At 42.3% G+C, this 102,598-nt stretch overlaps 4 protein-coding genes across 5 annotated transcripts; 1 reads left to right on the top strand and 3 right to left on the bottom strand.

The window, feature by feature from the left end:
- Window positions 1-7,765: 7,765 nt before the first annotated feature.
- LOC138952156 (T-complex protein 1 subunit delta-like) lies at window positions 7,766-41,576 on the bottom strand. The gene is made up of 14 exons (XM_070323754.1): window positions 41,321-41,576; window positions 40,833-40,885; window positions 27,113-27,202; window positions 26,131-26,239; window positions 25,380-25,522; window positions 25,106-25,227; window positions 24,624-24,759; window positions 23,148-23,287; window positions 21,017-21,113; window positions 20,466-20,573; window positions 19,784-19,914; window positions 15,822-16,056; window positions 13,456-13,569; window positions 7,766-9,004 (listed from the first exon to the last, which is right to left on the bottom strand). Exons 1-14 carry the CDS (start codon window positions 41,424-41,426, stop codon window positions 8,984-8,986), a joined length of 1,605 nt encoding a protein of 534 aa, XP_070179855.1. The 5' UTR covers window positions 41,427-41,576; the 3' UTR covers window positions 7,766-8,983.
- Window positions 41,577-41,746: 170 nt separating this feature from the next.
- Window positions 41,747-61,635, top strand: LOC138951714 (denticleless protein homolog). Its single transcript, XM_070323277.1, has 15 exons — window positions 41,747-41,880; window positions 42,710-42,816; window positions 43,538-43,571; window positions 44,856-44,960; window positions 46,892-47,074; window positions 47,389-47,454; window positions 47,939-48,054; window positions 48,578-48,651; window positions 48,883-48,989; window positions 49,755-49,862; window positions 50,299-50,411; window positions 54,274-54,363; window positions 56,379-56,487; window positions 57,436-58,733; window positions 59,252-61,635. Exons 1-15 carry the CDS (start codon window positions 41,829-41,831, stop codon window positions 59,288-59,290), a joined length of 2,601 nt encoding a protein of 866 aa, XP_070179378.1. The 5' UTR covers window positions 41,747-41,828; the 3' UTR covers window positions 59,291-61,635.
- A 499-nt stretch (window positions 61,636-62,134) lies between these two features.
- LOC138952459 (arginase-1-like) lies at window positions 62,135-78,417 on the bottom strand. The gene is made up of 10 exons (XM_070324132.1): window positions 78,377-78,417; window positions 76,595-76,731; window positions 75,058-75,130; window positions 73,368-73,474; window positions 70,874-71,139; window positions 68,921-68,977; window positions 67,499-67,603; window positions 65,849-65,925; window positions 65,226-65,285; window positions 62,135-63,475 (listed from the first exon to the last, which is right to left on the bottom strand). Exons 2-10 carry the CDS (start codon window positions 76,715-76,717, stop codon window positions 63,309-63,311), a joined length of 1,035 nt encoding a protein of 344 aa, XP_070180233.1. The 5' UTR covers window positions 76,718-76,731; window positions 78,377-78,417; the 3' UTR covers window positions 62,135-63,308.
- Window positions 78,418-86,709: 8,292 nt separating this feature from the next.
- Window positions 86,710-96,861, bottom strand: LOC138952473 (prostaglandin reductase 2-like). Of its 2 annotated transcripts, XM_070324150.1 has the most exons (9): window positions 96,704-96,861; window positions 96,452-96,576; window positions 95,076-95,273; window positions 93,982-94,152; window positions 92,172-92,381; window positions 91,580-91,701; window positions 88,376-88,463; window positions 87,250-87,369; window positions 86,710-86,809 (listed from the first exon to the last, which is right to left on the bottom strand). In XM_070324150.1, exons 1-8 carry the CDS (start codon window positions 96,747-96,749, stop codon window positions 87,262-87,264), a joined length of 1,068 nt encoding a protein of 355 aa, XP_070180251.1. In that variant the 5' UTR covers window positions 96,750-96,861; the 3' UTR covers window positions 86,710-86,809; window positions 87,250-87,261. The 2 variants fall into 2 exon arrangements, with proteins under 2 accessions (XP_070180251.1, XP_070180249.1); XM_070324148.1 differs by lacking the exon at window positions 86,710-86,809 and having other exon boundaries at window positions 87,055-87,369.
- Window positions 96,862-102,598: the final 5,737 nt, after the last annotated feature.

Below are 102,598 nucleotides of genomic sequence, written 5' to 3'. Positions count from 1 at the left end.
GATTGATTGATTGATTGATTGATTGATTGAATCAGAAGATACCAGATGCATTTTAAATGTTCTAACATGTTTGTTTCGGAAAAAAGAACGCTGTTGGTTCACAACACTCATCGTCGAACGCTGAAGAAGAAGAAGAAGAAAGTTTACAACACTGACCGCCATCAGGCGGCTTGTCCACTTCCGGCCACGCCCCCCGAATGAGTGTTGGTCAGCAACCACTCATGTACACAGCAATGGTATGACAAGGGTAATACCTCGAATTCTGATCACAAGTCCATCATGTTTGCCACTGTAGACCGCTCTTCCCAACATTATCCAACACAGTGTTCTGTAGCAATGCCAATGGTTGAGAGGCACAAAGAAGTCGTCAGCATACAACTGTCACAACTCGGACCATGGCAGTTCCGTCTTTTGTAATTAACTCAGATGACAAACAGGACCCAGGGACCTGGCTTTCAAGAAGACTGCGACAGTCCCACCACGGTTAATCCATCGTAGTCAGTTGAGAAAGATTTGCTTCTCGGTAGCTAGCACTGGTCCAACCGATATATGATACGGTGCTTCTGCTGAAAACCAATTAGGAGTAATATCAACGCTCACACAAAGACCATTCATGTACTGAGTAGCTGTGAGTTGAGTCTCTGCACATTTAGGTGAAATGCATGAAATGTACTCACGAGTTCAACTGTGGCACAGTGTTGGTAAATGTAAAGACACCAACAACAATAAAAAAAATAATAAAAAACACTGACGGCAACAGTAAACATTTTGAGAACGTCTCAAAAGCCACCGTGCCTTGCGGCGAATAATGTTGAATAACCGGCAAAACAAAGCAACACAAAGCAAACAAAAAACGAAACAAAATGTCACGTTGAACATAGCCCCTGTTTCTGTTACAAAGGATACGAGGACAATAACAGCTTAAATGAATTTCTGTCACTGAAGATGACATACCAGTAAGCACACACACACACACACACACACACCGACACCGACACCGACACACACACACACACACACACCGAAACCGACACCGACACACACACATATATACTACACACACTTGCGCACAAACGTACGCACGCACACACGCAACACACATTCATGCATACCCAAATGTGTTGTATAGGGGTATTATAGGCGTGCGAATTATCGGCTTTTACCAATAGAGCTCACTAAACTCATCTACTCATCTCCTGATCTATTTACCTCTGTACAGGAGAGGAGATGGGTTACAACTGACCCCACCATGTCCACATAATCGATTTCCACACTGAGCAGTTGACTGACCGCGAGTGCCGACACTCATAGAGCTGGACGGGGACTGATTGTCTTGTCCACGAGGAACTAGCAAGTAGCATCAAGCGGCCCACACAAAGCGCTCAGCAAAGGATGCACTAAAACAAAACGAATGATCTTGCAGTAGTCATGTAATGAAGCCACTGAAGCCTCTGAGACTGCGGAACAGAGAAAGAGTATGCTATGACTTGATAACAAAATAACATGATTATGATGGAACAGGCTAAGAGAGAGAGAGGGAGAGAGAGAGAGAGAGAGAGAGAGAGAGAGAGAGAGAGAGAGAGAGAGAGAGAGAGAGAGAGAGAGAGAGAGAGAGAGAGAGAGAACAAAATCGCTCAGCTTGTACATGCATGCAAGTGCTATTTCAGAACTTGAAGACAACAAACTCAGTGAAACAATACGGTGTTTGGCACCATACAACAGATAATGGTTCTCAATGCTGGCTGAATCCATCCCAACACTGAGATCTGACCATACATGTCGCGGCACATGTAGCCATAGTTTAGCAAAGAAAAGGAAGAGTTTAACCTTTTAGGTGATTATTTTCTGTTAGTGTTGATTGAAACCCTGCAAAGCAGGACTTAGACTGAACCTGTTTCCTGCTTTTTATTTCTCTCCTATCATATCCATTTGCATTAGTCACTCATCATGTACCGCCGTGTCAGTTCCGTTGACGCCACAGAATATTCGTCTGCTCATTATAATGTGTTAGGTGACTGTTGTCTGAAAGCTGTTGTTGGTGCTTTACACGTCAGTTACTTTTACGGACAATGCACACATTCTGCCTCTTCACTGTCTTCACCGTTTATGGCGGCGCAGATCCAAGTCGAGTAGGTGTTGTTCATGCGTCTTATTGTTGCGCACCCTGAGCTGAGTAAGCTGGCCATTCCGGCGGACAGTCAGTTGTAGATGATCCTACCCGGCCTGCCGCACACGTTGTATGAGTTGGCGAGCTGTTTCAAAGGCTTCCTATCGCCTAATAATCAGGTTTTGTAGGCTGGTCAGTCTGTCTGTTCAAGAGAATCTCATCACTGAAGCCGGTTCAACTTGTGCTGACCTTATCACCGTGCTAACGGACGAACTCAGCGAACCGTCATTCTGTCGGTTCAAAAGCACCTTACCATTGCCGTTTGAGGTGAGCAGTAAGCCAGTGAGTTGGTCAGTTTGCAATTTCAGAAAGCATCGAACCCCCAGTTGCCGATTGAATGCGTTGGTGAGTGTGTGTCTGTTCAAGACGTGCAAGTCAACTAGAAGACTTGTCGCAGTTAATGCATTTAGTGATGAAAAGCATCAGTACAGGATGATAGGCTAACTAGACCATGTAGGCTAGACGGCGGTTGGGGTTGCTGGATGGACTGAGGCATTCGGGTAACCTGCAATGGCCCGGCTTCAATACAATCATGTAGTAGTCGCTTCTACGGGTTAACACCGCGGAGTCGTCTGCAGGCTCGCTTACCAAATCAGGTTAACGGGCTTTGAAGGGTATACGCTGAAAACCGGCCTCAACTGATTCAATAGGTGAAAAAATGCAGTGCGTTCTGTTTGACACGAACTGTGAGGTCCACAGATTGACTAAATGTATTAATTTCACCTCACGCGACTTATTTTCTCCAATGGTGTGGGGTGCCAAAGTTACCTCATTCACACTGGAAAGTTATGCGATATCACATAGGCCCCTATTACAGGCAAGATTGCAACTGTACTTAGTTGTTAAGTAACTTGAGACCCGTTTGTAATCACGTCAAGCATGATACAGCTTGAATCTTTTTACCGTGAAGATTCAAAGTCATACCCGCGGCTGTGAGTGACGCGGAAACAGCAAGTTTGACAATGATTTCATGGAAAAAGTCGTCCAACTTAGTCTGTACTTATTATAGTGATCATCGCACTTCACTTTTGAAACAGAACTGCTCTCTTATTTTAACATTAAGACATAATATGTAATTATGGATGTTCGAATTTCACTGGTTGGTCTCTCAGTGTCACCCCATGGTAGCAATGGCTGCGGCTCCCCGCTCTTTGACATTATCATCCTGGCATATTCTTACTGAGATCGACATAATATTCTAAAGCTACAATCTGGGTTAAATTATATTTGAATCCTTCTTTGTGGGAATTAGTCCGTATTTGCAATCCTGTCTTCGGAGGGAGACTTCTTTTGGCCGTGTTGTAGTGTATAGTGAAAATGTTTGATTTTTTTGGTTGCGCTACCATCAGCCGAATTCACTGAGCAAGTAGGCTATGCTCGGTTTGATACAGGACTTTGAACATCAAGCAACGGTGAAAGCTACAAATAACATAACCATGGTAATCATTGACGAACATCGCTGTCAAAATTGAGAGGCCCTTGTACGTTTATTTTATCAATTGGTGGTTTATTTGTCTATTGTGTGCAACGCACACTCGGGCAAAAATCCGAAGACAATGGTTTAAAAGACAATGGCACTAAGATAAGCAAATGTCGTGCAAAAATATAACTTAAATAACGCAGCGAGCAAATTGAAACATCTGACAAGTGTTGATGCTCATTTGGTGGGGTTACGGACATGATCCGAAGTCCCTGATAGCGGTTCATCCAAGCCGATATAGATAGTGAAAACGTTGACTGATGCTTCATCTCAGTTTCGTACTGAGTCTTGCAAAACACACACCCCGACACACACACACAAACATTCACACACACACACACACACACACACAAACACACACGGCACACTTCGGCCGCACACAGACACACACGCACAAACACACCATAAACGACACACACACACACACTGACATTTCGACCGCACACACACACACACGAACACACACGGCCGGCCCGCGCACACACACACGCACGCACTCACCAAAAACACACGTAGGCACACACCATAAACACACACATACACACACACACGACTCCGCATGCACGCGCGCACATCAGTAAAGAGTCTGAGACAGAGACAGAGACAGACAGATACAGACAGACAGAGACAGACAGGTACAGACAGACAGAGACAGAGAGAGGCAGACAGATACAGACAGACAGAGACAGAGACAGACAGATACAGACAGACAGAGACAGACAAATACAGACAGACAGAGACAGAGACAGACAAATACAGACAGACAGAGACAGAGACAGAGAGAGACAGACAGACTGATACAGACAGACAGAGACAGAGACAGACAGATACAGACAGACAGAGACAGAGAGATACAGACAGACAGAGACAGACAGATACAGACAGAGACAGAGACAGACAGAGACAGACAGATACAGAGACAGAGACAGACAGACAGACAGAGACAGAGACAGAGACAGACAAAGAGAGATCCTTTTTTCTGTATATCTAACACATTCACATCTTATCCCGCTTCCTTTTTTCTGTATATCTAACACATTCACATCTTATCCCGCTTTCTGTTGTCTGCTTTTCCTCACTCTTTTTGTTAAGACTTGAAGGACGATGTATCTTCATTTACTCCTCCGACCCTGACACGTTTTGTCTAGTGCAACTTGATCAACTCGAGGCTTCTCCTCCTTCGCACGCACACGCCCCTTCCCCCTCATCTTGAACACGCGGCCAGTACCGTGTAACTGGCCTTGAGACCGATCGATTCAAGGGGGGCAATCTCAGTCATCTGAAAGAGGGAAATCCAAACGCAATCCGCCTTGTTCGATTTTATGGGCTTGGACGATAGAGAAAAATAAGAAAAGCAAAAGCTGGAGTCCAGTCTGGACGAAACTGCTATCAAGAACGCAGAATTTATTTTTTCTGAGTTTTTTGGTTTTTTTTAGCCGTAAGCGCCATTTCTCATTTCGAATTTCTCATAACTGCTGGCGGCTGCAGTGAAACCAACAAAGGGGCCTCACTCTGGAAGAGTTTCCTGCTCCGATAAACATGGCGCTTACGGCTAAAAAAAAAACTCAGAAAAAATAAATTCTGCGTTCTTGATAGCAGTTTCGTCCAGACTGGACTCCAGCTTTTGCTTTTCTTATTTTTCTCTATCGTCCAAGCCCATAAAATCGAACAAGGCGGATTGCGTTTGGATTTCCCTTTTTCAGATGACTGAGATTGCCCCCCATGAATCGATCGGTCTCAAGGCCAGTTACACGGTACTGGCCGCGTGTTCAAGATGCTTCCCCCTCCCCTCCCCTCCCAACGCTGTTTGGCATTTCCGCAAAACATTTATTAGCATGATCATTGTATGCTTGATGCATGATGTTTTGCACTTGAACACATTCATCAATGGTGAGACGACTTAAAAGTAAAAGTGTAGGGATTAAATCTGAGAATTTTGAAGATCAGGAAAACAGGCTTGAAATATGTAAAATATATTCGACTTTCTCCATTATCTCTTGGCGTTGTGTGTTTTTAATTCAAGAAATCTGACGTGAACTTGAATTCCTGAGAGGGAGAGGGGGATCATTGCTACATGTTCACAGGCAGCTAGGCATATATATAGTGGTGCACGTGCGATCACACACGAACACAGACGGAGATTGTCTAATTACCTTTGCACTCTATATTCCACGCGTAGTCACGTTCCTTACACACTCCTCGTGAAATCAGTTTGGTTCACCGTCTCAAATCTAGCCAGGCTTTTGCATTGGACAAGACAATTCTTCCACGTGGTCACATACCAAAATTTAACAGCCTGGATACTGTTATCTGTGCACACTGGGACAGTTTTGATGAATTAATTTCGTAAAAGTCACCAGTGGAATGTTAAGAATTAATTTCGTAAAAGTCACCAGTGGAATGTTAAGAATTAATTTCGTAAAAGTCACCAGTGGAATGTTAAGAATTAATTTCGTAAAAGTCACCAGTGGAATGTTAAGAATTGATTTCGTAAAAGTCACCAGTGGAATGTTAAGAATTAATTTCGTAAAAGTCACCAGTGGAATGTTAAGAATTAATTTCGTAAAAGTCACCAGTGGAATGTTAAGAATTAATTTCGTAAAAGTCACCAGTGGAATGTTAAGAATTAATTTCGTAAAAGTCACCAGTGGAATGTTAAGAATTAATTCATAACAAATTCCAACTCACCACAGGGTGTGATTTGTGTGTATGTGACCAAGTGAGGTATGGTCTTATCCCGTTTAAAAGATTGGTCAGATCTGAGATGGAGTGTGCCAAGTTTGGCTTCAATAAACCGAAAGCAAGGGTATGAAGCTCCGAACAGTTATACAATATTTGATTTTTGTCAGAATTCTGGTTCATTCTTCGTTTGTTTAACATCGAAGATGTCATTGGCTCACGTAAGTGTAGCCTATGCGATCGTAACTTTGTCTGTCTGTGCGTGCGTGCTTATGTGCGTATGTGCGTGCGTGCGTGTGTATGTCTGTGGTAGAAACTCTAACATTTGAAGACGTCACATTACATTGACGTCACATTATGACGTAAGAGGGTTAGACGTCACGCGAAGGAAGTACTGAAAGTCTCGGTCATTATTATTTTGAGCGGGCCGAGACTAGTTGGCAGTCGTGTCCCTGTAAGTAGGCTACATGCAGACAGACAGATCTAGATCTAGTGTCTCGCTTTCTTGCACAGTTTCACCTATGCTCTTTCTGTGTGTGTGTGTGTGTGTGTGTGTTACTGTTTGTCGATTTCTTACGTGAGCCTTGATGGCTTCGCCTCTTGTTTTTGGTATGCGGTCATGTGGAGGGATGGTCTTATCCCATTTAAAAGCTTTGTCAGATCTGAGATGGTCAACCAAACTGTTTTCACAAGGAGTGTGCCTGTATGTTAGGCTTCAATAAACCGAAAGCAAAGGTAGGAAGCTCCATACAGTTTTATTTGATCTCTGCCAGACCTCTCCACGATTCTTTCTTCGTTTGACAGTTGAGTTTAACATCAGTCATTTAAAGATGTAATTTTGGGGACGTGACCTAGTGGTCCATAGTTAGATTTGATGTCTGCCAGAACTCTCTGTAGTCAATTCTTTCTCATTTAAAGATGTATTTTTTGGGATGTGACCTAGTGCTGGAGTGGTGGTCCAGTTATATTTGATGTCTGCCAGAACTCTCTGTAGTTCATTCTTTGTTGGACAGTTGTTTAACATCAAAGTCATTCAAAGATGTAATTTGAAATTAGTGGCTGTACTTTGCAGTTCAGACCAGTTTACAGATGACCTGATCTGGCATCACTAGCTGCTTTATTTGTCAGAGTATTTGTTATCTTGTATAGCATGTATGTTCCAAGGAGAGGTGTTGTCAGGGCCTGCATAATCCCACCATTTTCGCGACTGTTCTTTGTTGACGATGTAGTCTGCGCTTGACTCAGATTATATATATATATATATATGTGTGATAAGGTGTGTGTGTCCCCATCAGACCACACAACCAAGCAAACCATGAGTCTGTGGTCATCTAAGAAAATGAAGGACGGACAACAACAAAACAAGTATATAGGTGTGCGCAAGCACTTGCACATACGTGTACGTGACAGAGACAAAATAAAAACAACAAAATCCAAAATATCAGTAGAAAAAAATGGTTTTATTTAATAAAAAACATAATCCAAAACAATCACACATTGCGCAAAACCACAATTTTAAGTTGAAACAGCAAGCAAAATGAAATGTAATTCCTTAAATATAATTCCTATGCACATTCTTTGATGGAGAACATTTTGCACATGTACGTTTTGTTGGCAAAAACTTATTTTCATTCTCCACAAAGCCACAAGCCTCTTACTCATCATAAGCAACAGGAAGAAAAACCACTATCATAATTCATATCACTCAGAACTTGTTCAAAAATGCTCTGTCTTAGAATGGGACATTCAACCATGCATGCAAGTCAAAAACACTCTTTTCCTGCATAATCACACACACACACAATTCAAATACAGTTTCATACAAACCAGACCTCTAGCTGATTATGTTCATGACATGCCATGGCAATGTAAAGTATACATCTTCTTTGGAAAGAGTTAAGACAATACCTGAAGCACATCTCAAAGTGTCCCCCCCCACATCATTGACGCTCAAAGTACACTTATGAATTGACCATCCTAGAAAATGTTTGGATTGCAAAAAGCAATGGTACAAAGAAAAAAGTTTAAAGCTTCCCTTTATGTTGGGGGAAAACAGTTCATCTTACAGATGACAGATTAAATGGTAAAATTTAAATTAATCCAATATTTAAGTAATGCCACGTTGAACACCACCAGCCTGTTCAGAAAATATGTGATTAATTAATAATTGCAAACAATATTGCTTTGAGAGGAGTAATTGATGTAAAGTAACAGAGGAAGTCACCACATTTACAGATGGAAGCTGATTAACATTTCATGGAGAGAGAAAAAGTCACAAGGAATTCATTTTTCTTGTTCCCAGTTTTAATTTTGCATTAATATTGGACATCAGCTTACTGCACACACCATGATCCTAGTGAACACTGTTTCATGACACTCTGTCCAGTGGCAGGAGCGGGTAACATCACAGATGAAGGTAATGTCAGTAATTAAGAGTCACAGACAATGACGCTAATGAAATGCAGGTCACAGTGTTTTTGATGCAGGAGTAGATGATGGTTTGGCTGAAGCAGTGAAACAAAGTCTTGAAGTGGACAACACCAGCACAGCCTGAGACGTAGGAAGCCTGGTACCAGTGTAGCCCGTGACATGACTGGAGTGGCTGAATAGGACAGGTGGGGTGGTACATGCTTCCTTCATATGATGGGTGAGGCAGATCAACTTCTAACACAGTTCACCTGAAACAAAAACATTTGGAAAATGTAAAAACAGAATCCAGTTGAACAAAGATTCCCCTTGTGGGAAAACTGGATAGGCAGCAATTACATACCTGTCAAGTCTTACGTTTTTCGCGTAATTCTTACGGAATTTTGATGTTTTTCAAGTCTTACGGCGTATGCCGAAGATATTACGTTTTTTTACAAACAAGAAGAGCAAACGCTCGATCGAGTCACTTTCGCAGTTCTGAATATTATATGAGGCATCAGATGGACAGGAAGAAATTGCTATTCACAACACAATGAGTCACGTTCACATAAAATTTGAGCCCGGTCACTTTTATAGTTTCCGAGAAAAGCCCAACGTTAAGTTGTGTGTTGCCGAACAGAAAAGGCTAGTTATCTCCCTTGTTTTTCTGATAACGTTCGTAAAAGGCTACAGATGTAAATACTTTGATGTAAAGAATAATCCTACAAAGTTTCAATCACATCCGATGAACTTTGTCAAAGATATAAAATGTCTAATTTTTCCTTTGACGCTGACCTGTGACCTTGAAAAAGGTAAAAGGTCAACGAAACCATCGTTAAAGTGTAGAGGTCATTGGAGGTCACGACTAAACAAAATATGAGCCCGATCGCTTTGATAGTTTCCGAGAAAAGTCCAACGTTAAGGTGGTGTCTACGGATGGCCGTCCGGCCGGCCGGCCGGCCGGACAGACTAACACTGACCGATTACATAGAGTCACTTTTTCTCAAGTGACTCAAAAATCGCAAAGGTTCGTCCGAGAACAAAGTAACGGCGACAAAATCTCGCGGTAACTGATCCGGCGGAAGTACAAGGCAACGCGCATGTGCACACCGTCAGCGCGATCTGACCGAGTACTGTGCGACCACGCTTGACCACACGCGACCTCAAATTAAAGCAGTTACATACATGTACTATTGTTGTTCTTGGTATCTTCAAGGTATTTTCTCACGTGCGAAGTTTTAAGCCATAGAAATGAAACTTAGGGAGTTGTGATGCATTTTGGGAGAGCTCGCGATCGAAAGCGAAAGGAGCCGGATTTCTGTCACATCCAATCATGTCGGACTTGTTTATAGAAGACGCGCGACCTCAAACTTAAGCATTTACATGTCATATTTTTGTTGTTCTAGTATCTACACAGTATTTTCTCACGTTGTACCAACTGTGAAGCCTTATAAATAAAAATAAGGGCGTTGTGATGCATTTTCGAAGAGGTAGAGAGCGATGTTTGTCACAACCGATCATAATCATATAGCCTAAGGCTACGACTTGTTTTTAGAACATGCGCGACCTCAAACTAAAGCATTTACATGTCATATTTTTGTTGATCTGGTATTTGTCCTTGATTGTTGAGACACACACGAGTTTCTGGCTTGTAACTTGTGGGTTTTACATGTTCTGTTTGGCTAATATGTTCTCTTTTGCACATTGTGGTGGGGGTTTCCATTCATGATTGAATCACTGTGCTCAATGAATGCATGTTGTTAAAACACACTTGTCTTGTGCCTTTACTATCATGTGGTGTTTTTGTGCATTCGGGTAACATTTTTGTGAGGGGTGTAAATGTGTGCCTGGTTGGACGTGTGCCGTCTTTGTACAATTTAGGTGATTCTCGGTACAATTTACATTTAAACATGCTTTGCATTTCAAAATTACATAAAACAGTGCAGTTTAGTGTTGAGAAAAGTATTTTTTTTAATTATGTGTGAAATAAGGCTGATTTCTTGTTTTTGTGTGTGTATGTGTGCATGTATTTAGTTCTTGTGGTGATTAATCTAACAACTTCTGCAGTTTTGCACGTTGTCTTCTGCTTTTTGGTGCAAACTTATGGTTTTGTGAGCAAAATGTTATGGTGAGAGTCCACAAGAGCTTGACAGGTATGCAATTACAAACTACATATGAACACCGTTCCAGCTATTCTTTCTTTCACGCACTGTGAATCTACCAAAATGCCCAGGTACAGTCCAACTAAAAGTGCAACAAACTATCCAACTTTTTTTTTACCCCTGTCAAACCATTAGGAACAAAGTTACTCCCTTCATTTGCACATTAATCCTGCACACATCTTTCACCAAAAAGACACGCCTTCATAAGTGAAGCTCTTGTTAGTATTTTGACAGGTGACATCTACCTCCATCAGAGTTGGATTGCGACTCTCTCATACTGTATTCAGTACAGGTCTGTGGAATTTCATCATAAAGAGAGAGATGTCACACATCAAAGTAGTTGTAGCACACCCCTTGTGATCAATTTTCAGAACAACTCGCTATAACTAGAACTGCACATGGGGTAGAGTTGAAATTGACCAAATGTACGCCAAACCAGGGAGGACAAAATGTAGCATACCTCTTGTGATTAATTTTCAGGACAACTTTTTCTATCGTTCAATATGTGACGGCACATGCTTTGTATTTTTCTGTTTCTTTAACTCATCAAAATCTGACATGGATAACAGGATCTTTTCTGTGTGTACTTTGTATGGTGCTTGGTGTACACACAAAGGGGGATAAGGCACAAGTAGGTCTGCCCATAAGTTGACCTGGGAGATCAGAAAAAAATCTCCACCCTTATCCCACCAGGCACAGCCAGGATTTGAACACTGAAACTTCCGCATAGAAGGCAGGTGTCTTATCCACTTCACCATTGCGCCCATCTATATCAACATATGACAAGCCAGGTACAGCCCATCTATATCAACAAATGACAAGCCAGGTACAGTCCATCTATATGAACATATGACAAGCCAGGTACAGTCCATCTATATCAACATATGACAAGCCAGGTACAGCCCATCTATATCAACATATGACAAGCCAGGTACAGCCCATCTATATCAACATATGACAAGCCAGGTACAGCCCATCTATATCAACATATGACAAGCCAGGTACAGTCCATCTATATCAACATATGACAAGCCAGGTACAGTCCATCTATATCAACATATGACAAGCCAGGTACAGCCCATCTATATCAACATATGACAAGCCAGGTACAGCTCATCTATATCAACATATGACAAGCCAGGTACAGCGCATCTATATCAACATATGACAAGCCAGGTACAGCCCATCTATATCAACATATGACAAGCCAGGTACAGTCCATCTATATCAACATATGACAAGCCAGGTACAGTCCAACTAAAAGTGTCACCCTCACTGAACTATCCAGAATTTATACCCCTGTGGAACCAATCAGAACAAAGTTACTTCCCTGTATTTGCACGTTAATCCTGCACACATCTTTCACCAAAAAGACACGTCTTCATAAGTGAAGCTCTTGTTAGTATTTTGACAGGTGACATCTACCTCCATCAGAGTTGGATTGCGACTCTCTCATACTGTATTCAGTACAGGTCTGTGGAATTTCATCATAAAGAGAGATGTCACACATCAAAGTAGTTGTAGCATACCCCTTGTGCTCAATTTTCAGAACAACTCGCTATAACGTTCAACGTGTGACTGCACATGGGGTAGAGGTGAAAATGACCAAATGTACGCCAAACCAGGGAGGACAAAATGAAAATTCACACTCCAAGTATCAATTGACTTCTTAGTTCATGGACTGTTTTATGCACGAGTGTGTTTAAAAGTGTATGACCGTTTTTACCCCACAATCATATGCCGATTTGGGGGGATGAATTCTTGGTATTTTCCAGTTTTTATAACACACCAAAATATGACATGGATTACGCGATCTTTTCTGTGCGTAGGAGGATAAGGGACAAGCAGATTCACACAGAAGTTGACTTGGGAGATCAGAAAAATCTCAACCCTTATCTCCCCAGGGATTGAACACCCAACCTTCTGCATAGGAGGCAGGCTACTTATCCGCGAGGCCTCTATGCCCATCTATATCGATGTACAATAAACCAGGTACAGTCCAACTAAAAGAGGAATGAACTATCCACCATTTTTACACCTGTGGAACCACTCAGAACAAAGTTACTTCCCTTTATTTGCACATTGATCCTGCAAACATCTTTCACCATAAAGACAAGCTTTCATTAGTGAAGCTCTCGCTAGTATTTTGACAGATGACATCTATCTCCATCAGAGTTGGATTGTGACTCTCTCATACTGTATTCAGTACAGGTCTGTGGAATTTCATCATAAAGAGAGAGATGTCACACATCAAAGTAGTTGTAGCATACCCCTTGTGCTCAATTTTCAGAACTCGTTCTATCCTTCAACATGTGACTGAACATGTGGTAGAGATGAAAATGACCAAATGTATGCCAAAGCAGGGAGAACAAATTGAACATTAACACACTAAGTATATCAATGTACAACAAGTGTGGTATAGGACCCATCACACACTAAGTATATCAATGTACAACAAGTGTGGTATAGGACCCATCACACACTAAGTATATCAATGTACAACAAGTGTGGTATAGGACCCATGAAAGACACAGTGTGTTAGTGGCACTCCTGATACTCACAATATCATCAATCTTCAGGATGCAGCGCACGGTCTCTGAAGCCAGGGTGATGACACTGGTGGAGACGAGCAGTGGCTGCAACACATTCTCTTCCAGGATGTTGGTGATGGCACCCTGTCAAGAACAAGAAGGGCAAAGCCCATACGACTCACATGCTTACATAGCAATGACATCATACACTAAGAACTGCTTTACACATTTTTCCTACCAAAATACATGTGACCTTGACCCAAGGTCAAGGTCATCCAAGGTCATGCAACACAAAGCTGTTAATTCAAGACATAGGAAGTACAATGGTGCTTATTGGCTCTTTCTACCATGAGATATGGTCACTTTTAGTGGTTCACTACCTTATTTTGGTCACATTTCATAAGGGTCAAAGTGACCTTGACCTTGATCATATGTGACCAAATGTGTCTCATGATGAAAGCATAACATGTGCCCCACATAATTTTTAAGTTTGAAACAGTTATCTTCCATAGTTCAGGGTCAAGGTCACTTCAAAATATGTATACAATCCAACTTTGAAGAGCTCCTGTGACCTTGACCTTGAAGCAAGGTAAACCAAACTGGTATCAAAAGATGGGGCTTACTTTGCCCTATATATCATATATAGGTGAGGTATTGAATCTCAAAAACTTCAGAGAAAATGGGAAAAATGTGAAAAATAGCTGTTTTTTAGGCAACATTTATGGCCCCTGCGACCTTGACCTTGAAGCAAGGTCAAGATGCTATGTATGTTTTTGGGGGCCTTGTCATCATACACCATCTTGCCAAATTTGGTACTGATAGACTGAATAGCGTCCAAGAAATATCCAACGTTAAAGTTTTCCGGACGGACGTCCGGACGGACGGACGGACGGACGGACGGACGTCCGGATGGACGGACGGACGGACGACTCGGGTGAGTACATAGACTCACTTTTGCTTCGCATGTGAGTCAAAAAACAGTTTTAATACCACACATCCACATGTCAAACTGAGTGCTACACCTTTGGGATAATACCTGAGAATAATGGCCCTCGATCGCCTCAAAAGAACCACCATAAGATTCTGCGTTACAAATTATTGCTACAGTGCAGGACGACTGCCTTCACTTAACCCCTTCACTGCCCACCCCGTATGTAATACGTGGTCATTTTTGGTTTGTCATACGCCCATAACCGTATCTCATACGTGGGATTTGTGTCAACATTTCAGGACATTTCTGAAAACTAAATGGGAGGTAACCACTGTCCAAGTACTTGTAGGGGTTCTAAACACAGTTCTTTCCCATAGACCGTTCGGATAAGTTACTACCACGTGTTGAAAACTGTGTTACAAATGTAGAACCGACTATAGCATTCAGCCGCCATTCACAATGGCGGCCGAAAGTCGGACCTCAACTCGTAGACCTGTTTTCAAGCGATACAGTGTTCTGGAAGCTCTACAAGAAGTGATTTATGGATTACCACACAGAAGAATACTTTTATTGGCTGTAATGTGAGTACCTGATGTTTGACACCAGTTTTAGCAGTGTTTTGTGTGGTTTTACGTGCTGCAATGTGTGTGTGTGTGTGTAAGTCCGGAAACTGTAATTTTTGACAAAAATGGTCATTATATCAATTTTTACAATAACAATCACAAACAAAGTCCAATGATCATGTCATCCTATAATAGCCAAGGGTATAAGCAAAACACATGCCAAAGATCTAAGAGATATCTCAATAAATGATCGAGCAGTGAACAGATTAGTGAACCTACCGAAGAAAGCAAATTTTGCCCTGGCACACAGCAATACCAAAATGCTGTTATAATGTGGCAGTGACGAGGTTAAGGGTCTTAAAATCTTAAATGAAATGTCATAAAATAGTCAAAGGAAGAGCACTCTCCGAGGGTTGCGTTCTGATACTTCCACAGTTACTGCCCTTGTTTATGTACATGAAGCCGTTACTAGGTTACTACGTTATAGATGGTGGGCTGACTTGCCGCAATGCGATGGTTCTGGACTACTTTTTGTTTCCAACTACAGAAAGAAACACTGCCCTGAAGTGCATTCACTCACTTCGATTGCATTAATCACCATACTTCTGGTGCGTTTTCGAGTAAATCGTGACGTGTGCCTCTAGATTAAGGTACAGTGGATTCCCGGGACTTTTCAGATTCGCCAGAACCCCCCCCCCCAAACGGTCAGATCACTAGCATCCCTATAATTGTTTGTTCGAAAGCATTTTAAAACACGCACAGCATATTTCTCTTTGTTTCCCCCCACCCCCATAATTTGCAACAAAAACATAGGGATGAGATGCACGTAACCACTTGCACACATCACAGACTGAAGGGGGAAAAAGCACAGACAATGAGAAAAAGCAGCAGCCTCGACTCACCTTTCTGACGTTGATGCCAGCAGTCAGCTCCCCCTGAGCGTGCCTGGTGCGCAGGTCAGTGACGGTGGAGATGGGGTTGAGGCCGGCGTTCTCGGCTAGGGTGAAGGGGATGATCTCCAGGGCCTCGGCAAAGGCGCGGAAACAGTACTGCTCCATGCCCGACAGGGTGTTGGCGAATGCGGCCAGACGTATTGCCAACTCGATCTCTGGGGCACCTCCACCAGCAATCAACGCCCTGCAATGTCATTCAGACTGTTAGATCTTTGCAACGGGAACGCAGAAGAAAAAGATCTTTGCATAATCACGAGCTGATGGCAACATCACAGGGGTTTTCATAAGAGAAATGTGAATGTGTCAAATTTCTTCATTGGTGGACTGCAACTACCATGCACACTTGTGTGCATGAGTGAGTTTATACTTGAACCGTTCTGCACTAGCTGGTCTGCATGTGAGTTGACCTGGGAGAACGTGAACAAATCTCTTCTAACCCACCAGATGCAGCCGAAATTAAAACTCTGCACCTTTCACAACGAAGGCAGACTTCTAACCACTAGGTTAATGCGCCCGTCTAATGTGTAAACACATAAAGATGATGACGTATGAACATACTAGATGAATACCCGGCTTCGCCAGGTGGATCGCGAGACACACACACACACAGAAGCCGTATATCGTGAGACAGAGTATGCAGCGTGGCGGTGTGCCGGCTTAGAGCACGTGTTGAAAATTTTCATCGACCAGTTTGAATGACTCGCAAGAGAGTAAAATGCGGTGGTAGTTGGTAAGCCATGTTGTTGCTGAAAGAGAAAAGAGCACAGTGTTGAAAGTGATTTGATCTTTTTTAAGACAGACACAAAAACACCAACAAAGCTCTTGACTATTAATGTTGCAATGAATGTTTACGATGGGAGGGGTAGTATTAGTGGCAATATTTTGAAGATGGGAGGGATTTTGTACACGAATTGCAATACTTAGATGTACTACCTGTGCAGAAAAGCGCTGCTTAGATTAGGCCAACAAAAAAAATTTGTCTGTTTCTGGTAACATGGCTAAAAAAAATAGGGTCGGTAGGTCGGGATTTTTTTTTTTTTATTTTTTTTTTTTTTTTTAACCTTAAATGTAGACCAATAAAACTAACTTTAAAAATCGCGCAAAGAGACTGGATTCACTATACAGAGACAAGACACTCAACACATTTACAAATCGTCAGCGGACTTTCGTTTTCACACTTTTTTGTTGTTCATTTTCTCACCCTGTCCTTTACCACCAAAAAAAAAAAAAAAAAATTTGAGTTTGGAAAAAAAAAGTTTAGGGTCGGCGCCGAAATTTAGGGTCGGTCGGGTGACCAGAAACAGACAAATTTTTTTTTGTGGCCTTAGTGGCAATATTTTGAAGATGGGAGGGATTTTGTACACGAATTGCAATACTTAGATGTAATACCTGTGCAGAAAAGCACTGGTTAGATTCGTTTTCGAAGTAGAGCCAAAAACAAAAGTGTTTAGTTTCGTAATTCGTATCGCGAAACAGAGTATTCACCGCGGTTCACCGCGCCGAGCTTAGAGCTCGTGTTGAAAATTTTCATCGACCAGTGTATGCTAACGTAGATTCTATACCCTTTTGATTTTCAACTATCGGTAATAGGGATAATGAAGGATCTGAACCAACATTGAAAACTCGGCAGGTTTCAAGTAGAAGGGAAGCTACTGCTGCTTCAGCAATCTAACGTTGAATTGCGTAGATTGTTTCCCTTGGCACAGAAGCCGTATCCGCGGTTCACCGCGCTTAGAGCACGTGTTGAAAATTTTTCATCGACCAGTTTGTGTCCGGGGTCCAGCTGAATATGCCCACCAAATTTGAAGCAGATCCATCGAGAACTTTGGCCGTGCATCGCGAACACACACACACACACACACACAAGCCGTATATATATATATACTAGAATGAATACCCGCTTCGCCGGGTACCCGGCTTCGCCGGGAAGAAGTAGAGCCGAATACCCGGCTTCGCCAGGAAGAAGTAGAGGAATACCCGGCTTCGCCAGGATGAAAGCGTTGTGGACAGTGACCTTCTAAAAATAGAAACGGGAATATCCGGCTTCGCCGGGATGAAAGCGTTGTGGACAGTGACCTTCTAAAAATAGTAACGGGAATATGGATTGACGCCACACGAAGGAAGGGAGATAAACGCAAAACACTGGAGAAGATAAGGAAGAGTTACTGGGAATGGATCTGGGAAGATGAACAGAAAAACCAAAATCGGTTCAGCGCTGCGCGCTGAGAGCACGTGTTGAAAATTCTCATCGACCAGGTTGTGTCCGGGGTCTACCTGAATATGCCCACCAAATTTGAAGCAGATCCATCGAGAACTTTGGCCGTGCATCGCGAACACACACACACACAGACACAAGTCGTATATATATATAGATACAGTGGAGTCCAGCTATAACGAACCTGGGTAAAACGAAATCCCGCTTTTAACGAACTGCCATTGATTTCCCGGCAGACAGCCTTCTATTTCTTACTTGTTACTTTCAGGCTACAACGAACCTTTTGAACTCATTTGCATAACGAACCCCTCTTATAACAAACACGTTTTCATCCCCCCAGAGCAGTTTTGTCTCTAAAAGTCACAAGGCTACAACGAACGGTGCAAGGTCTCGGCCAACCAAGACTATGGCATACTCGTAGCAAAGCCGCGGAATGGTACCGTAAACCAAGAATAGTGATGTAATTACGTCACGGTCGAAAGTCTTTGACGTCAATGCCTCCCTGTAGTCTTTTTCTCTCGCGCGGTGTGTGTGTGTGTGTGTGTGTGTTCATTTTGTGCACATGTGTTAGTGTTACTGTTTGTGTGTTTGTGTGTGTGTGTGTGTGTGTGTTTGTGTTTGTGTGTGTGTGTGTGCGCGTGCATGAGTCTGTACTCGTGTGTGTGTGTGTGGTGTGTGTGTGTGTGTGTGTGTGTGTGTGTGTGTGTGTGTAAGAAAGAAAGAGAGAGAGAGGGAGGGAGAGAGAGAGAGTGTGTATGTGTGTGTGTGTGTGTTTGTGTTTGTGTGTGTGCGCGTGCATGAGTCTGTACTCGTGTGTGTGTGTGTGGTGTGTGTGTGTGTGTGTGTGTGTGTAAGAAAGAAAGAGAGAGAGAGGGAGGGAGAGAGAGAGAGTGTGTATGTGTGTGTGTGTGTGTGTGTGAATGTCTGAAGAGTACTCGGTCCAGCGCGAGCGTTTTTTTTATAGACACTGACCTTCTTCCCAGGGGTCAATGACCCAGTTTTAGCTATGAGGTGGTTCCCCTGTCATATGAGAGAGGAAACACTTCCTGCACAGGTGTCAGTGACAGTTTAATCTATGGGGCGGTCTCTTTGATGTCTCAGCTGAAACATGCATTATCACAAGTTGTTTGACTGGTACTCAGGCGGTCTCTTTGATTTTTTTCTATTTTGATACACTCCAGGAAAAAAAGTCCCGCCTTATGACCCGGAAAATACCGTACATGCTTTTACACGACTTTTTAAATTTTACTTCTAAAATTACAGTAAAGTGAACATTTGAACTATGCCTCTCTATGGATTATATTATGAAGCATGCAGAGATTGTACTCTCCAAGGAAAGATCGATGGGACGATCATTTGAAGGTGAGTGGGAAAACTTGTCTTGAGGCCATTTAGGGTTGAAAACTCTACAGCGAATTACTGATATAACGAACTAAAATGTATCTCCCTTGAGATTCGTTGTACCCGGACTCCACTGTAGATAGATAGAAGCCGCTGATTATGCTATCAGCTACCAAAGATCAAGAAAAGGACAAGCAAACTGAAGAGTGAGCTTTTGCACATGATGGGTAAAGTACAAAATAACAGGAGCCAAACAAGGCTTATGCTATACACGGCCTGAGGATAGCTCACAAAAAGTCAAGGAAAAGCAAAGAGCAGACGAAGAAAGAGAAAAATAAGTTCTTAAAATGCTCACCTCTTTTTGACCAGACATCTGATGACACAGAGCGCGTCGTGGATAGAGCGGTCGGCCTCCTCAAGCACCAGCTTGTTGGAGCCACGGATCAGCACCGTCACTGTCTGGCCAGGACACTGGATGCCTGTGCACTGTAACACACGGTGCCATCTCATTACAAACACACACAATGTCACAGCACATTAATCTAAGAAGCACTGGAAGCTACACAAGTAAACGAAGGTTAAGTCACAGTAGGTCCATGATGCATCCACAACATCATCAAGTCAAAGGATCAAACATCCCAAGACAGACATGAGACCAGCAAATGTTCCAAAAGTAGGAAAGTAAGCCGGGGTCCAGGGGCCGCATAGGCGGTTCAGGGGGGCTTTATAAAGGCCATTTTGGGGCCTCTCCTGATAGAAAAAAATTAGATCATGCCTTTTTAAAAGGCTATAAAAACCACAAGAATAATATGTTTTAGCATTTTAAACAAAAGTGTAATTTATAACAATCACACACACACAAAACTTAATTGAAAACTTTCAGAACCAACACGTTTTTTCCACCAAGTCCTTATTTCACCACGCAGTGGCCGTTGTCGCACCACGTGCACACGGCCTGACCGGGAATGGATATCTTGTCAGTGAACAGAAACAAGATAAAAGCAGAGCTGGTAGAAAGTGGACAAAGTCTCTCTAACCTTGATGACTTTGCTGGACCCAGTCTGGACCTCTTCAACCAGCTCAGCTGACCCGAGGTTCTCTGGCAGGAAGTGATCCACGCTGGCAATGGGCCGACAGCCCAACGTCTGCAAACAAAAGTCAAACATCAATTTGAGAACAGTCATGCATTGTTGTCAGGGGGGTGTTCACGATTATATTTTCTGTTTTTTATTTTCATTTCTTTATTATCCTGGCAAATTTGGGTCTCTTCCTCCCAGTGGAAAGCTAGCAGCAACAAGAATTGCGCTACCCACGTGTGTGAGTGTAATGTTTTCAGGCACCTGCACTTCTTGCGGAGTGACCAAGATCTTTTACGTGCAAGTCAAAGTCATGACACAGTGTGGGACATGAATACCGCCTCTGAGTGTGCACAAGTTGATCTGTGTCCGCCCTGGCCCGGATTCGAACCAGTGACCCGAGGACCCCAGATTCCATGTCAGATTTGGTCCTGTTTCTTCAATCATCGGTCCCGCACTTGCAGCTTAATTTGTAACAAGAGAAGGAAGAAATAGATGCATGGTCGACTCACCTTACAAACAAATTCCACATCTTCCCGTTCAACGTCTTTGACAACCAGGATTTTCATCTTGGCCAAGAAGTGCATGGCCAGGTCTGACACAGCGTCCCTGTACAGAAAGGGGAAAAAATCATAATTATGTCCGGTGTTCACCTCTAACTACATAAAGTTTGTCAAATTATCAAACCCGAACAGGTTTTATTTTCTGATAAACTCTGAACACGCAGACTTTCGCTGGGTTTTTCTTTCTACATTACATACTCAATGCGAAAATAAGTCGTCATTAATCGGCTTCTCTGCCTTATTCCCTGCATCATTTTTCAAACAGCATAACTCCACAAAGAACAAGACCCCACACAACTGCTACATACAACTATACCCTCTAAGTGCTATGTGTAATGCAGACCTGCCTACCCCTGAAATGTACCATGTGTAGTTTTGGGTGTGAAAATAAGGCAAATGTGTAGTTTGGCAGGTGAATGTGTAGTATTTCAATTTGATCAACCCAAACCGCAAAACAGAACAGTTACTTATACCGTACTAAAACAAACACCCAACACTCCAAACAAAACTATTACAATGTGAACAATACTCCTCATACAAATACAAACAAAGCCCCCACAAAAATACAAGCCAAGCATTAAGTTTATTTGTTAAGAAAAAAATTATTAACTAGTTTGGAACATTTGCATGGGTGAAACTGATCAGAATTAAAAATAAGGAAAATGAGGCCGGGGTCCAGGGGCCGCCACGCCCTGGTGGGGTGCAGGGGCAACGCCCTCTTAGGGGGCCCTGGGCCCGGAAGAAAACGAAAAATCAGGCTTTTTAAGGGTAAAAGTAGGCCTTTCCTGGTATCTCAAACACACAAATTTGCACAGTAAACAATGATAACAAATGCCAAGCTGTAGTCCGATAATTCGCGCGCTCAGGGAAACAAAGATTCAGCGATGTCCGGTCACTGTGTTAGAGAAAATACAGATCGGATCGCCGGCGAAAAAACAAAAAAACAAAAATTTTTTTTTTTTTTTTTACAGATTTTCAAAATAAGGAATTCTTTATTTGACCAATTTCATTTGGCGGATTTCCGCCCTAACGCGGAAAAGTTTCACCCATGCATTTGTTTAAAAAAAAGCTATGTTGAGGGGTATGCAGTTCATATACAGTGGGACCCCTTATTCAAGACCTGTGACAATCTGAGAACATCAAGTCACAAAAAGTAGGGACTGGGAGTATGTGTATCAACATGAAGGCAAATTTGCATATAAACAGAACAGGTTTGCGTCGGCAATAATAATAATATGGCAGGTCATTGCCTCTGGTCTGGTTACCGATCTCTCAAAAGTGAGCTTGTCTTGCTTGGTCTTCTTTCCCTGGCACGGGTTTCTTCACAAAACAGTCCAATTTTTCCTCTGCTTTGGTCGGGATTTCTCGAATTCCTCATGAGAAGTGCTTTTCTTGTGGCGGTTACACGGTCGTAAAGCTCACTGTGCTTCTCTGAAAAAGCCGTGTTGCACACAGTGCAGTGGGCAAAATGCTTCCCTTTTCTCCACGAAACTAGGCATGGATGCTCCTCATAGTACTTTGGCAGAAAAGCCTAGCTGGGAGTTTGACCAAGCTTCTTTTTTTTGCTCCGTGGCGGTTGATCGCCAAAGTCTTCTGAATCCGTGTTCGTCGCTGTAGCCATTTTTTTCCCTCCAGAAAGAATGAGCTACGAAGTGACCGCGTTCAGAAAAGTATGTGCTGAAACGCCCGCGATAGTTGTAATAACAGCAGCAAGACCAACTGACTACGCTACTCTCGCGGGCGCCGGGCATGTTTTGCACGCAGTACACAACCGGTTAGTACAAATTATGGATCGGAACTCGCCCGCGTTTTTGCGTATTCAAAATGTCAAAATGTGTAGTCGAAACGAAACGTTTGCGTAGTATAAGACAAGCATGCGTAGTTGCGTAGTTTGGGGACCAAAATCGTAGTTTACTACGCTCAATGTGTAGTGTAAACAGGTCTGTGTAATGCCTATGGAGTTGGCTTAGCATATCCAACTAACACAATAACTACCAGTAAGCTTACTGAACATTTTCATTCGATGACTAGATACTGTGAAAGGAACACGCATCAACTGAACCACAGCATGAACACTGACCTGAGGATGGATTTCTGGATGAGGAGGACATTGCATCCCGCTTTCTTGATCTTCTTGACTATGTCCAGGATGTAGTTACGCTCCTCTCGCAGCACGCGGTCCATCTGAGTGTAGTCCGACACGATCACCTGGTTCTCCATCTGATCACAACACAAATACATCGTCCATGAGGGGGTCTTTCTTTCTTTATTTGGTGTTTAACGTCGTTTTCAACCACGAAGGTTATATCGTGACGGGGAAAGGGGGAAGATGGGACCATGAGGGGGTCAAGCCTACAGGGTTGGTTGGTTATTATTGTTTATCGTTCTCTTCAGCATACAGGAAAAGGTGATACTTCAGCATCTGAGTGTAGTCCGACACGATCACCTGGTTCTCCATCTATTCACAACACAAATACATCGTCCATGATGGGGTTAAGCCCACAGGGTTGGTTGGTTACTATTGTTTATTGTCTCTTCAGCATTAGCCTACAGGAAAAGGTGTGATATTTCAGCATTGAATCAAGAAGCACTGTACATCTCCATCAGAGTTGGATTGCAAATCGTTCATACTGTATGTCAGTACAGGTCTGTGGTTACTCATCATCAAGAGACGTGCTTTATCATTATAACGCCTTTCATCAATCAATCAATCAATGAGTCTTATATCGCGCATATTCCGTGGGTACAGTTCTAGGCGCTCTGCAGTGATGCCGTGTGAGATGAAATTTTATACGGCCAGTAGATTGCAGCCATTTCGGCGCATATTTACCTTTCACGGCCTATTATTCCAAGTCACACGGGTATAGGTAGACAATTATTAACTGTGCCTAAGCAATTTTGCCAGGAAAGACCCTTTTGTCAATTGTGGGATCTTTAACGTGCACACCCAATGTAGTGTACACGGGGGGAGGTTCGGACACCGAAGAGAGTCTGCACACAAAGTTGACTCTGTGAAATAAATTTCCGCCGAACCTGGGATCGAACTCACGCTGACAGCGGCCAACTGAATACAAATCCAGCGCGCTACCAACTGAGCTATATCCCCGTCCATGTTCTTCCATAACTATTTTTCCAGACTGCAACAAGTCTGTGCGGTTCTTTCTCGAAACAGAGTACTCCCTAAAACAAGGTAAATCTGAGAAGATTTTACTACATGTGGATGATCTGCTATATTTACATGCGTTAGGAATAAAACTATGTTCTCATTAGTGCCTGGCTAAGTTCTAATTAGTGCTGTCACCAGGATCCATGTTATCTTCTGCACCCTGTTCATAGTTCTCCCCATTGCTCAGCATCTTAAACTACCTCCGTTTGTGATACATCTCACCCTACTCGGCAAGCCTGCTTCACAATACCTTGAAGATCGCACCATACAATCACAAATTTTAGTAATAAATTTTCATTTGATTAATATACTTACAGCGTTACCAGCACTGAACTAGGGTTAATTGCTATATGTGAGTTGGGGAAGATATGTAATTTAATGCAAACTTACGTCTGTTTTGGGGGGTGAAATGCAGAACTGGATGAAGCCGATCTTGGCCTTTTCCACCTTGGAGGGTCCTCCGGCCGTTCCTGCACGACTGGCAAACACCAGGCCGTCAATCAGCTCTGTGTCCTCTATCGTGCCACTGAAAATGAGACATCACACGTCAATTACACAGAACACAACCATGTATCTCGCACCAATGACTGTCCATGTCAAGGGAATTTGAACAGCCCTTGAATTACAATGCCCAAATGGATTCATATGTAAGGATTTTTACTCCGACGTAAAAAGAAGATAAAATTCTACTACAAAATTGCAACTCATCAGTTCTACGCACTGGGGTCACATTGGCACCATCTCCATCAGAGTAGGATATTCTCTTTCAAGCACAAATCAGTACAGGTCTGTGGAAATCATCATGTGGAGAAGGTCAATCAATTGCTAGAGGCAAACCCATTCACAAGAGCCCAGGCAATAGTTTCACTCACCCCAGTTTCTTGACAATCTTGATGTCGTTGAGGTCCACGTTAGTGGCAGTGGCAGGGTCAATGACCTTGAGAACAGCGTCCACAGCAATGGGGGCCAGCATGCTGGCGTACTGACACACCACCTGCACAACGCAACATTAACATCGTCTTACGTCTCAACAACAAATCTCAATATACATTCAAATTATAATGATCACACTGAAAATGTTTTTCGTGAAGACGCTAAAAACAAATTTCAAATAAAGATGGTTCCAATGTTGACAAGTGAAGTTACCTTTGAGTTGAGTGATGTTGAGGCACTCTTGAGCAGCGATTCTCTGTCTGATAGTTCCAGGGGTTTGACCATGCTATCCAGAAGCTCAACACACTTTACTGCAGCCTTTTGGAATGCTTCAGAAATGATGGTTGGATGAATGCCTGTCAACAAAATTAACCAATCACACATGTAAAAACAAATTCAACAGAATCTGTAAATAAAAAGATTTACAGAATCTGTAGTGTAAATAAACAGATTTTCTGAATTGTTGAAAGTACACGCAAAATACATGTAAAGACCATTTCAACACAAAAGACAGCTGGCAGCATCTCCATCAGACTAGTAGGATATTCTCTTTCAAGCACGATCAGTACAGGTCTGTGGAAATCATCATGTGGAGATGCTCAAACACACACCCAAGACAATCGTTCCACAAACAGCATTTCTCTTGCACAAAAAAAAAAAAAAAAAAAAAATTCACTCCACACTAAATGTGACCCTCCACCACGAAATGAGTCGCATGTCACCTCGCGCGGTTCTGCGCTAGACTTGATATAAGTCCGGAGAGTGTATGGTAACAGCGTGAGGGTCACCTTAGTCACAGGCTTATAACTAAAACAGTTTTTGCTCTTTTCTAAAACGGGTTTCACCACTGGATAGAGCATAAAAAAACTCTTTAGGAAAATGTAAAAATATGAAAATCATGCAAAGGTGACATGCGACTCATGCCGTGGTGGAGGGTCACAAATGACTAATGCGTGCGTCTTACCTTTGGACAGGAGCTTGGCACTGGCCTCCAAGAGACTGCCAGCCATCACCACCACAGACGTTGTCCCGTCACCTGCCTCAATGTCCTGGGCCTTGGAGAGCTCCACCAACTGTAACACATTGACTCAACCCCTGATTCACTGTTCAAATTTCACATGCGTGCATACAAAACATCGAATCCTTTTGGAATTAGGACTAGGAGAAAATGTTTGACACGTCTACCAGTCATATCATACATGTACCCTCACCTCCTGTACCATGTGAAAAGGCTGCAACAGTTGCAGGTTTGAACAATGTGACAATGGTTTATCAACAAGTCTTATCATCTTGATAGCAGTTAGATTGATGCTGTGGATTTTGATATTTGTGCAGCCTGCAAATTGCATTACAGTAAGTCACTGCACTATTTTTACACTTACAAAGTTACAGACACATAGCAGAGGTCTGTATGAGGTAATCTGCCTGGACAACTTGTAAGTTTACAGGCTACAGTAGTCTGGAGATCAACTTCATGACTGATTTTTCTTTATTTGGTGTTTGACGTCGTTTTCAACCACAAAGGTTATATCGCGACGGGGAAAGGGGGGGGGGGGGGGGGGGGGGGAGAAGGGATAGAGCCACTTGTTAATTGTATCTTGTTCACAAAAGCACTAATCAAAACATTGCTCCAGGGGCTTGCAACGTAGTACAATATATGACCTTACTGGGAGAATGCAAGTTTCCAGTACAAAGGACTTAACATTTCTTACATACTGCTTGACTAAAATCTTTACAAACATTGACTATATTCTATACAAGAAACACTTAACAAGGGTAAAAGAAGAAACAGAATCCGTTAGTCGCCTCTTACGACATGCTGGGGAGCATCGGGTAAATTCTTCCCCCTAACCCGTGGGGGGTTTCATGACTGATCGTTACTACATTGCTACACAGATGACCAGAATAGCAGAGGAAGAGAAGATGGTATCTTGTGGAAGACTCACCATTTTGGCAGCAGGATGAAGAACTTGCATTTGTTTGAGAATGGTTGCTCCATCATTGGTAATTGTCACATCTCCGTTTGCCGCTTGGATCTGCCAAAATTGAACAAATTAAAAATATGTGCAACAATGCTACTGTTAGGAGGGAGATCTAGAGAGAGATGAATTACTCTCAATTTACTGATTTGTTGATACGGTAATATTTATGTGATATACTTGACAATACAGTAGGTATTCCAAAGTGCTCTTCGCGGGTGGCGAAAAGTGACGCCGAGTGCGATTTTCCCTTGGTTTTTAACTTGTTCAAACTCGCCGGAATGAGGTGAACTGAATAAAAAGAATACACCAAGATGATAATGGATTCTTCATAGTCAGGCATGAAAACTGAAAAAAAAAAAAATACTGAAAATAAAATTCGAAGGCGCGTAGCGGCAAGTTTAGACTTCTAGGGGGGTCCGGGGGGGCATCCCCCCGGACATTTTTTCGTTCAAGGGTGCAATTTGGTGCAATCTGGGGCTATCTGAGCCTTAAAATTGGATTCAAACATGGCCCCAAAACTATTTTACTATAACAATGACTAGAAAAAAAAAAAAATAAATAAAAATAAAAACAAGAAGGGCAAAGCCCATACGACTCACATGCTTTACACATTTTTCCTACCAAAATACATGTGACCTTGACCCAAGGTCAAGGTCATCCAAGGTCATGCAACACAAAGCTGTTAATTCAAGACATAGGAAGTACAATGGTGCTTATTGGCTCTTTCTACCATGAGATATGGTCACTTTTAGTGGTTCACTACCTTATTTTGGTCACATTTCATAAGGGTCAAAGTGACCTTGACCTTGATCATATGTGACCAAATGTGTCTCATGATGAAAGCATAACATGTGCCCCACATAATTTTTAAGTTTGAAACAGTTATCTTCCATAGTTCAGGGTCAAGGTCACTTCAAAATATGTATACAATCCAACTTTGAAGAGCTCCTGTGACCTTGACCTTGAAGCAAGGTAAACCAAACTGGTATCAAAAGATGGGGCTTACTTTGCCCTATATATCATATATAGGTGAGGTATTCAATCTCAAAAACTTCAGAGAAAATGGGAAAAATGTGAAAAATAGCTGTTTTTTAGGCAACATTGATGGCCCCTGCGACCTTGACCTTGAAGCAAGGTCAAGATGCTATGTATGTTTTTTGGGGCCTTGTCATCATACACCATCTTGCCAAATTTGGTACTGATAGACTGAATAGTGTCCAAGAAATATCCAACGTTAAAGTTTTCCGGACGGACGGACGGACGTCCGGACGGACGGACGGACGGACGTCCGGACGGACGGACGACTCGGGTGAGTACATAGACTCACTTTTGCTTCGCATGTGAGTCAAAAAAGGAAAAATACTGAAAATAAAACAAAATACGGTTTATTTTTTTCAAAAATACGAAAAATACGGAGAATTTTCATGCCTGATAGTTACTTTAAAACAAAAATGTAATATTAGATTCAAAATATGCGTGTGAAAATGGTTGCTAAATTGTGATTTTCTGACGTCGGAACGAAGTTTTCGCTGTGTTGTTTTGACCCCAACCGGGAAAACTCCGGGAGATAAGCCATTAAAATTAGCAACAACCCGCTACTAAAGACATAAAGAGGAAAGATTAAGCTTTTCGATGATATCAATATTATTTTGATTGGCTTCCGTTTAACTTAGTGTACTATTTTCTAGTTTAAAACTTCGCTCAAAAATGTTGCCATCTCAGAACGAACAATATCCGGTTTTATGCATGCGAATGGCAAGGTCGGAGTTTGAACTTTCACCTGGTCTTATTTTCATTACTGATGCAACCAACGACTTGCTTCCGCGAGAACCGAAAACGAGGCAACCCGTTTTTCTCGTTGTCGAGTACGCCGTGTAATGGCGGCGTTCGACGCAGACCACAGGCGGAAGGTATTGCTCACTGGACCACTACTTTCATAGAAAGTAGTGGTCCAGTGAACGATACCTTCCGCCTGTGCGCAGACCAAGCGACGGCACGTCACAGTCGCGAAAGTTCGATTTTGCACCCAAACTTTCACGAACCTTTTGATCCAGATTGTCTAGAAGGTAAACATATAGCCTTACAATGTGTTCTCTTTTAATTCTTTAAAATATATTTGCTTATTTGAAAAAACACGGCGATTGAACGAACCGAGTTGATAGCAGACGAAGCACAGTGTTTGTGAAGGTGGGAGTAGTGAACTTCTCGGCACGCTGTATTTTTTCAGTGAGCAGAATAAAGCATGTGACTCAAGGAATAAAAAACGCTCGCGCTGGACCCGAGCACTCTTCAGACTGGCTCGCTCAATAAATATAAATGTTTGGAATGTCTGTGGTGTGAATGTTGGTTTCTGACCAGAAATGCAGATCTATCTCTGGCCGATTCATAGATTCAACCTACAAACTGCGACCTCATCTGTGATCAGATATGTTTCGACAAGCATTAAACGGATGAAATTAACCATGCAGTTTATTCTTCAGAAAAATGCAGCGATACGCACCCCCAAAAATGGGTTGGGTTCGGTGATTTGTATAAACGTCTTCCTCGCGATAGATCACTTATTATTTTGTCTTATGAAGCCGTCATCAACACGAACACAATGATTGCAGAAGCAAACTCTGTACCTACACGACCGAGACACAAGACTGATTATTTCACAGCTGCAATGAGAATAGAGAACAAAGACGTTTTGGGTAAGCTTACTCACGTCAGGTCTTCACTGACAAGCTAGGAACAGACGGAAAATTCCGAACAAAAGTAAATGACATCAAAGTCTCTTTCGCTTTGCGTGCAACTTTGTCATGACGTATTTTTGTGTGACGCGTTCGGCTGTTCTATCAGGTCAATGGCTGCGTGTTGCCCCGCCGGTGTGAACTCCTCCTATGGCCAAGTCGTTTTTGTGGTTTATTTCGCATTTAGGTCCCAGGTAACATTATGAAATTTTAATACGATCAATCGGACCTATTATCAAGTTAGTGTATCAACTTTTGAACGAACTGCGCCCAGTAGTTTCCCAGCAATAAGCTGTTAAGTGGAGACAGACAGACAGACACACAATTAAAGTCTGCTGAGCCCTAGTACTAGCGTACTCGGGGATAATGTCTTGAAACACAATTTAAGCAATCTGTTCCTTGATTTGAATCATTAACAAAGATAATAACTAGAAATCAGTCTTTTTCTAAGTTCACGTATGCTCGCTCGACAGTCGTATTCCGAGTGATCTCCCTTGTCACTTTGTTTACATTTTACGACGTGCAAGCTACCTCGCCTTTTCCACGTCAAATATATTCTGTGTTCTTTTCTAACTAATGTGTTCACATCTTGAAATGATAATCCTTAGTCATTACTACATAGTCATCATATTTAGGGGTCAGTAAACTGTACTAATGCCCTCCCACTTCTCCCTTCACAGATGATCGGTTCCAGAGGCTGAAGGATAAATTGTTGATGACTGGCAGAGGGCGAAGACCAAGTCTTCCTGACAAACTGGATGACAAGAGGTGTTCTAACAAGCTTTTACTTCAGCTCCGGAGACTGATGTTGCTGGGATCAAGGACATACAGTGAAGTAAGCATTCAATGGGGAAAATAAGATAAAGGGAAACAAATTAAAACAAAATATAGTCTTGACTGTGCTTTCACTGTTCAATACGCTTCTGTTGTCTTATTTTTTGTTTTTAATAAGTAATGCAACTAACTCTTTCTCTCTCTTTCTCAATGTTAATTTGTGTGTGTGTGTTTGTGAGTGTGTGATGAATTGTGTGTGCATGAATGTGTTCGATTGTGTATGTGTGAGCTAGTATACTATGCAGGTATGTGTGGCGTGGCGCGTATGTGTGTGTGAGTGGTGCAGCTTTTTTTGTCCCTTTGCATTGTATTGACATGTCATCAGTTTTAATTTATCATTATTTATTAGATATTCGTATAGGTATTGCAATACTGTACCTTTACATTTATAACTTTAATAACCGTTTTGTTGATTTTGGTGTAGGTTTACGATTGTCCTTTTTTTTTTTAAATGTTGTTTCCATCTTTTGTAGCATGGACAGATTGTAAGACTAGGCGGTGGTGTGAAATCTCCATCCTTGAGTATTAAAGTTTGTTCGTTCATTTCTTTCTCTCTGTCGTAAAAAAAAAGTAAGCAGTTTCTGTGTTTGCATTGTGCAGGTAACTGTTTGGTTCAGCCAGCTGTTTTCTGACTCGGCGTTTCCTGAAGAACCTGTGAAGGCACTCATCCAGACAGCGGCAAGATCATTCAGCAAAATTGCTGATTCTTCAGCTACAGCAGTGTTCTTGGAAGAGACATTTTCTGTGGACAGGATTAACCAAGAGCTCGAGGATATTGGCATTGACTCGAATGTGTTATTGCCAGTAGGTTAGTATAGCACGTGAAGTGGCCTTGATATAGGACTGCGTGCATATGAACTCTGGCTACGAAGCATGTAAAGAGTCACGTCATGAATTTTTGAAAAACATGTTGTCTATTCACATATGCACAGCTCTACACATTTTCAAGTGTTTTCCTTGAATTCAAGCCATAATATTTTGGCTTTTTCTTTATTCCCTCTCGTCAGTTTCTTCTATTTGTTACATTACTTTTAATTAATGCATCAACATTTTCCTTCATTTTTTCTGACAATGTTCTGGGACCCCCCAACTGTAATATATGTGAACATGGAACTGCCGGCGCTGGTCTCTTTTCTTTTTGAAGTTTTACAGAGATCTGTAACCTGAATGAGTGGTAGTAGTGTAACACAGTATAGAGCCAGCGTTGGTATGTTCCAGCCCAAGGCGGTTCAACTGTCTAATAGAAAATTATTTTTCCTTGCTGCTGATTTAGTTGTTCCGTTTTTTGTGTTGTTTGTTTGTGGATATAAATACTTAAAGTTGGCCTTATTCCTATATATGTGTGTATGAAATGTAAAAACGATTATTCTTCAAATATGCGAAGGTGTGGAGTATTGTTAAAAGAAGTGAATGCAGAGCTTAAAGTTCTTCACTATTTGTTATCATGTCCCCTGTTTAATGATGCAAGAACCGCAACAATCGGTACATTAGCTCCAGAATTTGTTAATATTGACACACTCCTGACAGGTGATTCAAACATTTCCATATTTGAAAATAGTGCTATTTTTGTTGTTGTCCAAAGCTATATTGAGAAATCAAACCGCTTTGGGACACCTTAGTTCGATGTTGTTTTGTTTTGTTGTTTTTTAAATATATTACTTGGGGCCCATCTACTTTTTGATATTTTGTTGTGTCTTTCGTTCTCGTTTTGTATTTGTTTTCGTTGTCGGTATTGACACAGATTGTGTTCGATAATTCAAACTAAGTTTTCCTTGTTGTTTTTCTCCTCTTTTTTTTCTTCTCTTTTTTCAAAAATGTGTCGCATTGATCATATTCCGCCATGAAATTTCAGGCATGTTTATGTGAGCACTTATCATAAGTTTTAAACTTGTTGTGCTCCTTCTTAACGATGTTGTTATATTATCATGTGTCTGTTTACGAATAAAAAATACTGTTTAAACAAAAGAATGTGTTTTCATGTGCTCTATTTTCAGGAACCTCTATTCAACTGATAAACCGGAGTGTGATTGCACTTGAACAATTTAGAAAGAGAGAACATCTGACAAATGATTTTCTTTTTGAATGGTTGAATGTGTTGGGGGAGGGGGTATTAAAATGTTCTGGTTCACAGATTGCAAAGTCTGTAGAAATGTGCATGATGCAGTACAAGACATTAAGCAAAAATAAGGCTAGGCGCCCTGAAGAACTGGAGAAGTTTTTGGCTCATGTATTTTGCATACAGTCAAACAGTTGCGAAGGAAGTCTTTCCCACAAGAATCTAGGCACGTCACAACAGGCTAAAGAACAAGCAGGAATACTTAGCAGTAGGGAAGAGAAGCAGCAGAGCAGTCTTCTAATAAGACCAATTCAGCATTCAGCTACTTCAACGGTTACACTGGAAGACCACAAAAGACTTCAAGAAAAGAAAGAACAGGCAGAAAAAAAGCTTGAACATCTGGAGTATGTTGTAGGCGGTGCAAATCGGACTATCACTTGGCAAACTAAAGACATTGCTGAATTGACCAAAGCTAAGGAAAGACTAGCATTGTCTCAAACAAAAGCGCATGCCAATAACCAAGAACTACAGCAAGAAAACAGACATGTTAAGGAAAATTTATCAGTAGTGAGAAACTCTAAAATTTACAGGAGAAATGCAAAGCTCAAAGTACAAGAACTAAACATTACAAAAGAAAAAGTGTTGTCACTGAAGGCACAAAAAGTTAATCTGCAAAAAAACTCTTCAAAATTGAGGCACAAAATCCAACTTTTACAGAGTCAACTAGCAGGCATGACTGACCTAGCTAATCAAGACATACCATGTCAAAAAGTCACAACAAGGCTACCAGAGCACAATCAGTTCACCAATGATGTTCGTAAAACCATGATTCAGCTACAAGGTGAAGCAAACGTTCCAGCGAGCAAGTGTAAGCAGGTGGTTAATATTGTTTCTTTTTGTTTCTTTATTTGGTGTTTAATGTCGTTTTCAACCACGAAGGTTATATCGCGACGGGGAAAGGGGGAAGATGGGATAGAGCCACTTGTCAATTGTTTCTTGTTCACAAAAGCACTAATAAAAAATTTGCTCCAGGGGCTTGCAACGTAGTACAATAAAATTATATTACCTTACTGGGAGAATGCAAGTTTCCAGTACAAAGGACTTAACATTTCTTACATACTGCTTGACTAAAATCTTTACAAAAATGGACTATATTCTATACAAGAAACACTTAAGGGTAAAAGGAGAAACAGAATCCGTTAGTCGCCTCTTACGACATATGCTGGGGAGCATCGGGTAAATTCTTCCCCCTAACCCGCGGGGGGTGGTTAATATCGTTGCCAAGAATATTTTTCATGAAACATGAGAAGAGGCTGATCTTCCTTGCATTCAGAGCATCATCAATATGGCTGATGAAGGGCATGTAATTTCAAAACTCCAGGCAGCTGAGGCAATTCTGAATGAAAAAGATAGCACCTTGCATACTGATGGCACCTCCAGAAATCATAACAAAATTGTTGGACAACAGCTAACATTACCCAGTGGAGTGACACTCAGCCTTGGATTTGTACCTGTTGACAGTGAAACTTCTCCTAATCTGTTGGATCTCACTTTGCACATGCTTCAAGAACTGAGCTGCATTTATTGTTGGCAACATGATGAGGAAGAAAAGGAAAAAATCTTCAAAGATATGCTGACAAGACTAAGTTCTGTTATGTCTGATATAGCTGCAGTCATGAAGAAATTCAATGAATTGCTGCTTGAATACAAGAGGAATCAACTGGGGCAAGAACATCCGGATCAAGAATCTTTGGATATACACTTCCTTTACTGCAAGGCACACTACCTTCTTGGCTTGAGCCGAGCTTGTGAGACAGCTTTTAAAGAAGTTGAACGTGATCTGTCAGCTGTTGGGCTTGGGCGGGATGGCCTTGCAAAGTTTAGCGGATTCAAATCAAGTGCTGAAAATGCATCGTCCCGACTCATTCGTCTCACCTGTGATGTACTTGGGCCTAGAGGCGATGGAAAAAAATGGCTGCAGGCTGGAATGGCAAGGTTTCTGTGATCTTGAAGGGAAGAAGTCAAAGATGACCAGTTACAGAGCCAATCGATTCAATTGTTATTTCGAAGGAGCAGCTGCGATTGTCCATCATAACAAGACATCATAAACTTCTTCAACAGAGGTGGAGTTTCACACTTGAACCTAAAACTGGAGAGTGTTGAAGCGGATCTCCATGACCAACGACTAGTTGCTCTTCTGGCTGCTCTTGGTGTTTTGTACTTCAGGGTGACTGGACCCTACTGGCAACTGCTCCCCAGCGACTTGCCTTACACAGAGTTCTACAAGTACGTCCAGAAGATGTATGATATGCATGCTTCACTCAGTGGGAGGCAAATGCTTCAGTCATGTTGGATGGCGATTTCGAAGGCATATTTGATGAGCATGAAATCAACAAGGATGTTTTTGACAGCGTTTTTGAAACAGCAAATGACATTTCTGTCAAAGACATGGTGATCACCAGCCTGCAAATCATGATGAAGCACATCAAGGTGGTTACGGAAAACCAGCTAGCAGATTTTCTCATCGGAGGAAAGTTTGGCAGTGACCTACCCGAGGCAATAACATCTGTCCTCAAACATTGTCCTTTGACAAACTTGCTTGGTGAGAATGCCTTTGGTGACCTTGATTTTGATCTGAGCAAACGGCGGCACTGTAGTCATCATCATCGGACAACCACACACATGTTGAAGAGAAACAGGACAAGCCAGCACATAGACGAACTCACTCCTGAAGAGTCAGCGAAAGTGATGAAGATGGCCAGGAAGAAGGCTAAGATACTTAGCAAGAAGCACCGGCAGCAAGAAAAATGTGTGCGCATCAAGATGCAGGAAAGGGTGCTTGAGAATCAGCGGCAGAAGAAGCTGAAAGCCTTGCGGACTGCTGAAGTGAAATTTTTTTTTATCTCAAACGTATTCAAAAATGGAGGGCCTTGCCTGACAGCGAGGGATGTGTCTCGACTGGTGAAACGCTGCAAGAACTGTTCACAAACTTTGCTTGCACTGAAAGCTGAAATAAGATATCAAAAAGTAGTACTTGGAGTGGGGAGTACCGGTAGAAAGGATGCCCTTATACAGAGCTTGAGTCAGCATCTGGGTGGTGTGGAATACAGAGAGGAAAGCGGATCTGATGGGCACTGTGTAGGAGCTGATGCTTACGATCAAGGACTCATGTCACGCAGAAAAAGACAAATGTCTAGCGAATCATCTGATTCATCAAGTTCTGATCTTGAGTCCCCAGATGAAACTGACCAAGAAAATGATACAGATGAGAGCTTTTCGTTTCAAAATCAGGGCCAATGGATATCTGTCTTAAATGATGATAGTTTGTATGTTGGTCAGGTGCTTGAAGTCGAAGACAAAGATCATGCAACCATCAAGTTCCTTGAATGAACAAAAGGAAGATGCGATTTTTTCCGTTGGCCTGCCTGTGAAGATATTGCAGAGGTTCAGTCGGAGTTTGTACAATATATTTAACTGGGATTTTGAGGTTAATGCTCACTTAAGCGATGGTCGTGTGTGGAGAGTGTTTCTTTATTTGGTGTTTAACGTCGTTTTCAACCACGAAGGTTATATCGCCACGGGGAAAGATGGGACAGAGCCACTTGTCAATTGTTTCTTGTTCACAAAAGCACTAATCAAATATTTGCTCCAGGGGCTCGCAACGTAGTACAATGTATTACCTTACTGGGAGAATGCAAGTTTCCAGTACAAAGGACTTAACATTTCTTACATACTCCTTGACTAAAATCTTTACGAAAATTGACTATATTCTATACAAGAAACACTTAACAAGGGTAAAAAGAGAAACAGAATCCGTTAGTCGCCTCTTACGACATGCTGGGGAGCATCGGGTAAATTCTTCCCTCTAACCCGCGGGGGGAGTGTGGAGAGTGCCAAAAATCAGAAAGCTTGAAAAAGCCTATGATAGAATCAAGGTTCAGAATAAGTAATTCATCGAGTTCAAGTAACCAAAGGGAAGTATAAGCGCTCTAAATGCATATGACATGTGTGATTTGTTTGTTTGTTTGTTTAACGCCCAGCCGACCACGAAGGGCCATATCAGGGCGGTGCTGCTTTGACATATAACGTGCGCCACACACAAGACAGAAGTCGCAGCACAGGCTTCATGTCTCACCCAGTCACATTATTCTGACACCGGACCAACCATTCCTAGCACTAACCCCATAATGCCAGACGCCAGGCGGAGCAGCCACAAGATTGCCAATTTTAAAGTCTTTGGTATGACCCGGCCGGGGTTCGAACCCACGACCTCCCGATCACGGGGCGGACGCCTTACCACTAGGCCAACCGTGCCGGTACATGTGTGATGGAGTAACCAGGAGTTATACGTAATCAATCTTCTGTCACCCAAGAGGCAAGCATTGAAATGAACAAGCCACTTTTATCCTCATATTTTGCTGTCTTCGACTTCAAGCACTTGAGCTACATACTTTTTGTTGTTGTAATTTCATACTTGTAGTTGTACTTATTTAGAGCCTTTTTGATAAAGGAACAAGTAGTCACATTACACAGGGTTATGGGATATCTGTCATGGTATAAGCTTCCTCCTTCTGGTTAGCGGATAGTTGAGTTTCCACACAGTGTACGTTCTGCATGTGGTTATGGTACAGTTGAAGTGCATGGTTACCAATGTGTTCTGTATAGACAGTTACGAATCAGTTACAGTTTTATAAGTTTAACATGTGTTAAGGATTTCGTTGGATTGAATTCAAAAATTCTTTCTTTCTTTATTTATTTGGTGTTTAACGTCGTTTTCAACCGTTCAAGGTTATATCGCGACTGGGAAAAGGGGGGGGGGGGGGGGGGGAGATGGGATAGAGCCACTTGTCAATTGTTTCTTGTTCACAAAAGCACTAATCAAAAATTTGCTCCAGGGGCTTGCAACGCAGTACAATATATTACCTTACTGGGAGAATGCAAGTTTCCAGTACAAAGGACTTAAGGCCAAAAAAAAAAAATTGTCTGTTTAGGGTAACATGACCAAAAAACGTAGGGTCGGTAGGTAGGTAAAGTTTTTTGTTTTTTTGTTTTTTGTGTGTAAATGCTATGTTGGCTGAACATTCACTTCTTATATTTGATGAATACATGTTTCAAAACTAACGTATAAATAAAACAGAGAGAAAGGGAGAGAAAGAAACGCCAAATGTCTCTTTTTAGCATTTTTACCTCTTTTTTTTTCTTTTTTTTTTTGAAATCAAAAAAAAGTTTTTGGGTCGGCGCCAAATCGATAGGGTCGGTCGGGTTACCCTAAACAGACAATTTTTTTTTTTTGGCCTAACATTTCTTACATACTGCTTGACTAAAATCTTTACAAACATTGACTATATTCTATTCAACTTACAAGAAACACTTAACAAGGGTAAAAGGAGTTTTTCCTCTTTTTTTTCTCACCCCCTCCCCCCCCCCCCCCCCCCCCCCCCCCCTTATGAGTGTGTATTACTTTTAGTCTGTATGCCTGTGCCCTCATCCAACCACTTCTCTCCCCTTTCATTCATTTCCGTTCCTAGAGTTCCTTCTCCTTTTTGCGTGTTTCCCCTCCATTTTCTTTCAAACCCTGTTCGTTCCGTGTTGCGTCTGCTTTTTGTTGTCTTTTGTGTTCTTTTCCTGATGAAGCTTCCAGAAGCGAAAATTCGTAATCGTCTGGTGTCGTCTTTGTATTGGTGAGTACAGTAATCCTTTGTTTTTTAACTTTGTTCATCTTACCACAGTCACTTCGTTGTTTAGATTTTGGTAAAAGGAGAAACAGAATCCGTTAGTCGCCTCTTACGACATGCTGGGGAGCATCGGGTAAATTCTTCCCCCTAACCCGCGGGGGGTTTCAAAACATTCACACTTTGGGAAAGAAGTAAAACGTGGACGCGGACATTCATTTTTGAATGTCGGTCCCAACAGCAGGTCATACCTCCAACAAATGTACGGACAGACCATCGTCAAATTTTCACCACAACAAAATCGATAACACTAACAGAGCAGTCCGGCTCTTGGTACAAAGATCACAGCCGCAATCGTGATGACAGCCACTGATAACTTAAGTGCATGTGTACTCATCAGGAGGGGGGGTTGTTTTGGTCAGGAGTGGAGTACATGCGAAGATGCCAACATGAAACTGCACTGTGCTCTTTATTCTTGTCTGTTGGACGTAATCAAAGGTCCTGAGCGAAAGAGAGTGAAAACCGGCCACAGTTCTCTGCATCGTGTGTCTGTGTGTAACCTCTTTCATTGACAAGATACTCTTGTTTCCCCTCAGCCTTGACCAGTGAATCCTTCAATTGTCTTGCTCTGTCAAAAGTTAGACACAGGCAACTGGTTTTGCTCTGAGTGAACAGTGTAGCTGGCCTCTCTGGCCACAGCCCCAAACAGTACATGGCTGGAGGGAGTGAGAGAGAGGGAGGGGGGGGGGGGGTAGCTGGCTAAACTCTGTGGGGTGTCTGGTGTCACTACATGTCAGCAGGAAGAGCATTGGGAGAAATAGAGGTGTACTCTTCCACACAATTTCCAAGCATCAGTTGTCATGAATTGGGGCAGGCATTAGTGAGGGAGAGTGGGAGATGTGTTATGTACAGTGTATTTCCCACTGAAGAGTGAAAAGTCACTGCCATGCCACATGATCGCATGCAGTCAATAAAGCCAGACAAGAAGAAAATAAATTACATGATTATGACATGCAGCTATTTATCTGCTGCTATTTATTCATAATGGTTTTCAAGCTTATTCTTGCAAAGCATCTGCACACGCTCCTCTGTGCTGTGTTTGTGTGGCTGCTTTTGTATGTCAGTGCATGGTGAGTGTGTTCATTGCCTTGAGGATTTATTTGATCTCTTCTTTTCAACACTTTTCATACAAATCATTTTTACAGAACGTTTAAAGAAGTATTAGGAGTTTGTTGTTATTGTTTAGTAGCCACAAGAAGTGATTAGCACACTCAATCCTGTTGTTTGTGTGTCTCTGTGTGAGTGTATGGGGGGGGGGGGGGGGGTGGTGTATGTACCGACAGTTTTGCTATGGCCCATGGCCCAAGGATGTCCGTTCATGAGAGGGACTGCTGTATTGTTGATAACATGTTCTGTTTGATTAAGGGTATTCAGCTGGTATTTCCTTGTTTTTCACTACCTATTTTATTCATGTTTTTATTACTTAGTCAGTGGAAGACTCTTTTGTAATGTATGTTTGATGGTGTATGCTTTTAATTAAGCGTTGTTGACTATGAATGTAGATGTAAATGCTTGTATAACTGTGTTTTAATTTTAAATGTGTCAAGCGCAAAGAGCATAATTGTAAAGTTATGATGTTGCGCTATATAAATGCTCATTTATTATTATTATTATTATTATTAAACAGGGTCAGCCGTGAATAGTTAGCCTTATTAAAAGACGGTTTGTGTGAATTTCCTGCTGTGCCGACTCCATCTACAAGTGACGAAACTTTACTGTCCGTGATTGTGGAGGTTTCAGCGGCGACACTGTCACTGGCTCTTTCATTTTCCAGAATGATGCGAGCGGTGTTTTCTCATGTTCTTGGCCCTAATGTAGCACACGATGCTGTTGAAACGTGTTCAGCTTTTGCTATTCTTTGACAGGGTTTATTTTGTTCCGGTTGCATAATTCAGTGCCGTGTGCTTCATCTCTAACCGAAAGCAAATTAAAGCAGACGCGAGGTTTGGTCAGTTGGAGTTGTCTCCCGTACTCCTAACTTTGGTGTGCTGTAGACGGGTGTACGCAAACGGCTCAAACCGAAAACAGTTAGGAAAACGCAAGATCTGCACTGCACAACTTCAGTGCACCTGTACGCGAGAGCGCTCAGTCGCTTTTTGAAAATTTCTATCATGAAAGGAAAATTATCAAATAACGCGCTGTCCAAAGGAATGTAGTTCTTATCACAATATCAGACAATCACCGCGCTCAGTTGAAAACGATAGGACATCTGACCGCCATGCGGCCATGTGAATCGGATATTTGGGCCTTTTAATCAGTCTATGTCCGACGCCTAACGACATCCCTGCAATTATGAACAGATAGCAACACAACTTGATTGGGTATCTCACCATTTTATCCATGCCCCTGGGGCCCAAGGAAGTTCTGATGGCTTCAGCAACGGCTGCACAAATAAAGGGCTTGCAGTTGACCATAGAAATTATTTTCAAAAATTCCCTCAATATCGACACATAACAAATAACATGTATCATAAGTGCTGAAGATTCTGAAATAGTTGACTTGAATCAATCAACCATGGGTCATGACCGTATGCATCCGGTGTGTGTGTGTGTGTGTGTGTGTGTGTGTGAGAGAGAGAGCGAGAGAGAGAGAGCGAGAGAGAGAGAGAGTAATACTAATATGCATGTAAAAACTCGTCCGGTACAGTCAAGTCGCCATTTGTTTACCATAGAAACCCATTACTTGAGTTTGTTTTGAGCGATCAAGAGGAATATGAGTTTCGGAACTACATCAGCAGACAAGGATCTTACTTTAACCTAATTTTTAAAAGGCAATTATATCAATTTCCCACAAAACCTTTATTTCAACTGCGACATACCTTTGGCAGCAGTGATGTTGCTGTAACGAATCTGGGTAGGCTTATCTTTGTCGTTATATTCCGACTTGCTCGGCCCTCCAGCCTTACGTACTGCTTGAACAGGCATATTGATGTTTTCTGTCGATGATCTTCGTAACAAAACGTTTTCCGGGAGTTCCACAGTCACGATGGTGACGGATTTTAGTCACACGCTGTCTGGAATCACATGCATCCGTAGCCGACGATTCTAGAACCTATAATGGCTGCCGTGAACTCTCACGTTGCTGAGATCGATGTAAATATCTAAAAATGCGTTTTAATGGTAACTTGTTGTTGAATACCTATTTGTATTAGTTTTACATGTTTTATACTAATAATGAAATAAAAATGTTTCATTAAAACAAAAGTGCATATTCGTGACGTCATAGAGCGGGGTTTGTGGTTTGCGGGAGAAGTAGCGTGGTCGGGCGCGCTTGTGTGATTTGGACCAGTCTCTGTGGACTGCTAAAGTTTCCTTTTTTCTGCAAAGATGTTCAACCAAATGTTCGATCGGCAGATTGGAGGATCTAACAAAGTACCAAGTGAGTAGATTGCAGTTAATGGAAGCGAAGAAGGTTTTACAACGTGGTCTCTGCCAGTACTGCCAACGTAACCTATCCAGAATCAGATCACAGGCGAAGGTGTCGTCCACTGGACTACTACTATCACAGAAAGACTACAAGGTACGTCACTGTGATAGTAGTAGTCCAGTGGACGACACCTTCGCCTGTGTCCAGATCCAGATCCAGAGTGAAAGAAGAATGCTGCAGAGAGGCAGACATTGTTTTGATAAGGATTGGACGGAGGGGTGTGTGGGGAGGGGGGATGTGCACTACTATTCATGGTTTTAAATAATTATTATCCTTAAGACTTTCTAAGGTTGTTGGTTTCATTGGAATCAAAATGTATACCTTACTTACCTTAATCAGCCTCACTTTTTAACTTAATTTGAGTTACTCAACTTTGGTTTTTGCAGAGATCTTCTTCAAATAGTGAGAAAATCCCTGTACAGGGCAACTATCCTCAATTTGGTTGGTGCGCCTAATTTCCCTAGAGTGAAAGATAAAGTGGATAGTGTACCCGGCTATGAAAATAAAAACAGGGGTGGGTTGGTAGGCAAGCTATTGCTTATCGCGATTTTGCCGTGGCGCCCAATTTCAGGCCCTGGGCTGAGGGGCTAGCCTACCACCCAGTGCTACCTAGTGCAGCAACTGGGGCCTGACAAAACAATACAAACAGGACAAACAATAAGGAGCAAGCGCGATAACTGATAAGGGCCTGCCTCTTTCAGTGTATTTTTCTGTTAGTCTGAACATTTGTTAAGTGACAGTTAGTATTTATACAGTGTATTATATCTTATTTCCCTTTCAGACAGAGTTCACAACTTCAGCTGGAAAAATCCCCAACCAACGCCTGATGTTTTCCTTGAGAGATTTGAAACTGCCAGCTTTGATCAGATCAGCCTAGCTAGGTTCACGGTACGTTTAGAAAATAGATCATTTTGACATTCTTAAAGAATAGTTTTGAGTGCATGTATCTTTTGCTGGCGTGTAGTTTGTGGATGTTCTGTTGTTGATTTACTTTGTATTGGTTGACAGTAGTCGGACCTGCTTTGGCAACCAACCACATGTCCATCCCAAATGTTTGCACTGCAGCAGTTTTGAATTTTGATTCATGTTTTCTTTTGTATATGAACTACCTGTGTAATGCATCTGCGAGCAGTCGATTTCAGTTCCAACCGACTTTCTCAGCCTTCCTAAAATGACCACCCAATGACCCAGCTTCATGATTTTGTTTAACGGTGTCTTCTTGCAGTTGTAGGTCTCTATAACTAAAACTAAAAGTATTCATTATGAAATGTCAAATACTAGCTGCAGACTGCTACATTTACTACTCATGCTAACTCAGTAACTGTGGCCAGTGACTTTTAGTTGTAGTTCTGACCGAAGCAAGGAGTGATGGTACTCACTCGGAAGCCACTTGCACCGTGTCCTTAAAACCAAGATCATTATAATGGGTAGGGGGGGGGGGGGAGGGGGGTCAGCCAGCAAAAGCAATTTTATTGAGGGACTTGATCTTGATTCTTATCCAGATTCCAATCTTGGTTGGTTTAGTAATGAACCTTGTTTTGTCTTGAGAGAGTAATGGACCTTGTTTGTTTCAGTTTAACACTGAACCTTGCCGTTTCTTTTGTTTCAGGATGGTCTACCCATAACATGCCAATTTGGCCGTGGTAAATTTTCTTCTGTTTTTCAAATTATATATAGTTAATTGTTGGTTATTAACTAGTCTGAATAAATATAGACAGTAGAGATACTCAAGTGATGCATAAACTGATAAAGAATGTTTTTGAAACAAAAATTAGTGTTTTGGTCTTTATCTCAGTTGAACTAAAAAGTTCGGGTATGTTGATGCAGAGTCTGAAATTTTTGCTTGTTACATTTCACTGTCTTAGTGTCTTAGTTTATTGTTTCTTTTTGTATTTTTTCAAGACACACAGTCACATGATGTAGTAGTTTACAACAAAGTATGGTGGAGGTTCTAATCATCAGGTTCTGTTTGCAAGGAGGAAATATTTTTGTTTTGTTTTTATTTTCAAGCAGCTTAACTCACAACGCATTTTTTGTATTAACTGCTTGCTTCCTGGGCCTGTATGCAAGAGTTGAGGTTAGACAAAGAGCGAGTTTTCGCGAGGAACAGGGTTGAGCTACGGTAGGGTCACTGCGCATGTCTGGTTTTTTTCTTCGCGGAAACGCTGTTGGGTTGTGTCCAGTCGCGTCCCTTGCAACAAGATGGCGACAAGCGCGTTACGGATTTACTGTTGTGGAGAGTTGATGGATGACGATGATGAACAAGCAGTACTGTTTTATTGTTGATGTGAATGTAATGCCAAAACATCGAACTATCGATTCGAACGTCAATGAAGAAGTGAGCGTGAAAATCGAGCGCAAAACAGCCGGGTAAAAGTTCAGGGCGCTAAAGTACATTTGAGCCGAAATCGCACCCAAACTCCTGTTGACCTCATTTCTTCCCAAAATAAACATCACTGCTAAAATAAAATGCATTAAAACCAAGACAGTATCCAACCCAGTATCCTTAATTTTTGAAAGGCTAAGTGATTTACAACAAATGTCTTCTCACAATCCGTAACTTTGTCAAAAAATATTTGCATAAGTTTCTCACCTCGCCTTGGCAGCCATCTTGGAACTGGAGAGACCCTACGCAGGAAGCAAGGTTGAAAGTTGGTTAACCGGTGACGTCACTCCAGTCGTACCGGACCGAGTTTTTGTGACCTCCGGTTCGACTCGAGTCACCTTAGTTGACGCTAAAACTCGCTCTTAGAGACATTAGTCCGGGATAAAGTGTACCAGACTAGTTTCTAAACTTGACTCCTGCATACCAGCCCTTCTCGGTGGGTAAATGTGTTCCCACGCATTGTAGATCCACAACTCCCTTCAGAAGATTCTGGCATTAAGGAGAGAATTAGAATACTAGTGTTGACCTTTTTCTGTTGCAGAAAGCAGCAGCAGTTACCTTTGTGCAGTAACAGACGAGGATGGTTTGGTTCAAATCTTTGATACCAGACCTGGTGTCATGGCGAGAGGTTTAGCTAGAGTCAAGGGTGAGTGTTGTTAGTTTCTGTCAAAAGCCAAAGTTAACTCATTCAACACGTCCACCCTATGACATGACTATACACTCAGAACGCCTGAGCCAAAGCATATAAATAGCCTGCTGACAACCAAAATTGGGACATTTTGAAAAAAATATTGTATTTTGAAAAAAATATTGTAAAAAAACTAGTACATGTGGAGATTTACTTTTTGCACACAATTAAAGAAAGATCTTTCATTGTTTCAGAAATGTACTTTGTATTTGTCAAAAGGCTTGTTGTGTTTGTGTGGTATGCTATTGAAAATGTCAATAAATAGCCTGCTGACAACCAAAATTGGAAAATTTTGAAAAAAATATTGTATTTTGAAAAAAATATTGTAAAAAAACTAGTACATGTGGAGACTTACTTTTTGCACACAATTAAAGAAAGATCTTTCATTGTTTCAGAAATGTACTTTGTATTTGTCAAAAGGCTTGTTGTGTTTGTGTGGTATGCTATTGAAAATGTCAACAATTTAAATAAAAAAAAGTCCAGAGGCACCACATAAATACTACAGACATGTTTGAAAATATGCACAAAATGTTGTTAGTGAATACTCAAAAAAGAATTTACTAACCTGAATGAGACAATGAGATGACTGGGTGATGACTATGATGAATATATCCATGTAGAAGAAAAGAAACACTTGCTGTCACAGTATTTACAGTGCCACACTTGGAAGCACAGCTCAACGCAAAACGCCACACCACATTCCAGGCACCAGAATCGAGTCCCATTGCGTTGGGTTTTATCCATAGAAGAAAATAAACACTTGCTGTCACAGTATTTACAGTTTTTGTATAAATGACTTGTTTAGAACTCAGTTTATGCACGGAGAACATCCTTCTTTGTGTGCCACACTTCGAAGCACAACTCAACACAAAGCGCCACAGCCATGTGGCCACAGCACATTCCCGGCACCAGAATCGCGTCCGTCCGCTTGCATTGGGTTTTGGCCAAAGTAGCATTGACACCTCGAGCTCTTGATTTGGCTAACTCATTCACCCTCATCACTCACTTATCCATCTATCACAACAACACTGTTTGATGCACACACTGCCTGCCTTCTGCACGCCGCTTCGCTTCGCAACAACACTGACAACTCGCGACATTTTGGAATCCTAAATATGAAACTAAGGCATGGGTTGGTGCCGTCAATGACCTGTAGTATCCAAACTAACCAATGAAATCAACTGTTCTGGGAGTTATTTGTCGCGTATGATAATGCAGCCGACCTCTGAACCTATCACGTGGGTTTTCGTATGGAAAATCCCCAGCGTGGTATTTTCCACTTCCAACGCTACTATTATGGCGGTGTGTGGCGAAGTGACTCACGCACCTTACGCACGGATTCTGGCGGCGTGCTGACAACGGCATGATCAGTCAACGCTTGTATTCTGGCGGCGTGTCGCGAAAAAGTTAACCATGGATTATGTCACATGTGTCCAGCAGGATCATAAAAGTTGCTGATAGCTGTGTAGCTTGCCAGGGCAGCTGGGTCCCTGACTGTAACCGTTCGCATTTTCTGTTAATCCTAATCATTATGGAAGGTCGTTATCATGTAAAAGACAGTGAATCACAAAGTCGACACTTCAATTTAGGCATGTTAGATTTGCAGATCTCCATTCCTTTCACAACTCTTAGTTCTCTGGTGGCAGTTCTACTGCAACTTTACTGTACTTTTGAGCGTGTTGTTCTTGAGATTTCTGTTGGGATACTGAAGAATCAGGTATAACATAATTAGGGAAGCTAATAATAGTAATACTACTGCCTTCCTGCAATGGTTGACTTTGAGCATTTATAATTTAAACAACTGCCATTCTTTTTTCAAGGTTGAAATTGACCGTTACTTTCCATGCCATGGGGCTAAATAGTAAATTGGTTACGCTCAATGTTTGCAGGCTGGCGAGCACACGATAATGCCGTGTTTGACTACCAGTGGATCAACGGAGATACTCAGTGTCTGACATCGTCCGGCGATCAGACCGTGGTCTTGTGGGACGTGGAAAAGGCAGCGAGGGTCACGACCTTCAGGGGACATGACTGCAGTGTGCGGTCTGTGGCCCCTTGCCCAGGCAGTCCTGGTATGTTTATTTAAATTTTTTCCTTAGTGTGTTTTCAGGACCTTTTCTTTTATGATGTCCATGTCATATGTGAACAAACAAATCCTGATCTTGAGCATGAACATGGTTCATGGAGATTTTCGTTCATTACTGAAGCGACCTCGCGTGGTATTTGTAGCATATATGACTCCTGGGTTTCATTTCTTCTTTTCATTTTATTTTGATTAAACCCGCTCCCATCAAATGAAATGGACATAATAAAAAACTGTTTTGTGCTGTGGTTACTCATCACACATGATTTCCGCAAACTGAAGTCTGCCTTGCTCTGTGTGCAGCCCAGTGTGCCTCTGGGGCCAGGGACGGCCACATCATGCTGTGGGATTGTCGCGTCAACAAGAAACGTATGTATGCTCTCTGTGGTTTGATGTGGGTGTCTAGCTTTGTGAAAAACACCTTTCTCCAGTCAACCACACCTCTCTTGTGTCAGTTGGCTAAATTGAAAAGTGACAGCAACAGATTGTAGGTTTTACTGCAGTTGTCTTTTGTGGTATTTATGGAACATGTGTCAAATGTTACCTAAATAGCATCAGAATATTATCAGGATTATGGCCACTACAACTGATAACAGTTGCTCCCCTAAGAATTTTAAAAGCTTCAAATGCTACATAGATGGTAAATGCTACATAGATGGTAAAATGAGAATTGCTACTGTTGTCTGGGAATGGTGGTGAGGTTGAACGCAGAACATGCCTAACGTGTGCAATTAAAACTGGTCATTTTTTCTTTAAAATGTAAACATGTTTTTGATCTGCTGGTGTTTGGTTTGTCTTGGAGTAGTGAAAATTCATAGAAATGCTAAGAGATCATCTGTCTATTTGTTTGCAGACGATGACTGCAACTGGCCAGAGAAGTCGATCAAATATGCTCACAGCCTGACCAGCCGAGCAGAAACCAGAAGACATCGCCGCAACACTCGGTCTGCTGGTCCCAAAGGAGTTATGGTAAAGGGGACTGATATGTAGTTGCACCCTGAATCATATCACTGATGGAATATTTACTGTAAATTAAATGCGGAGATTGACTTTGAATTTGCGATGTACCTGCAGTCTTAGGTATCTTTTTAACTTTTGGATGGTTTATTGTACTTGTGGCCATTGGCCCTTATAGAAACCAGGGTTGTGGGTGTGTGTGTTTTGGGAAGTAATGGGAACTTCACTCACACATTTACTCATCTAGTCTGAGGCATCCATAACACATGATGTTTTTTACAATTTTAAAGTATCTGTAAAACAATGTAGCTGCAGTCTGATGTATCTGTTCAGCTGTTGGTCAGATTTGTGTAGTGATTGTATCAGATGATTGGCAATTTGCATATTGCTGTATTTTTGTACTAACTAACCCAGTGTAGCAATGAAAACTTGCAATAAAAACTGGCGATATTCAAGTGGTAAATTAGAATAGAGGTGGATGGTTGATTAAACTAAATGTGAAGAAAAATGACAATTCAACATTTTGTATTTTCAGGACACACAGCAGAGTGTGACATGTGTTCTGTACCAGAGAGACAACCTGCTGATTTCTTCAGGTGCAAATGATGGGTACGTCTGCTTGGAGCTTGCATTTCACAATTCCAACATTCATAGATAACCATGTTTTTGTGTAATATTTTTACAAGCACAAAGTTTTCAGTTTAAATAAAATGCCCTCATACAAAATAAGTTTGTTGATATTTTTAGAATGTTCAGTATAATGCCCATTTTTATTGTGTTTTCAGCTGAATTGTTTTCTTGGTTTCTGTTATGTGTGAGTATGTGTGCCGTTGTTTTCAGGTGTGTAAAATTCTGGGACACTCGGAAGTGGTATTCAAATTCTATCAGCAGCCTGCCGATACCTGTACAGACATTCGAGTATCCCGGACAAACACAGCGGCTTAAAGGTATCATCAGTGTGAAGTATTTGTGGATGTTTAGTTGTCAGATTTCTTCATCTTTCAGCTTTTTTACACCAAGCTGAGGCTTCCGTAATTCCGTGCAAATACATGTATGCAGTTGTAGTTTACATGTTCTGTAGTTTTTAGGCCAAAAAAAAAAAGTCTGTTTACGGTATCCGGACCGACCCTATTTTTTCGCGACCCTAGACTTTTTTTTGGCATTTGGGGGGAGAAAAAAGTCTGGGTTTTTTGGCAAAATAACTTAAAAATATAGTTTTTTGGGGGAAAATGTTTAAAAAAAAATTCCTTAGCTACCGACCCTATTTTTTTGCCTATGTTACCGTAAACAGACTTTTTTTTTTTTTTTTTTTTTTTGCCTTAGTAGGTCCAGCAAGGTTCTTGTTTGTTGACAAAATAAGCAGCAATCGATTGCTTCATGTTTGGTTGTTTCGTTGCTTGAGTTGTAAAAGTAAGCAGTCCTTTTCACCGTTGGCATATGCTGTGTAATAGATTTATAGAATAAGGAAAGTAAGCTGCTTTCATAGCACTCTTAGATGATTCAGATTGTGATGGGGGAATGTTGAGCAGAAGTCTTCTCTTCCAGTTCCAGCCTTGCATTATGCGTAGCATTGCTTTACACTAGGGAGTAGTTACCCAAAGATTTCCAGTTCTTAAATTGGCTTCCATTTTGGGGTTCCAATGTAGACATTACAGACACTACGTAAGGCGAATACTAACGTGACGTGACAGTTGGTGGTGTGTTGACTAAAGGGATCGTGACGATGTGCATGGATCCGTGGAGGTCCCAGCTCTTCGTCAGCTACACCGACAACAGAGTCTACCGCTTTGACATCACCGGCCTGCCAAAGAAACCCGCAGGTCTGCCGTTTGTACCAATCTTTCCACTTTTTTTCTCTCGCTTGATTCTGCGAAACTTAGTTTTTGCCTTGTATAGTACTCCGAGTAAGGAACCAGACCTTTTTTCCCGTCTGGTCAATACAAACAAGTTAACAAACGGTTGGTCATTGTAGAAGACAACGAAAATCTGACTTGCTTTTGTTTTGAGGAATTGTAAACTTACACACAAGTTATTGATGTGAGGGTACCAAAAACTTGTGTTGACGGAGTATGATACAGCTAGATGAGCTTCAGGTTTAAATAAAGAACAAGTCTCGTGAAGCGATATAATAACATTTAGTCAATATGTAGTCAACACTTCAACGTTTACTGATTATTTGCAGAATATTGTGATTGTAATTTTGATATGTTATCAGTTAGATTCAAGCATATTTATCACGTTGTGTTTTTGCTTCAGAATATGTGTATGCTGGCCACCGAAACGACACATTTTACGTGAGGTGTGCTGTGAGTCCTGATGGCAACTATCTCCTCAGTGGGTCGGGCAAGAACACAGGTGTTATCTGGGAGGTAGGTCGAGCAAGAACACAGGTGTTATCTGGGAGGTAGGTCGGGCAAGAACACAGGTGTTATCTGGGAGGTAGGTACATTAATACTAATCAAAACGATTACCGTATTTTCGCGACTATAAGGCGCACCCCCTTCTTTTTAAAAAAAAAAATCCACAAAACATACATTAGCCGCTGTCACAACATAAGGTGCCGTATGAACGACGATGTTGCAGCGAAAAATCCAAAGACAAACAGAAAAAGCTAACGAAGTCTGACCGAATAGCGAAGGAAACCATCATCAGTCAAAACACAGAAAAATGCATCAAAGTACATGCAGTTACTTGGAAGCTTAGCTAGCTGGTGCAGTAATCATGATGGAGAATCATTCAGTCTGAGTCTGAAAATCCGGAGAAATTCTCGTCTTCCGTGTCTGAGACGAAGAAGGAGAGAAACTCTGCATCTGTCATGGCGGCTCCGTGGTTTCCCAATGTTGAGTCAGCGTCGACGTCATCTTCGGAAGACGAGTCATTCGATGCGTTGTCTGCTGCGAAGCCAATTTGCGAAAGCCTGCGACGATCACCCGTTCAGGGACAATCTTCCAAGATGCATCAATGCAGGTGCAGACGACCGGCTCGGTTGGCCTAGTGGTAAGGCGTCCGCCCCGTGATCGGGAGGTCGTGGGTTCGAACCCCGGCCGGGTCATACCTAAGACTTTAAAATTGGCAATCTAGTGGCTGCTCCGCCTGGCGTCTGGCATTATGGGGTTAGTGCTAGGACTGGTTGGTCCGGTGTCAGAATAATGTGACTGGGTGAGACATGAAGCCTGTGCTGCGACTTCTGTCTTGTGTGTGGCGCACGTTATATGTCAAAGCAGCACCGCCCTGATATGGCCCTTCGTGGTCGGCTGGGCGTTAAGCAAACAAACAAACAAACAGGTGCAGACTTCCGCGAGTGTGGTGCGACGCATTGGCCAGTCTTTGTGAAAGAGTGTTCCCCATCGGTCACCTAATTCTCCCAAAACCGTCTGAAGTGTGTTTTAAAACACCGGTTGACACTGATATCCAGTGGCTGGAGAAACTTCATCGTTCCACCTGGTATGATCGCGGGTACAGAGTTCAGGGATTTCACAACTTCTTTCACTCCTGTTATATGGGCTTTCATGCTGTCCATGACAAGCATAGACTTTGTGCAGCAGAAAAACCCTCCAGGTCTTTTGCTGAAGCACACGTTCAGCCACTCTTTCATGACGACGTCATCCATCCAACCTTTCGGGTTCACTTTCACAACAATGCCAGGAGGACATTTTTCTTTTGGCATGGTTCTCAATTTTTGTTTACTGTGCACGTCATAGACATATTGAAGGAAAGTGGAACCTCATCCATATTAATTACAAACATAAACGAGTACTTGCACAGTAAGTCGAAGTTTGTGTAGAATTCCTTTAAACAGTATTTTATTCGTAAACAGACACATGATAATATAACAACATCATTAAGAAGGAGCACAACAAGTTTAAAACTTATGGTAAGTGCTCACATAAACATTCCTGAAATTTCATGGCGGATTATGATCAATGCGACACATTTTTTGAAAAAAGAGATGAGACAAAAACAAAAAAAATATATATATATATATATAAAAAAAGGAGAAAAAAAAAGGGGGAGAAAAACAGCAAGGAAAACTTAGTTTGAATTATCGAACACAATCTGTGTCAATACCGAAAACGAAAACAATTACAAAACGAGAACGAAAGACACAACAAAATATCAAAAAAAAAGATGGGCCCCAAGTAATATATTTAGAAAAACCCACACCAACATCGAACTAAGGTGTCCCAAAGCGGTTTGATTTCTCAATATAGCTTTGGACAGCAACAAAAATAGCACTATTTTTGAGTCACTTGAGAAAAAGTGACTCTATGTAATCGGTCAGTGTTAGTCTGTCCGGCCGGACGGCCGTCCGTAGACACCACCTTAACGTTGGACTTTTCTCGGAAACTATCAAAGCGATCGGGCTCATATTTTGTTTAGTCGTGACCTCCAATGACCTCTACACTTTAACGATGGTTTCGTTGACCTTTGACCTTTTTCAAGGTCACAGGTCAGCGTCAAAGGAAAAATTAGACATTTTATATCTTTTCTCGGAAACTATCAAAGCGATCGGGCTCATATTTTGTTTAGTCGTGACCTCCAATGACCTCTACACTTTAACGATGGTTTCGTTGACCTTTGACCTTTTTCAAGGTCACAGGTCAGCGTCAAAGGAAAAATTAGACATTTTATATCTTTGACAAAGTTCATCGGATGTGATTGAAACTTTGTAGGATTATTCTTTACATCAAAGTATTTACATCTGTAGCCTTTTACGAACGTTATCAGAAAAACAAGGGAGATAACTAGCCTTTTCTGTTCGGCAACACACAACTTAAAGTTGGGCTTTTCTCGGAAACTATAAAAGTGACCGGGCTCAAATTTTATGTGAACGTGACTCATTGTGTTGTGAATAGCAATTTCTTCCTGTCCATCTGATGCCTCATATAATATTCAGAACTGCGAAAGTGACTCGATCGAGCGTTTGCTCTTCTTGTTAAATATGGAAATGTTTGAATCACCTGTCAGGAGTGTGTCAATATTAACAAATTCTGGAGCTAATATACCGATTGTTGCGGTTCTTGCATCATTAAACAGTAGAATTCCATGAGTGTAGTTTATAAAAACGGAGGGATTTATGAGATGCGTATGCCGGAAGTCGCCATACTTTTAACGCTCAGATCAATTAAGTAACCCTTGATTGATCTATTAAATTTAGTGTAACCAAAAACAGTTACATCATTTTTGCTTGAAAAGCAATTTTCTCCCTTTAGCAGGTCTACCCTGCTGACAATAGTTTGCACTATCTGCAAAGCAGTTATTTGGGACGGGCATAATTGCTGTAAGGGAGGGCATATATCCCTCCGTTTCTATAAATTACACTCATGGAATTTCACTAATTTTTTTACTTTTTAAAAGAGATAAAAGATTTTCAACAAAATTTGAAGAAACAAATGGGAAAAATATGAAGTTTTAGAACCTTCTTTTTACAGTCATAGACTTTATTGTAAAAAGTTTTAAGCATGGAGCTTGCCATTTGAACTGAAAAAAGAAACTTGCATCGGTCTCCAATAGCAATATCAGCTGCAGAGACGATACAAAATAACAACCAATCAACCCATGAGAGACCACCTGATTATATGCTTGAGTATGTAATCATCCATGCATTGTTCTTGTCATGATTAAAATTGAATAAAGTTTTGTTTAAACCAGACCACCTGATGCAGATTGCTATTGCCCTATGATGACTCTGAAAAGTTGCGGGCATTGAAGAAAATAACATAGCAAGCAAGTAATCTTCTTTGCAAAAATGATAGTTTAGTTTTTGTTCCAAGAGATTGACTGGGCATAAAAACAAATACCAAGTAATTATTAGATGCTGGTGAAGAAACAGAAGAAAGTATCCAACATCAGTCAGATTATAGATAATGTTTGCTGGTCCTGCCATTTCACGAAACTCGCCTAGTCACTCATGTTTGTATCCATCTGGCACTCCCGCACATTTCATCACCACCACTGTCACTTGACGAACTTTTATTTTCTTCACTACTATTCACAGTTCTCTCGCAAAAATCTTCCTCAGTAAACCTTCAAACTCCACGTCAGATTCGTCGTCAAGAAACAACTCCAAGAAAGTTTCAAACTCATCATCCTTCATCTTGTTTGTCGAATGTAAATGCAGGACATTAGATGTTGTAAGTTGTATGTATCATTTATTCCCGTTTTTAGTGCCTACTTTTTTTTTATTAATTTTTTTAATTTCTTGATTTTTTTATTTTTTTTATTTTTTAGGTTGACAAGCCCCAGAAGCAACCAGTGTTTCTCATCGGACACACTCAGGACGTGAGTGCTGTGGATTGGTGTCCCACCGACCTGTGCAAGGTAAGTGACTACCTGCAACTACCTGCAACTACCTGCAAAAATGATCTGTCCTCAAGTTGATTGTCAGTCAGTAATGTTGAGTTCTGAGTGCGCTGTTCATCTTACACAGTCACCTTACACCTGTCTTTGCCAATAATTGAATACTGCAATACTGTCATTCTTTCAGCTAGCCAAAACATGACACAAATGTCCATCAAAATACCTGTGTGACTTGGAATAATAGGCCGTGAAAAGTAGGATATGCGCCGAAATGGCTGCGATCTGCTGGCCGATGTGAATGCGTGATGTATTGTGTAAAAAAATTCCATCTCACACGGCATAAATAAATCTTGAATATGTGCGCGATATAAATTGCATTAAAAAATAAAAAAAATCCCTGCGCTTAGGACTGTACCCACGGAATACGCGCGATATATGCCTCATATTGATTGATTGATTTTGAAGTTGTGGAATTTTGCCGTAACTTGATTCTAGGTGATATTGATGGTTTTTGACTCACATGCGAAGCAAAAGTGAGTCTATGTACTCACCCGAGTCGTCCGTCCGTCCGGAAAACTTTAACGTTGGATATTTCTTGGACACTATTCAGTCTATCAGTACCAAATTTGGCAAGATGGTGTATGATGACAAGGCCCCAAAAAACATACATAGCATCTTGACCTTGCGTCAAGGTCGCAGGGGCCATAAATGTTGCCTAAAAAACAGCTATTTTTCACATTTTTCCCATTTTCTCTGAAGTTTTTGAGATTGAATACCTCACCTATATATGATATATAGGGCAAAGTAAGCCCCATCTTTTGATACCAGTTTGGTTTACCTTGCTTCAAGGTCAAGGTCACAGGAGCTCTTCAAAGTTGGATTGTATACATATTTTGAAGTGACCTTGACCCTGAACTATGGAAGATAACTGTTTCAAACTTAAAAATTATGTGGGGCACATGTTATGCTTTCATCATGAGACACATTTGGTCACATATGATCAAGGTCAAGGTCACTTTGACCCTTATGAAATGTGACCAAAATAAGGTAGTGAACCACTAAAAGTGACCATATCTCATGGTAGAAAGAGCCAATAAGCACCATTGTACTTCCTATGTCTTGAATTAACAGCTTTGTGTTGCATGACCTTGGATGACCTTGACCTTGGCGTGGAGGATCCCAACATCCTTGGGTCAAGGTCACATGTATTTTGGTAGGAAAAATGTGTAAAGCATGTGAGTCGTATGGGCTTTGCCCTTCTTGTTTTTGTTTTAGGCAAGTAAATTATTCTCCATGAGAAATGTTCTCTAAAATACGATTGACAATGCATGTTTTAACATTTTTTTATTCCCGCAGTGGGGCACTGCGGTTATGAAATTAAAGGCCCCTCCTGTTTTTGGAACCGCAGGAGCTTTCTAGTTTGCTGTTAGGTAGATTTTTGGTTCCTCTTTCCTGTCATGCTCTCTTTTTCTTCATGAATTCTTTTCTTTTTTCTGCCTTCTTGCTCATTCACCTGTATTTTTTCCAAAAATCTCTTCTCTTGCCGCTTGTCTCGCGATTCATGTGTAGTTTAATCTGTTAGTGTTCTGATGTAAGTCCAGCAGTAGATAGGTTAAGCCTATTTTAACATACTGGAAACTGGTAATCTTCCAGTAGGTATTAATTTAGTTTTACTAAAGCCTGCTGGGACACAAGTAATGGGTTAGTGCATTTGTAAACAGGAATCGCTTGACAAGTGGCCCCCTTCATCCCCCCCTTCCTCGTCCTGATATGGCTCTGCGTAGTCGGCTGGACGTTAAGCAACAAATAAACAAACAAACAAACAAACATTTTTTTATTTTTCTATCCATACCAACCAGGTACGAATATAAACACCATTTGACAATAAAAATAATCAGTTTTGTCCCTCTCCCTCCTGAAGAGCTCTTTAAAATGACTTACGCCAAAATTCCTTGACATCAATTTTTTCTTTGATCTGGTACTCTCTGTTGCTATGCACTGGAATAAAATTGATTGACTCAGTGTTTGTCCTGTAGCTGGCGACCTTGTCAGACGACCTCTCGCTGCGTGTGTGGCGACCTGACCCCAGAGGAGGAGGCGTGGAGGATCCCAACATCCTGGGCTTTGCTTACTCCGCCAGGCAAGGTATGGCAACCCATCTTTGACTAAAAGTGTGCTGTTTCAGGGACTTCCTCTCTTTTAACACTGTTTTCTCAGACTTTCTGTTAATAACCTCTTTAAATTTATCCCCATTTAAAACTCCTTTTTAAGACCGAATTTTCTCAGATTTGTTAGGGTTTAAAAGGGTGGTTTCCACTAGTAAAATAATTGATATCGGGGTACACAATCAACTCCATTTTAATGCTTTTTGAGTCACTTGAGAAAAAGTGACTCTATGTAATCGGTCAGTGTTAGTCTGTCCGGCCGGCCGGCCGGCCGTCCGTAGACACCACCTTAACGTTGGACTTTTCTCGGAAACTATCAAAGCGATCGGGCTCATATTTTGTTTAGTCGTGACCTCCAATGACCTCTACACTTTAACGATGGTTTCGTTGACCTTTGACCTTTTTCAAGGTCACAGGTCAGCGTCAAAGGAAAAATTAGACATTTTATATCTTTGACAAAGTATCTCGGAAACTATCAAAGCGATCGGGCTCATATTTTGTTTAGTCGTGACCTCCAATGACCTCTACACTTTAACGATGGTTTCGTTGACCTTTGACCTTTTTCAAGGTCACAGGTCAGCGTCAAAGGAAAAATTAGACATTTTATATCTTTGACAAAGTTCATCGGATGTGATTGAAACTTTGTAGGATTATTCTTTACATCAAAGTATTTACATCTGTAGCCTTTTACGAACGTTATCAGAAAAACAAGGGAGATAACTAGCCTTTTCTGTTCGGCAACACACAACTTAACGTTGGGCTTTTCTCGGAAACTATAAAAGTGACCGGGCTCAAATTTTATGTGAACGTGACTCATTGTGTTGTGAATAGCAATTTCTTCCTGTCCATCTGATGCCTCATATAATATTCAGAACTGCGAAAGTGACTCGATCGAGCGTTTGCTCTTCTTGTTTATCTTGCATTGCAGGCAGGCAGTGCAGCAGACAGGCGAGAGTCACCATCATACAGGACGAGTTCCCCTTCAGGATGACAGCAGGCAGCTCCAAGCCCCAAGCGGCAGAACCATCGCCAGGGACCTTCAGACTCTCCAAGCTGCTCAACAACTCACAGTCGGCAAAGCACAAACCAGCTGCTGTGTCATCGCCAGGGAAACTGTCTGCTTCAGCGTCTCCGGTGCCACCAGCACATCAGAAACAGTCTGCTTCATCGTCTCCTGTGCAGTCAGCGTGTCGAACACCGAAGCGATCGCCACGCAAAGCTCCAAGCAACTCATCTCCTATAGCGTCCAGCTCTGGGCAGAGTCTGTGGGGCCCCAGTGAACACTTGACGCCGCCGCCCTCTTTCAGGCGGAGGCTGGATGTGAGCGGCAACTATTCTGACGGTGAAAACATGCAGGGGAGACTGTCGTCACGTCGCGTGAACTTCACGTCACCTCCGGGAGAGGGAAGTTGCGGCAGTGTTGTGACTTCCCCTTGCACCCCTCAGAACAACGCCTCGCCCCTACCCTTCACTGCATACAGGAGTCCCCTGGCCATGAGGAAGAACTCGGGAAGCTCCGAGTCAGACTTTGACCCTCAACCACCAGCCGCGGAGAGAGTGTGCTTGAAGAGCATCGACACCAACAGCCCCTCCAAGGAAAGTCAGCGACCCCTGCCTCGTGCCAGCCCCAGGAAAAAATCCTCCGAGAGTCCCTTAAAGAGTCCAAATAAGAGTCCGTCAAGAATTTCTACAAAAAATCCCTTTAGGAGTCCATCCAAAAGCCCTTCAAGGAATCCTGTCAACTCTCCCCTGAGGAGGAGTCCTCGCAAAAGAGTGAGCGAAGCGTCGCTGGTTGCGTTCAGCTCTCCCACCGCTAACCTGCCCAACAGTGTGCTGGACGGTTCTCTCAGAATAAGCCCCATTCCTCGCAAGGAGAAGAAGATTGACTGGCTGACCAGCTACCGTCGCTCTAAGGGCGAGACGCTTTCTCCACTGGCAACATCACCGGCACCAAAGAGCAGCCCGGGAGGTGCCAACAGAAAACTGTTTGAATCAGACTCGGCGACCACGCCAGGCAAGGACAGTGGTGTGAGAAACATCACACTTACACCCAAGAGAAAGAGTGCACGCTTGTCCGTGCATGAATCTGATGACGTTACGCCTAGGAAAAGAATCCGGATAGAAGGACCAATCACTCCGGGGTCGTCGGGCAAGAAGAACGTTGCGAGGAGGTCGGGGACAGCTGGTACTCCAAAGAGGAAGAATGCTGCTGCTGCTTCTCCACAGGTATCACAATTTGTTTTGCTTGAAGGGGGGGAGTTAGCTATAGATCTCCCCCCTAGGTATCTCAATTCCTGCTTTGAGGGGAAGGGGATGGGGGGGGGGGGGGGGGGGGGGAGAGATATATTCAAAGGTATCTCAATTTGGCTTTGAGGGGAAGGGGGGGGGGTCTTATCATTTATTGTGAAAGATTGCAGTATTTAAATGGAACAGTAACCCAGAGTGATACAAACATATTAGATAGCTATAGTTTGAAATCTGTGTAGATATCACTGCAAAAATAGTTGTCAAATCTGACATTTGAGGGAAGGGGAGGGGGGGGGGGGGGGGGTCTATTGGTAAAACTGCAGTTTTGAAATGGAACAGTAGCCCAGAGTGATAAAAAGTAAGCTATAGTTTGAAATCTGAAGTATAGATGTTATATAGTTTTCAAGTCTGACATTTTGATTTAGGGAAAAACCTGGTTTTATTCAGTAGTTTGAGCAGTTGGTTATTCTCAGTCTCTGTGCTTTTTTTTCGTGCAGATTCCAAGAAGCAACTCCATTCTACGATACTTACAGTAGCGACTTGGATGCCTCCTGTCTTTTATCATATCAACGAAAGGACTTGTGAATGTGATCACTGCTTGACTTGAGGATATTATTTGGTGACAGATGCTACCAGCAAAGGAACATGTTGTATACTTTCAGCGCTTTCCAGGCTGGCAATGACTTTTGGAATTAATTTATTGAAAGAAAAACTTCATCTTGGAGTGATATTTCCTGACATGTGAATTATTCTCATCTGTGAAACGCTGCCATTGTGTGTTCCGCTTGTTTTCATCTACCTTACAACAGCAATCTGTCGTCTTTTATGGGACCCTCTGAAGGAGCAATACCAGTGTTAGTGTAAAGACACATGTGGGAAACTCAGGGCAAGAACACTACAAATGATTTTCAAAACTGAAAGTAAAACTTGCAGTTGGCTAACTGCATGACACTATTGATATGAACTCGTAAATTTGTATTACATTACTGATAAAAAATACTAACAAGAATCTTGTTTGCAAAATCTGTCAGAGCAAGCTGTTAAAATCATACAAAAAGAAAATGTTTGTTTCTGATGACAGGGACACACAAAATAGGGTCAGTAGGTCTGTTAAAATGTTTTTAAATTTTTAATCATATTTTTTTTATTATTATTTACGCAGGCGCTTTTTATTGGCCATAAATCATGTGACCTGTGTATTCTGGATGTCAGAGAAGATTAACTTGTAAAGCCTGCAAAATCAAGTTTTGTCGTTTTTTTATTAAAAACAAAAATCTATTGTTTTGTTTTGAAGGGTCAAAACGTTCTTCAGACCAAAGGAAAACTAAGGTCGTTCTGGGAATCGAAACATTGATTTGTTTTTTCTTGGCCTCAATTATTCTCAGGTTTTCTTATTTGAGACTAGAAATGTACCTATTATTTTTTTTTAATTCAAGCTAAAAATAAAAAGCAATTGATTATATCTTAATTAAGTTTTCTTAGAAGCTACTTATTTGACATCTTTCATTTGAAAAATCATGTACATTAATTAAACTGCTCCAAAGCCACTAGCAGGTAGCTTTCAAAACTGATTGTAATTTATGTGACTTGATATGGTGTGGCTGTGTATTAAAGGTCTGAGGTGAGTTAGGTATACGATATATAGGTTAGCTTGAAAATTGTGTTTATCTTCTGTGTTCATTGGCTGCAACTCCCATGTACACTTATGTATTACACAAGTGGGGTTTTAAATGAATGGCCGGTTTTCACCCTACCATTTAGGCAGCCTAGGCAGGGAATGCATGCTGGATATTTTTGTATTGTTATAACCCACCGAACCCAGACAATGGATTAAATTACATATCTTAACCCAACTCACATATACACGTATGTTGGTTTAGGGTAGCCCGGCCGACCCTAAAACTTTTTTTTCATTTCTCAAAAAAAATCCAAAACAAACCAACCTCTGGCACATTTTGCGAACCATACAGAGACTAAAAATTGAAAATAAAAAAAAAACCATGGGGGGGGGGGGGGGGGGGGGGTCATGTTACCCTAAACCAACATTTTTTGTGTGTGTGCCTAATATGATGGTATGTGTTGTACATTGTGGAGGACTCGCACACTTAATGTTGAACACCTCAACAATGTTGATTCCTAGAAAGATCTGGCAAAGGTTAACACTGAAATGGTGAATGCAGACTAACATTAAATGTTGATTTCATTCGAATCAGTATTATGTGCATTTTAGTTTCACGTTTTCTGCTGATGGCCATAATTTTAGCTTGATAATTTCAAGGTTGTTTTGGCCGGCTCATTCTTTTTCTGTATTGTACACAATCTTGTTTCACCTCAGATGTAGTCTCTGTGTCAGGCTTGTGTATGTATAGCAGTAGTTTCTTCACATTTGATATATTTTAATTGTGTATATATGCAAACTACTTCATTGGATGAAATAATGAACAGCAAATATTTTGCGCTGTGCCTGTGTGCAATTTGCGTTTGTTTTCACACTGTTGTTTGTTTGTTCGTTCATGGGTTGAAACTCCCACGGCTTTTACGTGTATGACCGTTTTTACCCCGCCATTTAGGCAGCCATACGCCGCTTTTTGGAGGAAGCATCCTGGGTATTTTCGTGTTTCTATAACCCACCGAACTCTGACATGGATTACAGGATCTTTTTCGTGCGCACTTGGTCTTGTGCTTGCGTGTACACACGGGGGTGTTCGGACACCGAGGAGAGTCTGCACACAAAGTTGACTCTGAAAAATAAATCTCTCGCCGAACGTGGGGACGAACTCACGCTGACAGCAGCCAACTGGATACAAATCCAGCGCGCTACCGACTGAGCTACGTCCCCGCCCTGTTTTCACACTGTTGAAATAATGAATAAATTATGCTGAACTGATGACAGTTTTTTTTGTTTGAATTTTGGTTTAACAGCAGCTAAAGTTTAGAAAGGTTTTGAAGCTGAACTTCTGAGTTCAGGGAGTTAGGTTGTGTTGTTTCCTTAGGAGATTTAAGGTGGATGTTTTGTTGAAATGCATTCACGCCCATATGAACACAGACAAAGGCACAGACATACACGCACAACACGATAGAAGCCTGTTTATGTTGAATAGGTCTTGATCACAAAATATCTAAGAAACCTGTAAGCGGCAATAAACTAAACTAACAAATAAATCAACAACAAAATTGATAAACACACACACAAACATGGAACAGGTGGTGCTGTTTTCATGTAGGATATTGAAGGTATATGTTTTACTGAAACTAATTTATACACACATACACACACACTAAGTGACTAACAAACTAACCCAGTCGCAGGCATACCACATAAGATGCAACCACACTCTCTCCCTCCCTTCCTTTATCCCCCTCTAACACAAAAAAGTCAATTCCAGGCATGAGTACAAGTTTAATGATGATAATCTGATTAATAAAGGAAATGGATTAACCATTATAAATTATGCACAACCACATTGACACTTGGAATAAACAGTGATAAATAAGGCACAGAGTGAATGCAATATCCAAGGAACAATGTCTGCGTAATTGTAAGGGAAACGTACATAGTAAAAATGAACAGTACATAACTGAACATCTCTTGCTATGTATACTTGTGATGAAGTAGGTGTACCACAGATTTGTCCATAAAGAGAAGAGTTGAAGCTGCTCTTTCAAAGGAAAAATAGCACTCACAATTTTTAGGAAATGTAAAGTGCTACTTACTGTTGTCTCCTTTGTTAAAACTAAACCAACGTAATTTATCTGCATAAAATAGTTTACATTTTGACAATATTACCAGATCTTCAAGCTCACACACATTCTTTCAATTTTGATCAGAAGCTTATATAAGCCACACAGACAATAAATGTAACTGTTGAAGAGTTTTGTTTTTAAGTTAACTTAAAAAATAAAAATAAAATTTTTTTTAAATTACGGAAAAGAAAAGAAAAGGTCATAGTACCTGCAGGTTTTTGTTTTTGCTAGGAGAGAAATTCTGTTCTAATTTGACACAATGACATAAAGGAGTTTTGTCCTGTGGGCTTTGAGTGCATGTTGTGTTCCAAGATAGTAGAGACTGAGACAGCCCCATTGTTGGATTAATGTTTATAGATTTAGCAAATGGCAATATTCTTCTTCTCTCTTCTTCTTCGTTCAGGCTGAAACTTCCACGTTCACTCATGTTTTTGCATGAGTGGGTTTTTACATGTATGACCGTTTTTTCCCCGCCATTCAGGCAGCATATGCCGATTTGGGGGGAAGCATGCTGGGTATTTTTGTCAGATTTATTCTAACTTTGCTCCGAATATTTTAATTTTTCATTGACATCTGTTTGGCAATAAATACAACACAAAAATATTGTCCGTAGCATGTATGACTGTGAAACAGAATTCCTAACGATCAACCAATTTTACAATTCACGGTCTTCTCGAACACTGGCAGTATTGCACATGCTTTTCTCCCACCCCACCTAAGCTTCATTCTCAATCTTCTAGAGACAGTTTCCTTCAGATCTTGTGATCATCGTCAAATCTGGCGTCATGTCAAACTTATCCATTATGAAGACTATTTCTGTGGTAGAGGCATCTTGAAGTCGGCGGACACATTGCCCTCCCGACGCTTGCCGAAGAAGTGCGACACGACGTCCACGGTCGTCCTGACGGTTTTCTTCCTGTCGGCCTCTGTGCCCAGGGACGGGTTGACCTCCACCACGTCCAGGCACGACAGGCGACCTGAAATCATTCATTTCTACGTCTTAAACAAACGATTGTTGGCGAGACAAACGATGTTGAAAAACGACAGAATTCTGTGTTCACTAAGACAAGGACAGCACAAGTACAACCGGCACGGTTGGCCTAGTGGTAAGGCGTCCGCCCCGTGATCGGGAGGTCGTGGGTTCGAACCCCGGCCGGGTCATACCTAAGACCTTAAAATTGGCAATCCTAGTGGCTGCTCCGCCTGGCGTCTGGCATTATGGGGTTAGTGCTAGGACTGGTTGGTCCGGTGTCAGAATAATGTGACTGGGTGAGACATGAAGCCTGTGCTGCGACTTCTGTCTTGTGTGTGGCGCTTGTTAAATGTTAAAGCAGCACCGCCCTAATATGGCCCTTCGTGGTCGGCTGGGCGTTAAGCAAACAAACAAACAAACAAGCACAAGTACAACGGCAACATTAAACAAATAGCGAGACAAAAGATGCTGAAAAAGAAAAGAATTCTGTGGTCACTAAGACAAGGTCAGCACAAGTACAACGTCAACATTTAGCCTACGCCCGTGGGGGCTTATTCAGGACACAAATAAAACGTCAACCAAAAAGCAAAAAGCAGAGAACTTGCACATGTATGTCAAAGTTACAGTATTCATGCAGTGGAACATTCTGATGAATTGTTATTTCTGTATCTTTGCACGTCTCAAGTACTTTGACAGACAATGACAGGACTCCCTCTCAACTACAGTGAATTTGAGATGATTTAAGCTAGGTATGTGGTTATTTCCTGCTCCCGGTTTGACTGAACATTATGGCTGCATTCAGTGGCAGTATACAAGTTTTGGTAGAGAAGTACAGGTTTCGTTTCTATGAACAGTAGACCAACGCTGAATGTTCTGAGAAATACGTACACCTGTAAAACATTTTATTCTTGATAAATAAATTACACTTTAACATCCCAGGAACAGGTACGTAGTCCAAAGGGTTTCCTGAGACAGAAGAAAATGCTAACGGTTGCAAATTAACTACTTCTCTATCTTCGTTCATGGGCTGAAAGTCCAACGGCTTTTACGTCTATGACCGTTTTTACCACGGGGTAACACGACAAACTTACTCCCACGAGATATTTTACTCCGGAGTAAAAATTTCGTACGAAAATGTTACTCCCTTTACGAAAAAAGCACTCCCCCATTACACGAGAAAATTACTCCCCACGACAGGTGAGTTCCGTGTAAACATTTCGTACAAAAATGTTACTCCCCTGACGAATAAATAATGAATAAATTACTTCACCCTAACACAAGTAATTTAACTTCCCATGCCAGGTGTACGAAATTTGTACTCCCTTGTCCCCTGTTAGTCTTGGTGGTGGAAGGGTAGCGCGACATTCGTTTGCGCGAGATCACATATTGGCATTATCCCTTCGTCCGCATCCCATTTTTGCGTACGAGATTTTTACTGGAAGTAAAAAAAATGAGGAGTACAAATTTCGTGGAGGGAGTAATTTGTTTGTGCCTTGGGGATTTCTTTTCTCGTACGAAAGGTGTACATGTACTCGGAGTAAGAATTTCGTATTAAATTTTTACTCTGGAGTAAATTTTTCGTGGAGTAAAAATTTCGTGTTACACCGGATTAACAAACAGCAACCTTGCACAGTCACAGAATGTGAAAAGATCCCAGAACTGTTCAGAATAAAAAGCTTGAATATAAATTTTGTTAAAGTACATGTGCATTATGTTCTGTGGAGGAAAGCCTACAGATTTATGACTTTCATTACCTGTGCCAGCTATCTCCTCAGCAATGTAGTACATCTCACGACGTGTCAGCCCTCCGTGGACTGAAAACAAAAACATCAAAATGTCACAAACACAACATTTCTGGTGAATATGAATGCGAACAGTCTTTCTTATATTATGTCTTTTCCTGCACCGATAAGTGCTTTTGTTGTTGTTGTGCATGTAAGAGTGAAATCACTTTCTTAAAATTAAGACTTTCCGGCGTTGGGAAAAGCAAAAGTGTTAAATAAGTGAATGGAAAATTGGCACGAAACAAAACAGAACACTATCACGACAGAACACTATCACGACAGAACACTATCACGACAGAACACTATCACGACAGAACACTATTACGACAGAACACTATCACGACAGAACACTATCACGACAGAACACTATCACGACAGAACACTATCACGACAGAACACTATCACGACAGAACACTATCACGACAGAACACTATCACGACAGAACACTATCACGACAGAACACTATTACGACAGAACACTATCACGACAGAACACTATCACGACAACAAACAAACAATCAAGCAAGCGTACACACAGACAGTCATCACAATCAGACAAACAAGACCGACAAAACAAAATGGGTGATTATTTACCTGGTGTGCCGGTTGAGGGAGAATATTCAGGGTCCATGGCATCAACATCAAAACTCAGGTGTATGGGGCGTTTGCCGCTGAAAACATAGATAACCAGCGTCAAATTTCTCAATTGTGCAAAATAACTTGTTCTTATAGCTCATTTGAGACCCATTGGTACTTCCATTTCCCCCTACTTCTCAACAACTGTTCAGACATTGTCATATTTGTATCGATACCAAATGACTGAGGGTTATTGGACCATTGCATATTTTTTTAGGCATGCATGCAAATTATTTCTTCATAAAAACTACTTACTGAGAGGTATTCTTGCGAAGGCCTCAAGCAGAGTTGAGTCAGCAAGAATATGAGTTTAGTCCGTGTATTTCCCCGTTACCCTTCCATTTTTTCTCTTTTTGTTATGCGTGCTTTTTTCAGTCTCGTCTTTTAATCTCAATGTTGCAATAAACGTGTCATGTGATATCGTTCTATACGTTTTGCTTATTGTGACTTGTGTTTACAAAAATGCCAGCATGTCTGTATGTAGGTTAAAGAGTGTGACTAGAAATGTATACAAAGTATTCATGAAGGAATCTTCCTTTTGCGTGGGGACACGTCAACAAACGCGTATGTAAGACAATATGTATATATCCAGGTGATATTTGATTTGCGCACTCAACGAGTCTACGGACAAAGGTGACATCGCCGGTAGCGGCGTCAACGTCGTTTTTTATGTAGATTCATGTGACTTGTGTTTAATCAAATACACCGCGGTGGAGATTGTGCAAAACATTGAATGTTTTTTTGTCGGGTCAATGGGAACAACTGTGAGAAAAACACGATCTTATCCTATTGAAATACGCTTTGTGGAAATCCTTGCACAAATTGAGATTTGGTAATGGTATGGATAGACGGGAAAGACTTTGGTAATGGTATGGATAGACGGGAAAGACCTTGGTAATGGTATGGATAGATGGGAAAGACTTTGGTAATGGTATGGATAGACGGGAAAGACTTTGGTAATGGTATGGATAGACGGGAAAGACTTTGGTAATGGTATGGATAGACGGGAAAGACTTTGGTAATGGTATGTATAGACGGGAAAGACTTTGGTAATGGTATGTATAGACGGGAAAGACTTTGGTAATGGTATGGATAGACGGGAAAGACTTTGGTAATGGTATGGATAGACGGGAAAGATTTTGGTTTGCTTACAATTAAAAGACATTGTAGAAAAGCGCATTCACCTTTTCAGGAATTTGAAAAAACACCGCGAAGAAGGCAGAATTGTGTTCTATTTGGACGAGATATGGATAGATAGCATGTGTGTTCGTAACCTGGAAGATGTCCATGAAGATCGATGATATAACTATGATTCGTATATCAAGAGTGAAAGCATATCCGACAAAGTGATATGGCTCGAGAACGTAGAAACAGAGGAGCCATTTTCTGCGTTTTGAACCCCAGATGCTGTAGAAAATAAGCATTTGAAAGGGGTATTTTGGGTCCCTCTGTAAGAAAAAAGGTACATTTGTGCCAGATGGGGGGGGGGGGGGGGGGTCCGGGGTGGGTCCGGATCCTAGGATCCCCCCTCCTCTCCGAGGGTAAATAGAGAAGTTTCTATAGTGCTTTCTTTCCTCTGCTGCTAACACAGCTGGTTGACAAACTCACGTTGGATCCACTGTCTTGAGGACTCGCTCCATCATGTCGGGCAGTCCGTACTTGTCCACCTCCTGCATGGAGTAACTGGCGATCCCACACTCCGTCATGTAGGCCCTGAAAAACAAGCGTTTGAGTGTAAGTCAATCATGTTACAATGGAACCTCCATTTTAAGACCCTCAACTTGTCATGTCATTCACTGTCACTCAGGGCGGGGATGTAGCTCAGTCGGTAGCGCGCTGGATTTGTATCCAGTTGGCCGCTGTCAGCGTGATCGAGTTCGTCCCCACGTTCGGCGAGAGATTTATTTCTCAGAGTCAACTTTGTGTGCAGACTCTCCTCGGTGTCCGAACACCCCCGTGTGTACACGCAAGCACAAGATCAAGTGCGCACGAAAAAGATCCTGTAATCATGTCAGAGTTCGGTGGGTTATAGAAACACGAAAATACCCAGCATGCTTCCTCCGAAAGCGGCGTATGGCTGCCTAAATGGCGGGGTAAAAACGGTCATACACGTAAAAGCCGTGGGAGTTTCAGCCCATGAACGAACAAACAAACAAACAAACTGTAACTCAATGCTTCAAAACGGGCAAACAAACGCAGACATAACTATTTAGGTTCTGAGAAACAAATGGGAGAAAGATTTTTTGTTTGTTTGCTTAACGCCCAGCCGACCATGAAGGGCCATATCAGGGCGGTGCTGCTTTGACATTTAACTGACGTGCGCCACACACAAGACAGCAGTCGCAGCACAGGCTTCATGTCTCACCCAGTCACATTATTCTGACACAGGACCAACCAGTCCTAGCACTAACCCCATAATGCCACTAGATTGCCAATTTTAAAGTCTTAGGTATGACCCGGCCGGGGTTCGAACCCACGACCTCCCGATCACGGGGCGGACGCCTTCAGTTACCACGAGGCCAACCGTGCCGGTACGGGAGTAAGATTCTCTTCAATATTTAGACTATATATATCTGCTGAAAGGTTAGAGTTGCTAAAGTTTAAAATAAGTAGAAAATGTTCCCCATGAGCTCTTCAGGCCCAACAGCAGATGAAGATATTTCCTGTCACTTCCTCATTATTTTGACGACTTACATTCACATTACGGTGTTGTATTTCCCTTCAAGCATGTACATATGTGCTCTTTGATGAGTATTTTCCTTTTCATCTGAGACAAATTGTATTAGTTGTATATATTGTGTTCCCGTCGCGATATAACCTTGAATGGTTGAAAACGACGTTAAACACCAAATAAAGAAAGAAAGAAAGAATATATCGTGTTGTGTTTTTGATTGAACTTGTATATTGAACTTGTAAAGCGCTTCGAGCTGTGGAGCGCTATATAACTGTCCAATATTATTATTAGTGGTATTAAAGACAAGAGAAAGGAAACACGGGTGTCTGTGGAACATTAGAACACTTGTCACTCACCTTTCTGCTTCATCAACATCACGCAGTCCTATGTAGATTAGATCCCTGGCGGAGATGCTGCAGGAGAACAAAAAACAAACAAAAAACAAAAAGTAAAATACATGTACAAATAATGCAGTTGTTGATGTTCTTTGGCAAGGTTGGGGGTTGCTCCGTCTCAGGAAGAATTTAGTAACTTTTTTTTACAAATCCCTGGCAGCTGTTGTTTACCGACTTTGACACCCCCCGCGGGTTAGGGGGAACAATTTACCGGATGCTCCCCAGCATGTCGTAAGAGGCGACTAACACCCCCTGCGGGTTAGGGGGAACAATTTACCCGATGCTCCCCAGCATGTCGTAAGAGGCGACTAACACCCCCCGCAGGTTAGGGGGAACAATTTACCCGATGCTCCCCAGCATGTCGTAAGAGGCAACTAACAGATTCTGTTTCTCCTTTTACCCTTGTTAAGTGTTTCTTGTATAGAATATAGTCAATTTTTGTAAAGATTTTAGTCAAGCAGTATGTAAGAAATGTTAAGTCCTTTGTACTGGAAACTTGCATTCTCCCAGTAAGGTAATACATTGTACTACGTTGCAAGCCCCTGGAGCAAATTTTTGATTAGTGCTTTTGGGAACAAGAAACAACTGACAAGTGGCTCTATCCCATTTCCCCCCTTTCCCCGTCGCGATATAACCTTCGTGGTTGAAAACGACGTTAAACACCAAATAAAGAAAGACAGACTTTGACCTAGGGTCACTGGGGTGCAGGGGCAGCGCCCTTGCTGGTAGATCTAGGAAGGACAGCGCGCTCCCAACCGAAAATGAATTTTAGCATTTCAGGTCGGGTTAAGGTGGCCTCTTCTAGGTCTAAACCTAAAAACAAACAACTCGTTGTTTGTTTGTTCGTTCATGGGGTGAAACTCCCACGGCTTTCACGTGTATGACCGTTTTTACCTCGCCATTTAGGCAGCCATACGCCGCTTTCGGAGGAAGCATGCTGGGTATTTTCGTGCTTCTATAACCCACTGAACTCTGACATGGATTACAGGATCTTTTTCGTGCGCACTTGGTCTTGTGCTTGCGTGTACACACGGGGGTGTTCGGACACCGAGGAGAGTCTGCACACAAAGTTGACTCTGAGAAATAAATCTCTCGCCGAACGTGGGGACGAACTCACGCTGACAGCGGCCAACTGGATACAAATCCAGCGCGCTACCGACTGAGCTACATCCCCGCCCTCAACTCGTTGTTTAAGTCGCGTTATTTTTGTGGATGGTAAGGGCAGTAGAAATATAATGTTTAGTGTCTAATTTGCCTTGGTTTAAAAAAAAAAGGAACTATCTCAAAAATCCTCGTTGAGGTCCATTTAGGATTGCTGGAAGAAATGTCTGTGTCTGAAACTAAAGGAGTTGTTTCCTCATCAAGTCTGAAACAAAAGGAGTTGTTTCCTCATCAAGTCTGAAACAAAAGGAGTTGTTTCCTCATCAAGTCTGAAACAAAAGGAGTTGTTTCCTCATCAAGTCTGAAACAAAAGGAGTTGTTTCCTCATCAAGTCTGAAAATGTCTTGTCATACTGTCCTTATAAAAACACTTGTGCATGATGCAGCTTCGTACGTATCTGGCTTATTGTCAGTACATTTCTGTATGGCTGGTGTGGCCGTACTTACATAATTGCAGAATGGATTGAATAGTGTAGTACAGATCTGTCAAACACAATTGGTCTGTGAGTACTTGGGACATCCAAAGTTTCCTTTCGGAAAATAGATACATATGAATCCCTCCAGGTAGAAACCTAATTGTTTTACTTAGACCGTCTGTATCCCACTTGAAAGCGGCACACCAAATGACAGCTCAATCGACCCGTAAACACAAGAGATCTAAATGCAGACACATAAACAGACAAACAAACAGACAAAGTGAAAACTATACAGGGGTGTAAATAGACGTGTGAATAACAAACAGTTTGTTGCGTACCACGGCTGGCACCACTCGAAGCCTGGCAGCCTGGCGGTGTAGGGCGCCATCTCCTTGACGATGAAGCTGAGCGGCATGCCGTGGATGTTGCCGCTGTCGGAGGAGAGGGGGGTGTTGAGGTCGGCGTGGGCGTCGATCCACACCACCACCAGGTCGGGACACGACTGCGCATGTCCGTGGATGGACCCGATGGCGATGCTGTGGTCGCCGCCCAGAGTCAGGGCGATCTGCCGGTCACGTGTGATCTTGGACACACACTCCGACACCTGGGAAACACACACACACACACACACGGAGGAGTAAATGAGGTGCACGCAAACAGGTTGACGAGTAAATTATCTGCCCTTAAATTCGCTAGTCATGCCACAAATAGTCTGACAGATTGCACTTTAGGGTCTACTGCAAACTCTTGTACTTTGGCTTTCGGTTGACGTGGGAGATTAACTTTGCTATAAAACGTCTGACAAACAGCACGTAAGGTTCTACTGCAGACGCCTGTACGTGTAGCTTTCTGCTGGCCGGCAGACGCCTGTACGTGTAGCTTTCTGCTGGCCGGCAGACGCCTGTACGTGTAGCTTTCTGCTGGCCGGCAGACGCCTGTACGTGTAGCTTTCTGCTGGCCGGCAGACGCCTGTACGTGTACCTTTCTGCTGGCCGGCAGACGCCTGTACGTGTAGCTTTCTGCTGGCCGGCAGACGCCTGTACGTGTAGCTTTCTGCTGGCCGGCAGACGCCTGTACGTGTAGCTTTCTGCTGGCCGGCAGACGCCTGTACGTGTACCTTTCTGCTGGCCGGCAGACGCCTGTACGTGTACCTTTCTGCTGGCCGGCAGACGCCTGTACGTGTACCTTTCTGCTGGCCGGCAGACGCGCAGACGCCTGTACGTGTACCTTTCTGCTGGCCGGCAGACGCCTGTACGTGTACCTTTCTGCTGGCCGGCAGACGCCTGTACGTGTACCTTTCTGCTGGCCGGCAGACGCCTGTACGTGTACCTTTCTGCTGGCCGGCACACGCCTGTACGTGTACCTTTCTGCTGGCCGGCAGACGCCTGTACGTGGACCTTTCTGCTGGCCGGCAGACGCCTGTACGTGTACCTTTCTGCTGGCCGGCAGACGCCTGTACGTGTACCTTTCTGCTGGCCGGCAGACGCCTGTACGTGGACCTTTCTGCTGGCCGGCAGACGCCTGTACGTGTACCTTTCTGCTGGCCGGCAGACGCCTGTACGTGTACCTTTCTGCTGGCCGGCAGACGCCTGTACGTGTACCTTTCTGCTGGCCGGCAGACGCCTGTACGTGTACCTTTCTGCTGGCCGGCAGACGCCTGTACGTGTACCTTTCTGCTGGCCGGCAGACGCCTGTACGTGTACCTTTCTGCTGGCCGGCAGACGCCTGTACGTGTACCTTTCTGCTGGCCGGCAGACGCCTGTACGTGTACCTTTCTGCTGGCCGGCAGACGCCTGTACGTGGACCTTTCTGCTGGCCGGCAGACGCCTGTACGTGTACCTTTCTGCTGGCCGGCAGACGCCTGTACGTGTACCTTTCTGCTGGCCGGCAGACGCCTGTACGTGGACCTTTCTGGTGGCCGGCAGACGCCTGTACGTGTACCTTTCTGCTGGCCGGCAGACGCCTGTACGTGTACCTTTCTGCTGGCCGGCAGACGCCTGTACGTGTACCTTTCTGCTGGCCGGCAGACGCCTGTACGTGTACCTTTCTGCTGGCCGGCAGACGCCTGTACGTGTACCTTTCTGCTGGCCGGCAGACGCCTGTACGTGGACCTTTCTGCTGGCCGGCAGACGCCTGTACGTGTACCTTTCTGCTGGCCGGCAGACGCCTGTACGTGTACCTTTCTGCTGGCCGGCAGACGCCTGTACGTGTACCTTTCTGCTGGCCGGCAGACGCCTGTACGTGGACCTTTCTGCTGGCCGGCAGACGCCTGTACGTGTACCTTTCTGCTGGCCGGCAGACGCCTGTACGTGGACCTTTCTGCTGGCCGGCAGACGCCTGTACGTGTACCTTTCTGCTGGCCGACAGACGCCTGTACGTGTACCTTTCTGCTGGCCGACAGACGCCTGTACGTGTAGCTTTCTGCTGGCCGGCAGACGCCTGTACGTGGACCTTTCTGCTGGCCGGCCTCCAATTCGGAAGGTTGAGTGTTCCAATCCTGGCCGCGCCTGGTGGGTTAAGGGTGGAGATTTTTCTGATCTCCCAGGTCAACTTATGTGCATATCTGTTAGTGTCTTATCCCCTTTTTGCGCACGCACAAGACCAAGTGCGCACGGAAAAGATCCTATAATCCATGTCAGAATTCGGTGGGTTATAGAAACACAAAAAAAACAAGCATACATCCCCGAAATCGGCGTATGGCTGCCTGAATGGCGGGGTACAAACGGATATGTAAAAATCCACCCAAGCAACAACAAACAAACAACAACAAAAATAAATAAGAGCGTACGTGGGAAGTAAAGCCAATGAAGGAAGAAGAGGAAGAAAAATGACCTTTCTGTTGGCCTGGCCCACGGTCCTGGGGTTCTTGACTTTGTTCCACGGTTTGTCGTCCTCCACAGCGTCCAGCGTCAGGTCACCGTAGTCAGTCACCTTGTTGCCTGCACAGCGGTACAGTGGTATAGACACAGTGATGACGACTTGAATGGCTAGGTCCCGAGACCACTAGGTCAATGAGAGTTGTCTATGGCAGACAGATACGACTTGAATGGCTAGGTCCCGAGACCACTAGGTCAATGAGAGTTGTCTGTGGCAGACAGATACGACTTGAATGGCTAGGTCCCGAGACCACTAGGTCAATGAGAGTTGTCTATGGCAGACAGATACGACTTGAATGGCTAGGTCCCGAGACCACTAGGTCAATGACAGTTGTCTATGGCAGACAGATACGACTTGAATGGCTAGGTCCCGAGACCACTAGGTCAATGACAGTTGTCTATGGCAGACAGATACGACTTGAATGGCTAGGTCCCGAGACCACTAGGTCAATGAGAGTTGTCTATGGCAGACAGATACGACTTGAATGGCTAGGTCCCGAGACCACTAGGTCAATGACAGTTGTCTATGGCAGACAGATACGACTTGAATGGCTAGGTCCCGAGACCACTAGGTCAATGACAGTTGTCTATGGCAGACAGATACGACTTGAATGGCTAGGTCCCGAGACCACTAGGTCAATGACAGTTGTCTATGGCAGACAGATACGACTTGAATGGCTAGGTCCCGAGACCACTAGGTCAATGAGAGTTGTCTATGGCAGACAGATACGACTTGAATGGCTAGGTCCCGAGACCACTAGGTCAATGAGAGTTGTCTGTGGCAGACAGATACAGGGAAACCTCCCTTTCAAGACGTCCAAATATCTGAGAAAATCATAAATGGATCAAAGGACTGCAGGTGAGGTGATCTAAAACATGATAACAATCAAAATGTACTCACCAGAAAACAGCAACATGAACACGGACTTTTTTATAAATCGAAAGTAAAGACAAAAATCGAAACTAGTCCGTGTTCAATTTGTTCATGTTGCTGGGTTTTTTCTTCTTCTGGTGAGTGCATTTTTATTGTTATCTTGTTCACTGAGAACATCAGGTCTTAAAAAGGAGGTAGGGGGGGGGGGGGGTGGAGTCTTAGAAAGGGTGTTCCACTGTGCCTAATCTCTCTCATATTCTGGCTATGCCACCTTCCACCCTGCTCTTCGTTGTCTGTCTCTTTAACAGAGGAGAGGAAAGGGGTGTGCTGCCGTAAGTCAAGAGCCCCCCCCCCCCCCTCCCGTATTACGCACACCCTCATAGTTCCAGAACGAGTGGAATCAATGCATTTCACAAGACATTAGCGACTAATCGTACTCTTAAAAAAACAACCACCTCGGTTGAACTCCGCCGATTCCTTCCTGGATCGTAATAGACACAGAGATAGGCTTAAATATATACACCCTCCATGCGTCGTTTCAATCCCGAAAGAAGTAAAATCAAAAATCAACTAGTTGGAGCAGAGAGCAGGGAGGTTGAAATAAGGAGTTTGCTGGATTTTTCCAAGCCAAGACAGGAAAAACAACAAAATCGCAATCATATCTCCCATTAATATTAAGTTAACAATCGCGTTTTGCACCTGTCTTTCTATCTCCTCGTTTGGACTAGTACTGAACGATGGAAGACAAACTCACAAAGAGTGGTTAACTCACCCAGGTCCTGGATCCTTTCCACAATACCGTAGTCTCTGAGCAGGGCGGGGCCGTGTTCCGTGCCTCCTCGGGGCTGCAACAAACACCAACATTTTTAGAACATGTCGGTGTTTGGCTCACGTAAGTGTAGCCTATGCGATCGTAACTTTGTCTGTCTGTGCGTGCGTATGTGCGTATGTGCGTGCGTGTGTATGTCTGTGGTAGAAACTTTAACATTTCGTCATTTGAAGACGTCACATTATGACGTAAGAGGGTTAGACGTCACGCGAAGGAATTACTGAAGGTCTCGGTCATTGTTATTTTGAGCGGGCCGAGACTAGTTGGCAGTCGTGTCCCTGTAAGTAGACTACATGCAGACAGACAGATCTAGATCTAGTGTCTCGCTTTCTTGCACAGTGTCACCTATGCTTACTGTGTGTGTGTGTGTGTGTGTGTGTGTGTGTGTGTGTGTGTGTGTATGTGTGACGGAGTGATTGAGTTTGTGTTACTGTTTGTCGATTTCTTACGTGAGCCTTGAAGGCTTCGCCTCTTGTTTTACATTGATCTGACAAACGCGGGCAAGTAAGCGCTCTAAATGCATATATGACATGTGTAATAGAGTAAGTGAGAGTTATTCGGAACCAGTCTCCTGGCACCTGAGAGAATAACAAGCATTGACATGAACAAGCGACTTTCATCCTCTGACATTGTTTTCACATTGAGTCAAGTTTTGACAAAATGTTATAGGCAGGACATCCAAACTAGAGTGATGGTGCATGTGTGTGCGTGTGTGCCGCAGAGCGATTCAGAGAAAACTACCAGACTGATTTTCATAATAACTTAGCATACAAGTTCTTCCACAAGATATTCCCAGTCGTGTTTTCTTCTTCTCGATAACTGTCTTGAATGACTAGACGTTATATTCGTTTTTTTGCAAAAGTTGAGGCGTCATTGTGTCCGGGATATTGGATTGCATTTCAGCTTGAAGGCTTAGAAATTAATTAGTGAGTTTGTTCATTAACATTCTCAAAATTCTAATCAAAATTAAAAGTAACGATCCAAAAGGGATTTAATTGTATTCCTTGTCATTTTTTAAATCCAAAAATCTATAGATGTTATGTTTACTCTGGAAATGTACTCACAATTAAAGAAAATATGTTCATTAGGCACTCCGCTCGAACGGGAAGGACAGAGACGTGTAGGATGAACCCGTGTCATATGTCTTTAATTGTATTATCTCTGTCTTGGCGAGTGAAGATATCTTGTGAGTGCGTGTGTGTGTGTTTGTTAGTGTGTGTGTGTGTGTGTGTTCGTGCGTGCGTGTGTATGTAAGTGTATGTATTTGTTAGTGTGTGTGTGTGCGTGTGTATGTGTGTGTGTGTGCGTGCGTGTGTGTGTGCGTTCGTGTGTGCGTGCGCGCGTGTGTGTATGTTTTAACATGAATATTGGCGCACGCACGCACGCACGCACACGCATACACACTCACTCACACACACACAAAACACACACACACACACACACACACACACACACACACACACAGTTGAGATGTACTTACCTGTCCTTTGCTGAAAGGGATCCCCACAACTCCGACACTGGGTGGCTTGCTGGGTGCTGTACTGGCCATGGTCTGTGTCACAACTCCCACACTGGGTGGCTTGCTGGCTGCTGTACTGGCCATGGTCTGTCAGCAAACTGTCGCCAAACACACACAACACTTGCTTCAGTGGTCACGGCCAGTTTGTGGCTAACCTGTTGTGCTGTAATGCTGCCCTACACGCCACCAGGCGTGAAAGGCAGTAAGTAAGTGTTGTGCTGTAAACTGTCGCTCTCAATCATTGGAATTCGTGAGTGCGGCCCGAAACTTGACTACCATTAAAAAGGGGCAGAACCAACTGGATATTGGACAAGCAAACTATCACACAAACAAATAAACAAGCAAACAAACAAATAAACTATCACACAAACAAATAAACTATCACACAAACAAATAAACTATCACACAAACAAATAAACTATCACACAAACAAATAAACTATCACACAAACAAATAAACTATCAAACAAAGAAATAAACTATCACACAAACAAATAAACTATCACACAAACAAATAAACTATCACACAAACAAATAAACTATCACACAAACAAATAAACTATCACACAAACATCCAAAAACAGATAGACTGCTAACGTTCAAAAATTCATAATTAAAAAAACCCGAAGAATTGTAGTTTATTGGCACAAATCCCAATTTTTTTTGTTTATTGGCACGTTTAATTATTGTAATTTACAGTTTAAGACCATTTGAATATACAGTAAAGACCATTCAAAGACCACTGGGTCGACGTACTGTACAAATAACGTTTTGTTTGGACGATCATTAAACGCTCCAATAACCTACAATTCTTCTTTTTTTAATTTTATATATCAAACAGACAGACAAACAAGCAAATGCAAAAAGAGTTGTTTGGGTTGTATGTAGAACCTTCGCAGTAAAATTATAGATGATTAGTTATTGTTGTATGTGATTGTAATATCCTTAGATGTGAGTGATATCCGCATTACCCAATATTGACGGACTGTGTGATGATATCTTCTGCTATGGTCTGTTGAGACAGTGATATCAAAATCAAGACCGGAGGTCGAGATTTTGATATCACTGTCGAAACAGACCAATAGCAGAAGATATCATCACACAGTCAGTCAATGTTAAATATATTGCTAATTCTCTGGACATGTATTTACTGTAAAGAAATTACAAAAGTATTTCTCAGTTTTGGCTGTTCCATATCCCTCCCCGCTCTGATTATTATTTCTTTTTGTTCACTCTTTTCTTGTACTTTTCAGTATTTCCAAATGTCTTTTCTTTCAAAAAGTCTTTAGTCACTTGCTCAACTAAATTCTGGGATCATTACATTTTCATATATATTTGTTTGTTTTTAAATTTAGGTATTTTTGTTTTTGAAGTGGGGAAGCAATAAAGAGGTCGTCGATATCAAAACTGATATCGACGGAAATGTCGTCGATATCACTTTTACAATGAGCTCAGTTTTGCCCAATTGACCAATGGAAATCCACGTAACATATGAAATAGCAATATATACCAGTCACAATATCGAGAGGAGTGAAGTCAAATTGAGATCTGATATGATTCTGTCTTTCCGAAACATTGTGACTGAAAATACTTGTTTGTTTTCTTCTCCTTCTTGTTCTCTCTTCTTTTTCCTCTAGCAGTGTTGACATTGCGTCCAGAGAATAATTCAAACACTATACAAGGCAATGAATTCACACGCTTGCGTGCTAGGAAAACTAGTCTATAACCATAAACTATGACTCACCTTTTCAATCAGGTAAATCAGGTAGGAACTGTGCAGACACTGAACAAGGGGAAATCAGCGACTGTCTTTTATACACTCCTGGCTCATTTGTGTAGGTAACGGAGAACGCTCACACCTGTGCACGCCGGTGACCTGTGGCAGGTTGGGTATGGTTCGAATCCCACATTTGGCGACATCTGGGTTCGCATCCCTGGTTTCAGTCGTGTCAGTTGTCACCTATTGAAATTCATCCCCATTCTTCTCTGCTGAGGATGCCCACCGCTCGGAGGCATAACACTAATATAGTACTAATAGTACTTATCCTGCTCAGTTTCCGTATGCATTATACCGTGTCCAGCAGCCCAGTAGTTGTCATTTAGAATCGGATGATTGCACTTTTTTGAGGGGGGGGGGGGGGGGGGGTAACACACTTTTTGACTAAATGTTTTAACGTAGAGGGGGGAATCGAGACGAGGGTGTGGTGTATGTGTGTGTGTCTGTGTATGTGTGTAGAGCGATTCAGACTAAACTACTGGACCGATCTTTATGAAATTTGACATGAGAGCTCCTGGGTGTGATATCCTCAGACGTTTTTTTCATTTTTGTGATAAATGTCTTTGATGACGTCATATCCGGCTTTTCGTGAAAGTTGAGGCGGCACTGTCACGCTCTCATTTTTCAACCAAATTGGTTGAAATTTTGGTCAAGTAATCTCCGACGAAGCCCGGACTTCGGTATTGCATTTCAGCTTGGTGGCTTAAAAATTAGTTAATGACTTTGGTCATTAAAAATCTGAAAATTGTAAAACAATTATTTTTTTTATAAAACGATCCAAATTTACGTTCATCTTATTCTCCATCATTTTTTGGATTCCAAAAACATATAAATATGTTATATTTGGATTAAAAACAAGCTCTGAAAATTAAAAATATAAAAATTATGATCAAAATTAAATTTTCGAAATCAATTTAAAAACACTTTCATCTTATTCCTTGTCGGTTCCTGATTCCAAAAACATATAGATATCATATGTTTGGATTGAAAACACGCTCAGAAAGTTAAAACGAAGAGAGGTACAGAAAAGCGTGCTATCCTTCTCAGCGCAACTACTACCCCGCTCTTCTTGTCAATGTCTTTATGAGCGGTGGACAGACGATGCTACGAGTGTACGGTCTTGCTGCGTTGCATTGCGTTCAGTTTCATTCTGTGAGTTCGACAGCTACTTGACTAAATGTTGTATTTTCGCCTTACGCGACTTGTTAAAGTTACATTAAGACAGGGTTTAAGCGGGAAAAAAGTTGTCTTTAAAGCATAACCCCGCGCTCTCGATTCGACCATGACTGGTTCATATGCACGGAGCTGAGTGTTGGTGAGGGAGGGTGAGTTTAGTGCTACAGCCAATGAGAGAGGGCGAGTTTAGTGCTACAGCCAATGAGAGAGGGCGAGTTTAGTGCTACAGCCAACGAGAGAGGGCGAGTTTAGTGCTACAGCCAATGAGAGAGGGCGAGTTTAGTGCTACAGCCAATGAGAGAGGGCGAGTTTAGTGCTACAGCCAATGAGAGAGGGCGAGTTTAGTGCTACAGCCAACGAGAGAGGGCGAGTTTAGTGCTACAGCCAATGAGAGAGGGCGAGTTTAGTGCTACAGCCAATGAGAGAGGGCGAGTTTAGTGCTACAGCCAATGAGAGAGGGCGAGTTTAGTGCTACAGCCAATGAGAGAGGGCGAGTTTAGTGCTACAGCCAATGAGAGAGGGCGAGTTTAGTGCTACAGCCAATGAGAGAGGGCGAGTTTAGTGCTACAGCCAATGAGAGAGGGCGAGTTTCGTGCTACAGCCAATGAGAGAGGGCGAGTATAGTGCTACAGCCAATGAGAGAGGGCGAGTTTAGTACTACAGCCATTGAGAGAGGGCGAGTATAGTGCTACAGTCAATGAGAGAGGGCGAGTTTAGTGCTACAGCCAAGGACCATGATATCCAGTCTATAGTCCTTGTCATACAATCCAAGCTCTTCTTCAGGGCATCATTTCCGTCATCCAAACCCCGGTCCCAGCAGATGGTGCCACCAGATCAGTGTCTCATGGCGGCGCTGGACAGAACGGCTTGGATCGTATCCAGCACTTCTCACTTTTCATGGCAGGGTAAGGTCGAGTCAGGATTGTGTTTCCTGATCCTGAAAAGTCTCTGTGAAGGCTTGTTGTTGTTTTCACGTTATGATAATGTAAATTTCATGAACCCTTAAAACAGAATTAAAACGTTGTTAAAACCTAAGGTGTGTGTGCTGTCACTGGTCTGAGAACCTTGCACTGCCTTAGTGACGATGGTTGAAGATGCTTTTTTACGGCGCCAACACATACCGGCCAATCTGTGCGAGGCATACTAGTCCCTCACGCGAGGTGCCACGTAACGGTTTTTTCCTGGTCGATTTTGGGGGTATCCTTATTTGAACGGCGTACACGTGACCCATGTAAAAGACTATTTGGTCCGGAGGACGATGTGCAAGATAGTAAAGTTAAGTGCCTAAAATGGCATGGCAAGTTTTTATGAAATGGCATGGGAATAAATGCTTGAGTTGGAATACGAACGTTTTCGCAATGACTTTTTTGCACTGTTTAGATACGTATTAAAAAAAGGCGAGGAAATAGGAAAACGTACTCAACCGTGTCGGCACATAGGGCCTAATTACACTCGCTGGGTTGTGAAAAACGAAGACCAAGCTGCACACATTCCATGACACTGAAACGCGCTGACTCAAGGCCATGAAACACACAATCGTTAAAGGGGCAGTCACGTCAGCCTGTCGACGAAAAACACACAATCGTTAAAGGGACAGTCACGTCAGCCTGTCGACAAAAAAACACACAATCGTTAAAGGGACAGTCACGTCACCCTGTCGACGAAAAACACACAATCGTTAAAGGGACAGTCACGTCAGCCTGTCGACAAAAATCACACAATCGTTAAAGGGACAGTCACGTCAGCCTGTCGACGGAAGTGGCATTTCACCCCGCCACCTATCTTTAGTCCTTCCGGGGCACATTACTAAATGGAATTAAAATCAAATTTTTACTGACCATATTATCATCGCCTGAACCCCCAAAATATATGACTGTATCTTGCATCACCTGGTGCAATCACCACAGTATTGCTGGATATATGCATGCGCAATTTAGGGTAAAGGGGGGTAATTCGGACACCATAAGAACTAGACGCTGTGGCTGGACCATCGGTGGGGTTATATCTCAAGATTGGGATTTGACCTACACATATGCATGTGAAATAAAGGATCGTATGTGTTTTGTCAACACACGGACTTGTTTCTTGAAATTTAAGAAAAGTTCAAATTGTTCGACTATTCGGGTAAATTGAACAGGGCAAAGTTAAAATAAAATTAGCCGAACTCATTTGCATGGGTATATCTTACCCAATCCGACTATCTTTCTTTGCTGCCAGAGCTTTCTTCATGTCTTCTTAAGGCCATTTTCCATGACTGAAAGTCCAAAGAATAGAGATATTGCAATTTTCTAACACCAATACTCAAAAGGTTAGACATTCAGCGACATTCTGCTAATATATGCTAAATGTTGTTACCTGCCACCCGTTGTAAGTCGTTGCGCCTTTTCTTATTAGGCCGAATAAAAATACATGTTGGTTTAGGGTAACCCGACCGACCCTATTTTTTCCCGCCGACCTTAACATTTTTGTTTTCATTTCTCAAAAAAAACAAAAAACTTTTAGCACATTTTGTGAAACCATACCGAGACTTAGGGAAGTAACCTCCTTTAAAATCGACTAAATTAGATCAATTAAAAAAAAAATCTTTTTTGGTCACGTTACTCAAAACCAACATATATTTTTGTTTGGCCTGATGCAAACGTCATTGACAAGGTTTACTTAGCGTCGTAAATAGTACAGGAATTTTTGGGGTTGCATTTGTATTTCTGTTAAAGGTCTTAAACTATGTAATTTAATACATTTTGAGGTGCAGAAACAGAATGCAGGATTCCACCGAAATGTATCGGGCTGTAGATAATTAATGTAAATCACTTTGTAGTGATGTTGAATTTTCACAAATGCTTACCTGATCGGTACAACTGTAAAAGTCACGGTTTAAAGGCAGAGATGGCACGGAAATTAAGGTGTGGTTTTTTTGCAAGCTTTTCAAGTTGGTTTCAATTTTTTAAATAAAAATCCTCAGAAAAAGTGATATTTGAATGAATTATTGGTCAAAATGGACTATTTTTGCAACTTTATTTTGATAAAACATTTAGCTTTAGAACAGATTCATCTTCCAGAAAAATAAAGATAGAACTTTGCAGTATGTTTTATTTTTCTCTATAAAGGTCTTTTGATGCAACAGAGGAGCAACTTCTTCACATTTATAAACAGATTTTATTTTCTGGGTTAATATCATAACATTTCCGAAAAAAAGCACGTTTTGGAACTTTGACGGAATTTTTAAAATCATTGCTTGGCAAGTCTGAAAATGTCTCTGTTACTGGACAAAGACAGCTTTTCTGGTAAAAATACAAAAAGAGCTAGAAGAATGGACAGTTAGTCTAGAATATGACTATGTCCCAATGACGGCACTGATGCTGAAAACACGATTCTAAAAAAAACAGCGACAAAAGTGTTCAAAATGGTGTCAAATTTTAAAAAAATACTCCGCAAATGATTTTTTTTATGTAAGGAATATGTTGACAATAAAAAAAAATTACATTGTACAATGATTCTATGGTGTTCAAAGTACCTAAACAAAAATGCTGAGAACCCAAAACACGTTATTGGACCAAAATTCCGTGCCATCTCTAATACTATTTGAATTTAACAAGCTTTTTGCCTTGCGTCAAAATCAATGAGTACATGCAGATGATGCATTTTATAGAATATCTAAGTGGTAGCATACTACAATTTCTCGTGCAAAGTGCTGTCGGTATGATTGTTGAGAGGAACGGTTTCAGTTATGATTAGATTGTGTTATTTCGAGCATGACCACTTTTGGGGGCCTTTCTGATAAATCGTACTGAAAGACATTGTGAAAAAGCTTGGTTTTGTTTTCCTGTTCTCAATGGCAATGAGTTCACAGTTTACAAAGAAGAGTTTTTCACTAATACGGCTTCTTTGTACAAAGCTATCAACTTCCTTTTGTCATGTAAGGCAAATTTTCCAGATTTTTTTTTTAATTCTATAAATGAATGAATAAATATGATTGTGACAGTGTATTAGTCCCACGCGGAAACCCATTGGGATGTGATAATTACATAATTTAAATAAAGAATGGTGAAATTCAATTCAGTAGTGTCTGTGCTTGATTGGGATGATTTGTATAACTATTAACCACACAACTTGGATACATGGTCCTTGTGCCTTCACAAACACATTTGAATCAATGTTTTTAGAACTTTTTTTCCTCGTCTTTTGCTTGTTTTTAGTCTTGAAATCTCTGTTTGTAAAAACTCGATTCAACCGGGATTTCTAGTACACTGTCACAAATACAATGACATAAAATGAAGATGGCGGAAGTGTGTCATGCTGGGCGTAACAACAAATTGTTTTATTTGAGATGTATATTAGGGCCATGCGTGCTTTCTCCTGGTAACAACTATAGTAACCGTCATTAAAAAAAAACACAGGCAGATGCGTTTGAGTGCTGATCTTTGTGACGAGGCCGTTTACTGTAAACCAGTTATATAACTCAAAAGGTCATCCATTCCCGTACCACATCCACATGAGGTAATAAATATTTTTACTGTAAAACTTGGAACACAGACACCTCCCAAAACCAAATTGACAAAAGCAAGATTCCCATGTTAAAATTGACCCCCTCAAATCGGAGCAGCTCAAAGTAAACGTCTTTTTTTTATGTCGCTGGAAAGAACAAAGGGCGTTAGCAATTTTCTCCCCCCTTTCCTAACCTACCTAGGTGGTGGGTTCAAGTGCTAGTCTTTCGGATGAGACGAAAAACCGAGGTCCCTTCGTGTACACTACATTGGGGTGTGCACGTTAAAGATCCCACGATTGACAAAGGGGTCTTTCCTGGCAAAATTGTATAGGCATAGATAAAAAATGTCCACCAAAATACCCGTGTGACTTGGAATAATAGGCCGTGAAAAGTAGGATATGCGCCGAAATGGCTGCGATCTACTGCATGGTCGATGTGAATGCGTGATGTATTGTGTAAAAAATTCCATCTCACACGGCATAAATAGATCCCTGCGCCTTGAGTCCGAGTCTGGAGATACGCGCGCGATATAAGACTTCATATAACAATAACAATCCCATTTGTATCCCAATTAAAACGGTCAAATATGTGGCAAAAAAGCATAACTAATGTCTCAAATGGCTTACGATTTCGTGGTGGTTTTTTGAAAATATCTATTTTAGGAAATGAGTGAACAGAAAGCTCTGAAAGTTTAAAGGGAATGTTTTGGGGAGTTGCTAAAAAGAACAGCTTTTTGTCTCATTACCCGCTATAACGGCTTTAAAAACTGTCTCTTATGATATGGCTTCTGAGAAGAATGACGCGTACACTGTTCACCATGCCAAAACGTACGACACAAAGGTGAATAAAACTGACTTTTTGGGATACAAATGTTATTGTTTGTAGGCGAAAGAAACGTCACAACTGGTTTTAAATTGCGGGCCTGGTCAAAGATCAGCACTCAGACGGAAGCATGTATCTGTGGTTTTTTTTTATGACGGGTAGTTCAGATTCTGCATGAATATTTTTCTCATGCTTCTGGTCAGTTTATTGCTGGCACCAATACGCACAGTCTAGAGTAAGATTGTGCGCATTGGTGCCAGAATGACGGACGCATGAGGGAATATGACGCGTGTGTGTGCAAGTACGCACGCAAGCATATTCTCTCATGACTCTGTCAGGTTGGCCCCAATACGCACAGTCTAGAACAAGAAATTCCTCCGAGGTAGGAAAAACACCCCCGTCAAAGGGAAATAACCTTCTCAGTTGGTGGCAGTGACTGAGTGAGAATGGTTATTTCCCTTTGACCATTAAGATGTCCCTCTATAAGTCCTTGTATAATTTTAATCCACCAATAACTCCCTAACCGTGTGTTTGACTGGTCCCAATTTTTGTAAGGACCGTCTCAGGAATGTATAGAACCTGTTCACCAAGTTTGGTGACGATCGGTCCGTTCATTCTTGAGATCTATATGCGAACACAAACAAACAAACAAACACATCGACCGAATCCTATACACACCAATAACTCCCTAACCGTGTGTTTGACTGGTCCCAATTTTTGTAAGGACCGTCTCAGAAATGTATAGAACCTGTTCACCAAGTTTGGTGACGATCGGTCCGTTCATTCTTGAGATCTATATGCGAACACAAACAAACAAACACATGGACCGAATCCTATACACACCCCTATACCGGGGGTGTAAAAAGACTGCGTATTGGTGCCTACAATAAACTGATCAGAAGCATTTCAAAGAGTATTCATGCAAAATGTTAACTACGCATGCTTCTGATCAGTTTATTGTAGGCACCAATACGCACAGTCTCTCTAGACTGTGCATATTGGGGCCAAACTGTCAGTCATTGAGAGAATATGCGACGGGAGAGGAGATGCAAAAATGAGCTATATTTAAAAGAAAAAATGATAAAACCACCTGTTTTCCGTTCACAATGTTGGTACTTTTCCCTAGCTGTGCACCTGTTTTACTATCTTCCCTTCTCTCTCTCCTCTTCTCTCCCTCTGCTTCCAACTGAGCCACCGCTCTTCCTCCTCCAATTCCGCCCGCCACTGGACCTCTCCTGCTCTCTCTGCTTCCAACTGAGCCAACGCTCTTCCTCCTCCAATTCCGCCCGCCACTGGGCCTCTCCTGCTCTCTCTGCTTCCAACTGAGCCAACGCTCTTCCTCCTCCAATTCCGCCCGCCACTGGGCCTCTCCTGCTCTCTCTGCTTCCAACTGAGCCACCGCTCTTCCTCCTCCAATTCCGCCCGCCACTGGGCCTCTCCTGCTCTCCACTGAGTAACCTTTTTCCATGTAGAAGCCCAGGCTGGGTTGAGTCGATCCTGCGACATCTCGCTTGCCTGTCCAACAAGCCTTACCACTAGACCAAACCGGCTTCTGAGAGTAAAGGGTTGAAACTAATATATATATATACTCTTCGCTGGAAAAAATGAAAATAAAACCATGAAACTGAACGATGTTCTTGTGTAGTTTTGATTGTCTGACTTCAATGTGTGTGTTGTGTGTCATGATTCCAATCTCTCTTTCTCTCTAACACACTCGCAAATGTGTATGATTCAAATCTATTGTCTCTCTTTGTCGAACACACACACACGCACGCAATCACATACACTATCACATACATACATACACACACACATGTTCTTTCATTTCAAATGTGTTTTATTCGTCAAAATTACACCGAGCGACATTAATAACATACACCCTCCGCGAGCGCCAGGGGCATCCAGACAGACATCACCTGTTGGATGCAAGTATAAACATAAATAAGCTACAGTCATCAATAAAGCATGTTTTATTTCTTAAAGTTATGCTGACAAACAAACAACATAAACCATCACACACACACGCATGCACACAAGCACATCTCAACCCTGTAGCAGCACACACTCGCCCCCACACACACACCGCCCCCACACACACACCGCCCCCACACACACACCGCCCCCAGACACACACCGCCCCCACACACACACCGCCCCCACACACACACACCGCCCCCACACACACACACAAATTCAGGATTTACAATGTCATTAATAAAAAAAACTTGACCCTGAGCTAATGATGACTCCTTGGATTTAAAGGTACAGAAAGTTGGCACTTACAAAAATAAAGAAAGATGTACAAATGACACAAAAGCTGCCAGAATATTAACAATAATTCTTCCTTATCAATCACAGCCTGCTATTGTCACGAGTTGTGGACTTTGACGATCTGCTTTCCAACGTTGCCGCCTTTCATCATGGAGACAAACGCCTTCCCTGTGTTCTCCACTCCCTCTGCCACCGTCTCTTTCACCTGCAGCAATGCAATAACAATAACAATAACAATAACAATAACAGCACTTTATTGTCCTTGTATTGGTGAGTACACAATTTGTTTGTTTTTCAACATTGTTCATCTCACACACAGTCATTTTGTTGTTTAGATAACAAATGAAAGATACTTTCCTTGAGGTACACAGATCTATCCAGGCTTGAGCATGGGATGATATCATCCTTTCACAAAGTCACATACCAGAAATCAAGAACCGGTCTGCTTCATGCTCAGAGAGGGAATATTTTGCAGAATAAATTTTGGAGGTTGACGCTGATTAAGTTTAAAACAAACACTCTGGACAGGAAGGAGCTACACTGAAGATTGCTGTCAGGTGCCCACGGTGAAGAATGCTCTTCTCCCATTACATGTAAAAGCCTGTAATGATCTGTGTTGATGTACACAATGTTTTACACAGGAACGTTGCCAAGGAAGGTACATTTAACGAAAGAACAAATAACTATCTGTCTATCTCGTTTCTGTTTTAACAGAAAAGTGTATTAACGAGGAAAGTTTAAAACAAGCATGACTCCAGGACTAAGCTCAGTGTATGTTTGAAAGCGCTTTCTTTTGATTTTTAAGAATAAAAAATAACACCCAAACACCAAAATGAAATATGAATAAGAATAAAAAATAACACCCAAACACCAAAATGAAATAATGAATAAGAATAAAAAATAACACCCAAACACCAAAATGAAATATGAATAAGAATAAAAAATAACACCCAAACACCAAAATGAAATATTTCTTTTGATTTTTCTGAGAACTGGTATCTAAATACCGTTTCAGTTTGTACGCACAAGACAACCTTCAATTTATAAGCACAAACTTGTTATTCTTTAAACTACAGCTACATGTGTGCACATGACAAAGAAATTGGTTTAAAAAAATCACATTAATCCCCCTCTCGCAATTACTGATTCAAAATATAACCTTCACTGCAAGACTAACCCAACAGTAAATCACCACAGGTAAATAAAGTTACCTTGATTTTTCCTGCCAGGTACCACTGTGACAGTACAGCCAGCGCTTCGTCAAACTTGTCAGAGTAATCCAGCACCAGAAACCTTTCCCTGAAACACAAAACACAATGCATAAAAAGTCTGCAAAGATCTCTTGATTGACACACACAAGTAAGCTGGTTTTCAAAATGTCAAGCCTTTCACACTGGACTTCACTGTCATGAATCTTCACACCGCTTCTACAACTGTTGAAAAATTACCTTGGTTTACGCGGCTCTGAGATATTTACATCCTTAGCTGAATGCACTCAGAAAAAGTTTAGAAAAAAATTCCACTTTCTCTGTTTGAATATTCATTACAAAGTCAAAACTACATTGACATAAAAACTGTTTATTTTTACATACCAAATAAATAGGTGCATCATCATCAACAGTAAAAACACAATCCATGTGATGAGTATGCTGCTAATTTCACAAGAATATTCCAAGAATTTTACTGTGTTAAAACTTTCTCACACAAGGACTCTGAACTTTTGGGTAGCACGTAGAGGTGTGTAGCTTTCCCTGACAGATAGCTGTGCTTATCTCATGATCTCTGGGTCACAGGCTGAAAGTGGGATTTATATCTGAACATCATGGTGAAACTATAAAAGCGCTATAATTATCTACCTGCATTTTACCTAGTGACATAGCTGTGCCAGCTGTTGAAGTTTATGTGTGAAGGGAGGTCGTTGTATATCTATACTTGTGTTTTACCTGGTGATAAGGTAGATAGGATAAGGGTAAGGGAGGTCCTAGTTCTATATCTACCTGTATTTACCTGGTCATGTTTCTGTCCTGTATCAACTGTTGAAGTTCAGGTGAGATGGGGGGAGGGTAGGAGAGGGTTTCAATTGTATATCTTCCTATGTTTTACCTAGTGAAGGTTTTGTCCTTTATCAGCTGTTAAAAATTTGGGCTAGATGGAAGGAGGGCAGGGAGGTCATGGTTGGTAATCCAGTTGTGTTTTACCTGGTGATAAGGGACATGGGGGGGGGGGGGGGGGGAGTTGGGCAGCCCTAGTTATATATCTACCTGTGTTTTACCTGGTGATGTTTCTGTCCTGAATCAGCTGTTGAAGTGTGGGTGAGATGGGGGGAGGGTAGGGGAGGTCCTTGTTATATATCTACCTGTGTTTACCTGGCGATGCTTTTGTCCTGTATCTGCTGTTGAAGTGTGGGTGAGATGGGGGAAGGGTTGGGGAGGTCGTAGTTCTATATCTACCTGTGTTTTACCTGGTGATGTTTCTGTCCTGAATCAGCTGTTGAAGTGTGGGTGAGATGGGGGGAGGGTAGGGGAGGTCCTTGTTATATATCTACCTGTGTTTTACCTGGTGATGTTTCTGTCCTGAATCAGCTGTTGAAGTGTGGGTGAGATGGGGGGAGGGTAGGGGAGGTCCTTGTTATATATCTACCTTTGTTTACCTGGTGATGCTTTTGTCCTGTATCTGCTGTTGAAGTGTGGGTGAGATGGGGGAAGGGTTGGGGAGGTCGTAGTTCTATATCTACCTGTGTTTTACCTGGTGATGTTTCTGTCCTGAATCAGCTGTTGAAGTGTGGGTGAGATGGGGGGAGGGTAGGGGAGGTCCTTGTTATATATCTACCTGTGTTTTACCTGGTGATGTTTCTGTCCTGAATCAGCTGTTGAAGTTTGGGTGAGATGGGGGGAGGGTAGGGGAGGTCCTTGTTATATAGCTACCTTTGTTTACCTGGTGATGTTTCTGTCCTGAATCAGCTGTTGAAGTGTGGGTGAGATGGGGGAAGGGTTGGGGAGGTCCTAGTTCTATATCTACCTGTGTTTTACCTGGTGATGTTTCTGTCCTGAATCAGCTGTTGAAGTGTGGGTGAGATGGGGGGAGGGTAGGGGAGGTCCTTGTTATATATCTACCTGTGTTTTACCTGGTGATGTTTCTGTCCTGAATCAGCTGTTGAAGTGTGGGTGAGATGGGGGGAGGGTAGGGGAGGTCCTTGTTATATATCTACCTGTGTTTTACCTGGTGATGTTTCTGTCCTGAATCAGCTGTTGAAGTGTGGGTGAGATGGGGGAAGGGTAGGGGAGGTCCTTGTTATGCCTGTGCATGTATAGTTTGTTGGTTATGTTTGGTCGGTTTCTTTGCCTGTGCGTGTATAGTATGCTTGGTCGATGTATGTATTGTAAAGCGCTAAGAGTAGACATTTTTCTAGAATAGTGCTATAAAAGTTTGCATTATTATTATTATTATATATCTACCTGTGTTTTACCTGGTGATGTTTCTGTCCTGAATCAGCTGTTGAAGTGTGGGTGAGATGGGGGGAGGGTAGGGGAGGTCCTTGTTATATATCTACCTGTGTTTTACCTGGTGATGTTTCTGTCCTGAATCAGCTGTTGAAGTGTGGGTGAGATGGGGGGAGGGTAGGGGAGGTCCTAGTTCTATATCTACCTGTGTTTTACCTGGTGATGTTTCTGTCCTGAATCAGCTGTTGAAGTGTGGGTGAGATGGGGGGAGGGTAGGGGAGGTCCTTGTTATATATCTACCTGTGTTTTACCTGGTGATGTTTCTGTCCTGAATCAGCTGTTGAAGTGTGGGTGAGATGGGGGGAGGGAAGGGGAGGTCCTTGTTATATATCTACCTGTGTTTTACCTGGTGATGTTTCTGTCCTGAATCAGCTGTTGAAGTGTGGGTGAGATGGGGGGAGGGTAGGGGAGGTCCTAGTTATATATCTACCTGTGTTTTATCTGGTGATGTTTCTGTCCTGAATCAGCTGTTGAAGTGTGGGTGAGATGGGGGGAGGGTAGGGGAGGTCCTTGTTATATATCTACCTGTGTTTTACCTGGTGATGTTTCTGTCCTGAATCAGCTGTTGAAGTGTGGGTGAGATGGGGGGAGGGTAGGGGAGGTCCTTGTTATATAGCTACCTTTGTTTACCTGGTGATGTTTCTGTCCTGAATCAGCTGTTGAAGTTTGGGTGAGATGGGGGGAGGGTAGGGGAGGTCCTTGTTCTATATCTACCTGTGTTTTACCTGGTGATGTTTCTGTCCTGAATCAGCTGTTGAAGTGTGGGTGAGATGGGGGAAGGGTAGGGGAGGTCCGTGTTATATATCTACCTGTGTTTTACCTGGTGATGTTTCTGTCCTGAATCAGCTGTTGAAGTGTGGGTGAGATGGGGGGAGGGTAGGGGAGGTCCTTGTTATATATCTACCTGTGTTTTACCTGGTGATGTTTCTGTCCTGAATCAGCTGTTGAAGTGTGGGTGAGATGGGGGGAGGGTAGGGGAGGTCCTTGTTGTAGACAGCAATCTGACCGCACAGTATCACATGGCCGTTGGGAACCATCTGCCCAACACAATATCCACAGCTAACATCACACTGTCTTAGTCATCAGTACACATAAAGATTATTATCCCTAATAGTCACATTCATTTATCAAATGTACATCATTGTGCTATCAATGAATGTTCGTGTCCTTGTCTTCTTTTCAAGGTCAGTCTCTAAAATTACATTCAAGTATAGAAATAGACTATTGTGTTGTGTTTTTTTACTGTTCCTGATGTTACATTAGTTTTTTGATGACAAGGATCACATTAACACAACAGACTGTAACTGACCTCTTCCTAACTTTAAAAGTATATGTATCTATTGAACATTGGTTTCCCCTTTTTTGAGCCGACTTAAACTTACATTTAGGCGGTCTCAGAGAACAATGACTGTCTCGATCTATGTCAAACGTCATATTTTGGTAAGAAATACAAACAACGTATAACCAGTCACAAAAACTGATTTCACGCTATCAGAAGCTCGCTAACCTGTTCAATGACTCGTTCGCTGAGATCTCCACCGACGTTGTCAAAGTACACATGCACTCCGTCAGGACAGGCCTTGGACAGCTGGGCAGACACATCCCCCGACTTGTAGTTGACAGCAGCGTCAAACCCCAACTCTTGTTCCAGGAATTGACACTTGGCCGCACTGCCACAAATCCCCACCACCCGCTCTGCCCCCAGTAGACGAGCAACCTGTAATAACACGTTACGTGTCAGTGAACCCATACGTTTAAGTGTGTACAAATGGGTAAGCATCCACACACACAACTAGTCACTCCAACTTATCCAGCCTGCCATGTCACAATCTGGGTATTACAACACTTATCAGCTATGGTGAACATTCTGGTTGAGAAAACAAATACACTTGAAGAATTCATGATTGTGAGAGAAAAAAACAGGCAATCTTTTCATATTTTGGGAAACAATGTCTCTCGAAAAGCATCCATTATGTTTTAAAATGTGACATTTGTGCAGAATCCGCCATCCTTTGATGACAATGAAAATATAAAAATAACCGGCCCCCGTAGCGCAGTGGTTAGCGCATCGGGCTGCGGGCCGGGAGGTCGTGGGTTCGAATCCCATCAGGGTCATGTGGGTTTTTCGGGCTACGGTCGGCTCCTACCCAGAGTGGAAGTGCTATGGTTCCTATGGGAAGGCTGGGATCACACAGCCGAGTGTCATTCACTTAACGAATGCGACTTTGAGTGTGCTCAGGTTCTTTATACCTGACCAACACCGCAGGTGCGGCAGTTCTCGGGCCTGGTTGACGCCAGGATATATTATGACAGTAAGCGTAGAGTGCTGCCCTGTCACGTAGTCTCAAAAACCAAATTGGAAATCCAAAGCATCATCATAATCATCCTCATCTCATTAATCATCCAAAAATATAAATTATCCTTGCTCTTGTGGCCCTTCATGCCCAGAGCTCTCATGGTGACCTTGGTCTCAGTGTTCCTGTTCGATCCTTCCCTGAATAGTAGTTCTGCTGTCAGTCTTCAACGTGTGACGCTCTGGGGGGTCGACGGAGGGACGTGGTGGCGGTCTGCTCTCTGGAGGGGACGCTCACTCAGTCTGGCTCCGCGACTTAAAGTCACTGTCGTTTGTAGGGGGCATAGTAGGTAGTGGACTGCGTCCGTTAGCTCGGGACAGACCCACTACTGAACACCGTCGAAGTGACTCAGCAGAAGTGCAGTGTCATCTTCCGAGGGTAGCCTACCGCAGCGACCCGACATCCCCCCCTGGAGCGTCTGTAAAATCGACAAGTCTGGCAGCGGAACGAAATTCAGAGGTGGTTGGAGCAGCGAGTGCAGGGACGGGGCGGTGTGAGAGCACAACGGGACAAGGGAACAGGTGTAAGGGAGGAAAAAAAAAAATATATATATATTGTCCTTTTCATCTCGTTTGATTATGTATGTTCGCCTTGCTATTTTTTAACAACAAAACAGCCATTAAAAGTAACAAAGACACAGACATCAATAGGCAGTAGAAGGCTTCTGCTGCCAGAAAAACAGTCAGCAGCTAACTCTTTTAGCCAAAAGACCACACTGCACTTTTAAAACACACCTAATTTTTGAGGACACTTGGAATTCAGTCATAAAATGTGTCAAGCGTAAAGAGCATAATTGTAAAGTTATGATGTTGCGCTATATAAATGCTCATTTATTATTATTATTATTATATAGAAGACGCAAAGATCTTTTGTGTCGTTTTTCGCAAGCTTTGCATGTCACAATACCAAAACACAGGTTTTTCACACTCATTTCAAATGATCTAATTCCCCCTGACCACCCACCTGTCCTGCCAGAGAGCCTGTCGCTCCGGCCGCCGCACTGACCACAACCGTCTGTCCACTGCCAGGGGTCACATGACCTTTCTCCGCCACGCCCAGGTAAGCGGTCAGTCCCGTCCCTCCCAGCAAGCTCAGCGCCAGAGATGGTTCGCTGCCAAACAGTTCCTTTGGCATCTGAAAACAGTGAATTAACTTGGTAGGGTTATCATCATCTTGACTCAAGTTCAATGTGTAAGATGGGAAAAGTCATTTCCTTCTCTATTGATGAATTAACATACTGCCTAACTGCAATAGGATATGCAGATTTTTCTTTGCAAGCCATGTCATTACAATGCACAATGTATATAATTTAAAAATACCACAACTTGAATGTTTGAGAATAAAAAAACAAGAATGGTATGTTCCAAAAACAGTTAGCAGTCTATCTGTTGTTTTATTTCGAATGTTTCAATAAAGATACTTTAGTAAGCATCCTGATTAATAGGATGCAACTGCTAACATAGCGATAAGCATATAACTGACAGACCCCTTAACAAAGAAAATTAGTAATACACACATTTCATTTCATACTTCATCATACCATTGCTGGGAAATGAAGGTTGCTTCCACCCAGTGGAAAGCTAGCAGCAACAAGAGAAGCACTATCCTGGTTTGTGTGTGTGTGTGTGTGTGTGTGTGTGTGTGTGTGTGTGTATGTGTGTGTGTGTGTGTGTGTGTGTGTGTGTGTGTGTGTGTGTGTGTGTGTGTGTGTGTGTGTGTGTGTGTTTGTGTAATAAGCCAACAACACTGTAGTGTTAGTGTTTATAAATTAGCTGGTTTTACAGCTTTTATTTTAGTTTAATTCTAGTCTTTAGCTTTTGTCTTCATGATAAGTGTAATAGGAACCAGGCACAAAATGATTCTACCTAACCCATCTAACTCCACATAGAAAGTGCCAACAGTGCTGTGAAAGGTGTTGTACTCCTTATTACTTCCAGAATTGCTCAACATTTGCTCAACATTTATAACTTAACTTATTGATAACTGTCAAACACCCAAAACAATGGCAGTCATAGTATCACAAATTTTTAAAGCCACCCAATGACCTAAGTTTCTACCTTCTTGACATGTTTGCCGTCAATGACAAAAAAAGCAGCCCACGGCCAGAGGAATGTGGCAGACACCCGGTCGCCCTTGGTAAATGTTGAGTCAGCACTTGCTTCAACTTCTCCCACTCCTCCAAGGCCATCGATAGGCTGTCCAAGTTGCCATGCCGACATGTAGTGAACACCAGAGTCCTCGTTCATTCTGCATCTCTGTTTGAACAGACATAATGAATAAAAAAATCTATGTAAAACAAGAGGCGAAGCCTTCAAGGCTCACGTAAGAAATCGACAAACAGTAACACAAACTCAATCACTCCGTCACACACACACACACACACACACACACACACACACACACACACACACACACACACACACACACACACACACTTACACACACACACAGTAAGCATAGGTGAAACTATGCAAGAAAGCGAGACCCTGGATCTGCCAAGAAGTCTCGGCCCGCTCACAATAACAATGACCGAGACTTTCAGTAATTCCTTTGCGTGACGTCTAACCCTCTTACGTCATAATGTGACGTCTTCAAATAGTTTCTATCACACACGTCGAACACTTTTGACCGAGACTGACGTAATCCATAGACTCGGAAATGTTAAAGTTTCTACCACAGACATACACACATACATACATACGCACGCACAGACAGACAAAGTTTATCATCGCATAGGCTACACTTACGTGAGCCAAAAATAAGTTTTAACTGGCTTGAACTTTAACTGAGTGAAACGCAGATTATGTGTCTCAAAATCATGTTCAAGAAATCCGCCTCAAATATTGGGTGAACATAGCTCATTTCAAACTCAAGGCACAATTTCTTCTTCTTCTTCTTCTTCGCTCATGGGCTTAGACTCCCACGTTCACTCATACTTTCAGCACAAGTGGATTTTTACGTGTATGACCGTTTTTAACCCGCCATTCAGGCAGCATACGCCGATTTCGGGGGAAAGGCACAACTGCTGGCCAAAAGTGATCTCTACACTTCAAAAGGTCAAAAGAACGTCCACTGTGTCAGAGCAGTTTATGCATACTAATGCTAAAAATGAGAATAAATATGTTTTCAAAGTGACATATCCAAGAAATAATGATCAACCAGTTTTCAAACATAATCTACACAAGTTAACATGCTCAAGTGTCCAGGGTACTTTAACTTAAAGTCCAGGTAAACATGTTCAAACAAGTTTCCACAGTTATTTATCCACGCAAAGTTCAACTAACTTTTCAAAGTTGGCTATTTTGTAAACATATCAACCCCTGTGAGCTGCAAACTGCACATAGAATCACAAGCAAACCATCACTGTTGTTTCCAAGACTGATTAGTAAACAACTGAAAAATGACTTAGTGACGTCTACAACAATTTGCTCACCAACGCAGGGTCAACAGAAAGGTAGAGGTTCTTCACCAACACCTGACCAGGTGACAGAGAGGCGGGGGAGGGCATCTCACACTCCTCCACGCCAAAGTTATCTTCACTGGGCTCTCCATTCACGCCTGAAACACACAAACACACACGATGTCAACAGTGAACAGAGCGAGTGGCAACGTTTCGCACACCAATGCATGACTTTTACAAGCACAAAGAATCCTCCTATGATAAGAAAAAGCGCACAGCGATTACCTGGTCTGCTCTTCAGGATGACTCGCTTATTTAACAATGTTTCCATGTTGAACGCAACCGTTGAGATCACAAAGACGCTGAAATAAACACAAATCGTGTTAGTTCGATCTTCACTTTTGCTCCTTTCGAAATTGCGAACTTTGGACACCAGAGAGTAGGCCAAGGGAGATAAACAACAGTTCAAGTTGTCTGGACCACTTAGCTGCATTTTTCGTAAATATCCAAAAACTTCCAAACAGATCTCATCTAACGAGATGCAAATGTTATGGAACAATGGAACGATGAGATAAAATCTTGTTTTAACACATTTCTATCGATGATTTTGTTTCAACGCTACAAAAAGGACGTTTTACCATCGATTGCGCGCATCAAGGGGGGTAACCGCAGCAACTGGGACTGAGTTGAGGTTTGGGTGGACGAAAAAACATTACAAACCGCATACACTAAGGCATAGAATTACCTGCATTTGTACTCTCTTTGTGCTTTTATGTACTCTTAACAGTTTCAATATACAGTGTATTTCTTAGAAAGTGTGTAAACAAAGGTTATACATGTATACTGCAGCTGAATAACTTAATACGCCCCTACATCATTCACGGTGCCGACTGCGGCGGTACGGTAAAACTGAGGAAGGCTCTCCCGAATAAATCATTTAGCATTAAAAATTGCATTTGATAAAAGAAAGACTTCTTGCCGACATTGCAAATGATATGAATACATAACTGATATCATTCCTCCCGCTCAAGTCCATAGTGTATTAACACTTCATGTCTCTTGTACTGGGGACCGTACAGAAACTGATTGCAAATTAGCATAGCATAGCATTTCTCCCCCCCCCCCCCCCACCCAGCCACAACACACACACTGACTGACTGGCTCATATCTCATGCACCTTTTCCAAGTAGAAAGATACATGATTTTCTCTTCTGCGGTTCTCTCCTCTGTGGTGAAGTTTGTTTCTGGGTCAGCTCATTAGTGCACTGCCAGTATCGGTCAAGCTTTATAGCTTTATCACTGACCAGCATTGACCTATGCCACCGTCAGTCTGTGTTGCTGATACCTTCATGACTGATTCCGTATCGAGACAGCTTATAGTAAAGTGATTAGTACAGTATCATTATCACGAATAGGCTACTAGTTGCTTTTGCTCTGTACACTAAAAGAAAAGATGGCGGGCCCAAAATAATATCTATCGACCCTTTTGATCGTTTCGGCTTTCCTGCTCAGCGAGGTAATATAGGTATTACATTAACATACTTCAACAGCTGTTGTTGTTGTTGTTTGTTTGTTATTGTTCTCAGTATTTCAGCTTTGTCAACCATTCTTGTCGTTGGAGATGGTGGCGTCGACTGGGTGGCCGAGTGGTAACGCACTTGGTCTCGGAATCGAGAGGTTGCGTGTTCGACCCTGGGTCAGGCCGCTATTTTCTCCCCCCTTTCCTAACCTAGGTGGTGGGTTCAAGTGCTAGTCTTTCGGATGAGACGAAAAACCGAGGTCCCTTCGTGTACACTACATTGGGGTGTGCACGTTAAAGATTCCACGATTGACAAAAGGGTCTTTCCTGGCAAAATTGTATAGGCATAGATACAAATGTCCACCAAAATACCCGTGTGACTTGGAATAATAGGCCGTGAAAAGTAGGATATGCGCCGAAATGGCTTCGATCTGCTGGCCGATGTGAATGCGTGATGTATTGTGTAAAACAATTCCATCTCACACGGCATAAATAAATCCCTGCGCCTTGAATAAAAATTGAAAAAATAAAATAAATCCCTGCGCTTAGAACTGTACCCACGGAATACGCGCGATATAAGCCTCATATTGATTGATCATAAGTATCACCGCCTTTTACCATGATGATATTAAGCATTATAGGGGTAGCTTTTGCTGTGGTAACTTTATTTTCAATTTCCCGAAGTTCAAGTTGCCTTATATCAAATGCTACGGGTATCACAGAAATATTAAATGGACTAAAGTAAAATATCGTACGTGACATACGTAAAAAGTTGATGATACTATGAATTTACGCATGTCTTCATTGACACAACCTCTGTCTCTCAGACTCCACACATGTATATCCCTACTGAAGCCAATAGGTTTTAGTACTATGACTCAGTTTGAACTTCTCTGAAGGGAAGGATCGAATCGCTACGATAGGTGGGTGTTTATATTGTTACAGCAAAATCGCGTTAGTGAAACGTGATAAACTAGTCTGATAAAGATTTGTTTAAAAGTCACAAGCACGCAAACAGGCACACATGCATACAATACGAATACGAATACGAATACGAATACTTTATTATCTCATACAGAGAAATTTCAGTGTGGTGCACATTAAAAGACAAAACAAATAATAAGACAACAGATAACAAGAACACATTTTAAAGTCTCGCTCGCTTTCACAGGCTTTGGCAGACCTGTCTCTGCACCATTGATTTTCTAGTTGAACCTTTGCTGATCAATAAAAACAAAATGCAGTCTTCACCTGCTGAGTGGCGCGTTGGAAGTGAAAAGACGTCTGGACAAAAGTGACTGGTTCCAGTGACTTCCTGTGTGAGGACTGTCAACAATGAGCAGGATGCACTGAGCCGACGCGGCGAATGAGAGCGCCCTGACAGTCGCGACAAAGCGAGCCCAATAGACCTGTAAAGTGTCGTTCACATGGCACACTTTCAACCAACTTTTCCCCAAATTCTATCGTTTGAAAATCGCTCCCGAGTGGTCGAGGCCAAGTCGGCGAAAAGTGTGCCATGTGAACGGCCCAACGATTTAGGTTCCATTTAGCAGCGACTCCAAAACTCAGTTAAGCGCTGCTCGTCTCGTCCATGACTTTGCGAAGATCTTACGCAGATTTTTCTTATCGCGCTTACCGATTGGTTGGCTCTGGTCAGAGATATAATTAGACGCCTATTTATATGTGTTACGCGCATTCTTACGATTACGACCATCTTAAGATGGCGCTGCGCCGGTACACGCCGCGTGTATTGGCGCAGCCGGCTTAAGACGGTTGCGCTATTACACGTCTGCGGAAAAACAGATGGCTGCGCCGATACACGTTCATAATCACAATCTATCAAACTTAAGTCGATACATATTGATAGTAGCCGACCAATGCTTTAAATGTAAAATGTGTGTATGTATAATTATCGGTGTGGGTTTGAAATGAAGTTAGGTAGTAGTAAACATTTGTTGTGAATATTGCTATTCTGACAATGTGGGTAGTATGGAAATGTGAGTATTTGAATATGCCTTTTAGGAATTACAGTACCCAGGAAGAGAGATCAGAGACAGATAGAGTAAATCGCAATAGGTTGTGTGGAATCTTTGTGCTTTGTTTTAGGAAATATTTATTTAAACATTGTTTTTTAAATATAGTTTTTTAGTTTTATATAAGTTTGAACTGCCCTTTTAAATTGTTTGATACTACGAAAAGTCAGCTGGATGTCATTCTCACCTGGTCTCCTCTTTTGTTCGGTGCCACCAAAGCATCAGTCAACCCTCTCAGTGGTATGTCTTTCAACACGAACTTGTTCCGTTTGAGGATCTCCCGGCAACTCTTCCTCTCACGTAAATCCTCTGGGGTTGTGGTTGGGAGGGAGCTGTTGTCCTTTATATACTTTACAATGTTGTTGTAACGGCCTTCAGTCATAACAAGAGACCTAGGATGGTCGGCCTGTTCTTTTGCGAGGGTCTCGCCGATTTCTCGCCAGACTGGATCCATGTTGGCTGGGAGAATGACGATGGTCAGAAAGCGACGGGCACACACAGTGACAGTGACACTGAACACCTGGGGTGGAGGTCACGACGCGATCGTAAGGCATTTACAAACGAACTTAGCCTAATACGTCTGTCGTTTAGTGCTCGAGATCTTAACTTCACCAAAAATGTGAGTCGTATCTCGGGCCCCGGTCACAGTGAGTTTCCAAAGAATGACGCTATCACGTGTGACAACAACTCAATGTGAAAGTGAGCAATGCTCACACATTAGGAAAATAATAGGTTTTACTGAACGCAGTTTGCTTTGTAGTTGAACGTGTATCGGCGCAGCCATCTGTTTTTCCGCAGACGTGTAATAGCGCAACCGTCTTAAGCCGGCTGCGCCAATACACGCGGCGTGTACCGGCGCAGCGCCATCTTAAGATGGTCGTAATCGTAAGAATGCGCGTAACATATGTATGCTCTCGCAAAACCGCTCTTCCCGCATAAGAAGGGAGCTCCGATAGCTGAACTGGCCTTCAAGTCTGACGAAAATTGTTGCTTATAACTAATTTGAGTGTTTGCGCTGTTCATAATGGGCAGCGATTTTGTCTTGACTTGGAGCCGACTACAATCGCTTGAAAGTTGGGGGAAAGTTGGTAGAAAGTCTGCAATGTGAACAGCACTTGTATAAAAACTCACTGACGGACACTAAACCCCTTAATTTTCGTTCGTTCGCACTTTTAAGGCTGCGTGTCCCAAGAGACGGTAACCGTGGCAAAGTCGCTTTGTTTATCATGCATGTTGAGTTGTCTTGCAGGTCCCGAGTTTGAATGAACAATGACATCAGCGTGGCGTCCTTACTTACCGTTGACAACGGGGTGGCAAAAGGTGTTGGGGAGGCCGGGGGGGGGGGGGGGGGTGGGGGGTTGCACACTTTCTGTCGTCATTCCGTTCTAGCCTTTTGTTTTATTCAAGCAGTTGTTTGCAGACACCAACCAACTAGTGCCAGCAAGCTTTTTGAGAGAAGAGAACCGCAGCCGTCACGGTAGCTGAGACACACGATGAAGAGGTAAAGGGCACATTGTGCTGCACGTGCTCATGTCTTTTGTCTGTCACCTCGCCACTCAGTGGGTTAACCCAACCGAAGCCAAACTGAACAATCGCGATCGGAGGGGTACAAAACATTGAATGAACTAATGAACTATTACTAATAGAATCGCATTCTTGCAAAGTCTGCCGCTCGGTGAGTGCATAGACCATTCAAGTTATTTGGTGTATGGTGAGTGTCAGCAGGCTGGGCAGGTTAAAGGGACAGTATCCACAGAGAACCAACAGTGATTTGAAACAGTTCATTCTCTTGTCTAGCTGACACACCTACGTTGTTGCTACAGTTTAGATGTATGTTGATTTAAAGTAAATTCTAAAGACTTCTTTTGAAATCGAAAAACATTACGGTTCAAAATTGACAATCATTGCCGCTTTAACAATCTTGTGAACCACCTAAATTTACATGGGGTCATTTAAACGCATACACCATATGATAACGGTTTGTTCAAAAGCGTATGACTGCAGCACAAAAAAAAACTTGACTAAATGTAAAAACACCAAAAAAATAACTGAGCCGGCGGTAGGAAGACCGTGCAGACATGATCCAACTTTTCGTGCAAAGCGGCGGGGTAAGCGACGGTTGAACTGACCTAATTCACACGACACAGTCTGCCAACGGGCCTTTCACTGAGTCGGGTTGCACAGTGAGCTTTGCCGTGTGTTTTACATCATTCTCACAAAATAGGCATTCCTAAATGTTCCATTTTCGACAGATATCCGCATAGATCAGTGGTTTAGCGCTGCGCTGCAGTTTCTGAAGTCGCTGGTACGATGCCCGCCAATGCTATCATTTTTTTATGAATCATGCGCGCTTTTCCTGTTCAGTTTGTAAAATATGCTTCTTTTTTCTTCTTTTTTTTGGGGGGGAGGGGCAAGTTTTGTGTGTGCTCATTAATATAAAACTTTTTTGAGAAATCACTCACTGAAAGGGACGCAGCACGCGCGCGTGCTCACACACACACTGACACACACATAAAACACACACACACACACACACACACACACAAACACACACACACACACACACACACACACACACACACACACACACAAAATACGTAAGAGAAAAGATCGAGCGATGTAGATAAA

The sequence above is a fragment of the Littorina saxatilis genome, linkage group LG17, assembly GCF_037325665.1.
Source record: "Littorina saxatilis isolate snail1 linkage group LG17, US_GU_Lsax_2.0, whole genome shotgun sequence".
In the NCBI taxonomy this organism is placed as follows: domain Eukaryota; kingdom Metazoa; phylum Mollusca; class Gastropoda; order Littorinimorpha; family Littorinidae; genus Littorina; species Littorina saxatilis.
The sequence above is the reverse complement of the archived record's forward strand: the minus strand, read 5'-3'. Positions and strand labels throughout refer to the sequence as shown.

Excerpts from the sequence above, each read along its gene's own strand:
- LOC138952473 (XM_070324150.1), bottom strand. The coding sequence starts at position 96,749 with ATGGAAACATTGTTAAATAAGCGAGTCATCCTGAAGAGCAGACCAG. Across the intron at positions 95,274-96,451 it reads TTTCTGTTGACCCTGCGTTG|AGATGCAGAATGAACGAGGA; the intron begins GTGAGCAAATTG and ends CTGTTCAAACAG. Across the intron at positions 92,382-93,981 it reads CAGGCTCTCTGGCAGGACAG|GTTGCTCGTCTACTGGGGGC; the intron begins GTGGGTGGTCAG and ends GTGTTATTACAG.
- LOC138952156 (XM_070323754.1), bottom strand. The coding sequence starts at position 41,426 with ATGCCTGTTCAAGCAGTACGTAAGGCTGGAGGGCCGAGCAAGTCGGAA. Across the intron at positions 19,915-20,465 it reads GGTCCAGCAAAGTCATCAAG|TGCACAGGCATCCAGTGTCC; the intron begins GTTAGAGAGACT and ends CGTGTGTTACAG. Across the intron at positions 13,570-15,821 it reads CTGGCATCAACGTCAGAAAG|GGTGCCATCACCAACATCCT; the intron begins GTGAGTCGAGGC and ends TGTTCTTGACAG.
- LOC138951714 (XM_070323277.1), top strand. The coding sequence starts at position 41,829 with ATGTTCAACCAAATGTTCGATCGGCAGATTGGAGGATCTAACAAAGTA. Across the intron at positions 42,817-43,537 it reads TCAGCCTAGCTAGGTTCACG|GATGGTCTACCCATAACATG; the intron begins GTACGTTTAGAA and ends CTTTTGTTTCAG. Across the intron at positions 48,652-48,882 it reads TCTTCAGGTGCAAATGATGG|GTGTGTAAAATTCTGGGACA; the intron begins GTACGTCTGCTT and ends CGTTGTTTTCAG.
- LOC138952459 (XM_070324132.1), bottom strand. The coding sequence starts at position 76,717 with ATGGCCAGTACAGCAGCCAGCAAGCCACCCAGTGTGGGAGTTGTGACA. Across the intron at positions 71,140-73,367 it reads TGGGCCAGGCCAACAGAAAG|GTGTCGGAGTGTGTGTCCAA; the intron begins GTCATTTTTCTT and ends TGTGTTTCCCAG. Across the intron at positions 63,476-65,225 it reads TGAGGAGATAGCTGGCACAG|GTCGCCTGTCGTGCCTGGAC; the intron begins GTAATGAAAGTC and ends GAATGATTTCAG.